The sequence below is a fragment of the Aquarana catesbeiana genome, linkage group LG09 (genome assembly GCF_042186555.1).
Source record: "Aquarana catesbeiana isolate 2022-GZ linkage group LG09, ASM4218655v1, whole genome shotgun sequence".
In the NCBI taxonomy this organism is placed as follows: Eukaryota; Metazoa; Chordata; class Amphibia; order Anura; family Ranidae; genus Aquarana; species Aquarana catesbeiana.
This window is the reverse complement of record NC_133332.1, coordinates 240,308,836-240,428,052: the sequence shown is the minus strand read 5'-3', so window position 1 is coordinate 240,428,052 and position 119,217 is coordinate 240,308,836. Positions and strand designations below refer to the sequence as shown.

The 119,217-nt window shown below is 43.8% G+C and overlaps 1 protein-coding gene and 1 pseudogene across 1 annotated transcript; both read right to left on the bottom strand.

Annotated features, from left to right (window-relative positions):
• Nucleotides 1-396: 396 nt before the first annotated feature.
• GATA1 (GATA binding protein 1) lies at nucleotides 397-74,021 on the bottom strand. Its single transcript, XM_073600033.1, has 6 exons — nucleotides 73,799-74,021; nucleotides 12,918-13,133; nucleotides 10,930-11,286; nucleotides 8,088-8,233; nucleotides 2,846-2,971; nucleotides 397-1,083 (listed from the first exon to the last, which is right to left on the bottom strand). Exons 2-6 carry the CDS (start codon nucleotides 13,093-13,095, stop codon nucleotides 775-777), a joined length of 1,116 nt encoding a protein of 371 aa, XP_073456134.1. The 5' UTR covers nucleotides 13,096-13,133; nucleotides 73,799-74,021; the 3' UTR covers nucleotides 397-774.
• A 34,302-nt stretch (nucleotides 74,022-108,323) lies between these two features.
• Nucleotides 108,324-108,442, bottom strand: LOC141109149 (5S ribosomal RNA; annotated as a pseudogene).
• Nucleotides 108,443-119,217: the final 10,775 nt, after the last annotated feature.

Genomic DNA, 119,217 nt, shown 5'->3' with positions numbered 1-119,217 from the left:
CTGGAGGTAGTCTTTAACCTGAGCATAGCCCTAAAGGTAACATTAACCTTAAACATATCTTTTTAAAGTTAACCTAATTTCTAACTGTAATGTATTTTCACAGCAAACATAATACTATCACAACTCTAACAGCAATATAACATCTACATTTGCCAAAGATTTCTCACATATTGGTTACATATTGGGGTTGTTTTACCAAAACTGGAGAGTGCAGAATCTGGTGCAGCTGTGCATGGTAGCCAATCAGCTTCTAACATCAGCTTGTTCAATTAAGGTTTGACAATAAAATCTGGAAGCTGATTGGTTTCTATGCAGAGCTGCACCATATTTTGCATAATCAAGTTTAGTAAATCAACCCCATTGCTACAGTAAAAGAAGACCATTACACACACGTGGTTGTCAGGAAACTTTTTATAAAATATTTCTCAGGAAAAATGTACACATAAGAAAGTGTATTTATGTGTCCTCTTCATGACCCACAGACTTTAAAAAAGGCAAGGACTAGACTGCCTAGATATCTAGTTTTTGGTTCTGGGTGAACATTTTGGTAGAAAGGACCAGTCCCACCACAGCTTTCTGTCTGAAACAACCTCAAAAGCCTCCCAGTGACACAAGTTTGGCTGGGTGAGTTGTGGAGCAGTGGAATTACCAAGGGCACAAAAATGGTTCTGAATATGTCTAGTGCTCCAAAGCAATCCGCCATTTTGATACTACCCTGTCTGGCTATAGCCTTGAGAGGGTTTTTGGAGAGATCATAGTCTGTGTTGCTCTTTTTTAGCTCAGAGCTGATGTGACACCAGAAAACAGGTGCGGCCTGTAGGTGATGGGAGGAGGCGAGTGAGGCATTCTGGGGGGAGTAATCAGATGATGCGGAGGGGTGCCAGGCATCAGGTGTCCCAAAGGAGGCATCTGACCAGGTACCATGATGGGTGAAAATGGGTACATTGTTTGCTCCTCTGGGGTCATCTTGTGATTCTCATAGACACCATCTTGCGCCTGTTGCTTCTTCTTCTTGGACTTGCTGCCCACTTTGCGGTTTCTGGTCTGGATTCCATCCTTCTTCATTGCCAGGGGGCGATTCACCTGCAACAAAATGTTGAAGTCAAGAAGCTGCATCACTTAGCAACATCAAATAACATTCCTTTAGAATGTAAACCAGTAAAAAGGCTAATAGTTTATTTTCTTTAAAGGATCACTCCACCAAAAACTGACAATTTAGATTCCAGCACTGAAAGTAAAGTTTTATTGTGAATAGGTTCGTCACAGCTAAAACTGCCTTGGAATATTGGGTCTGAGTGATGATGCAGCAAGCCAATTAGAAGATGTGCTGCATGTGGGGATGAGCTACAAACCCAGAATTGTCTGGTATGGGTACTGGGGTGGACCCTATGCCATTTGTTACTTTCTTTTTCTTTTTCGCATTGGGTAGCCCTTAGAATTCATACCAGACCTGAAGGGCCTGGTATGAGTTATGGGAGAACCCCCATGCCAAATATGTATAGCCAAAACCTTTTTTTTCTTTAGTTTTGGATAGAACATGGAAGAAGAGCCCTGTCAGATGTTTTAGTTTTCTGCTGTTTTTGAATTGTTTGGGAGTTTTCCATTCACTTCCTGCCTCAGAAAAACAACAGGAAGTTAGAAGAAATCTCCTAAAGTGAGACGAGGTTCACACTGAGGAATGGAGCAGCTCACAGCAGGGGTCCGGGGCGTCTCCATTCACCATTTCAGGTCTGATTTCAGCCCGAATTTTTGGCTGAATTTGGACTTAAAACGGACCAGAAAACGCACAGGACTCCTGTGCAGTTCGCACCGGAGCCACTCCGGAGATGTGAGAACTGGCTCCATTGAGAGACGGTCACAATCTCCTGACATGCAAATTGGATGCAAGGAGACCCGAATCCAATTTGCAATAGTGTGAACCCAGCCTCAGACAGTTGTTTCTTAAACTGGTGTCCTCATAGGAAAATTTCCTACCACCTCTTGTTCTGAGAAAACTCTATAATGTTGGATCACTTTATACTTCTGTGGCAATGGTCACCAGTGCAATCAGAAGGATGAATATTCTCTGAGAGGACACAAACAGCAATAAAAACCTGACAGAGGGCCTAACCCTTCTTCAATATATCCAAAACAAAAAAAAATGTTTTTGTCTTTACATTTATTTTAAACATACACTAAAATGTATATTGCTGGAACAACTAAGAACAGCAATTATAACACAAAATAGTACTAAATTGTAACTAAGCACTAAATTTGTATCTACAGCAAATGTGTTTTTTTTTGGGTTTTTTTCTTTAAGTTATGGATAGAGTAGGGAATTAACTTCTGTCAGTTCTTTCTTGCTGTCAGTGTTCCCACTGGTTAGATTTGCCCTTGCTATTTGTCGTGGTGACCACTTGTCACTGTGAGAGGTGATGGGAAATCCCAAATTTGTCACTTTGTCACGTCCTGTTGTTTTTCCAGAAAAGGAAGCCAAGAAAAATCTCATCAATGGAACACAGGCAACAAAAAAGAACCTGACAAGTTATAACCCTTTTCACTCTATCCAAAATTAGAAAGAAAAGTTTGGGCTATACTGTAAAGTTTTATTCAGCTTATTAAAATTGAAGGTAATAAAAGTTCTTGGGCAGGGGGGAACAATTTCCTGCATGAAACAGAATTTTTTTTCCAGTACCCAATGAATATATATATATATATATATATATATATATATATATATACAGAAAAAAAATAGTACATAAACGTGTAGATTTTAATGTGGCCCCCAGAAAAGTGTTGCTTGGGGCATGTGACTCCTTTCCCTTGAAGGTGAACATTGTTTCTCGTTGAATTTTTAGATTCTTACATTGTGCAGTTTGTAGTACAGCCCGCAGGCATTGCACACCGGGTCTCCATTGGCATTTCGTCTCCACAGCGTGGTGGTGCTCGTGTGACAGTTGCTGCATTGGGTTCCAGCTCTCTTGCTAACAATCTGCAAAGTACGAATTGGTCTTTATAAATACAACATATTTTAAGTAATTATCCTAACCAACCGTTCACTCTTGCAATTGTAGCACACTTGTCCCTAGAATAGGGCTACAGGTAAATTTAGTTATGCTGGGTGGTAGCCAGCCTGGCTAATTTGTAGTGTTTAGTGGTTAAAGTGGTTGTAAAGTCAGGATGATAAAACACTGCCATCCCCTCTGTTTTATCAAGAGCTATAGCACTATGGGGGTTATTTACGAAAGGCAAATCCACCTTTAATCCACTTGGAAGTGCAGTCCCTGTAGATCTGAGGGGAAGATCTGAAATGAGGGGAAGCTCTGCTGATTTTATCATCCAATCATGTGCAAACTAAAATGTTGTTTTTTTATTTTCCTTTCATGTTAACCTCAGATCTATAGCGACTGCACTTGAAAGTGCTTTTTTAGTGCACTTATAGTGCAAAGTGGATTTATCCCTTCGTAAATAACCCCCTATGTGTCCGTTTTTAACAATTCTAATTGTAAGTACCTTATCTCACAGAAATAACTTGTTGTCAGTGTCTTTCCTCTGCTCGGAAAAAGAATGCATAGGGAGGGGCTGAGATAACCCTCTGACATCAGCGGCCAGCAGAGGAATGTCATGTGACCGACATGAGATAAGGAATTTATGATTAGAGTTTTAAAAGAACAGACACCTAGTAGTTAGGATCTTGATAAAACAGAGGGGATGCAAGTTTTTTTCAAAGGTATTTCAAGTGACAAGGAAGAGCAGTAGGGGGGAGGGACTGGAGGAGATCGCTCTCACACATAGGCATCGGAACTAACAGGCTAGGAGGGAGAGGGAGAGATAGAGAGGAGAGAGCAGACAGCGTGATGAAGCACGTAATCTGACCACGGAATCCTGGATCAGGAGCCATGATTATCGTGGTCAGCAGAGACAGGGGGACACAGGCAGGATTAGCCAGGTATTTCACATCATACAAAGGGACAAATTACATGGCACAGGCACTGTTCTATTTAACATGCTTTAAAGGAGCAGGATATATATATATATATATATATATATATATATATATATATATATATATATATATATATATATATATATATACAGTATATATATATATATATATATATATATATATATATATTGGGGGGTTTACAAACGCTTTAACTGATTTCTGTTCCAGTTCTATTCAATTGTGGCTTCTCCCTTTTGTCAGTAGGTGGCACTGTTGCCTTTGACATTAGAGTAATGAGCTACAGTATACTCAAGTTATGGATAAACATACTTTTGCCAGCCAATCATATTTGCTGCGATGCATGCTGGGAAAAGCTATTTAATGGCAAGAAGTCAGGTGATCAGGGTCAGTCTTCCCGCCCAGGGCTTCGGCCTGGGTGGATGTTTGTACAATTCCTGGCTGCTAGGCCTGAAGCCTGAGGCCTATCCAGGTGGCTGCCGGCTGCTAGGCCTGTCTGAGGCCTATCCGGATGTTCAAGTTTATGCAGAGAAAAGCCTGCCAAAGACCTGGAAACTGTTCTAGAGGGATGGAACTTTAAGGAAGCACCAGAGGTGACCCTTCATGTAGCTGGAGGCTATAAAGTGGCTGGGAGGACTCCAAGAAAGAACTCATTTAAGGGAATCAGTGTATGAAGTTGTGAGTAAAGTTCCGTTACTAGAGGAGACAGCTTGTCCTACAAAGTACAGATGTGCTGTTTCAGTTTAAAGGCCTGTACTACTGTCTGCCTAGTCTCACCTATTTTTGTTTAAGGAGTCTGCCAATCTGCCTGTTGCTGATCATTATTAAGGGTGTCCTGTGCCCTATCCCCTCTCTTCCACAATTTTCTTGTTCAAGAAATAAACTTCACTCTTGATTAAAGCATAAAAGTGACCGGTGCCCAATTTTTTGCTTGTTCATCACCCACCATGCCCACAAACCTGCACCCTGAGAATGTATGTCAGCCATCCCTACACCCAGTAGTCACCATTGGGCTCCTGGAAAATAGGGGTAGGTGCTACACAATAAATTAGTGAAAGGTAAAACTGGTCCTGCCCTAATATATCTCAAGCCTCCCTATTAGTTGCCAAGACTCCTCATCACTAGGGTAATCAATAGGGTGGCTTGGCATAAGGGGGCTAAGCTCGGCTTTTACAGAAAAAGTTTAGATATGAATAATACCATTTGTCTATTAGATTGTAAGCTCCTTGAGGGTAGGGACTGATGTGAATGTACAATGTATATGTAAAGCGCTGCGTAAATTGACGGCGCTATATAAGTACCTGAAATAAATAAAATAAAATATATATCCAATGATCCACTAGAGTGTGAAAATAGTAGTATGTCTGTGTTCAGTTCCCTCTAGTGCATTCTGCACAGGATCATATCAGTGAGAACGTTAGTTTGGCAAAGCACTGGTATGCTGGGGATGAAAGAACACCTCCCTGGCCTGCCAAGGTCCCAGACATTAGTTAGCATGGCTTTTTATCAGCTGGAATAGATCAGATTTGTGGGAGCCGTTGGTAGACAAGCTGTCACTTGTAAACACAGAAGCCAAAGCAGGGAGCAGAGGGCCTGAGCCTGAGGTGACTTGGTAGTTAACCTTTACTAAAAAAACTGCCTATGCAGATAAGAGGCATCTGTACATAAAACAAACTGTGCATCTCTAACTAAAGTTGAATAATGCCCTTGCTATAGGTATAGGCCATTTACAGTACATACCTCATGAAGTCTGGCTGGAAAACTCCCAGGGCATTGCTAGGATGTTGCTAAGTGAAGCTTAGTCATTACTAGTCACCTCCACCATCACAGGAGTGAGCTCTCAAATGCTGAGCTCAGAGCTACTGTATCATGGAAGAGAAAGAGGGTGTGAGGGGGTTTTAATCAGAGAAAAAGCTCATTCTTGTGGTGGGGTGAGCAGTATGAATAGGTCTCACTTAGCAACATTCTAGTAACATCCAGTCGGGTCCAATCATGAGGTACATAAATGGTCTACAGTACACCTATAGCAAGGGCAGTATTCAACTTTAGTAAAAACTGAACAGCTTGTTTTTATCTACAGAAATCTCTTACCTTATGTTTTTTTTTTTTTTTTTGGTAAAGTTGAACTAACCCTTTAACCACTTAAGGACTGGAAGATTTTCCCCCTCAATGACCAGGCCATTTTTTTCAATATGGCACTGCGTCGCTTTAACTGACAATTGCACGTGTCGTGCATTGCTTTACCCAAACAAAATTGACGTCCTTTTTTTCCCACAAATAGAGCTTTCTATTTGTGGTATTTGATCACCTCTGTGTTTTTTTTTATTTTTTGTGCTATAAACAAAAAAATAACGACAATTTTGAAAAAAAAAACAAAATTTTTTACTTTTTGCTATAATAAATATCCAAAAAAAAAACCCCAAAAAACAAATTTCTTAATCAGTTTAGGTCAGTATGTATTTCTCTATATATTTTTGGTAAAAAAACATCGCCATAAGCGTATATTGATTGGTTTACGCAAAAGTTATAGCATCTACAAAATAGGGGATATATTTATGACATTTTTATTATTATTTTTTTTTTACTGGTAATGGCGGTGATTAGCAGTACTGCGACCTTGCGGCGGACAGAACGGACACTTTTTTGTGACCAGTGACATTTATACAGCGATCAGAGCTAAAGATAGCCACTGATTACTGTATAAATGTCACTGGCAGGGAAGGGGTTAACACTATGGGGCGATCAAGGGGTTATGTGTTCCTTAGGGAGGTGGGGGGAGTGTACTGACTGGAAGTCGAGAGAGAGATTGCTGTTCCTGATCACTAGGAACAGACAATCTCTCTCTACTTCCCCTGTCAGAACGGGCATCTGTCTGTTTACACTGACAGATCCCCGTTCTTGCTTTCTGAGGAATGACCGTGGGTGGCCGGCAGACATCGCGGCTGCCAGCCACGCGCATCGGCTCCAGGGTCGTGCGGCGGGCGCTCACCCCCTATACCCCTTAAAGCGGCCGCCGTACAGCTACAGCAATTTGCTCAGGAGAGCCAACCTGCCCCCGTATAATGACGGCGGGAGGTGAGCAAGTAGATAAAGTATATGCTATTGACAGCTTGGTGTCAGATACAACAACAAACCTTCAGAGGTCTAGTGGCATCCCTGCCTTGACGGGTCAGGGCTGGTTTGATGGCAAAAGGGGGTCCTGCTTAATAGTAGATGGGTGATCACAATGTTATGGCTGATCGTGTGAAAAAATCTACTATATTTTTCAAGGAAATAAAGGGTAGATTTTGAATTCTAAGTGGAATTCCAGCACTTACAGTTGTCTCTTAGTCCCCTCTGCAAACTCCCCAAAATACATGTTGAGCTGCCAGTAAAGTCCACCTGGTGCAGCTTCCTTTGATAGGATAATAGGACAGTAACAACCGGTGGTGGCCTGTCCATAGGGGGCGCATGGGCCCCACCCCTATCCATCTATCCATGCATCCTTCCCCCTAATCTACATGCGGGGTGCCGGACGCATGGAGTTCAATGTTTTCATTTTTTTGAAGCACGTGATTAGAGGCGGAGGGCGCCACATTCCCGTACGTCTCCCACGCGCGCGGGGGGGGGGTTCCGCCGCATTCCTGTCCATCTCCCAGGTGGGGGGGCTGGCAATTGGTTCGTCCCCCAAAATATTGAACAGCCACTGGTAACAATGCTGCACTGCTCCTGAATTCAGAGCAAAGTTGCCACCCTCTTGTAGGCTGTTCCAGCTTACACTACAGTGGGATAAGAAGATGATTCAGGAGGCTTTGCTATCAGCATTGCCACTCCTAAATCACAAGCCTGTAGCTTGCCAATCAGAACCTGGCTGCACCTAGCCCTGCCCACTGCTTTCTGCATTGACAGGCCCAACCCTCCCACTGTGAGCTGCAGTGTCTGGGAAGGGCAGCATGTGAGACACAAATAAATGAGGATTTGGATTAGTCAGGGAGGGTAAAGGAAGCTTTTTTTTACTTTCTGAGTCTCGTGCATCACATAGTAACTAAATTTGGGACCTGTTTCGATTGGCATACAGGAGCCTTTAGATGAAATTTTTAACCCTGCAAAGCAGGTACTGTAAGTAAAACTAAAATGCCAGAGCCTACTGCCCAATAATACATACCAGGCGTTTCTTGGGTCGAATCAGTGGGCGGTTCTGTCCATTCATTTTGTGATAAAGCCCGCAGGCATTGCACAGATAATGGCCACTAATATCCCGTCTCCATAGTGGGGTCACTGTAGCACCACAATTCACACACTCGCGATCCTCTGCAGACAAAAGGCATGCATCAGTTGCCGGCTTAATATAACTGGATGCTTGTTATCTAAAGGCACCCTTAAATTGTGCCTATGCATCTAAACTCATGTCAATTGTGCTCCTCTGCTTTGTAGCAATAGATAGTAACTGAAGTTGTTGAAGATACAATTTCTGAAAAAATTGCGCTTTCAACACTCTTCAGTACTAGTGACAGTGCTGGGACAAGGTCTTCTAGAGCCCAGGGTGAATATGCCAAACTTCAACCCCCCCCCAAGATGTATGAGCATTATGGGGTTGATTTACTAAAGGGAAAAAGATTGTGCACTTTGCAAAGTTGCTCTAGAGCTTAGTAAATAAGCAGAAACTCTGCTGACTTCCATCATCCAATCACGTGCAAGCAAAAATGCTTTTTTTTTAAATTTTACTTTGCATGTGATTGGGCACTCTTTGCAAAGCGAAGCCTTAGCTCATTTACTAAGCTCTGGAGCAGCTGCACTTGCAGAGGGCAACTGCACTTTGCAAAGTACACATATTTGCCTTTAGTAAATCAATCCCACAGTGTTAGGGGTAGATGGGGTGTTGAGGGCAAGGGGGCTTTGTGAAATCTGGAAGCGTGCAGCCCACCTTAGCACCGCCTTTAGGCACTTATTTGGCTAGTGCAAGCTAACAGGAGTCCTTTCATGTGCCGCGGGTTCTTCCGGAAAAACGGCATCCTCTGCATCCCTTAAGACGTTTCTGGACCCTGCGTGTCTATGCCAGCCACCGCTGCAGGTGCTATGCCAAACATGACATCCTTGGCATCCCTCTAGTTGTGAGCATTCATAGCCGCAAGTTACCAATTTTTTGTGTCGAGCCGCATGCATAGCCCTTGCGGGCATGGCCACGGGTTGGACACCCCTGTTGTAAAGGATAAAGGTTTTTTACCTTAAAGCGGAGGTAAACTCTTCCATTTAACAGTTTAAAAAAACAGTTACATTTCAGGCATGTGCTGGGAATGTAACTGTCCCATTGGTTGTGCTCTCACCCAGACTGTCAAACTAATCAATGGCTGGTGTCATAACTGTTCACGTGTGCAACATCATGGCAGTTGTAAATTAAAGGGGCCAAGATGGCAGCTTCCTTGGCTGAAAACGATAGGAGGGTTTACTTCCACTTTAATGCATTCTCTACATTAAGGTAAAAAATCTTTTAGGTGCAGCTCCCCCCCCCCCCAATACTTACCTGAGCCTGATCTCGATCCAGCACTGTGCCTGAGAGCAGTGGCCTTTCTCTCACGCTCTCCCACCACACTGAACTAAATGAAAGCAGTGGGAGCCATAGGCTCCTGCTGCTGTCAGTCAAATCCAGTGACAAATCAGTGGGGGCGGGGGCAGCGCTGTGCCGCACTGTGTGTGTCAATAGACATACGCAGTGCAGCTTGGGGTTGAGCCTGCACGAGTGCACCCCCAGCAAGTGGCTTGCTAGGGGGGTAGTCAACAGGGGGAGGAGCCAGAAGCGCCGGCAAGGGGGGCCCCAGAAGAAGAGGATCAGGGCAGCTCTGTGCAAAACCATTACACAGAACAGGTAAGTATAACATGTTTGTTTATATATATATATATATATATATATATATTTTTTTTTTTTTTTTTTACAAAAATCATTCTAAGAGCCAGATAATCACCAGCTCTGCCTCAACTCTGTACCTATTTATTTGAGAGCCCTGGTCCAGAAACCCCTTCTCTCTAACTTCCTGCTCCTTTTTTTTTTGCATTACTTGTTATTCGTTACCCCATTAGCGCTACTGTAAAATATAGACATTTTGCGACATAGTAGAGCTTTTTACCACAGATGACACATACTAAATGGCGTACTGGTTTTTAGTTTCTCTTGGGGAAGCTATGTGGATTTTCATTAAAACTGCATGTAGAGAAATGTACCATTTTATGGTATATTTGGATCCATTTCTCCACTTCTAATGACCTCAAAGAGATTTTATCATGTGATGGTGGTTCAGTGACTGTGTCATCTCAGTCATCCAATGGTATGGAATAGAGACTCCTTCAGCAATTTATTAAACCTCTCTTGACAGTTGGCTTCAGTGCCACCCCCTGTTTGGTAGCTCTCTTGTCTTTCTTATTATTATTTTAGTCCTCAAGATCCGTTCCTGTTCTGATCTTCTCTCTGTGTCTTTTAATTTTTTCCCTTCTCTTTGGACCACTTAGTGGTCATCCTCCTTTTTCTATTCTTCTTTTTCTTATCTCTCTTTCTCTCTTATATTTTACTGTGCCACATCACCTTTTGCTATTAAAGGCCTTGGCATTACTTATTCTACCACGTATACTGTACTTCCCAGATAGGTTGGCATATAAGCAATATGCCAACCTAACTGGGAAGTATATGTTCTAACCAGTCATTTTTCTGCTCTTAATTGTGTAATATGCAAATTAAGACCGGGCGTCATGTTCCTTTTTCTTAACTTGAACTTTCCTTATTCTTATGCTTCCTTGTTATTTTGTAAAACAATAAAGATATATTTGCCTCTAAAACTGCAGTATGTAACATCTATTGTATGACACCACCATTTTAGGAGCTAGGACCCTAAGATTTTTTTTTTCTTTCGGACCAGTTAGACCCTAATTGAGCACTGCTATTGTATCCCCCATCCTTTTTAATCATTTTCTAATCCCTTACTGGATGGTGTAGGTGTGTATATGGGTGGTATGGTTACCTGATGTTTGGAATATGCTATTGTTGTAATTTTGCACTGTTCCTATGTATCCCATTGGAGATAAAGCCTGACTTCCAGGACTCCTTGGCTCCAGGGTAAGAAGGTCATTACTCAAGGGGCTCATCCTTTCTGTCTTGAGAGTCTCCAGGAATTTGGGGCTCCCATCACGCTCAGTTGGAGGAACAGGGCTCAGCAGGAAGGGAGCAGTAGAGTATAATGCAGAGGAGGGAAGCGGAGCCAAGTGGGAAGCCCCCGATGCATAGAGTGGGAATGCACCAGGACTTCTTCCATATGCAGCCAAGCTGTGTACAATTCCTGAGCTGCTTTCTGGCCAGTGAGAGGGGAATGTCTGGAGCACTGAAAGGCAAAAAGACAATAAATCAAAGCAACATTTAAAGTGGCTATTTCCTAAAGTGTATGCAGAGGCAATTTTTTTTTTTAATTTTGGATAGAGTGTATAAGGGTTAGACCCTCTGTTACATTTTTATAACTGTCTGTGCCCCTGCTGAGGAAATTCACCCTTCTTTTTGCCCTGATCATTATCAAAAAGACAAAAATCAAGGGAAGAGCCAAACTGCCCTGTTTACACTGGCACTAAAAAAACAGGCTAAACCAGAAACCCTAAAAAAGCACACACTAATATAGGATTTTTAAGGTATCACACCAAATTTGTTTTTTAAAATGTAATCAATTTTATTCAAAACATTCTATTAAAAAAATGCCTGTTTTTTAGTCTTAACTCTTTAAAAAAGAGGTTGGGAGAGAGGGAATGAAAAGTTATGTGCTTCCCCTATCTACTGGATTTACTGGAACCACATCCTTTGAAATTGATACATCATAAACCAGAAACCCTAAAGAAAGACACACTAGTATAGGATTTTTAAGGTACCACACCAAAAAATATTAACATGTCGTACTTTATTCAAAACATTCTACAAAAAATTTGTTAAAAACAACACCTCAGAGTTAAGACTAAAAAAACAGGCATTGGGATGCATTTTTGCCACTCCTCAAACACCTAGTAAAGCAGACTGCAGTGGATATTATGGACAGCAGACAGAGCTGATCACATTTGTAAGACACATAGCGACTGCGTTGCTTCGTGTCGCTGGCAAGCAAAAAAGAAGCTACTGTACATGTCAAGTCTGGGAAGGGTTTGTCAAATTTAAGTCTATGGTAATGTGCTGTAAATGCCCTTGTAGATATACAGAGCATTTGACAAGCGTTTATCAAATATCATTGGGGTGGAAAAAAATGTTCCCCCTAATAAAAAAAAAAAAAAATCACTTGGGGGGGCTTCTGGGGTGAATTTTTAACGTGTCAAAAATAACACTAAAAGCACGTTGGTTCACGTTAGTGTCAGTGTTAGATTTTTTTACAAATGTGAACTTAGCTTTAGAGTTGTCACCAGTAAAATGCTAAGATGGGAGTTCCCACCCCCACAGAAGAGAGATTTCCTCCAATGTCTTGTTGTGTCTCCAAGACACAGATGGATAAAGGTAACTCTGCCTAGGGGGACACAGATGGCAAACTATAACCTGGGGTTTTAAACCCTTCCCTACTGTATCTAACCAAAAAAAAAAGTTTTGGTCATACATGGAAAATGTTACATAACATCCAAACAGTAAATTTAGAAGTACATTTAGGCCTTGTTCATGTGGGTGTAAAGAACAGGCATTGGCTTTGCATTGATAGCTTTCCAAAACCAATGCATCTTCTTTATATTACTAGCAAACAGCTATTGCTTTGCATTGCATCACATTGATTTAGATCTTGCCTTCAATGTACATATGGCTGGCAGCTTGCAAACCTTCAAGTCATTGTAAGGTCACAGCAAATGTGTTCTAAATGCTCCTAGATATTTGTCACGCGTATTTTGCTCTATCCTTTGGACTCTATCCTTATTCCCTCCCAAAAAACAGGCATTCCGAGAGATTCAGAAGTAGAGAGCCAAGAGGTACAATAACAGCTTGGCCAAAAGTATCTACCTGGAGAATGGCGGTATGCTGCTCCTGCTCGGGAGGTCACTGCTCCTCCATAATGTGATGGGCTACCTTCACTGCCACCCAAGTTGTAGAAGTAGTCGGGTTCTTCATTGCTGTGGTTCATCGTCGTGTCGGAGAACTGAGATAGAGGTTCCTGGCTGGTCAGGGGTGTGAAATCCATGACTGTGCCCTTGACAGGAATTTCCAATTTCCGAATACCTAGAAATGTTTAGAAATGTTAATCGTTTAACAGGCAGCCCTGGAGGGAAGTTGTGTTCCAGTTTTGTTGAACCAAGGATTATAAAAAGCTGTCTTTGTCTCAGAACATGTATTTAGATAACACCAAAAGTATTGGGATGCCTGCCTTTACAGGCACATGAACTTTAATGGCATCCCAGTATTAGTCTGTAGGGTTCATTATTGAGTTGACCCACACATTGCAGCTATAACAGCTCTTCTGGGAAGGCTGTCCACAAGGTTTAGGAGTGTGTCTATGGGAATGTTTGACCATTCTTCCAAAAACACAGGTGAGACTGGTGAGCTCATCTCTCTGTCACTTTGCTCCCACCTCCTAACAGGATGCCTCTTGCTAGCACATAAGCACTAGAGCAGAGCTAATTGACTCCCTTGTGAAATACTTCCAGTCTGAGAAAGTTTTGTAGTAGGGTGAAAAAATTCAAATTCAGGTACATACACTGCTAACGTTTAACAATATACATTTGATGATGTATTCATAAATACAGATCTGCATTTATGTGTGCCTGGAATTCAGCAATAACCAGTAACTTTCCCAGAATTCACCCTGTTTCTATCTGCTTCTGTTCCCCAAAGACTGATGTTCATTTTTCTAACCATGGTTTATTGGTGCATCTTGTGTCTCTTTTAAAGTCTATTGTTGAGACTTTCTCTTTCATAATGTTGAAACATTGCATGGCGCAGTACAGAACCTCAATGTCACAGTCTTTGCTGGATGGCACAAAGGTCACAACTAAGCTGTTCATCTTTCTCTTTAAAGCTTCCTTTGCCTTGTAGCATGTATAATGTAGACCAACAGTGTGAATGAAAAGATTTTGTTTTATTTTGTTTCAAACCAAGATAGTGTGAAGCGCAAAACCCCCTTAAAGTGGTCGAAGCCCCTTATATATACCCAGTGAAGTCACTGGCCTCAGGTGATACACAGAGAGGAAACAAATCCTTCTACATAATTTGTACCTGTGTATCCACAGCCCGTCTCTCTTTTACAGCCTTCTAAACACACATTTCACAGCATCTATAAGCTCCAGGAGGCAAGGGGCGGAGATCTGATGTCACGCACTGCACAGCACAGAGAGGAGATCTGAGTGTAATCTGAGACCTGAGCGGAGGGAGGGGGCACACCCCCTATACACAGTCTCATAGGGAAACATGCACAGCTGAGGCTGTCAGTCAACTTTTGTGTGCTGAAGGGTGTGCAGGGCCATCCCCTGGTATTCTGGGCATAACCTGTCAGAAGAGAGTCATGCAGATAACAGAGGGAGGTGAGAGCCACACTAGGTGCTTTGGATTGAGGCAACTACACACTATAGAAGGATATGCTTTGTTCATTTTTGATTGCATGGGTTTACAACCACTTTAAGCCTAGATAGCTCAAAGGGAATAATGTGAAAAACTCTTATGGTTCATCCTTTAACTGTCCTACCTAGTGAGTTAGTGACCTTTAGCTGTTTTGCTGTCAAGTTTGTATTGCATTGTCCCTATTTAGGAGACTTCTCATTATCCACTGTCATCAGTGGGTAAGGACAAGAAGCAAGGGAAGAATCTCTCAGACAGGGGTTGCTTTATTAAAACTAGAGAGGGCAAAATCAGGTGTAGTTGTGCATGTTGGCCAATCAACTTCTAACCTCAGCTTGTTCAATTAAGCTTTGACAATAAAACCTGGAAACTGATTGGTTTCTATGCAGAGCTGCACCAGATTTTGCACTCTCCAGTTTTAGTAAATCAACCCCCGAGGCCCAGTTCACACTGGTGCGACATATTTTGGGAGCACATGTCGAATGACGTGTACAAATCAATGGTTCCCTATGAGAGCTGTCTTAACTGGTTCAACACAAGTCGGTCTGACTTTAGAAAATATTCCTGCACTACTTTGGTCCGACTTTGGTCTGTTTTCAGCCCATTCAATATCATTGAAGTCAGAACAAGGTTGAATTCTCGTCCTAACCATTGGACTTGTGACATCAGACATGGTGATTACAGCAGCAGGATAGGAATTTATGTCACACTGGGATTGTTTTGATTGGTCAAAGGACAAGTCAGACTATCTCAAAGTCGGAGCAAAATCGTATCCTGTTCATTCAAGTCTGATGGAAGTAGGACCGATGTAGGAACAATGTAGGACCTATGTTGCAGGGCAAAGTAGGATGACAGTTGTACAACCATCATGTCGTACCAGTGTGAACCCGGCCTTAGTCTCATTTTTGTAGACTTGAGAACAACTAGAATCTGTCTGGTGTTCAGTTCTGGCCCTTTTCCATGCTATCCATACCTTGAAAATATACACTCTGCCCATGAGAAGCATTCAAGCTGCACGGTTCAGTCAACACCAGCACTCAGAAAAACACCCCTATTGCTTTTTACTACATCACTCTGCCCTAAACGGAAGCAAACGGCAAAGTCTGGCCCAATCCAGGTGCTGCAGGCCCATTGATCTTTATTGTTCCCTCCAGTACTCCCCCTTTTGGCTTTGAAAAATCTTTTCACTTTGTTGAGTGAACAGTGCAGAGACTCGCAGCTTTTAAAATAAAAGGTTGGTGGTAGCAGAAACCATATTTTTGTTATGAGATTTCTCCTTTAATGTCAAGCTTTAGAGGGTGTATGGCACATACTAAGCCTACAGTCTGTTCCCAACATTATCCTGTATGTCCGCTGTCCATGGTGCTGAACAGTCCTAAAAGTGGGAATATACAGTACAGTATAATGGAAATAAAGTCCCACTACACATAGCTTACAAGCTGTTATTGATAAAGAGCATTTATTAACCTTCATGGATACTAATGTAAAAGTTTCAGGTCCTTATCAAACCTCAGTATATATAAAAAATGGATTTTGGAATAATGGAAATGCAAAATAATGCCTTATGCCGCGTACACACGGTCGGACTTTTCATCTACAAAAGTCCAACGGACGCCGACGGACTAAAGCTGGCTGGTAATCCGATCGTGTGTGGGCTTCTCCGGACTTTCAGCAGACTTTTTCAGCCTCAAATCCGACGGACTTTAGATTTGAAACATGCTTCAAATCTTTACGTCGTAACTACGACGGACCCCGAAATCCGCTCGTCTGTGTGCTAGTCCGACGGACAAAAACCCATGCTAGGGCAGCTATTGGCTACTGGCTATGAACTTCCTTATTTTAGTCCGGTGTACGTCATCACGTACGAATCCGTCGGACTTTTGTGTGGTCGTGTGTAGGCAAGTCCGTTCGTTAGAAAGTCTGCTGCAAGTCCGCCGAAAGTCCGCCGGAAGTCCGCCGGAAGTCTGTCGGACAGGCTGTCGGACTTTTGTAGACGAAAAGTCCGACCGTGTGTACGCGGCATTAAAATTAGAATTTACAGAATTCACTAAATGCGAACCATTTTACACTTTTGCCTCTTTTTTGAGATATTGAAGCATCTAATGTGGAGCTCAGGGTCTGACAAAAACACACGCATTGCACCCACCACATTTTAACGCCGATTGACGGCACAGTTTACATAAAAAAAATAAGAGAACAGAATCCTTGGTATTAAGGTTTTCCACAGTTTACACCTTCTCAGCTGATATAGGTTGGGATAAAGGGGTAGCCAGGCACAGGACCTATTTCTTTCATTTCCTCCACATGTGTCTGACTCTTAGAAGCATGGGGATCCCATTTTTCCCCACAGGTTGATTGATTTTTTTCAGCATTTTGGCTAAGGTTATGTAATCCGATCATTTTAGATTTAAATAATTGTGAGCAGAGTTTTCCTATAGAATTTCCAAACCAAGTGTCCCATTTAAAGAAAACCTGGTCCCAATCCTAGTAACCCCCCCATTCTACAGTAAGCTCCATCAGAAGCCACATAAGCTTCAGTTTCCTTCCAGAATGTCCTAAAAGAACCAAAACCCACTGTCTTGTTCTGTATTAACCAATGCCTGGAGCTTTGAGCATTAACCTTCTGCCTCCTACCTACGGATTCTCACTATTATCAGATAAACATGATGGGTGGTATGACTAACAAGTAGCAAGACATAGCATGTAGACAGAGGAGGTACAGGGCTAAACCTTATGATCTTCAGTCAGGATTTACATATTAGAGTGCCCTACGATTCTGGGGTTCTGGGTGTTTTAAAAGAAATCTTCAACTGCCTGCTGCCAAGTAAAAGGGGCAATGTACTAGGATTACTGTTATGACAGGTACACCTTTTTATGTAAACCCACCAGCCATTTTCAACTACCGACTGTCACTCCTCAGTCCAGTTTACACCTCCTTTTTGGTGGTGTTTAGCTCTAAAGTCAGGCTTCTAGTATCAAAGAGAAACTAGATTTAGAGGGGTGCAAAATTTGGCATTTTCTGGCCAAAAATGATAACAGAAGGCATCTTATGTGACGTTTGCCCTTAGTTGGAACTTTTACCTTTTCGGATCTTAAAACTGCTGACAGGTCTACTTTAAATTTTTTTAGTACCCGTTTACGCATTATTATATTCTTCAAAATGTGTGTTATATAAAGTTTAATGGCAATGTGCCCAAAACACACATAAAGCATATGTAAAAGAGCAGTGCTGTGTGCTGCAACGTATGCATTGTCATGCATTCACGTGTGTTGCTGTGCATTAAACATACCATTTAAAATTAATGGGCTGAATCGCACCACAATGCATATGAAAACAGGGCAGGCTTTATATTTTCACAGTGCAATGCATAGGAAGCCATGCATTGCTTTAGCAAGGCTGTAATGTGCTAGACCCTTAATCCTTGCTAATTGCGGATTCTTGTGAGATCTCAGTACTACAGTTTGCAGGTCTGTACACCGACCACAGCAATCAGCCAAGAGGTAACTTTCCCCGATGGAGTTTTCATTTATTTTTTGTCATAGGATTTGCCGAATGGCAACAACTTTATAATGATTAGAACATTTTAATGGGTAACAGAAGCCAATAGATGGCACAATTTATCAAAATCCACCTCTAATTGAAATGTCAGTTATGATTGAGCTAGACATTTAAAACTGAATACTGGTACGGATTACAAACATCTGTTTTTTTTGTCCTATGATAAATCTGAACTGCTCTTTACTGAAGATATAACACATCATCCTCCCTGAGTAGGAGTCACAGGGTTATCAGATTGGTGGGTGGATGTTTCAGTTAAACTGATAAGTGAGGACTGGAACACAGCAACAGACTTACTGCTAGATACCGGTTTAGTAGAGTGATTTGAATGGGTCATGCAGAATGATTTAAATCCACTCTGATATGATTTGCTTTAGAGCAGTGTTTTTCAACCCTTTTTCAGGCAAGGCAACCTTTAGAATCGCAAACAATCTTGGGGCACACCAGTCTGAGGGCTCGTTCACACCAGGAGGTGCATTTGAGCACACTCGCTTTTTTGCGTATTCCCCTCCTAGCACAAGCCCACCCAAATCACCCTCCTAGCACAAACCCCCCACCCAAATCACCCTCCCAGCACAAACCCCCCCACCCAAATCACCCTCCCAGCACAAATTCCTCCCCCCTCCTAGCACAACCCCCCAAATACCCCCTCCTAATACAACTCCCCCCCCACCCAAATAACCCCCCCAGCACAACACCCCCCTCCTAGCACAACCTCACCAAACCCCCCTCCTAATACAACTCCCCCCACCCAAATCACCCTCCCAGCACAATCCCCCCCCTCCTAGCACAACCTCACCAAACCCCCCTCCTAATACAACTCCCCCCCTCCCAAATCACACTCCCAGCACACCCCCCCAGGCACAACCCCCTTAAAACCTTTCCTCATAGCACAAACCCCCCCCCCTACACACACACCTAAATCCCCCTCCCAGCACAAACCCCCACTAATCCCCCCTCCCAGCACAACCCCCCAAAATCACTCCTCCTAGCACAACCCCCAAAATCCCCCCTCCTTGCACAATCCCCCCTCCTAGCAAAACCTGCTCCCAAATCCCCCACATAGCACAACTAGCCACAAAATCCCCCCTACTAGTACATCCCCCCACCTGCTCACAAACCCCCCCGCATAGCACAATTACCCCCCAAATCCCCACTCTTCTGGTGCCCCCCCACCCCGCTCTCTGCTCCTCTCTGTACCCTTGCCGGCAAGTCCTTAGCAACTAACTGATAACGTCATTGGTTGGCAGGACATGGTCAGGCGGCCCATGGTCGGCTCAGCTTTCCCTTTTGCCGGTGTTCTGTCAAAAGAGCCAACTTGTCAAAATCTCCAACTATGTCACTTCTGGTGACTCTCCAGCAGCAGTAATTTCAGATTTCAATGACTTGGCTGTTTTCACTGGCAGTGTATACACTATGGTACACGATATAATGAGTGGACATTGTTAGTCCGCCTGCTAGTAAACAACAACATGGCCGCCTCCAAGGCGGCGACAACTTTTTTACTCCTTAGCCGGTGTTCTGTGAAAACAGCCAACTCGTGGAAATCTGCAATTAGTGCTGCTGGAGAGAAAGTGGAAGTGACGTAATTGGAGATTTTGACAGAAGACACCAACAAGAGTATAGAGAGGAGGGGGTACATACATAGCTCTCTGCCTCCTCTGTACACGGAAGTTAACCGTGCGGTCTCCCTCATGTAGGACAGGAGCTAACAGAGCATCGTCAGGTCAGGCTGTTGCCGAGGCACCCCAAAGGACTCCTCATGGCACCCGAGAAACACTGCTTAACGCCTCTTGTACACTGCAACTTGAAAAAGCTCAGTACAGCTTCTTTTTTTCTTAACTGAGCTAAAATACAACCCATTAATTGTAATGTGCCTATGCACACAGGCATGTAAACAAGCGCCATGCATTCTTCATTAAAAAAAAAAATAGAAAATCTGTTTTTTCTGATCAGTACTTCATGCTTCAAATGTGCGCAAATGACCATTTACATATTGTGCAGAACAAGTACACAAGAATAAGTTTTCGTGCATTTACACAAAAATTGTGCAAACACATATACGTGAAAATGCGCGCAAATACATAGAAAAAAATGTCTGAAAAAGTAGATGCTCAAACAGGAGTATCATATCAAGATGCCTTAGAGAGATCTAATCACAACAGGTCTTGTGCACAAATCTGAATATTATTTCTTTAGCATAACCATATAGGTTTAGCTGGAATGGAAGAGGTCACCTGAAGTCAGATATTAGTACTTTCCATGTGAAATGTTTGACCCGGAACACTGTAAACTTGGAGAATGGGAGACAGCATATGAATTTGGGTAGATATTAGGACAATTGGTGATCTCTGGCTCTCTGATAGCCGCTCCCATTACAGATCGGTTGTCTTTAAACATGATGTGATATTGTTTGGCAGCGGGCATTTTACACCTAAAATACCTTTTTTTTTACAAACAGAAGTAGGTATTTAAACAGTGAGATGGCCACCTGAATCCCCACTCTGAAAATTATGAACCTGTCTACTGAACCATTGTGATTGCTGTATTTTCTATCTTCCCATGATCCCAAGTTACATAGGGCAGGCGCTGTGTGGTCACACGACTATCCTGTAGGATCACAATCCTGCTAAACATCATGGCTGCTGTTGGAGCATTTATCTCGCTAAAGTAATTACAGGGATGTATACTGAGGAGCACCTGGTACAAAAGTTCATCTAATGCCCCGTACACACGATCTGACTTTCCGACAACAAATGTTGGATGTGAGCTTTTTGGCGGAAAGTCCGACCGTGTGTATGCTCCATCGGACCTTTGTTGTCGGACTTTTACGCCAGCAAATGTTGCCTAGCATGTTCTCAAATTTTCCATCAACTAATGTGTGTTGTCGGACTTTCCGCTCGTGTGTACACAAGTCCGTCAGACAAAAGTCCAAAGTACAAACATGCATGCTCGGAATCAATGCTCACCAAACAACTTCGAACAAAATTCAACGGTTTTGTTGTTGAAAAGTCCGATCGTGTGTACGGGGCATTACTTTGAAGACTTTTTAAAATATTTAAGGGTTAAGAGCATCTATTTTATTTTATTTATTTATTCAGGTACCGCCGTCAATTTACGCATTGCTTTACATATATATTATACATTCACATCAGTCCCTATACCCTCAAGGAGCTTACAATCTAAGGTCCCTAACTCACATTCATAACTATACTAAGGACAATTTAGACAGGATACAATTAGCCTACCAGCATGTCTTTGGAGTGTGGGAGGAAACCGGAGTACCCGGAGGAAACCCACGCAGACACAGGGAGAACATGCAAACTCCAGGCAGGTAGTGTCATGGTCGGGATTCGAACCAGCGACCCTTCTTACTGCTAGGCGAGAGTGCTACCCACTACACCACTGTGCCGCCCAACGCATTTCTGGGACGCATTTCAGGGGAAACAAGCCTCCAGCTTCAGGGCTTGAGTAGTCTCTGTTAATAAAATCACAACACAATGCACTAAGGGACCTGTGTTAAGACTTAAAGCAGAACGTCACCCAACAGGAGAAACTCCACTCTTCCTCCTCCCCCCCCTCCTTGTCTATATTTGGAACAGTTCTTTTTTTGGGGGGGGGGGGGGGGAGCAGGTACGTAGCTTTGACAGGTACACGCTCCCACTCAGATTACCTAGGCGATCAGAGCGGAAATCCTCCACTCCCTGCTTGCAGCCTTTTGGGACACGTCACAAGTCCCAGAAGTTTGCGGGTCCATTCACAAAATGTAGCGCGGCTCGCACATGTGCAGTGGGCAGCCAGCTGTGTGGCTGCAGGGAGTTAATATGCCGATGCCGGGGACTAAGGACCACTGGAAAAAACGGCTTGGGTGAGCACGGCACTGGATTCTGAGACAGGTGTGTGTCTTTTTATTGTAGCTATTGTACAGTTTTTGTAGCTGCTGGCTTTCAATTTTCAGAAATAGGGCTGGAGCTCCTCTTTAATAGGACAAAAATTGTCAGACTACAGGTGCTCCCATTACAGATAGGCTGTTTTTAAACATGGTGTGATACTGGTTCACAGTAGGCATTCTCCAACCAAAATACCCTTTTTTGACAAACAGAAGTAGAAATTTAATAGGGCCCCTTTCACATTGATATGTTTATACTCTGCAAGAAAAACGCAAGAAAAATGTTTCCCTTTAAATCCTTTGGGACTTTTCACACCATTGCACTGTGGGTACGGTGCGTTTTGAAAAGTCCTGCATGCTGCACCTATGGTGTGGTGCTGAAAACTGCACCAAAAATTCAGGTTCCCATTGAAATGAATAGAAATCGCTGCAAAATTGCGGCAAAAACGCACCTCCATTTGTGTTTTTGGTGCGCTTTTGAGTCACACCCACCAGAAACGTACAGGAAACGCATATGAAACACAGCAAAATCGCGGTAAAAACGCATATGTGTTTTTACCGCGATTTTGCTACAGAGCAGTGTGAAAGGTCCCTAAACAGTAAGATGGATTTCATTAGATCTAAATACAGTTGGCTGAGCAGTGTATAACAATATAAATCACCATAGAGATAGTTATTAACTTCTTTTCTTCTGGACCATCGTAGTTGCTGTCTTTACCTTCCTTCCCATGATCCCCAGTTACATGCAGCAAGCGCTATGTGGTCACATGATTATCCTGTAGGATCACAATCCTGCTAAACATCATGGCTGCTGCTGGAGTCTTTACTTTCCATAGTTCCTCGCCATAGTAACTATTTGGATGTATACAAAAAGTTCATCTCATTTTAAGGACTTTTTCAAACATTCATTGGTTAAGAACATCAAAAACAGCCAATCGCATTTCAGGAAAAACAAGCATCCTGTTTCTTCAGGGCTTGAGTAGTCAATGGTAATAAAATCATGACACAATATACTGAGGAACCTGGTTTAAGGCTTAACCTCCCTGGCGGTATGATTATTTCAGATTTTAGGTGCTGAAAGCAGTACGATTATTTTGCATGGAAATTTGGCGTTTTATATTGCAGGCATGTAATTCTTAGGAATAACACACTTAAATCTGTGCAAACAAGAGTCTAGTAGACATCCCGGGTACATACTTGCCAACTGTCCCGGATTTCCCGGGACATTCCCGGGACTTAGACGCCATTCCCGAATTTGTGGCGTCCCGGTAAATGTCCCGAGAAATCCGGTTCTTCACGATTTCACCGCCGCCGCCGCTCTCGGCGCTCCCGCCGCTCCCGCTGCTAGAGGTCCGCGGCCGGCAGAGACATTGTCTCCGCCGGCCGCCATTTTACTGAAGTTTAGGAAGACGGCTGGGGGGGGCTAGACGGAGCTCCTGCATCACCTCCCGCCTCGCTCCGCCTCGCCCCGCTCCGCCTCGCCCCGCCTACCCCCCGCCCCACTGCCAGTCTGATATGGAAAGGGGCGGGGGTTCTAGCCATGCGGAGGACACCTCTGAGGTAGGGGGGGGGCGCACCGCTGTGGGACTCCTGATGTGAGGGGGGGCTCCACCGGGGACACCTGATGTGAGGGGGGGCTCCACCGGGGACACCTGATGTGAGGGGGGGCTCCACCGGGGACACCTGATGTGAGGGGGGGCTCCACTGTGGACACCTAATGTGAGGGGGGCTCCACCGGGGACACCTGATGTGAGGGGGGCTCCACCGAGGACACCTGATTTGAGGGGGGGCTCCACCGGGGACACCTGATGTGAGGGGGGGCTCCACCGGGGACACCTGATGTGAGGGGGGGCTCCATCGGGGACACCTGATGTGAGGGGGAGCTCCGCCGGGGACACCTGATGTGAGGGGGGCTCCGCCGGGGACACCTGGTGCTTTGCGCGCCGCACTTGTATATTTTCTTAAGACACGCCTACAAACGAATGCCCCGCCCCCTAATTATTGTACGGCTCCACCTACAGCCACAAAAGTGTCCCACATTTTTTTTTACAGTGTTGGCAACTATGCGGGTATGATAAAGTTTGAAACGCAAAAATCATGAATGATAATATAATAACTAACTATAAATAATTATAACAAATAATAATATAATAATAATAATAATTATTCAATAATGCAATCAAATCAAAAACACTGAAATTTGCTCAGTTGCAGAATTGTCGCTGTCATTACTTTCAGTGTTTGATGACGAATTTCCCCACAAATCACTATCGCTCAATTCTGCAAGTGATTCTAATCTACTATCGCTGTTTTCTAGCTGGTCTAAAACTACTTTTGACGTAAAGGAACACTTTTTGGTTGCTATGGACAATCTCCAGTTTCCAGGCAGAAAGAACAGTATTTATAATATAAAAGTGCATGCAGGGCACTGGACAAAGCACTAGGGACAAAGGGGATGTGTAATTATTTTATAAAATACTGTAATCTGTAAGATTACAGTGTACTGTATGTATTGTTTGTGTACTGTATGTATAATCCAGATCCATCGACCCTAATCTCCTTTAAATTTCACCCCAGCTGATCAGGGGGGACCCGGGCACTCCCTGTCCAGTGAAGAGCAAGGAGGATTTTTGCTCCCGGGCCGTGATCGGCGCCGCTGTGCGCTCCCGCTTGACTAGGCCGAAGCTGCGGCCTTTCCTGACGGCCCGCGTGGTGGGCCGGGAGTCCCCTGGCGCGATCGCCCTTCCTCCTACAAACAACCGGCTGCCGTGGATTGCGGATGGGGGCAGGTGAGCTGACTCCGGACTCCAGATAGGCCGTGCTCTGGGCCTGGTCTCTCCTTTCCCCCACGGGTAACTAGGCCGCAATCGCGGCCTTCTCATAAGGCCCGGATTCGTCGGATTGACTGGGGGAGTTTCTGATCCTGGTGGCCTGGAGGCAGAGGACTTGAGACGATTGGGGACATCTGCCTGTGCAGGGGAACTATTTCTGGAGCACCCTCACCCCTTGTCCTCCCGAGTGTGGGGGTAGCTGGCCGGGCTGAATGCTCTAATAAGCCTCCGGAGGCCTGAAAGTGGACTGCTGCTACATATCACTGCAGGTGAGAGGAGAGACTGTTAAAGGGACACGCACTGCCCCATACCTACTGCTTGACTACCCCTGACCCTGCAGACAGGCTCCCACAGTCAGTTGCTGACTACTGCCCGGTTTGGGTCCCCCTCACACCTGAATGAGACGCAGGAATTCCAGCGCCAAATATAGTAAAGGGGGCAAGAGGTTGACTTTTCGCCACAGTTGGACTCCCCTCAGATGCCTGCCTGCCCCTCTCCGGAGGACCTTATTACGCGCAGTGCTCACAGAGTCTCGCAGACGACCACTATGGAGTCGGACGACTCTCGACCCCCCTGGCTGGCGGACGTCATGGCGGCCATCGCCACTTGCCAATCCACGTTAACAACAAAAATTGAAGCTGTCCAGCTGGATATGGGTTTAATCCGCCAGGATATAGATAAAATCAGATCACGAGTCACTGAGACGGAGCAAAGACTGAGTACCACCGAAGACACCATTGCGGAACATGAGGTATCACTCCATACGCTTCAAACCAAAGTAAAGGCCCTTGAATACAGAGCCGAGGATGCGGAGAACAGGAACCGGCGTAATAATCTTCGCATTGTTGGTTTACCAGAGGGGGCGGAGGGGAATAATCCTACTTCCTTTATAGAGGGTCTGTTGCGTGACCTGCTACCTGAGGCCCGCCGGTCACCTTATTACACGGTGGAGAGGGCGCATCACATCCTGCCTAGGCCGGGGCCTCCTGGATCCCCTCCCCGCACCTTCATTCTCCATCTCCTCAACTTCAGAGACAGAGACGAAGTTCTCCGCGCTTCTAGAAATGTCGGGGACCTCAGATTCCAGAACACTAAGCTAATGATCTTCCCGGACTACTCGGTAGAGACCCAGAAACTCAGGAAATCTTTTGACCAAGTTAAAGCGGCTTTGCGATCACGCAGCATTCGCTACAGTGTACTCTTCCCTGCTCGCCACAGAGTTCAGGACGGTGAGACAACTCATTTCTTTACTACACCAAGAGAGGCCTCTGCCTGGCTGGACTCCCTACCACAGATTCGATGAGGGTCTACCTGGTATGTGTTGTTTAACCCCTTTTTACCGTTTACCCACCATAACCTGGGCCTAGGTCTGGGTTGCCGCACAAACTTCCACATTGAGGATTTAATTTTGTTGCACAGGTTGTGCCCAGTTCAATCCACGCTGTGTGCGGATTTGGGGGGGATGCTCACTATCCCTACCAGGGAAACTTTAAGTTAATGCCCCTGCCAAAGAACTTGGTCAGGAGACCGTTAAGATATGCAGTTCCTGTACATTTGCTGGTTCCATTGAGGACTGTTGGAGTTTTTCCCCCTTTTTTGTATATCCTCTTAAAGATGGATCGACTTTACTGTGAGGCCGCATTATGGGCTAATCCCCTTCGTCTAACATTCTAGGTCCTCACAGCCTGCTGTATCACAAGCGGAGATCTTGTGTGTGGAAAGTCGCTTGAACTGCTGCTTCCTCCCCCCGTGTGAAGCCTCGGGGGGGGTTGGCTCGCCTCTTCCACGGACCCCCGTTGCAGCCGGCGAGCTGACTAAGTTTGGGATTGAAACCTGCCCCAGTTTTGGGGGTTTGGGTGGGGTGGGGGGTGGGGAAAGTTCCCCTAATGGGGCAAGTTTTATCTACCCTAGATATTGGTATCCTCTTCCTGTATTTTTTAGTTTGGTTTTGTTCTTGTTTTATAATTGTACTCAAATACATGACTTATCAGCATTGCACTGTTTCCTGATGTGTCCATTTTGGGTCCCGGGGTCCAGTTCAGGAGCCATGACCAACATTACTCCTATCACTCTTATTATTCTTGATAGACATGTCCTCCCTTAACATCATCTCCTGGAACACCAGGGGACTGAACTCCCCGGTCAAGCGTTCCCTGGTGTTCCAATTCATTAAAACCTATAACCCACATATATTTGTGCTCCAAGACACACACCTAACAGGACGTAGGATTCTGGCCCTAAAAAAACCATGGATGGGCCACCATTACCACTCTACGCACTCCACTTTCTCTAGGGGTGTTACTATTCTGGTATTGAAATCACTTCATTTTCGGCTCCTGGACTTGGCCCTGGACCCTGACGGTCGGTATGTTATTGTTCATGCTAAAATATATTCTCTAACGTGGACTATTGTGGGCCTGTATTTGCCTTCTCCGGCTTCCTTGCTGGTGCTCAATCAGATCACCGGCAAGATGGCCGAATTTGCATCTGACAATAATGTTATATTGGGCGATTTTAATCTGGTCCCTGACCCGGACTTTGACAGACTAACTCCTGCGGGACATCACTGCCCTGGGTTGGCTGAGTGGGCGGATACCTATGGCCTGACGGATGTCTGGAGGTGGCGTCACCCCCAGACCAGGGCATACACATGCCACTCGGCCTCCCATAGAACGTTTTCCTGTATAGACTTGGTCTTTGCAGGGAGCTCGGTCCTCCCACGGGTCACGGACATACAAATACTCCCTAGGGGAATCTCCGACCATGCACCCTTGTTGCTGTCCTTGGACCTTTCCCTGTGCACAGTAGAAAGGATATGGAGGCTCTCCAGATTTTGGATTTCTGACACTGCAGTAGACTCCCAATTTAGAACGGAACTGCTTGACTTCTGGGCCGTAAATGTGGGCTCAGCTGATCCCACGGTCGTGTGGGATGCCTTCAAGGCCACGATGAGGGGACATTACCAGACCATCATTGCCAGAGTCCGTCGGGAGCGTAGGGCGGACTTGGTTAAGGTGGAGAGGGAGGCTGGTAGTGCAGAGGCACTCTTTGTTCGCACTCGAGACCCTGTGCACTATTCGCATCTACAAATTCTGACGAAGGAGGTGGTTCGTCTCCGTACTGCTCTTACCCAGAAGAAAATGCTGGCTCAATCCCAACGGATTTTTGAGCAGGGAGAGAGGTCAGGCTGTTTGTTGGCCTGGCTTTCCAGGGAACAGGCGGGTGGGATGAGCATCTCACATATTAGAGACTCCTCGGGACAACTGATCCAAACACCGGAAGGGTTCAATGGCTGCTTTGCGCAATTCTACTAATCTCTCTACGGGTCCAGGGTAGACTACACAAGGGAGGATCTTGTAGCGTACTTAGATGACATTGATATTCCAACCCTTACAGTAACATATCGTGACAAGCTCGACGCCCCAATTACGTCCTTGGAGATACTCCGGGCACTTAAATCGATGCAGACAGGGAAAACACCGGGACCTGATGGCATCCCTGTTTAGTTCTTTAAACAATATGCTACGGAACTAGTTGATAAACTTCAGGGCCTTTTCTCTGCGTTGACGCGTCTCGGAAAACTCCCGGACACAATGAGCGAAGCGATTATAGTAGTGATCCCTAAGCCAGGGAAAGATCCCACGTTATGCTCCTCATATCGCCCTATATCCCTTCTGAACGTGGATGCAAAGGTACTGGCTAAGGTGTTGGCCAATAGGCTCAACTTGGTCATTACTGCCCTCATCCACAGGGATCAAACGGGCTTCATGCCTGGGAAGGGAACTGACAATAATATCAGACGCCTTCACACTCACATAGACAGGGAAAACGAGGTGACTAAAGGAATGGTGGCCTCACTCGACGCGGAGAAGGCTTTTGACTCCGTCGAGTGGGGCTACCTATGGAAGGTGTTGTCGCGAGTCGCGATTCGCTTGTTATACCATTGTCCCTCAGCTAGAATACGTACCAATGGATGCCTATCGGGGAAGTTCCGATTGTTTCGTGGCACGCGACAGGGATGCCCCCTCTCCCCGGGCCTATTTGCTTTGGCAATGGAGCCCCTGGCTGTTTTGCTGAGGGCTGACCCTGGGGTGAGGGAACTTCAAGTGGGTCCAATTGAGGAGAAGATATCGCTGTATGCGGACGATGCTCTGCTCTATTTAGCGGATGCCTCGTCCTCTTTGCAGACCGCACTGGATCTCATTAACCGATTCGGTGGCTATTCGGGGATTCGCATTAATTGGGACAAATCGGTTCTCTTCCCGCTCCAAACCTTGACCCCTAGGGTACCACACCTGCAGCTCAAATGGGTAGATGATTTTAAATACTTGGGGATTAAAATTAGCGCTAAAGTCCAGGATTACATGGACAACAATTTGCGACCTCTCATGACACAGCTTACGGCTAGGTGTGCTGCTTGGCGTTCCCTTCCACTGACCCCTGTTGGCAGAGTCAATTTACTAAAAATGATTTTTCTTCCCAAGTATCTCTACTTCTTCCGTAACACACCCATACACATCCCTAGGGCTTTCTTCCGAAGGCTGGAGAGTCTGCTGATACAGTTTGTCTGGGCTGGGAGGCCACCCAGGGTGGCTAAGCAGATCTTATATCTCCCGCTTTTGGGGGGGGGGGGTCTGGCACTGCCGAATTTTCAAATTTACTATTGGCCAGCTGTTCTGGTCACGATTCGGTGGTGGTTCTCCCAGCCCACACAAAATCCGGCGGTCACTCTAGAGGTGGCCATTCTAGGCTCCTTTGCTGCCCTTAGCAATCTCTCGTTTCGTGGACTCAGGGCCAGCTTGTCTATGACAACTCTGATGCGAACCACCGTGAGGGTCTGGCAGGAGGCTAGGAAAATATATCGGAAGCCCAATCATATTTCACCTCACATGCTCCTATGGGGCAACCCTATGCTCCCCCACTTCTACAGTATACCGGACCCCTCTCTCTGGGCGAAAAAGGGAATCCTTACATTAAAACATGTGGTTAAAGATGGTAGGCTTATGACTTTCCAAACCCTGAGGCAATCCTTCGGTATTCCGTCCTCCTTCCAATTCAGGTACTGGCAGCTAAAACACGCCTTCCAAGCGCAGTTCCCAGCCCCCATCATTCTGGAACCAGATTCCATTGAACGGCTCTTGACTTCCAATGTGATGGGGAAGCCCCTCTCAACATTATATCTGTATCTTACAGTGGAGTATGATTCCAAATTAACTAAAACCTGGGAAAAGTGGAGGGTTGATATTCCCTCTTTAGACGAGGAGGAATGGAGGGAGTGTTTAATCTCCTACATTCCCTCAATGATCGCTGCAAAAGACAGGTTCATACAATTTAAGTTCCTACATAGAGCGTATTTCACCCCACAGAGACTGGCGCGCATTTACCATCAAAGAGATCCTAACTGTCAGAGATGCAGGCAGGAGGTGCGCACGTTTTGGCACATGGTCTGGTCTTGTCCCAAAATCCGACCCTTTTGGTCAGCAGTTGCCTCCACACTGAGCAAAGTCATAGGCTCGGACTTACCGGTGGATCCCCAAATACTATTGCTCAGTCATCTGGAGGATGTTGAGGGAGATAGGTACAGCAGACTGTGTCTAACCTTCACATTGTACTATGCTAGGCGAGAAATTTTACTGCGATGGAAACTTGTAGAGCCTCCTACCCTGGCCTCGTGGAAAAGATCGGTGAATATGGTGCTCCCCCTATATAGATTGACGTATTAAAGTAGGCAATGCCCGGGGAAGTTCGATAAAATCTGGTCCTCCTGGGTGGACGCCTCCGGAGACCCTGAACCCCCTACCCCATAATTAGGACGTGAAGCACAGTAGAGGACATCCTATTGTTCAGGTCTATTCTTTTTATCCCAGTTCCCCTTCCTTCCTGCCCCCCCCCTTCTCCCCCCCCTCTCTCCCCCCCCCCCTTTTTTTCTCCCTCCCCCCCCCCCCCTCTGTCCCCATCAGGCTTGATTGAATATTGGTTATTTACTTTATACTATCTAAGAATTTATAAGGATGTAATGCCATAGGAGTATTGTTAAGCGAAACTTCTGACACTTACACCACTGGAATAGCTGATAAATGGTGGCTATCGGTTGAAGATAGATCTTATTATCATTATTACTACCACAATGACTGTACTCATTTTTTGTATTGTAATGCTGATTTGTTCAATAAAAAATTTTCTGTTAAAAAAAAAAAAAAAAAAAAACTCTGGATGGGCTACATATGCCCCAGGGATCTTGGCTGGTCGCAATCGACATAGAGGCCCTGTATAACTCCATACCGCATGCCAGGGGTGTTGGAGTTATATGGGATTTCCTGAATGAACATGATCTTGACTCGTGGAAATATAACGAGTTTGTCATTGATATGTTGGAATTCATATTAACACACAATATCTTTGTATTTAAAGGTTCCCACTACCGCCAGGTTCAGGGTGTTGCAATGGGGGCCAAGTGTGCCCCCTCCTACGCAAAACTGTACCTGGGGGGGTGGGAACAAGATCTTTTTTCTGACGAGTCAAGATCAATGGACATCGGTCAGATTGTATTACGGCATCGATACATAGATGATGTTTTCATGGTGTGGGCAGGATCAAAAGAGAACTTGATGAAGTTCTTGGATGGTCTACAGGTGAATACATACAAACTAAAATTCACGTACACGTTTGACCAATCAAGGATAACTTTTTTGGATGTAGAAATCTTTATCAATGATACAGGGATGATCTGCTCTACTCTATTTAGAAAACCATCGGCGGGAAACAGTTTGCTACACGCCAGTAGCTCGCATCCGGTGAAACTGATTAGAAGCATACCGTATAGTCAATTTTTAAGACTGAAACTGTACACAGGACGGGGACTTTCAGAAAGAAGCCAATTTGCTGCATGATCGTCTCTTAGCCAGAGGTTATAGTAGAACATGTTTAAAAAAAGCGTTTAACAGATTAAAAAATCTCAATAGACATAGGTTATTATACAAGCCTAGGCAAGATAAATCCTCTACATCGACACGCATCATTACCAATATATAGTCGACAACACGCTAAGGTATGAAACATCTATAACAAATTTTGGTATTTATTGGCTGCTGATCAAAGAGTTTGTAAATTTATAAAACCTTACCCAGAGATTACTTATAAAAGATCCCATTCACTTAGAGACACTCTGGTTAGTCATCATAGCAGTATAAATACAATGAAAACAAAGTCTCCGGGCCTTTACCCTTGTGGTAAATGCAGTTTCTGCCCTTTTATCATTGCAGGAAAGAGTATTGAGCTTCCCAACAATAATATCTGGGCCCCCAAGTATAGAACCAACTGCCAATCAGTTGGTTCCTTAAATCTAATGAAATGCTGCTGTGGAGCGTTTTATGTGGGGAAGACGAAGCGCCCACTGTTTTGTAGAATCAGAGACCATGAATCCCTGATCTCTAAACATAAGATGGAAACACCCATAAGGTGTCACGTGGGGTTGTACCACAACTGTAATCTCAAGTCCATTGGTTTTTTCAGCCTTGAACATCTAACCCAACATGAACGTGGGGGGGATATTGACAACAAACTTCTCCAGTTAGAGACAAGATGGATCTATACGTTGCAGGCGACCCGCCATCCGGGCCTCAATGAGGGGATCAGTTACAAACCTTTCTTGTGACTGGCACCCCTCGTTGGTTGGTGTACACCTGGGCTGCAGGCGTTCGCTCTGCAGTATATTTATTCATTATTCATTTTCTGTTTTTATTGTCATTTTTCTATATCACTCTAAACACCCCTCGGAGTCCTCCAGTGACCTTTTTTATGTGTGCATTCTGGTCTGTGCTTGGTCGCTGTCCTTGGGTTGTTGTCGCCAGCTGCATAGCCACCAAATGGGGAAGAAAATGTACAGTAAGTGGTATATTCAGTGCATATCTTGTATTTAGGATAACTTTTTCTACGCTGATTGTAAATTGACAATTGTAATGCACATGCCTGGCCACTTTTTGATCGTTCCCCAAGCTTTCCCTTCCCTCTTCTCCCCCTCTTTTTTTTTTTTTTTTGACATTTTCTCCCAATTTTTACACCTGCTTCACCTCAATCTATTCTGCTCCTTGACTATAGACTCCTGTACGGAGGCCCAAGGGTGTGCACTGGGATTAGGAATGTACCCCTATGGGTGGTACTATCTCGCTGCATGCCCGCCTTGAGGTACTTAGCCTCCCATGGCTTTCCGGTCATATATAACATCTCCTTTGGTTTGCAGGACAGCTTCGCTGTCTTGCACTGTCTGCACGGCATGTATTGGCCCTGTTAGACTGAAAATTGGTTGTTGTCATCAATTCCAGTCTCTGGATGTCAGTCCGTGATGTGTGTACCTCCCCTTTTGCGTCCACGGGGCGTCATTGCGGCGTGACATCACACACCTCTTTTGGCTCCACGGGGAGGGATATTTAAATCCCCCATGGTGCAGATGCGTTCGAACCTGCCTGGGAGCTCATGAATTATACGAACGTGGTATAAGGTAGTTATCACTCTTCTGAAGTAAGACCGGTCGTATTTTTGCCCGGGACCTTGATGGTCTTTGTAACGATGAGGACCTACATATATATTTTCTTTTTCTGTGGCACAGATTGACTGTAGCCATCTTTCCCATTTGGAAATTTGGGTCCCTGGCCCCTTGCCATCCCTATGCATCTCTTCAGCCATGGTGTCTGGGGAAGACTGGAATAGCCCTAGAGTTAATTGCCTTGAGGTGAGAATTTCATCGATTTATGTATCCTGAAATCATAGGGACGGGTTTAAAGATTTCCTCATTGTAGAGTATCTGACAGGCATTCATATGTCTCCCCAGACTCTGTAGTTGGTGGTATTTGATTTATATACAGTGGATATACCAACGCCCTCCTTGGCTTTCCCGTCCGTATGAGCTCCCAGTATATATATTATCACACTAATAAAGAAACAGGAGTGTGGTGAGTACAGTTCATTAATATATTGCTTATGGACTTGTGCTCTCTCCATCCTTAAAATGATGCAATTTTATTTTGATGCATGATTTATTGCAGATACTGCTGCACTTTCATCTCTGTGTCTAAACAAAAAACTACATCCCTCCCTACAGGAAGTCTGACATATTGTGGACTGGTTTTGGATACAGATATTGAACCCCAATGGGATTTTTTTTTCCAACTGTGCTCACTCCAGGACCCATTTTTGAGGTATGGGGATTGGGCTCTGTTTGGGTTTTTTTTTCTCTCTCTCTTCCCTCATCCTCCCTTGGGGTCTGGGTGGGGGTATTGCTTTGCTTGGTGGACTATGTGGACCATGTATGGGTAGTGCTATATTTTGTTAATTTTGTTAGATTTACTGTATTGCAATGTGTTAATTTTTGTGTTTCTTCCTTACACACCTAAGGTTGTGCACAGTTTGCTGTTTTTTAATACTCATTGATCGAATACCTCTGTCCTTTTGCTGATGAAGCCGATTCGGCGAAACATGTTGAAACTCCAGGACGTAGAAATATTATCTATGTTACTTCAGTTCTCTCATTTGGTCAGGGTTAGGTTAGGCGTGCATACCCAGGACTATGATTGCAACTGCAACTGTAGCCATATTTTTACTCTGTGTTCTTTAAATAAATAAATAAATAAAAGTCCCATTTTCTCAAAATTTCTCGTTCACTATTTCCAGGGATGTTGGTACTTCTGTATGCTGTGTTTTTTCCTTGGTGCTGACCTCTCTCCCCACTTCTTGTGGTGTAGTCAGTAAATTCCCAGTGAGCAGTGACACCGCAGTTAATTCTGTGATGGGTATTTTCATAGGTTTGCCAAGACAACCCCAGGCTCACTTAAAAAACATCTTGAACACTGACCTTTAGAAATTCAAGAAATCTAAGGAAATGAAGATTTTCAGTAGGCTGTGAAGCCAACCATCTTGATGAAATAACAGAATATGCACATCCGGAGGTTAAAGAAACACCCCATCCAAAACAGTCCTTCACTTTTGGATGAAGCAGTACTATAGCATGAAAAGACGACTTTTATTCACCTCTTGCCCTGACTGAGTTCTGCTGTGCAGAGTGTAATTTCAGCTCTCCGCCCTCTCTCTTTAGCTTTACAAATTCAGCACTTTGAACAGACGCAGGTAAAAGAGGGCTGCAGAGAGACAGGTACAACTTATGTAGGAGGATTTGTTTCATCTCTGTATATCACCTGAGGCCAGTCACTTCACTGAGTATATATATAAGGGTTTACAACCACTCTAAATCACCAGAGGAAAATAAGGCAATATTATATACCCAATTTTCTTTTGGGTAGCAGTCAAATATAAAACTGAGAAGGAAAGCGACAATAACAGTTGTTTCTTTTCGACTGTCCACCACTACCAACAACCATTGTTCCGTTACAGGAAATAAGAATGTATTTCCTTAATGAACTTATCAGCCCCAGATCTCTAGAGAAATGTCAAAATACTGGTCAGCAGTCACGTCATACATCAGTTCCACCCAAGACAAGATGTGCGCAGAGATTAGCCTGTTCATAGTCATTCGATACTCATTAATATATTAGCAGAGTGCTAGTAAAGGCTTGGTTTGCCAGCTACGGGGAAAGTACATGTAACATCACGCTGTGAGTTGTGATTCCATTGCAGATGATGGTCTGTTTTTTTCCGTTTGGGGTTCACGTACATTGTTGGTGCTAACAAATTGTGGACACTGCAGGGCCTTATCAAAGCATCTAATGATATGAAAGCTCATACAACCATTGTCACACATCAAAGACTAGAAGAAAAAATATTTTGTTGCCATGTTAGTCCCTTTATGTTAGTCTTTCAGTAGTTTTCACTTAATTAAAAAAAAAAAAAAAAAAACAACACTTAGAGTTTTGTTAATTTACTTTGAATCCTTTTGTTCAAGTTACAACTAATATTACACATTTAGAAAAGAAGAAATGAAAAAGGGACTAAAGACAGAATAGAGGGGGCCCCAAGATTTCTGCTTCCTGTATAGGATGGGAACAAAACAGATGACAACAGAATAGAAAAATAAAAGTATCTGTCTGTCTGTCTATCTTGTCTATCCAAAATTGCTCCCTAATTTTCTAAAACCACCCCTACATTTTTGTTAGAGTTACTGTAAGAGTGCACCTAGCCCCTGTTTACATTTCATTTCCGCTTGAACACCATGACATTTTCTTTGTGTCATTCAAAGTTCTTCACAATAGAAAAAAAGAAATATTATTATTTGTGTTTTTTTCTTTTTGAGGTCATTAGCTAAACTGACTTAAACACAAGCAAAAAATGTAATTTATTGCAGTTTACCTATCCTTAAATGTGGTGGCTGCAGATGATTTTTTTTAGGCTTTTCCCCCCTTATTTTTAGTTGGTGCTATATCTAGTAATACTCTTCCTGTAGGATGTCTCCAGTCCACTTGTGGAGTGTGGGGACACCTTTGGACAGCAGTATTGTCAATCTGGAAAGAAAGATATAACAACAGAACAAAGCTGATTATAACCAATAATAAATGAACAATCTATAAGTTCTTGAGTGAATTTTTTTTTTAAAACAAAGCATGCAAAAAAAGTATATATATCTATAGATATATCTATATCTATAGATATATCTATAGATATATCTATAGATATAGATATGTATATTTATTTATTATATATGTTTTTATTATTTATTTTTTCCATTTTTTAGTTGCACAAACGTTTTTCAAATAAAGATTTATAGATTGTTCATTTATTATTGATTATAATCAGTGCTGTTCTATTGATATATTTATATTTCTATATTATAGATTTCTATATAGTTGCTGATTATTATTGTTTTCTACACTTTTACATTAGGGTGATTTTTTTATTTAGTGCAGAAGTGTTGTGTTCTAAAACACCACCCCTACATTTTTGTTACAGTTACTGTAAGAGTGCATCTAGCTCCTGTTTACATTTTATTTCCATTTGAACACCATGATTGTATCTTTGTGGCATTCAAAGTTCTTCAAAATAGAAAAAAATAAAGTATTATTTGTGCTTTCTTTTTTTTTTTCTTTTTTTTTTTTTTAGGTCATTGGCTAGTTTAAGAAGGTAAAAATGTGGTGGCTGTCAATTTTTTTTAGGCTTTTGCCCCCTATGTTCACCTGGTGATATGTCCAGTAATATTCTTCCTGTCTTAGGATGTCTGCACTCCACCACTCCACTGGCGGAGCAACTGAACAACACCTTTGGAAAGCCAATAATAAATGAACAATCTATAAGTTCTTGAGTGAAAAATATTTGTGTCAACAAAGCAAAAAAAACAAACACACACACATACATATATATATATATATATATATATATATATATATATATATATATATATATATATATATATATATATATATATATATATATATATAATATGCTTTTCTTATTTATTTTTACCATGTTTTAGTTGCACAAACGTTTTTCACATAAATATTTATAGATTGCTCATTTATTATTGATTATAATCAGTGCTGTGCTGTCGATATATTTATTTTTCATGATTTATATTTAGCTGCTGATTATTATTGTTTTCTACACTTTTACATTAGGGTGATTTTTTTCTATTTAACGCAGAAGGGTTATGTTCTAATACACCACCCCTACATGTGTTTTTTTTGTTTTTGTTTTTTTTTTTAGATCATTAGCTAGTTTAAGAAGGTATTAAACACAAAAGCAAATATGTAATTTATTGCAGTTTACCAATCTTTAAGGCTCGGTTCACACTGGTGCCATGCGGAAAAACCTGCAAATCCAGTGCGGGTCCCTTCATCGCACCTGAATCGCTGGCGGTTCACACTACCCTATGCGAAACGCTGCGGGTGTCAATACAAAGTTAATGACACCCCCAGATCGGTTCGTAGATCGCAGTGAAAACTGTGAATTCGGACAGGAATCGGATCGCATAGGTGTGAACAACCATGCGATCCGATTCCAGTGCAGACCAAAAAAAGAGTCCTGCACTATTTTGGTCCAAATGCGATGCAAATTCAGCCATACAATCTGTATGGCTGAATTCGTATCGCACAGACATTGCATGTGGTCTGCACAGCAGTGCGGTGCTAATCACATGTAATATCTGACATTGCTATAGTGTGAACCAAGCTTGAATGTGGTGGCTGCAGATTTTTTTAAGGCTTTTCCCCTATTATTTTCACCTGGTGATATGTCCAATAACACTCTTTCTGTCTTAGGGTGTCTTCACGTCACTGGCAGAGCAACAGAGACACCTTTAGACAGCAGTATTGTCAATCTGGAAAGATATAAGAACAGAACAAAGCTAATCATAACCAATAATAAATAAATGAACAATCTATATGTTCTTGAGTGAAATTCTTTTATGCAAATAAAGCATGCAAAAAAATCAAATTATATATATATATATATATATATATATATATATATATATATATATATATATATATATACAACGCTGTATCCTGGCCTAGGCCAACAAGGCCCAGGCCTAGGGCAGCACTTTGCAGGGGGGCAGCACGGAAAGAGTCCCCGCCGGCTTGCGCTACACTGTTATGCCCTGTACACACGGTCTGATTTTGTGACGGAAAATGTGCGATCGGAGCTTCTTGACGGAAATTCCGATCGTGTGTGGGCTCCATCGGACTTTTTCCATCGGAATTTCTGACACACAAAGTTTGAGAGCAGGCTTTAAAATTTTCCAACAACAATATCCGATCGGTTAAATTCCGATCGTGTGTACACAAATCCGACGCACAAAGTGCCATGCATGCTCAGAATAAATTAAGAGATGAAAGCTATTGGCTACTGCCCCGTTTATAGTCCCGACGTACGTGTTTTACGTCACCGCGTTCAGAATGATCGGATTTTCCAACAACTTTGTGCGGCCGTGTGTATGCAAGACAATTTTGAGCCAACATCCGTCGGCACAAAACCATGGATTTTGATGTCGGAATGTCCGATCAATGTCCGATCGCGTGTACAGGGCATTAGTGTAGCGCCAGTCTTTTGGGGCGGACTGGGCTGAGAGGCAGATTAGTCTAAAAAGGCTGCACTGCTTCTGGTATGCGGGCGGCCGGCATTCCACAACTGTGGGGGGGGGGGGGGTGTATGCTTCGAATTTTGACTGTCCTATCATCCTGGACCACAAACCTTCCTCACTGTGCTATGTTTTCTGCTGCACCATTGGCATGGTTATATCTTCTTAGTCCTCTCCATAACATTATCAGAAATTTGTGCTTAAAGTTGAACTATAGGCAACACTTTTTGTTTTCATTTTGGATAGAATAAGGGAGGGTTATAGCCCCTGTCAGTTTATTTTTTTACCATCCCTGTCCCATTGCAGAGATTTCCCTTCACTTCTTGCCCCATAGCCAAACATGAAGTCAGAGGAAATCTATGCAAATTAAGGGAATCCATTGCCTCCCTCCCAGGCCCTTTAGAACTAGTGTCCCCGCTTGAAAATTTCAGTCTTAAACTGCAAGGGGTGTAGGCCTTGACTGGAAGGGGTGGGTCATATTTGAATTAGAGGGTGCATGAGTTTAGTCAGGCCTAGGGCAGCACAAAACCTAAATACACTACTGTATATATATATATATATATATATATATATATATATATATATATATATATTTATATTTATTATAGATTTTCTTTTCCATGTTTTATTTGCACAAACATTTTTCACATAACATTTATATATTGTTCATTCATTTTCTTTCTTTTCTTATAATCAGTCCTGTTCTGTTGATTTATATTTATTTTTCATGATTTATATATAGCTGCTGATTATTATTGTTTTCTACATTTTTACACTAGGGTGATTTTTTTTTATTTAGCGTGGAAGGGTTTTGTTCAATCTGGAGAGATAATATTATTAGATGCACTAGAAGATTTAGAAGGATTTGAAGCCGAACTCTAATGTCCCGTACACACGGTCTGATTTTCCGATGGAAAATGTGTGATAGGACCTTGTTGTCGGAAATTCCGACCGTGTGTAGGCTCCATCACACATTTTCCATCGGATTTTCCGACACACAAAGTTTGAGAGCAAGCTATAAAATTTTCCGACAACAAAATCCGTTTACTTTAGCTTTTCTGTTCAGTTCTGTTTTTTCTTTCAAGTTTGACACATTTACTTGGACCAGAGAAGCCATGGCCTATGTGTTACATCGGTGAGAACCCACAGGCTAAAAGTGCACTATGGGGGTTATTTACTAAAGGCAAATCCATTGGAGTGCACTTGGAAGTGCAGTCGCTGTACATCTGAGGAGGACATGAAAGGAAAATAAAAAACAGCATTTTGTACTTGTACATGATTGGATTATAAAATCAGCAGAGCTTCCCCTCATTTCAGATCCTCCCCTCAGATCTACAGCAACTGCACTTGTAATGCACAGCGGATTCGCCTTTAGTAAATAACCTCCTATATTACCAAAAGTATTGGGACACCCGCCTTTACACGCACATGAACTTTAATGGCATCCCAGTCTAATGCCCTGTACACACGGTCTGATTTTCCGATGGAAAATGTGTGATAGGACCTTGTTGTCGGAAATTCCGACCGTGTGTAGGCTCCATCACACATTTTCCATCGGATTTTCCGACACACAAAGTTTGAGAGCAAGCTATAAAATTTTCCGACAACAAAATCCGTTGTCGGAAATTCCGATCGTGTGTACACAAATCCGACGGACAAAGTGCCACGCATGCTCAGAATGAATTAAGAAATGAAAGCTATTGGCTACTGCCCCGTTTATAGTCCCGTTGTACGTGTTTTATGTCACCCCATTCAGAACGATCGGATTTTCCGACAACTTTGTGTGACCGTGTGTAAGCAAGACAAGTTTGAGCCAACATCCGTTGGAAAAAATCCATGGATTTTGTTGTCGAAATGTCCGATCAATGTCCGACCGTGTGTACAGGGCATAACACTCTAAAAATCGAACACTTTTTAAGCAGTTCTATGTTTTTTTTCTTTGTGGATTAAAAGTTTTACGTAAATGAATAAAAGCTGACCATTGCAAGCGCCCCTGCCAGTGTTAAATGGTGTCTCAACCTCCTAACTGCCGTGTTTGCTGGACAGCTGGTCTGTAAAGGAAGTTAAGAAGTTGAAAAATAACAGACTTATCAGGTGAAAATAAAGAAAAAAACGAAAACGAGAAAAACGAACGCAGTCATAACATCTAAGAGATGGTAAGCTGCAATATAATACATTTTTGTCATACAATTTTAATTAATGCCTAACTGAAAAGTTAACCACTTCCGGACCACCCGCCGTCGTTACATGTTGGTACTTTGAAGGAGGATATCGTTCTTATGGCAGCAGCTAGCCGCCATAACCCGGTATCCTCGTCTTCAGCGGGCGGTCCGGTTTAAGATAAAAGTGGTCTCTGTGGTGGATTCGCCGCAAGATCACTTTTATCGGCGGCGGAAGAGGGCCCCCCCCCTCCCGCCACGCTCTGGTCCCCTCCCCTTACTGGAGCCGTCGGCAGCGCCGGAGGCGATCGGGTCCCTCCTGTGGCCTGACTTGGAGACAAGTGAGGGGAAGATAGCCCCGACCCGTCTCCATATCATTGCAGGGCAGAAGCGATGTCAAAATGTTATTTCCGCCTATAGCTCTTAAAGGGCCATTATTTTTTTTTCATTTTTGAAAATGTCCTTTTGACTCCAGATCTCATATTTAAGAGGTCCTTTCATGTTTTTTTCCTATTACAAGAGATGTTTACATTCCTTGTAATAGGAATTAAAGTGACACATTTTTTTTCCTTTAAAAACAGTGTAAAAAAAAAAAAAAAAAAAAAGGTAAACTAAGTAAGAAAAAAAAAAAATGTAAACGCGCCCCGTCCTGACGAGCTTCGCATACGTGACTAGCACCCACATATGAAAACAGTGTTCAAGCCACACATGTGAGGTATCACCGCGATCAGTAGAACGAGAGCAATAATTCTCGCCCTAGACCTCCTCTATAACTTAAACAATGCAACCTGTAGAATTTTTTAAACGTCGCCTATGGAGATTTTTAGGGGTAAAAGTTTGTCGCCATTCCACAAGTGGGCGCAATTTTGAAGCGTGACATGTTGTGTATCAATTTACTTGGCATAACATTATCTTTCACACTACAAAAAAGAAATTGGGCTAACTTTACTGTTGTCTTATTTTTTTTAATTTAAAAAAGTGTATTTTTTCCAAAAAAAGTGTGCTTGTAAGACCGCTGCGCAGATACGTTGTGACAGAAAGTATTGCAACGACCGCCATTTTATTCTCTAGGGTGTTAGGGAAAAAAATGTATAATGTTTGGGGGTTCTAAGTAATTTCTAGCAAAAAAAAACTGTTTTTAACTTGTAAACAACAAATCTCAGAAAGAGGCTCGGTCCTTAAGTGGTTAAAATGAACTAAATACATGGAATCTAAAATGTTGTGCTTCCTACTTGTGTATTAACGCATCGTTGCTGACAATTACTCTTATTGTCTCAAATATTTGCAACTTTGCTTGGTGTTTGTACATAAATCTATTTTTTATGGCTTGTTATGAAAATACTGTATTACTTCCTTTGAGACTAAATTAAAAGATTGAACAAGAAAATTAGCAAAATACTTTCAACACACCCACTGCTGAGACACAGCTATAGCTCTCCAATCCACATTGAGCCTCAAGATTTGCAGATTGCAGATATTAGCTGGTTTTGTGCTGCAGAGAGGACAGGCTTTTCTACTCAAGCTGCCTTACAAAGAAAGCAAAGTCTTTGCATTATTATTATTGTTTTGATGCACCTGAAATGTATTTAGCTGATTTAAATAAACATTTTTAATTGGGTCCTAAGTGTTGCCCCAGACTTTTGTGTATCTTATTACATAATTCTCTACCTGAGTATTTCAGAAAAAATTTTTTGGCACTTCATTTATTGGTATTAGTGATAATATCATTATTATTTGAATTTTATTAAACGGATGTACTTTAGCTTTTCTGTTCAGTTCTGTTTTTTCTTTCAAGTTTGACACATTTACTTGGACCAGAGAAGCCATGGCCTATGTGTTACATCGGTGAGAACCCACAGGCTAAAAGTGCACTATGGGGGTTATTTACTAAAGGCAAATCCATTGGAGTGCACTTGGAAGTGCAGTCGCTGTACATCTGAGGAGGACATGAAAGGAAAATAAAAAACAGCATTTTGTACTTGTACATGATTGGATTATAAAATCAGCAGAGCTTCCCCTCATTTCAGATCCTCCCCTCAGATCTACAGCAACTGCACTTGTAATGCACAGCGGATTCGCCTTTAGTAAATAACCTCCTATATTACCAAAAGTATTGGGACACCCGCCTTTACACGCACATGAACTTTAATGGCATCCCAGTCTAATGCCCTGTACACACGGTTGGATTTTCAGACGGAAAATGTGTGATAGGACCTTGTTGTCGGAAATTCCGACCGTGTGTAGGCTCCATCACACATTTTCCTTTCGGAATTTCCGACACACAAAGTTTGAGAGCTTGCTATAAAATTTTCCCACAACAAAATCCGGCCTACCCATTGTAGCTTTAACAGCTTCAACTCTTCTGGGAAGGCTGTCCACAAGGTTTAGGAGTGTGTCTATGGGGATGCTTGACCATTCTTCCAGAAGTGCATTTGTGAGGTCAGGCACTGATGTTGGACGAGAAGGCCTGGCTAGCAGTCTCCACTCTAATTCATCCTAAAAGGTGTTCTATCGGGTTGAGGTGAGGACTCTGCGCAGGCCAGTCAAGTTCCTCCATCCCAAACTCACTCATCCATGTCTTTATGGACCTTGCTTTGTGCCCTGGTGTACAGTCATGTTGGAACAGGAAGGGGCCATCTCCAAACTGTTCCCACAAAGTTGGGATCATGAAATTGTCCAAAATGTCTTGGTATGCTGATGCCCCTTTGTCTCTCTGCTTAGCATTGTTCGTGTTAACCACCCCTTTAATATATGCACCTGTTACCGTCTTTGAAAGGAATGTTTCTCCCCACTTTTTGTTTTGAAAGTGGACATAGACGATCAGTATACAGGATTATGGTTATTTCCTATATGATTAACCAATATATATGTTTTCTTAATAGTAACGGCAAAGTCTATCCTTCTAAATCAATTTTATCATGGTAGTGCTTTTTCTCCTATATATTTCCCTATACCCAGCAGTAACTAATGTTGATATTCATTGTGGCCCTGATTTTTTCTTTAAGTAGACAAACATTCCCGTTTGGCAGCCCTTGCTTCCCTTTAGACCTAACTAGTTCTGTGTAAATATTTTTTTTCCTTGATCTACTTAATTTAATTCAACCCAATTATCACTTCACACTCTCACACCTATATCACCTTCCGTTTGATCTCATGCACATTTCACTCCTCACCTCCTTCATCCTCACATTCACCTACGGTCATCTCTTTCTCTCTTGTTTTCATTTACCATTCCCCCCATTCATTCTCTCCTCCCTCCTCACATTCCCCATTCTTTCCTGTCCTGGTCCCCCCCCCCCCCTTTTCCTTTTAGCTCTCTCTTCCTTCCTCCTTTTTCTTCCTTTTTCTTTCTCCCCCCTTTTTCCTTTCTTTTCCCTTCTCTCTCTTTTTCTCCTCTTCCCCCTCTCTCCCTTCTTCTTCTTTCCCCTCCCCCCCCCTCCTCCACCCTCCCCATTCCTTACCCATTCCTATTTTCCAACTTCCTTATCATCATTCTACTGACATTATTCCTTCATGTCACAGACACTGGTTCCACGACCCTTATCCAGGCCCACCTAGGTACAGCGCAGTGTCCGTTCTCCCACGTCTGGTCTCATCTTTACAGCAGGTAACTATCTATTAGTTGGCATTTGAATATTCTAGCTGGACAGTCACTAACATCTCTCTTTTTTCCCCAATTATACCCTTTTGGCTAATATTTTGATGGCTTCTATTTGTATTTTACTCTACTCAGTAATATTATCCGGCTCGGTCCCTCAACACATATCCCCTGAGGAAGCCCCAATGGGCGAAACATGTCGGGACTATAGTGCTGAGTGACCTTTTACTTCTCACGTTGATATGTATTGCTGTTGGTTCCATACTGTGCTTAGCCAGTATACATTTTTAAACTTTGTTTATGTTCAATAAAATGTCATTTATATATTTTTTATCTTGATGTCTGTCTAAAATTACTTGCTTGGCACCCATAAAATCCCATTAAATTACCTCTCTGACCATACATGTTATTCAGGGATGGTGGCGCCCCCTTTTTGACACTGTCACCTATCCACACCAACCAGCACATATACAAACTGTTGTAATTCCTACACCGTTCACCTGATTTGGATGTAAATACCCTCAAATTAAAGCTGAAAGGCTGCAGTTAAAGCACATCTTGTTCGTTTCATTTCAAATCCATTATGGTGGTGTATAGAGCCAAAAAGATTAGAATTGTGTTGATGTCCCAATATTTATGGACCTGACTGTATATATAATGAAACACATTTTGTATTTTTTTATGTTGCAAGAAGCCAATACTGTGCTTTACAGTATTTTATGTGGGACATTTGGGTCTTTTTAGATGGACTCACCATAACTTGCCTCCAGAGAGATCGGGAAGGTTTTTTTATCCACTGGAGCAAATTTTTCATGTTTTATATGTTTTGTTGCCTTCCTCCTAATCAATTTTGTTTATAGGATTGTGTATATGGAGGTTTTCTATTTGTTTTTTTTTTCTCTCTATTGGTTGAACTAAATGGTATTTTTTTCAACCTATTTTTTGGATAGAGTATGGAAAGGTTAGAGCAGTGGTTCTCAACCTTTCTAGTGCCGTGGCCCCTTGATAAAGTTTCCCAAGCACCCAAGGCAAGACAAGTAATTAGCGCCCCTAACCCATGGACATTTAGTGCTCCCTGAGTCCCTTCCACTCATACAGTATTAAAACCCCTCATGGTACATTTTAGGATGTACCACTCCCTCTTTGTTCTCCTTTCTTTCTCTTTTATCTCTCTCTCTATCCTAATTTCTTGGGGATTTTTCCCCATCCCTCTCTTTAGTCATCTTTCTTGTTCTTTCTCTTATTCTTTCTCTCCCTTTTTCTTTTCTCTCCCCTTTTTTTTCTTCCTTCTCTTACTCCTTGGTGGGGGGAATGGGATGAGTGGCAATGCTGGGGGGAGTTCTGATCAGCCAACTTAGGTGCTCTTGATCAAGGTCATCTGCTGATCTGAGAACTGTAGTGGGGACTTTTAATGGCAACTCTAATCACAGGTAGTGTTACTCACTGTGTCTCCAGCTTCACTGTGTCTCCAGCTCTGTGGTGTCTCACAGCAGTGACACCTATGCCAAAATCAGGAGATGGGGTCTCCTCCAGCCCCTCCCACTTCACATTCCTCACCAGTCAGCTGACCTCTAGTATCTGCCCCCCACCCATGCTGTGAACTGAATGGGCAGCTGCGAAGAGGCTGAGTGGGCGGCCGCGGGCTCCTGGAACAGCCCAGCTGGGTGGTCACAGGCTCCAGAAACAGCCCTTGGCGGCCATAGGCTCCAGGGACAGCCCTGCTGGACGGCCGTGAAAAAGCTGGGAGAGCTTTAGGAACAGCACAGGATTTGGGGACCCTTGGCAAATCGTCATTCGACCCCCAGGTTGAGAACCACTGGGTTAGAGCCTCTGTCAAGTTTTTATTGTTATCTAGGTTCCCTTTAAAACATTCACCCCCTCTATTTTGTCAAGGTGATGGTAAATCAAAATTTTAGTTATCCCTGGAACAGGAGGTGAAGGGGAAATCCTCCATTTTTCTAGTTACAACTTTCTAAGAAGGGATTTCATCTCAATTTGCAGAGATTTTCTCTCACTTCCTGTATTTTTGAAACAGGAAGTGAAGGAAGCTCTTCACATTGGGATCAAGAAAGCAAAAAGAAATCATTAGGGCCCAGTCATAATTATGCATTGTGGTAATGCATGGTAAAACATGCATACCCCTGGCCTCATTTTGGCTATTTTCACTTCCTTGAATGGCCGCCTGTCATCAGCACCTCTCTCTTACATGTCTCAATGGGAGTGGGATCTCCGATCTCAAATCAATCTGGAGGACTGGAGTGGAGGCTTGGAAAACAGTTGCTAAATGCTCTATCAATACCAACACCCTTGAAGCTGTGTACAAGGTCCTCCAAAGGTGGTACTGGGTCCCTGCCCAGGGCGTCCATGCCTACCTCGGGTGTAGCGACAGATGCTTCCGAAACAGCAGCCAACAGGGGGGGGGGGATCCTGCACATTTGGTGGTCCTGCCCGAGATTGGTGGGGTTCTGGGATTTTTGGCCTCCTCCAGACCCTGTTCCACCTGACGGTCTATAAAGATGCCAAGCTGGCCCTATTGCACTGTCCAATACCCAGGCTTATATGCGCACCAGCAGAAGCTGGCTACCTACCTCTTTATTTCCGCTAAGCGGACCATAGCCCAGGCTTGGAAGACCCCATGCATTACCTTCCAGGTAAAGTGAAGATGCATATGACTGCCCTGATGCTCAACGAGCAAATGTCCAGTATCCTGAAAGATTCACACTCTAAATCTCTTAAAGTATGGGAACTTTGGATCTCTTATGAGTGTCCCATTCTCTTAAAGGGGTTGTAAAGTTATTTTTTTTTTTTTTTTTAAATAACAAACATGTTATACTTACCTTCACTGTGCAGCTCGTTCTGCACAGAGTGGCCCCGAACCTGGTCTTCTGGGGTCCCTCGGCGGCTGTTTCAGCTCCTCCCCGCAAGCATTTACCACCTTCATGCGAGCTCCCTCGCACGGTGGTGAGTGCTTGCGGGCGCGCTCCCGTGATACAGCCGGCGGCTATAGCCGCTCGCTGTATCACTCGGCCCCGCCCCCCGGCGCGCCGCGTCATCGGATGTGATTGACAGCAGCGCGAGCCAATGGCTGCGCTGCTTTCAATCCATCCACTGCAGCCAATCAGCGACCAGGCTGAGCTGCAATGAAGCTGACGAGGATGAGGAGCGAAGATTCGAGGCGTCAGGTAAGTAAAACGGGGGGCCTGGGGGCGGCGGTACTGTCAAAAGTTTTTTCACCTTAATGCATAGAATGCATTAAGGTGAAAAAATTTTTACCTTTACAACCCCTTTAATGAGTCTGTTCGGGCCACATACAGTATGACTGCTACCTCCACAGTCCGAAATGTCCTTTCCCCCTCTCCTTTTATCCTCCCGCTATAACCTCCTCTTTTCTCCGCAGATCTCCGTCTGTGGTCTCCATCTGTCTCTCCTTGTGGGGTCGTAGCCGTTTTGGGGGGTGCTCCCGAGACGATCACACTAATGCCCTGTACACATGAGCGGACAATCCGACCGTGCGTGGGCTTCATCGGACTTCCGACGGACCTTTTTGGTCGAAAATCTGACGGACTTTAGATTTGAAACATGTTTCAAATCTTTCCACCGGACCCAGTTCCTATCGCGAAGCCGGTTCGTCTGTATGCTGGTCCAACGGACCAAATACGACGCAAGGGCAGCTATAGCACCTGCCCACGAGAATGTTTCCAGCGAGATTCTATCGCGCTGGTTCTCGTTGACAGGGTACTATGCATCTCTCGCTGCAATATAAAAACACATTTTCCTATTGCAGGGAGCACGAGAGGGAGGCGACAATGTCCCTTAGGTCTGGTATGGATTTTAAGGGGAACCCCCTACGCCGAAAAAAATGGCGTGGGGATCCTCCCAAAATCCATACCAGACCCTTATCCGAGCACGCAGCCCGGCCGGTCAGGAAAGGGGGTGGAGACGAGCGAGCACCCCCCTCCTGAACTGTACCAGGCCGCATGCCCTCAACATAGGGGGGTGGGTGATTTTGGGAAGGGGGGCGTCCTGCAGCCCCCCCATCCCAAAGCAACTTGTCCCCATGTTGATGAGGACAAGGGCCTCTTCCTGACAATCCTGGCCGTTGGTTGTCGGGGTCTACGGGTGGGGGGCTTATCGGAATCCGGGAGCCCCCTTTAATAAGGGGGCCCCAGATCCCGGCCCCCCACCCTATGTGAATGAGTATGGGGTACAACGTACCCCTACCCATTCACCTGGGGAAAAAAGTGTCAATAAAAAAACACACTACACAGGTTTTTAAAGTAATTTATTAGGCAGCTCCGGGGATCTTCTTCCGACTTTGGGGGTCTCTTCCGACTTTTCCGCTCTCTCTGGCCTCTTCTCCCGGGTGTCTGGTTCTTCTCCCACTCTCCGGCCTCTTCTTCACTTCTTCTCCCACTCTCTGGTTCTTCTCCCGCTCTCCGGTTCTTTTCCTGGGCTCCTCCGCTATCTTCTGCTCTTTTGCCGCTCTCTTGCTAGTGGTGGCCCGGTCTTCTCCATCGTCTTCTTCCCTCTTCTCTTCTTCCGATGTTGACACAACGCTCTCTCCCGCTATAATGCTGTGTTCACAGTGCGCAAAGACTTATATATGCATGGGGCGTGGTCACCGGGTGGTGACCTCACCCCTTATGACGTCACAGTCCTGGGGCATGCTGGGACTGTGACGTCATAAGGGGCGGGTATGCTCTGAGGACCTGGTATGCTCTGCGACGGGGCTCGCAAGGTGTTAATCTCGCCGATAAAAGCGGCGAGATTGAATTCCTTTTCTAGTCCCGTTGTACTTCATCACGTTCAAAATGAACGTGTGTGGGCAATTCTGGAAGTCCGCCGTAACTCAGTCGAAAGTCCGTCGGGAAGACCGTCGGTGTGTGTGCGAGTCCGTTCATTTAGAAAGTCCATTGGAAGTCCGCCGAAAGTCCGTCGGATAGACCGTCGGACCAGTCCGGTCGAAAAGTCTGCTCGTGTGTATGCGGCATAAGACCTCAGGAATATGGTTTCCTGCCAAATTGCTCAGTTCTCGGTCTCCAGTGAGCAGAGAGATGGTTACTGTCAGTCACCAGCTCTGTTCTCCAGGGCTCACTGGAGTGCTGGGCTGTGCACATGGCAGGAGTGGCTGGCTCAGCCTGTCAGCGATACCCAGAGTCAGGATCTCTCCAGAGTCTAGACAGGCTGAGTGATGTCAGCTGACCTACAGGAGACCTACAGGAGAAATAGGCCCAAAAAACTTTGCCCACTACTGTGTTGGGCACCATTTAAAATTAATGGCACCGCAAAGCACTGCACTGCGGTATGCATGTTTCTGTTTTAATATTTTTAGTATTCGGTGAGAACAAGAACATGTATGTTGTACGCCCGCGCAGGGGCTAAGTAAGGATCTGGTATTACAGAGAAAGGAAACAAAAAACAAAAAAGGCCCCCTAAAGAGGGCTACGGTCGTAGCAGCTTGTACTGAATAACATTAGGTCGTAGAGATAACAACTGTACACAATTTGACCATTGCTGAGCCTATCATCTACTAGGACCCCCAGGTCCTTTTCCATCCTAGATTCCCCCAGAGGTTCTCCCCCCAGTGTATAGATTGCATTCATATTTTTGCCACCCAAATGCATTATTTTACGTTTTTCTACATTAAACCTCATTTGCCATGTAGTTGCCCAGCCCATTAATTTGTTCAGGTCTTTTTGCAAAGTTTCCACATCCTGCTGAGAAATTATTGCCCTGCTTAGCTTAGTATCGCCCGCAAATACATGGATTGAACTATTTACCCCATCCTCCAGAACTGAGCGGGAGACAGATGCAGCACCGGAACGATGCTGCATCCACCTAGGTGAATATGTAGGTTTGTTTTTTAAAAACCCTAAAAAAAAAAAAGTCTCATTTAATACAGTAATGGACAAAGCGCATGCACTTACAGCAGAACTAAACTGTATCTGAGCACCACAAACTGAAAATGCTATTTAAAGTGGTTCTAAAGACGGAAGATTTTTTTTATCCTAACACATTCTATGCATTAAGATAAAAAAACCTTCTGTGTGCAGCAGCCCCCCTCAGCCCCCCTAATACTTACCTGAGCCCCATTTTGAACTAGCAATGTTGCACGAGAAACTCAGCTGTCCAAGATTCTCCCTCCTGATTGGCTGAGACACACAGCGGGTGCCATTGGCTCCCGCTGCTGTCAATCAAAGTCAGTGAGTCAATAAGGAGAGAGACGAAGCAGGGCCGAGCCACGGCTCCATGTCTGAATGGACACACAGAACAGTGGCTCGGCTTGGGTGCCCCCATTGCAAGCTGCTTGCTGTGAGGGCACTCGGCAAGAAGAAGGAGCCAGGAGTGTCGGCGAGGGACCAGAGAAGAGGAGGATCTAGGCTACTCTGTGCAAAAGCATTACACAGAGCAGGTAACTCACAAATCATTACAAACATGTGAGTGCATATTTTTGTGTAATAAAGTGATAATAGTTTTAACAATGTATTTTTCTTTCTAGAGCAGATTTACACCATTTTTTGCAACACACATGCCGCTGCTTGGTTGCTGGAGCTCTTTTGGTTGCCATCCTAAAAGAGACCCTCCTGCCTGCCTGAGATGTTGGACTGGCATTATAAAAAGAGAGCATGTTGACCACTCTTATCAGGGGGTCTCACTCTATCTGGTAAGCAGTGCATTAAAGTAAAGAGTGTTTGGGGACTTTTTTTTCCATCATGGTTGTGGGCTCACTGAAATCGATACTTCTGGGCCTTTTTGGCTTTGATTACTATACATATGTTTTTTTTTCACTTTATGGACTATTGAAGTTCAATTGCATTAACCATATGAGCGCTTAAGCATTGCACTATTGTTTTATTATAACATGTTTGTTATTTAACCACTTGCCGACCACCTCACGCCGATATACGTCGGCAGAATGGCACGTGCAGGCAGAATCACGTACCGAGGTGGTCGGCTTTGGTCTGGGAACGATGAGAGGCAAGGGGGAGACCATCCATTCGTGCCCCCCCCTCGCGATTGCTCCCAGCCAATCAGAATCATTCCTCTGCTGCTGTATGCTAAACAGCAGCAAAGGAAATGATGTCATCTCTCCTCGGCTCGGTATTTTCCGTTCCAGCGTTCCAGCGTCGAGGAGAGAAGACTGGAATGTGAGTGCACCAACACACACACAGTAGAACATTAGAACATGCCAGGCACACAATACACCCCCGATCCCCCCCCCCGATCACCCCCCAATCACCCCTCCCCCCCCCCCCCCCGTCACACTGACACCAAGCAGTTTTTTTTTTTTTTTTTCTGATTACTGCATTGTGTCAGTTTGTGACAGTTATGCCCCGTACACATGGTCGGATTTTCCGATGGAAAATGTCCGATCGGAGCGTGTTGTCGGAAATTCCGACCGTGTGTGGGCTCCATCGGACATTTTCCATCAGATTTTCCGACACACAAAGTTGGAGAGCAGGAGATAAAATTTTCCAACAACAAAATCTGTTGTCGGAAATTCCGATCGTGTGTACACAAATCCGACGGACAAAGTGCCACGCATGCTTAGAATAAATAAAGAGATGAAAGCTATTGGCCACTGCCCCGTTTATAGTCCCGACGTACGTGTTTTACGTCACCGCGTTTAGAACGATTGGATTTTCCGACAACTTTGTGTGACCATGTGTATGCAAGACAAGTTTGACCCAACATCCGTTGGAAAAAATCCTAGGATTTTGTTGTCGGAATGTCCGAACAAAGTCCGACCGTGTGTACGGGGCATTAGTGTGGTAGGGCAGTTAGTGTTAGCCCCCTGTAGGTCTAGGGTACCCCCCTAACCCCCCCTAATAAAGTTTTAAACCCTTGATCACCCCCCGTCACCAGTGTCACTAAGCGATCATTTTTCTGATCGCTGTATTAGTGTCACTGGTGACGCTAGTTAGGGAGGCAAATATTTAGGTTCGCCGTCAGCGTTTTATAGCGACAGGGACCCCCATATACTATCTAATAAATGTTTTAACCCCTTGATTGCCCCCTAGTTAACCCTTTCACCACTGATCACCGTATAACCGTTGCGGGTGACGCTGGTTAGTTTGTTTATTTTTTATAGTGTCAGGGCACCCGCCGTTTATTACCGAATAAAGGTTTAGCCCCCTGATCGCGCGGCGGTGATATGCGTCGCTCCAGGCAGCGTCAGATTAGCGCCAGTACCGCTAACACCCACGCACGCAGCATATGCCTCCCTTAGTGGTATAGTATCTGAACGGATCAATATCTGATCTGATCAGATCTGTACTAGCGTCCCCAGCAGTTTAGGGTTCCCAAAAACGCAGTGTTAGCGGGATCAGCCCAGATACCTGCTAGCACCTGCGTTTTGCCCCTCCGCCCGGCCCAGCCCAGCCCACCCAAGTGCAGTATCGATCGATCACTGACACTTATAAAACACTAAACGCATAACTGCAGCGTTCGCAGAGTCAGGCCTGATCATTGCGATCGCTAACAATTTTTTTTGGTAGCATTTTGGTGAACTGGCAAGCACTAGCCCCAAGCAGCCTCAGGTTAGCGCCAGTACCGCTAACACCCACGCACGCACCGTACACCTCCCTTAGTGGTATAGTATCTGAACGGATCAATATCTGATCTGATCAGATCTATACTAGTGTCCCCAGCAGTTTAGGGTTCCAAAAAACGCAGTGTTAGCGGGATCAGCCCAGATTCCTGCTAGCACCTGCGTTTTGCCCCTCCGCCCGGCCCAGCCCAGCCCACCCAAGTGCAGTATCGATCGATCGCTGTCACTTACAAAACACTAAACGCATAACTGCAGAGTTCGCAGAGTCAGGCCTGATCCCTGCGATCGCTAACAGTTTTTTTGGTAGTGTTTTAGTGAACTGGCAAGCACCAGCGGCCTAGTACACCCCGGTCGTAGTCAAACCAGCACTGCAGTAACACTTGGTGACTTGGCGAGTCCCATAAGTGCAGTTCAAGCTGGTGAGGTGGCAAGCACAAGTAGTGTCCCGCTGCCACCAAGAAGAAGACAAACAGGCCTGTCGTGCCCATAATGCCCTTCCTGCTGCATTCACCAATCCTAATAATTGGGAACCCCCCACTTCTGCAGCACCCGTACTTCCCCCATTCACATCCCCAACCAAATGCAGTCGGCTGCATGAGAGGCATTTTCTTTATGTCCTCCCGAGTACCCCTACCCAACGAACCCCCCCAAAAAAGATGTTGTGTCTGCAGCAAGCGCGGATATAGGTGTGACACCCGCTATTATTGTCCCTCCTGTCCTGACAATCCTGGTCTTTGCATTGGTGAATGTTTTGAACGCTACCATACACTAGTTGCATATTAGCGTAGGGTACAGCATTGCACAAACTAGGCACACTTTCACAGGGTCTCCCAAGATGCCATCGCATTTTGAGAGACCCGAACCTGGAACCGGTTACAGTTATAAAAGTTAGTTGCAAAAAAAAGTGTAAAAAAAAAAACACAAAAAAATATATAAAATTAAAAAAAATTGTTGTCATTTCATTGTTCTCTCTCTCTCTATTCTCTCTCTATTGTTCTGCTCATTTTTACTGTATTCTATTCTGCAATGTTTTATTGTTATTATGTTTTATGTTTGCTTTTCAGGTATGCAATTTTTTATACTTTACCGTTTACTGTGTTTTATTGTTAACCATTTTTTTGTCTTCAGGTACGCAATTCACGACTTTGAGTGGTTATACCAGAATGATTCCTGCAGGTTTAGGTATCATCTTGGTATCATTCTTTTCAGCCAGCGGTCGGCTTTCATGTAAAAGCAATCCTAGTGGCCAATTAGCCTCTAGACTGCTTTTACAAGCAGTGGGAGGGAATGCCCCCCCCACAGTCTTCCGTGTTTTTCTCTGGCTCTCCTGCCTCAACAGGGAACCTGAGAATGCAGCCGGTGATTCAGCCAGCTGACCATAGAGCTGATCAGAGACCAGAGTGGCTCCAAACATCTCTATGGCCTAAGAAACCGGAAGCTACGAGCATTTCATGACTTAGATTTCGCCAGATGTAAACAGCGCCATTGGGAAATTGGGAAAGCATTTTATCACACCGATCTTGGTGTGGTCAGATGCTTTGAGGGCAGGGGAGAGATCTAGGGTCTAATAGACCCCAATTTTTTTCAAAAAAGAGTACCTGTCACTACCTATTGCTATCATAGGGGATATTTACATTCCCTGGGATAAAAATAAAAATTATAAAAAAAAAAAAAAAAAAATGAAAGGAACAGTTTAAAAGTAAGATGAAAAAGCAAAAAAATAATAAAGGAAAAAAAAAAAAAAAAAAAAAAAAAGCACCCCTGTCCCCCCTGCTCTCGTGCTAAGGCGAACGCAAGCGTCGGTCTGGCGTCAAATGTAAACAGCAATTGCACCATGCATGTGAGGTATCACCATGAAGGTCAGATCGAGGGTAGTAATTTTAGCAGTAGACCTCCTCTGTAAATCTAAAGTGGTAACCTGTAAAGGCTTTTAAAGGCTTTTAAAAATGTATTTATTTTGTTGCCACTGCACGTTTGTGCGCAATTTTAAAGCATGTCATGTTTGGTATCCATGTACTCGGCCTAAGATCATCTTTTTTATTTCATCAAACATTTGGGCAATATAGTGTGTTTTAGTGCATTAAAATTTAAAAAAGTGTGTTTTTTCCCCAAAAAATGCGATTGAAAAATCGCTGCGCAAATACTGTGTGAAAAAAAAAATGAAACACCCACCATTTTAATCTGTAGGGCATTTGCTTTAAAAAAATATATAATGTTTGGGGGTTCAAAGTAATTTTCTTGCAGAAAAAAATAATTTTTTCATGTAAACAAAAAGTGTCAGAAAGGGCTTTGTCTTCAAGTGGTTAGAAGAGTGGGTGATGTGTGACATAAGCTCCTAACTGTTGTGCATAAAATGCCAGGACAGTTCAAACCCCCCCAAATGACCCCATTTTGGAAAGTAGACATCCCAAGCTATTTGCTGAGAGGCATGTCGAGTCCATGGAATATTTTATATTGTGACACAAGTTGCAGGAAAAAAACAAATTTTTTTTTTTTTTTTGCACAAAGTTGTCACTAAATGATATATTGCTCAAACATGCCATGGGAATATGTGAAATTACACCCCAAAATACATTCTGTTGCGTCTCCTGAGTACGGGGATACCACATGTGTGAGTCTTTTTGGGAGCCTAGCCGCGTACGGGACCCCGAAAAACAAGCACCGCCTTCAGGCTTTCTAAGGGCGTAAATTTTTGATTTCACTCTTCACTGCCTATCACAGTTTCTGAGGCCATGGAATGCCCAGGTGGCACAAACCCCCCCCCAAATGACCCCATTTTGGAAAGTAGACACCCCAAGCTATTTGCTGAGAGGTATAGTGAGTATTTTGCAGACCTCACTTTTTGTCACAAAGTTTTGAAAATTGAAAAAAGAAAAAAAAATGTTTTTTTCTTGTCTGTCTTCATTTTCAAAAACAAATGAGAGCTGCAAAATACTCACCATGCCTCTCAGCAAATAGCTTGGGGTGTCCACTTTCCAAAATAGGGTCATTTGGGGGGGTTTTGTGCCATCTGGGCATTTTATGACCTTCAAAACTGTGATAGGTAGTGAGGAGTGAAATCAAAAATTTTCGGGGCCCCGTACACGGCTAGGCTCCCAAAAAGTCCCACACATGTGGTATCCCCATACTCAGGAGAAGCAGCTGAATGTATTTTGGGGTGCAATTCCACATATGCCCATGGCCTGTGTGAGCAATATATCATTTAGTGACAACTTTTTGTAATTTTTTTTTTTTTTTTTTTGTCATTATTCAATCACTTGGGACAAAAAAAATTAATATTCAATGGGCTCAACATGCCTCTCAGCAATTTCCTTGGGGTGTCTACTTTCCAAAATGGGATCATTAGGGGGGGGGTTGTACTGCCCTGCCATTTTAGCACCTCAAGAAATGACATAGGCAGTCATAAACTAAAAGTTGTGTAAATTACAGAAAATGTACCCTAGTTTGTAGACGCTATAACTTTTGCGCAAACCAATAAATATACGCTTATTGACATTTTTTTTACCAAAGACATGTGGACGAATACATTTTGGCCTAAATGTATGACTAAAATTGAGTTTATTGGATTTTTTTTTATAACAAAAAGTAGAAAATGTCATATTTTTTCAAAATTTTCAGTCTTTTTCCATTTATAGCGCAAAAAATAAAAAACGCAGAGGTGATCAAATACCATCAAAAGAAAGCTCTATTTGTGGGAAGAAAAGGACGCAAATTTCGTTTGGATACAGCATTGCATGACCGCGCAATTAGCAGTTAAAGCGACACAGTGCCAAATTGTAAAAAGTGCTCTGGTCAAGAAGGGGGTAAATCCTTCCGGGGCAGAAGTGGTTAAAAAACAAAACAAAAAAAAACAAGACTTTAGAATGACTTTAATTCATTTTTAACCACTTCCCGCCCAAGATCCGTACATGGAGGTCCTTGGGTTCAGTGGTTATACCGGGATGGTGCCTGCACCTACAGGCATTATCCCGGGACCATTCTTTTCACCCAGTGATTCTCTTTCATGCAGAAGTGACCCGAGTGGCTAATTAGATCACTTCTGCCGGTGGCAGAAGGGTGTGCCACCGCCGCCGCCTCTCCCGGCCTCTCCTGCCCCATCGGGATGCGGCCGGCGGCAATGCGGCAATGGCTGCCCTGTACAGAGAGAGAGGAACTGGCATCGTTCCCCTCTCTCTGTAACCCCGGAAACTGGGACCGACGAGCAGTTTGTCACTTCCGATTCTGCCCCTTTGTTTGCCTGGCCACCAGCGGCCAGGAAAACAGCTGATCAGACTGATCTGTGTCTGAACGGCTGCATGGGAGGCCAGAGGAGGGATATGGGGTCTATTAGATCCCAAATCTCTCCTTAAAGAGGACCTGTCATGGCCCATGCGGTCACAAGGGATGTTGTTCATTCCTTGTGATAGCAATAAAGTTAGTTAAAGAAAAAAAGAAAGTGGGATTTTTTTTTTTGTATAAAATAAATAAATAAAAAGGAAAAATGTAAAGCGCTCATGTCCCACCGTGGTTACGCTTAAATGCGAACACATATGATACTCATATGTAAACAGTGATCGCACTACACATATGAGGTATTGTCACGAACGTCAGAGCGAGAGCAATAATTCTAGCACCAGGCCTTTTCTGTGCAACTCTAAACTGGTAACCTATAAAGGTGTTTAAAGCATTGCCTATGGGGAATTTTAAGCACCATAGTTTGCCGCCATTTCACGGGCAGATACAATGAAAGTGTTTTTTGTTCCCCAAAAAATGTGTTTGAAAAAAAAACCACTGCACAAATACCAAGTGACATAGAAAATATTTTATAGGGTCTCTGCTAAAAATATATATATATATATATATATATATATATATATATATATATATATATATGTATATATATATATATATGTATATATATATATATATATATAGTCTTTGGGTTCTAAGTAATTTTCTATAAAAAAAAAAAAAAAGAAGATTTTTAGATGTAGGAGAGAAGTGTCAGAAATGGCCCGGATGCAAAGTGGTTAATATTCAAAGCAAACTCACTTATCCATCCATGTGTCCATGCTTTATTTTGTTGGGAAAACACTTAAAGTGATTGTAAAGGTTTTTTTTTTTTTTTTTTTTTTTTTTAAACAACAAACTTGTCATACTTGCCTGCTCTGTGCAAGGGTTTTGCACAGAGCGGGCCCGATCCTCCTTTTCTGGGGTTCCCCAGCGGCGTTCCTGGCTCCTCCTCTTCAGCGAGTGCTCCCTCGCATTCCCTGGGGTCACCTGTGCGGGTGTGTTTCTGAGTCCTGCTGCTGCGTCCATTGACACAGACAGCAGGACTCAGCCCCGCTCCCTCTTGTGTCACTTGATCTGACGGACAGCAGCGGGAGCCAATAGCTCCTGCTGCTATCAATCTATTCAATGAGGACCCGAGACAGCGGCTGGAGCTGCTGGACTTGTGCTCGTCGCTGGAAAGATCGGGTTCAGGTAAGAAAAAGGGGGGCTCTGGGGGGCAGCTGCAGCACAGAAGGTTTTTCACCTTAATGCATTAAGGTGAAAAACCCTGAGACTTTACAAACACCCCCTAACATTTCTAGCTGCGGCCTTCTTGAGTAAGGGCTAGGGTTGTCGCCTTTTCTTCAAGTCAAACCCAAACACTTTATTGGCGCACAGCCACATTTTTATTTATAGTATAAACTATACGTATATATTTTGCTATTAAATAACATTTCAAATCATATGAAGTTAATAACAAGAGTCCTTTTTTACATCAGAGTCCACAGAGTTCCCTTTTACATCTGAACTCACAGAGTTCCCTTACACTGTAAGGGGGGCTCTGCAGACTCTGATGTAAGGGAGAACTCTGGGGACCCGACATAAGGGATGATCTGGGAACCCTGATTAAGGAGGAACACTGAGAACTCTAATGTACGGAGAGGACTCTGATGTAAGGGGTGTTTTGAGAACCCTGATTTACCTTAGTGTACTCACTCAGAGGCAGGATAGAGAAGGGGGGAGACTTCAGTCACAGACAGGGATGGATGGTGAGCTCACTCACCCCTTGGCAGTCAGCACCTCTCATCCAGATGTATCTGAGGCTGCTGGACTTTACATTTCCGGACCCCACTTTCCTTTTCTGAGGCACGGTGCCGGGGATTGGAGTGTGGGCAGACACAGAGGCGGAGGGGCGGAAGGAAGGGGTGCAGATCAAGCCCTCTCTCCTCTCCCGTCTGTGTTTGTTTGGGGGGGATTGTTAGTGCTGGCTTTGATCATTGTGAGAGAGAGTGTAACAGACAACTGCAGCCAGCAACCCTGCTGGGAAGCCATAGTCAGGTCTGAAACCCGGACCCATGATTCCAAACCCGAACTGTCCAGGTGAATCCCGGACAGGTGGCAACCCTAGTAAGAGCAGATTTATGTAGCATTTACTTCCTGCAATCCATTTGCCCTTAGCTTAGACATGCAGGCAGGAGGATGTTCTCTGAGAAAGCCCTTCCTCCAGATGAAAAAAAAATGCCTATGAGGTCTTCTGGGGTGTATGAATTTATTTTGGCCTAGGCCAGAAACCAGAAAGCGATGAAAAAAATGAAAACAAGTAAATATAATATAACTTCCTATCTGTTTACTAAGGCGAGCAGCATAAGGATTAAAAATAGTTAATGTTGATTGCGAGAGTTTAGTTCCGTTTGAAGAGCACCACAAACCATGCGTTGTGTACTTTGTTTTTAAAAACAAAGTCATGTACATTTTAGCTGAGTTGTTGTGTATTGGCAGCCCATTCCGAATGAATGAGCCACTTAATGCAACACATTAACGCCCATAAGAACGTGCATTAAGGTGCGTGCAGTAACACACTGTAACACAAAGGTGTGAATAGACCCTAACAAGATTTGAACCCTTCCTTGTTTTATCTGAAAGTGGAATAAAAAATTAGTCATAGATCTACTATAAGGGTATTACCATGTTATTCCATAAACTCCTTTCCCCAGAAACCATAGTTCCCATACATTACATTAGTGAGGCCTAGGTACATATATATATATGCAGGTCTGATAAATGGCTCTGTATTTAGGATGCGTCTTTGCGCTATAAGCAGCAAGCTCTGGATGTGCAATACCAACAAAATCATGATTGAAATAAAGAATAAATCCCTTTTACCTTCCAGTTTGCAAGAAAGAGTTTTATGAAGGCCGTGCTGTAACAGCAGTTAGACACAAACTGCGCACAACCTCGACTAAAAGGGAAGTAGTCGTGGATTAGCATTAACCTCAAAATTCTAAGGAATCAGGCATAAAAAATAATGGTTCTTAAAGAAAAAAAAAAAAGAGCGCGGTCGGAGGTTTCTTTTTAATAATGAATCCTTCATTGATAGAAGCCAACTGATGTAATGGTAAAACGGCTAGGTAAAAAAAAAAAAAAAAAGATGAAAGAAAATTATCTCTGTTTTCAGATGATAAGAATTTGTAAACACCGTTATTAATGTCAAACCACCAAAACAAAAATTACATCATGCCTTGATTCCCCTGACTCACTATTATATAGTGACAGACAATGATGAGACATGAGATTTTCGGTAGTTGGTAACATGAAACACCACTATGGTGAGTTAGTGTACCTTGTCTAGCCTCAGCAAAACCACAAACAGCAATGGATTCCATTAAGCCATGTCTTGAACTAGCTTTCAATATATTTTGTTTTAAAGGAGATTTTTTTTCTAATAAATACTTAAAAAAAAAAATATTTAAAAAAGTACAAAAAAAATAAATAAAACACACCAAAATGTCGGATATTATACAATGGGATTAAACAATTGCAAATATGCTTTATTAAATATCTTTATATCTGTTAGCCTGCAAAGAGACCCCAATAAAAATCTTTTTCTTGACTACTTCTGATCATTTTAAAGGTTAGTAACAGCACTTTCACGCTACAACGTACCTTCGGAATAATATTTCTTTATTTTTCTAAAATGTTATCTTGCTTGAGGTGATTGTAGCCGTATTAGTGTACTTGAGACAGAAATAATTAGTACTGCTGGGACATTGAAGAAGGGGACATACCTCAATAGCCTGTCCTTTAAAAATGGTATGTTAGTGCAAATAAAAAAAAGTATCACGGACAGTACACAATTGTTCCTGTCTAAAATTTTTAAAATCTTCAAAAAAAAAAATTTTAAAAATTGTTTCTTAACATTTAAAACTAAACTGTAGGCACAACTCCACACTCAAATGATTAATTAAGTTAGTTTAAATTATAAAATGTAAATGCCAAAAATTACTTAAATCCTTGGTCACAAGACGCACCAAATGCTGAGTCTTCTACCTTCTTCCTTTGCAGTGGAGGAGGGTCCTTCCTTGGGTGTCCAGTTCACTGTCTGGGTGACATGGATATTTCCTATTTGGAGCCCAGTGTCACGGACAGAAAACTTAGATAAGTATAAATAAAAAACGTAATTAAACATTTATTAGATGTAAATGCTCCAATGACTTCAGAATTGATGGCTGAACTCACTTGTCTTCAAAGTTTGGGGGAACTGGTAGCACAACATCAAGATAAATATTCTGCCTACATGGCCACGTGGTCTATCTGGATTTTCTTTTCAGACTCTCCTCGTTTTCATACCATCTTCTCTTGATTCTGGACCCTTTAGGTTTCAGGCTGTGGTGGTGGTCTCCTTGCCTGCACCCAACCTTTCTCTCACGTTTCTCTCAACTTCTTGTGTCCTTCCTTTTCTTCTCTATTTCCTTTCCCTTCCTTCCCTTTAGCCTAACGAGGATGAGCGTTTATTTCATAGCTGGTCCATCATTCTCCTGGAGGTGTTGCGTGTCTATCGACTCTCCACCTCAAAGTAGCATTCTGCTTTTGTTTATATTTAGTTTTTTTTCCTAAGAGAACCATCTTTTTCATATATGATCCATACAGGCTGATGCCTATTATCCAAGACCCTAGCTAAGATCTCCATGACACACCTACTGACAACATTTACCAACCTACTTGGTTTATGTCCTCATTTTATGAGGCATATTGGATGGATATAATATGTTCCCTTTTTCTTGTATTATTTTGGTTCGCATATATTATTACTTGCACTTTTAGCCTTTGGTTGTTCCTCTCCCATTGCTCTCCTAAACGCAAGTCCTCAGACTACTATGGATTGGATTCCTACATTAACTATTGTACTCAATTTTTTTTTTTTGGAAACACCTCAATGAAGCGTTTTCCTCTGTAATGTCAGTACTTATCTGTTTGAAAATGAATAAAGTCTGTTTCTTTAAAAAAATATATATTAATTGCTTAATGGTGGATTGGGGGAGCTTTGCGTGGAGATGGTAATAAATAAATAAAATAAGATAAATAAAAAAAGTTTCAGTTGCATGCATTTTTACATATATATGGAAGGCACACACCATGTCATTGTGCTAAAGTATGGCTCTGTTCTATTTCTTGAAAGTAAAAGCACTGCAACATCTTTAATGTACGTGTGGGGTAAGCTTGCTATTGCTTTTAGGAAATCTAAAATGGTTTTGGGTCAATTTTTTTTTCACATTTATACATTTTTAAACCAATGTTTTAGATGTGTTTTTACTATATATTTGTTTGTATTTGCTTCACAACAATACATAATAAAGAACTCCTAGAGCACATGGGTTTTCCAAAGAGGCAGCAAAGAAGTTTATGTTTCCTTGCAGGCGGGCTGCCTCTGCCTTGAACCCTCAGACAGAGCCATCCAATAAAGTCCCTATTCTGTTTGCTTCACTTTTGTACGTAGATCTTTGCTTGAGCTATTGAGGAATTACTAGAATATATGTTAAAAGGAGCCGAAAGCCCCATATGCTGACACAATATTATTATTAAAATACATAATAATTCTATACATTATGTTATGTATACCTGACAAAAATATATATTTTTTATTCATTCTCGTTAATTTATTGATTGCTAGCGTACATTATATTTTGCCCCAAAATACACTGAGCAAAATTATAAACGTAACACTTTTGTGTTTGCCCCTATTTATCATGAGCTGAATGCAAAGGTCTACGACTTTTTCTATGTACACAAAAGGTCTGTTTCGCTCAAATATTGTTCACAAATCTGTCTAAATCTGTGTTAGTGAGCACTTCTCCTTTGCCGAGATAATCCATCTACCTCACAGGTGTGGCATATCCAGATGCTGATTAGACAGCATGATTATTGGCCACAATAGAAGGCCACTCTAAAATGTGCAGTTTTATCACACAGCACAATGCCACAGATGTCGCACGTTTTGAGGGAGCGTGCAATTGGCATGCTGACTGGAGGAATGTCTACCAGAGCTGTTGCCCTTGAATTGAATGTTCATTTCTCTACCAGCGCTGTTGCCCTTGAATTGAATGTTCATTTCTCTACCATAAGCCGTCTCCAAAGGTGTTTCAGAGAATTTGGCAGTACATCCAACCGGTCTCACAACCGCAGACCACGTGTAACCACACCAGCCCAGGACCTCCACATCCAGCATCTTCACCTCCAAGATTGTCTGAGACCAGCCACCCGGACAGCTGCTGCAACAATCGGCTTGCATTATCCAAAGAATTGCTGCACAAACTGTTAGAAACCCCCTCAGTGAAGCTCATCTGCATGCTCATCCTCCTCATCAGGGTCTCGACCTGACTGCAGTTGGTCGTCGTAACCAACTTGAGTGGGCAAATGCTCACATTCAATGGCGTGTGGCACTTTGGAGAGGTGTTCTCTTCATGGATGAATCCTGGTTTTCACTGTACAGGGCAGATGGCAGACAGCGTGTATGGCTTCGTGTGGGTGAGCGGTTTGCTGATGACAACGTTGTGGATCAAGTGGCCCATGGTAGCGGTGGGGTTATGGTATGGGCAGGTGTATGCTATGGACAATGAACACAGGTGCATTTTATTGAAAGCATTTTGATTGCACAGAGATACCGTGATGAGATCCTGAGGCCCATCGTTATATCATTCAACCATGACCATCACCTCATGTTGCAGTATGATAATGCACATCCCCATGTTGCAAGGATCTGTACACAATTCCTGGAAGCTGAAAACATCCCAGTTCTTGCATGGCCAGCATACTCACCGGACATTGAGCATGTTCGGGATGCTCTGGATCGGCGTATACGACAGCGTGTTCCAGTTCATGCCAATATCCAGCAACTTCACACAGCCATTGAAGAGGAATGGACCAACATTCCACAGGCCACAATCAACAATCTGATCAACTCCATGTGAAGGAGATGTGCTTCACTGCGTGAGGCAAATGGTGGTCACACCAGATACTGACTGGTTTTCAGACCACCCCCCCCCCCCCCGGTCCTCCCCAATACAGTAAAACTGCACATTTTAGAGTGGCTTTTTATTATGGTCAGCCTAAGGCACACCTGTGCAATAATCATGCTGTCTAATCAGCATCTTGATATGCCACACCTGTGAGGTGGATGGATTATCTCGGCAAAGGAAAAGTGCTAACACAGATTTAGACAGATTTGTGAACAATACTTGAGAGAAATAGGCCTTTTGTGTACATAGAAAAAGTCGTAGATCTTTGCGTTCAGCTCATGATAAATAGGGGCATTCACAAAAGTGTTGCTTTTATAAGCACAGCTCAGTGTGTATTGGAGTGGATGTACTAAAATTGGAGAGTGCAATATCTGATGAAGCTGTGCATAGTAGCCAATCAGCTTCTAACTTCAACTTGTTCCAAAAACCTGGAAGCTGATTGGTTTCTCTGCAGAGCTGCACCAGATTTTGCACTCTCCAGTTTTAGTAACTCAACCCCATTATGTATTAGTTTATTAGGATTGTTGTTTCCATTTTTGCCCTCTGTTATTCAATTAGGACAGGGATATGCAATTAGCGGACCTCCAGCTGTTGCAAAACTACAAGTCCCATCATGCCTCTGCCTCTGGGTGTCATGCTTGTGGCTGTCAGAGTCTTGCTATGCCTCATGGGACTTGTAGTTCTGCAACAGCTGGAGGTCCGCTAATTGCATATCCCTGAATTAGGATATCCCCAGATACAATTTTATATAAAGGTGATTTAATGAGGAAGTAAACTCTACTACTGAATTTTACCTATAGGTAAGCCTATATTAGGACTTACCTATAGGTAGTGAAAATATCTCCTTAACGTGCACCATTTAGGAGACATTTAGTGTACATGCAGCCAGTGAAATCACTGGCGCATGCACTCTGAAAGAATTGGCTGTCTGTGCCGTTTCTTCAGAGCCCCGTGCCGTGACCAGCGGCTCCCGCGCGCATGTGTGCGAGTGATGTCATTGCGGCTCCTGCCACTCACAGCGCCGGAGCACGCAAAACTCTGGTGAAGATGTCAGCCGTCTCATCGGTGTGGGGGCGCTACTGGAGGGCTTCGTTCTAAGGTAAGTATTTCATAATGAGCTAGTATGCATCGCATACTAGCTCATTATGCCTTTGTCTTACAGGTTTTTTTTAAATGAATAGGAATTTCTTGTCAGCCATCATTGGCACCTTTAGTGCAAGAAAAGCTCAAGAAAAATGTATCCCTTTAAATTCTATATATGTCTTCACACTGGTCTGTAGTGCTGCCATTGTGGTGTTAAAAATCTTGCTTGCTGCATTTTTGCACCAAAACACACCAAAAATGCACCTCCCTATTGAAATGCATTAAAAACGCAGCAAGAACGCAGCTATAACGCACCCTTGTTACGTTTTTGATATGTTTTTTGAGTCACATGACCTATGAAAACCACACAATAAGCACAGTAAAATTGTGGTAAAATCGCAGTAAAATTGCCCCATTATCGGTATCCTTATTCTCTTGTCGGCAAAATGCAGATAACACCATTTTCGGCCGATATATTTCCGTGGTCAAAATCTTGGTGCATCTCTTATTGAAACCCGTCAGCTCCCTGCTTTTATTTTTGCAGTGTAGGATTGGAAAGAAAAATAAGAATCTGGAAACTTTTTCCTGTACAACGCTTTATGGATGATTCCTGTAGTACAAATGATTCAACAGAAACCACTTAGAATTCAGCCATGAATAGAAATATCATGGGTTGCAACACCAATGCTCTTTAGATATGTTATAACATAAACTCATATAACCCCTCTATATACTTTCCATTCTGGGTGTAGCGTGGTGGGGTTTTATCTACTATCTATTTTCAGAATTACACAACAAAGGCATATCTCCTCTTCTGGACTTTCTATCTCCTCCTGTCCCTCTATCCTCTGCAATTATTCTGTTTCTAGATCTGGTGTATGGATCTTTATGAAGAAATGTTTCATTTACCAAATTGTCCCTTTTAAGCTGATCATACACATTACAATCAATAGCTATGTAACGCTGGGGTCTGCCCTAATGGAAAAAAAAAAAAAAAAAAATATATATATATATATATATATATATATATATATATATTAATATAAAAATATCGAGGGAAGCCCTCACATTACATGTTTACATGTATTGATAAATTTATATATCTATATAAATCTGTGATGTGTTAACATTGATTTAATGGGAAACTAACCTTGAAAACATGGACAAGTGGGAATGGGCCCTTAACCTCCCTGGCGGTATGATTATTTCAGATTTTTCATGCTGAAAGCAGTACAATTATTTTGCATGGAAATTTGGCGTTCTATATTGCAGGCCTGTAATTTTTAGGAACAACTCACTTAAATCTGTGCAAACAAGAGTCTAGTAGACATCCCGAGTATGATAAAGTTTGAAAAACTAATTAATAAATTATAATAAAATAAATAACTATAACAAATAATAATATAATAATAATAAAAATTATTCAATAATGTAATCAAATCAAAAACTCAGAAATTTGCTCAGTTGCAGAATTGTCGCTGTCAATTACTTTCAGTGTTTGATGATGAATTTCCCCAGAAATCACTATCACTCAATTCTACAAGTGATTCTAATTTATTATCGCTGTTTTCTAGCTGGTCTAAAACCACTTTTGAGGTAAAGGGACGGTTTTGGTTGCTATGGACAATCTCCAGTTTCCAGGTAGAAAGAACAGTTTTTATAATATGAAACTGCATGCAGGGCATTGGACAAACCGCTAGGGACAAAAGGGATGTGAAATAAATTGATACAGTAATGTAATCTGTAAGATTACAGTGTACTGTATATGTATTATGTGTTTTACTTTTTGAATTTGGCGCCGTTCTTCATCCCCGTGCGTCGCAACGCTCGCAGGGAACGGAGGTCGGCTCTGTGATAAATCGAGCGGAGGACAAGCAGCTCACAGTGCGGGGAGACTTTGCAGGATCCTGGGGACAAGGTAAGTAAACTGTACCTGTGGCTCGGGGTTACCGCTTTTGGTGCTGAAAATCCACCCCGAGCCACACTCAGGAATACCGCCAGGGAGGTTAACATAAAATTCCAGCTAACACCCAGCTAGTCTTAAAAATGTTCTGGCCCAGTCATGTGATCCCCTGTGTCAGCCAGTGACAGCTGCCGGAGAATGGAGAGAGTGCCTGACATTGGCTGGGAAAGCCGAGTGCGATGATGTCACTCATAGGCTCCCATGCTGCAGTCATTGTCAGCACTCTCTCCTCTCCCCCGCAGCTTCCCGAGGGCTGACACAGGGGAGCCAAATGACATGACTAAAGCCGACCATAGATGGTTTGAATCTCGGCTGGTTCAGCAGGGACCAGCCAAGATGTGAACTATTTATGGGACTTGGGTACAACCAGCATGTCAGATTTTTACATGCAATTATTGCCGGCAGGTATAGCCGCTAGCAATAATCAGTGTGTTCTTCTAGCAGGGAGGGCTCCCCATGCCCCACCCCCACCCCCGCCAAGACACCACAATAGCTTCGCGGAAGGGAGTCCCCCATCAACACTAACTGAATTGAGCAGTTTTCTTTCCTGCAACCTGTGATTGCAGGAAAGAAAAACATATCATCTATGGTCTGCCTAGACCAAAGTGGGGTCAAAATAGGTAGGTATATACATGTCTTTTTAATTTTTAAGACTAGTTAGGTTTTAGCTGGAATTCTACTTTAATCTTTGCTGATAAAATGGCCATGCATTTACAGTGGTTATGTTGGTGCAATCCTTCTCTTATTACAATAATGAGATTTATGGCAAATCGAGTTCTTTCACACCTTTGCATGTAAACAACACATCAAACATTAGTTTAAAAAAATAAAACTAAAGACTTTATTATTAAAAATAATAAAAAAATAACTCTTATTTATTATTGGTTAATTTAATCCAAAACTGTGTTCCCAAATCTGACTCCTCCTTTAGCAATTATGTAAAGGACACCCGGCTAGAGTTCTAATATATTTTAGTTAATGGAGAAGATATTGTAACACGGGGATTGGGAATACATAGGACTTTTTGTAGCTAGGGACTGCAGAGTAGGTGGGAAGAAATGGGAAATATGAAGAATTCACCAGTGGGATTCATGAGAGTTATGCAAAGCCAATGGGTGATTCAACCCATGTATGGACCTCCAGGGCCCCAATGTATGGACCTCCAGGGCCCCAATGAATGGACCTCCAGGGCCCCAATGTATGGACCTCCAGGGCCCCAATGTATGGACCTCCAGAGCCCCTTTAGGGGCCCTTTTACACTTGACCTGAAGGTAGCGCAACTATGCCTATGGACCTCAAGTCGCATCAAAGTCAGACCAAAGTAGTGCAGAGACTACTTGGAAGTAGCTGCGACTTGAAGTTGCACAGATATGAACATTACTCATTGGAAATAATGGGATACGACTTGCCATGCGACTTTGCAGTCCCAAGTCGCACGACAAGTTGCACAAGTGTGAAAGGGGCCTAAGGCATAAACAATTCTGGACCACCTTTCTTGGGAAAGAGGAACATTATGACAGTAGTACATTTTAAGGCAATCTGAAATCATACATTAAAACCTATGATGTTTCTAATTTATTTGTTTATACTGAATAACCAAATGTATATAAATAGCTTATATCAAACTAATTAAAAATAAGGCATGTTCCTCTTTAAAAGATATCCAGGTTGTTTCCAAATATTTTCAATGCTGTACCTGCAATTAGAGGGACATTATTTCTCATGTTTTAAAAGACCCTGTCAGCTTGTCAGTTCAGGGCACCAATTTAAATTATTTTTTTTTAACTACAATGCTATCTAACCCTGTTTTTCACTCACCAAGGTGCACCATCAATGTCCCTCACTGATGCTTTATTCTGAGAGTGGGTACTACAGATTCAGCTTTGATGACCACTGACTGTTCTTGGTGCTGTATCTGGGCATCATGCCACTGTAGTCGTCTGGAGCCTGAGAGGGCACCCTTGCTGAACAACCAATGGAAAAATGTAATTACCTCTGCAAAAACATGGGCACCCAAAGAAAGGACCCTCCCAGTCCTAATCTGGCTAGACGTCCAGAAGCTAGAAGACTCGGGAACTGGAGCATCACGCGACCACAGATTAAAGAAAGTAAATAGGGTTATTCATTTTTTATAAAGGAGAAGTTTGGGATTTAAAAAACAAACCTACATACTCACCTCCATGCTGCTTCAACTGATCACATGATCTCACGTTCTTTGTCAGCTCTATGCAGACAACGGTGACTGTCAGTCACTGCTCTCTGTTGAGCTACTCCAGCACTCACTGGAGGGTCAGGCTTTGGTGAGGGCAAGATCAGCTGGCTCTCAGCCAAATGCTGGGGGGCTGAGCCAGCTGCCAATCAGGCATATGGGTGGATCCCGTCTTCTCGGCCTTTTGGCTAAGGTCAAGTGTAGTATCTGTTGTTATCAACGATCGAGTGGGGGCGCTGTGCTATTGTCCTGACCTGACCAAGGTTGGGGCGGTGGCTATGAAAACCTGCTGGAGTGATGGGGACTTGGAAGGTTTGTACCGGCTGTAACAGAACCTGAGGGGCCCACAGCCAGTTGGGGCATGGGAGTAATTTCCTGGGGAAAGCTGGAAGAGCCCATTACCTCCTGAACGTTCTACCTTGTCTGGTCATGGGCTGGGAAGGCAGAAGGTCCGCGGTGCCTGTGCCCCCTGGGAGTGGTCGCCCTAGGGGTGCTCTTAGTAACACTTGGGTGTTGGAAACCACGGTTTCACTGAGCAGCCCCCCAGCCCCCCCCCATTTTACTCACCTGAGCCCGTTCGTTCCCACACCATAGATGCGCTCATCCTCTCTTGCGGTGTCTCGGCTCTTGATTGGATAGATTGATAGCAGCGCAGCCATTGGCTCCCGCTGCTGTCAAACAAATCCAATGACGTTGGTGCCCGGGGGCAGGGCCGAGTCCGGCGTTCTGTGCCTATGGACGCAAAAGCTAGACTCAGGAACGTGACCGCACGGTTATCCCCAAGGAGAGCACTTCTCCTAGGTGGTTTGCCGATGCGGGGAAGAGCCAGGAGTGCGGTTGAGGGACCCCAGAAGAGGAGGATCGGGGCCACTCTGTGCATATCGAACTGCACAGTGGAGGTAAGTATGACATGTTTGTTATTTAAGAAAAAAAAAACATGAGGGTTTAGTAACCCTTTAAGCCTTTTGGCCCCATTAGATTTCAAGTGGAGCGCCTGAAAAAAAGAAAATAAGAAAATCCCTAGTAGATAGCTTTCCAAAAAAAAGATAAAAATTAAACGCTGCAAAAACACTTAACAAAAATCCTGCAAAACGACCAAAGATACTTAGCTCAAATGTGTGACTGCAGCCTAAGTGGTATTACACAGCTGATTTACTAAGTGAGTAGCGAAGGTTTAGGGCTCATGTACACAGGCAGCACTGCTGTCATGAAACAGCAGCATTAAAAATGCACTTTTAGCAGCATTTTTGAATAACGTTTATGTGTGTTTTTGAGTGTTAGCATTTTTAAGCGTTTTTACAGTAAAAAAAACTCCCTCAAATGTAAGAACGCCTAAAAACACCAAACGCAGCTCAAAGTTTGTTACAGCGTTTAGCAGCATTTTTTTTTTTTTTGCTTTTTTACAGCCAAACAGTCTCTGCTCTTGGACGCACTGGCAGTCGTTTTTTTTTAATTACTACCCCTAAATGCTTTAACTTCAAAACTCTTCTGAACGTTTATGTGTGCATGGACACATAAGGGTTAATTTACTAAAGGCAAATAAATGGTGCACTTTGCAAGAGCAGCTGCTCCAAAGCTTGGTAAATGAGGGGAAGCTCTGCTGACTTCCATCATCCAATCGTGTGCAAACAAAAATGCTGCTTTTTCTAATTTCCTCGCACGTGATTGGGTATTCTTTGCAAAGTGAATCTTTACCTCATTTACTAAGCTGCGGAGCAACTTCTCTTGCAGAGTGCAACTGCATTTTGCAAAGCGCACAGTCTATTTGCCTTTAGTAAATCAACCACATAGGCTAACAAAGAGGAGAGTTCAGCCAGAATAAAAAAATGCCAGACGTCCCTCAAAGCAGCTGCAAAAACACTCCTGTGTGCATGAGCCCTTTAATGTTCAAAATGTCAATTATTCAATCATTTGCAACTATTTTGTTTTAATTTCATGATCAAGTTTTGAAAGTGAACTTCCCTCCCTCTAATGAATTGGTCTAATATAATATTTTCTACTCCTTTAGTAAATCGCTCCTCCAGAAGTATTATTTTACTAAAAGAGTAGTGGATGCATGGAACAGACTTCTATGAGAGGCTGATTCACACCACGGCACAGTTTGCTGTAATGTATGTGTTGAATTGTATTAAACAGCTCCTTCAAAATGAATGGACAGAAATGCACTACAGCACATCACGAAATTGGAGAAGGTTGCATTTTCTGCAATGCCGCAGCCAAATGTTATTTGTAAAAAAAAAAAAAAAAAGACCTCACGGGCTACTTATTTTTTCTATCATCATTATTTTATGTTTCTATGACACTGTTAAGATTGAGAAAAAAATGTCAATTATTTATTTATTTTTTTTTTTAAATGAGCAGTTTTTAAACAAAAATATTTTACTATACCCAATTCTGAAATATTTTACTATAGCCAATTCTGTCTTTGAGAAAGCTGTAATAGTCTCATAAAATACACACGCTAGAACATTTTTTGGCTATTTTTGATGAGTTCGACATTCCATTGCTGTCACATAAAAGCCTAGATTTTGTCTCATATATTATTTTTTAGATAGGATTGTAATGCAGGCTGCAGATTTTACCGTAGCCATACACAAACCTATGCATACATGCAATGCTTTCAATTCTAGCAAAGTTTGCAACAGCCGAACAAGCATTGAGTCACATTCGTGTAACTACGGCGCAATAAAAAAGCTCTGAGTTATGGAATCACTCTTTATCAGAAGGACTGCAAAATCTATGCGCGAGTGGGAGCCAAAAAAAATGAGAATATCAGCATTGCATTACAATGATGAGCAAATTAGAGACAAGACTATGTCTGGTCCCAGTGACCTGGTTACAAGATCAATAATGGGGGGGCAATGTCTTAATGTTTCTCAGCTTTGGGGGGGGGGAATCTAACTGTTTATAGTCTTCTTGTATCCAGGCACTCACAAAGTAATCCAATTTTTTTTTTCAGATTTTTTTTTTACATACATATACATGCTGTTGTACAGGCATCTGTATGTGCGTGTGTGCCAAACTCCAGCTATTCCTATTGCCTCCAAAAAACAATAGTCTTTCCACCGGAAAAAAAAAAATCCAACATTATTGTCCTGTCCCCAAATTCCAGTTACAAATTAACTGGTTAATATGAATCTTTTTTATAGATTGTGAGTACATTTTCTACCTAAGAAATCTCATAAATAGGCAACTACAACTGAATCAATAACCCGTTTTATAATATAGATACAAAATTCACCAATATTTATCAAGCTTGTAAAAAAACCCTTATGCTTTTCTGCTAATAAATAATAATTATCCAAATAAAAAAAATATTATCTATAAATCTGTTCATCTAAAAAAGTCTAATGTCAACTAGCTTCAAGGAAATTCAAATAACAAAAATAACAATAATAATCATAATAATAACAATAATAGGAGCATGCAGTTAAAAAAAAAACAGTAAAATAAGATATTAGTAAAAAAAAAAAAAATAATAAAATAAAAAAAGGACATATACATAGATTTATAACTTAAACATTAGTGGCATGTTGTTATTTATTGTACTCTGAGTCACTAGTGCTTGCTACAACATAGCAAAATTTCTAAAAATAAAAAAATAATACAATTCATACTATATGCATTATATATATATATATATATATATATATATATATATATATATATATATATATATATATATATATATATTTTAGTAATATTGTATCGCATCATTGTCAATTTTTTAGAGTTTGTATAGAGATGTAAATATCACTGAAGAGTAAATTATTTAAAACGTAAATCTGAATATTTGCATGCAGCCATGGCTGCCCACCAGTGCGAAGATTTTTCTGTATTTGAGGTTCGCTTAGTAGATGTAAATTATTAAGAAATATTTTACATTTAGTGCCATATAATTCTGTAAATAGGCTGAAAAGTGAAAGCATAAAGCAGTGGTAACAAAAAAAAAAAAAAAATTATCAGCATTGCCAATGTCACGGCATGTGATTGCATAACACACCTTTAAATTCGGGGAAAAAAAATATATATAACGATCAGCAACCTCCAAAAATATTAAATTCCATTCACAGGCAAGTTTCACTGAACTACAAGTCACAGCAAGCAACGGGTTATCCATAACACTGATATTAACAGTGCTCCATATACTATAACATACTGTACAATTCTATATATATATATTGTTTTTTTTTTTTTTTTATAAACTCACCTTTATCTGGAGAACAGTTGACTGTTTTATCCTTGGGGATTTAACCCTTTAATATCTTGTTTTTTTTCTATTATTAGATGTATTGCTGTCTCAAAAACAGCTTTCGCCACCTTTCATGTTATATGCGGATTTAACTCTTCTTGCTAATTGGACTCTCAATGCACTTCTTCTCTGCCTTGTATCTTCAGCCTTTAATGCCACTTGTGTTTTCTGATACATTAGTGTCCCTCCCGTTGCCCCGCCCTTGTTAAAGAAAAAAAAAAAAAAAAGGTGGGGTGGTGTGGCCAGTAATTCATAACCCCCTTCTTATCATCTCACAAGAGTGTGTTTCCCATTACAAATAAAGAAATTAAGCAAAAGGTCTTTGCAGCGTGTTTGATCCCCAAAACTATTTTTAAACGATAATAAGGAGGATAATTATAGAAGTCATTTTTTGTAAGAAGATTTCTTCAGCTAAACTTTGTCACCGGATAAAAAACTTTTTAGAGAACTAGTTGGATTAGGGTCACTGCAGTTGTACAGAAAATTGTGTGTGTGGTGAAGGGTAGGGGTAATAAGGGTCATGGTCCAGTTTTTGGCAAACGCTGGCAGGCCGAATCACCCATTGGCTTCTTATGTGGGCTGTGCTCATGTGTGTTCCCAACTCAGCCTACCCGCTGCATCCTTTGGTGGAGGTCAAATTCTCCCTGGTATATACACTATATTACCAAAAGTATTGGGACACCCGCTTTTACACACACATAAACTTTAATGGTATCCCAGTCTTAATCTGTAGGGTTCTATATTGAGTTGGCCCACCCTTTGCAACTATAACAGCTTCAACTCTTCTGGGAAGGCTGTCCGCAAGGTTTAGAAATGTGTCTATGGGAATGTTTGACTATTCTTCCAGAAGTGTATCTGTGAGGTCAGGCACTGATGTGGATGAGAAGGCCTGGCTCAAAGTCTCCACTCTAATTCATCCCGAAGTTGTTCTATCGGACAGGACTCTGTGTAGGCCAATCAAGTTCCTCCACCCCAAACTCACTCATCAATGTCTTGATGGACCTTGCTTTGTGCACTGGTACAAATCATTTGGTGGAGGGGGGATTATGGTGTGGGGTTGTTTTTCAGGGATTGGGCTTGGCCCCTTAGTTCCAGTGAAGGGAACTTTTAAGGCATCAGCATACCAAGACATTTTGGACAATTGCATGCTCCCAACGTTGTGGCAACAGTTTGGGGATGGAGCCCTTTCTGTTCCAACATGACTGCACACCAGTACACAAACAAGGTCCATAAAGACATGGATGAGCGAGTTTGGGGTGGACGAACTTGACTGGCCTGCACAGAGTCCTGACCTCAACCCTATAGAAAGAACACCTTTGGTAGGAATTAGAGCGGAGACTGCAGGCCAGGCCTTCTCGTCCACATCAGTGCCTGACATCACAAATGCGCTTCTGAGAGAATGGTCATATATTCCAATAGACACTCCTAAACCTTGTGGACGCCTTCCCAGAAGAGTTGAAGCTGTTATAGCTGCTTTGGGCCAACTCAATATTGAACTTTACGGACTAAGACTGGGATGTCATTAAAGTTCATGTGCGTGTAAAGGCAGGCGTCCCAATACTTTTAGTAATATAGTGTATATATACAGTGCCTTGAAAAAGTATTCATACCCCTTGACATTTTCCACATTTTGTCATGTTACAACCAAAAACGTAAATGTATTTTATTGAGATTTTAAGTGATAGACCAACACAAAGTGGCACATAATTGTGAAGTGGAAGGAAAATGATAAATGGTTTTCAACATTTTTTACAAATAAATATGTGAAATGTGTGGAGTGCATTTGTATTCAGCCCCCCTGAGTCAATACTTTGTAGAACCTGCCATTACAGCTGCGAGTCTTTTGGGGGATGTCTCCTCTACCAGCTTTGTCAGAGTGACATTTTTGTCCATTCTTCTTTGCAAAATAGCTCAAGCTCTGTCCGATTGGATGGAGAGCGTCTGTGAACAGCAATTTTCAAATCTTGCCACAGATTCTCAATTGGATTTAGGTCTGGACTTTGACTGGGCCATTCTAACACATGAATATGTTTTGATCTAAACCATTCCATTGTAGCCCTGGCTGTATGTTTAGGGTCGCTGTCCTGCTGGAAGGTGAACCTCTGCCCCAGTCTCAAGTCTTTTGCAGATTCTAACAGTTTTTCGTCTAAGATTGCCTTGTATTTGGCTCCATCCATCTTTCCATCAACTCTGACCAGCTTCCCTGTCCCTGCTGAAGAAAAGCATTCCAACAACATGATGCTGCCACCACCATGTTTCACAGTGGGGATGGTGTGTTCAGAGTGATACAGTGTTAGTTCTCCACCACACATAGCGTTTTGCTTTTAGACCAAAAAGGTCAATTTTGGTCTCATCTGACCAGAGCACCTTCTTCCACATGTTTTCTGTGTCTCCCACATGGCTTCTCGCAAACTGCAAATGGGACTTCTTATGGCTTTCTTTCAATAATGGCTTTCTTCTTGCCACTCTTCCATAAAGGCCAGATTTGTGGAGTGAACGAGTTCTAGACATGTGCACACTGAAATATTTCGTTTTGGAATTTCGTTTTCGTCCGAAAAATACATTTATTTAGTTACTCCCGAAATTCGTTTTTATTTATTTAGCTTTTCGTTAAAAATTGCATTCGTCCAAAAATCCAAATTAAGGTCGAATCTGTCATTGAAGGCTTATGGTGTCTGTCGAATGTTCAAAGAAGATTCGACGGAGCAGCTAAACTGTACGACGCTGTATAGTTTACCTGCTCCGTCGAATCTTCTTAGAACTTTCAACAGACACCATAAGCCAACGTACTTGTGTACTTAGTTCTAGCTATTTTACTGCTCCTCCTCTTTGGTTACAATCAGCCAATAACATTCATCATAATCATTATTTTTATTTATCTTTTCTCCCCTACGTCGAATCTTTTCTCCCCTACGTCGAATCTTTTCTCTCTATGTCAAATCTTTTCTCTCTATGTAGAATAATCTCGGACTAATAGAGTTAAGGTTAGCCACATTCGACCACAGGTTCGATGGACACAGATTGTTATTGTCACCATCATGTCGAATCTCCTATCTATATCGAACTGTTGTAGCAACGAAAACGAAAATAAAGCATTTGTTTATGTCGGATCTTTCGTTTTTCGGATTCTGCACTTTCGTTATCGTTTGTTAAAACGATAACAAAAATACCTGAAATTCGGACGAAAATGCATTCGGATGAAAACGAATGCACATGTCTATGAACGACTAATAGTTGTCCTGTGGACAGATTCTCTCCCACCTGAGCTGTGGATCTCTGCAGCTCCTCCAGAGTTACCATGGACCTCTTGGCTGCTTCTCTGATTAATGCTCTCCTTGCCCGGCCTGTCAGTTTAGGTGGACGGCCATGTCTTGGTAGGTTTGCATTTTGGATGATGGATTGAACAGTGCTCCGTGAGATGTTTAAAGCTTGGGATATTTTTTTATAACCTAACCCTGCTTTAAACTTCCCCACAGCTTTATCCCTGACCTGTCTGGTGTGTTCCTTGGCCTTCATGATGCTGTTTGTTCACTAATGCATCGTTTCCACTGAGCGGATCGGTTCGGTACGCTATTTTGGGTGTTTCCATTATGAAAGTGGCCCATACAACCGAACCGAACCGTTCCATTCAGGGTCCTGCTTCAGATGTGGGGCCATAGAAAATGGAACGGTTCGGTTAGGGCGGAGCTATGATACATTCCACTGATTGGCTGACAGAAAACCATCTGCTGTGCTATGCTGAGGCATTTTTTCTAAACCCTGTATGGCCCCTTGTGGTCCCACTTGCAGTGGAAACGCTCACCAGAATAGATCGGACCATTCTAGGCCATTAAAACTACCCACCCTAACCGATCCGCTCAGTGGAAACGAGGCATAAGGTTCTCTAACAAACCTCTGAGGGCCTGTATTTTTATTGAGATTAAATTACACACAGATGGACTCTATTTACTAATTAGGTGACTTCTGAAGGTAATTGGTTCCACTAGATTTTAGTTTGGGGTATCAGAGTAAAGGGGGCTGAATAAAAATGCACACCACACTTTTTAGATATTTATTTGTAAAAAAAATTTGAAAACCATTTATCATTTTCCTTCCACTTCACAATTATGTGCCACTTTGTGTTGGTCTATCATATAAAATCCCAATAAAATACATTTACGTGTTTGGTTGTAACATGACAAAATGTGGAACATTTTAAGTGGTATGAATACTTTTTCAAGGCACTGTATTTTTATTTTACAGTATAAAGCAGTGGTTATCAACTTATGAGCTAAAGGGGACCTCAAATTCGGCCCCTGACATCACCAAAGGGCCACATATAACCGCTTGCCGACCGCTGCACGAACATTTACGTCGGCAGAATGGCATGGACAGGCAAATGGGCATACAGGTACGTCCCTTTAAATTTGCCGCGTGCGACCCTGCTGCAAGCTCCGTGAGCGCGATCGCGGGCCCGCTGGGATACCCGCGATGGTCTCACGGAGAGGAAGAACGGGGAAATGCTGATGTAAACAAGCATTTCCCCGTTCTGCCTAATAACACTGACACTGATCACAGCTCCCTGTAATCGGGAGCGGTGATCAGTGTCCCCCCTCCCCCCTACAGTTAGAATCACTCCCTAGGACACACTTAACCCCTGCAGCGCCCCCTCCTGGTTAACCCCTTCACTGCCAGTCACATTTACACAGTAATCAATGCATTTTCAATCGCACTGATCGCTGTATAAATGTGAATAGTCCCAAAAGTTTCCGCCATAATGTCGCAGTCATGATAAAAATCTGCCATTACTAGTAAAAAAAATTATTAATAAAAATGCCATAAAACTATCCCCTATTTTGTAGACGCTATAACTTTTGCGCAAACCAATCAATAAACGCTTATTGCATTTTTTTTTAACAAAAATATGTAGAAGACTACGTATCGACCTAAACTGAGGAAAAAAAATCTTTTTTTATATATTTTTTGGGGATATTTATTATAGCAAAAAGTAAAAAGCAATGCGTTTTTTTCAAAATTGTCGCTTTTTTTTGTTTATAGTGCAAAAAATAAAAACCACAGAGGTGATCAAATATCACCAAAAGAAAGCTCTATTTATGGTAAAAAAAGGATGTCAGTTTTGTTTGGGAGCCACGTCGCACGACCGCGCAATTGTCAGTTAAAGCGACGCAGTGCCGAATCACAAAAAGTGCTCTGGTCTTTTGCCAGTCAAATGGTCCGGGGCTTAAGTGGTTAATGTTCAGTATATGTAATGCTTGAGAGGACTGTTAGAAACTGCAGACCTAATAGAGGAAATAAGGGTCAGAGAATGTGGACATGTTACGTTTTTGGCTGGGGATATGCTGCAGAAGACAATACGAAACTGGGAACATGTTACTTGAGCCTAGTAGAGATCAATTCTATTACCCTAATCAACGCTCCCACTACCAACTGCTGAGGTCCGAGGGCCACATATCATACACCAAAGGGCCGTAGGTTGGGCACCAGGGGCATAAAGGATGCAGCACAAAGGGATTGTTACATTTATTATTATAATTATACAGGATTTATATAGTGCCCACAGTTTGCGCAGCACTTTACAACACGTGGGCAAACAGTACAGTTACAATACAATTCAATACAAGAGGAATCAGAGGACCCTGCTCGTTAGAGCTCACAATCTAAGAGGGAGAGTCAATGGATACAAAAGGTAAAAACTATGGGGGATGAGCTGATGGAGAAAATAAATGTACAGTTATTAGGTGGAGGCAGGATAGGCTTCTCTGAAGAGATGGGTTTTCAGGGATCTTCTAAAACTTGACAAAGTAGGAGATAGTTGGGCAGATTGGGGTAGGGGGTTCCATAAGGTGGGAGAGGCTTGGGAGAAGTCCTGGAGAGGCGCATGGAAGGAAGTGACAAGGGTGCTAGAAAACAAGAGGTCTTGGAAGGTATGAAGAGAACGTTTTGGTTGGTATTTTGAGACTAGGTTAGTGACGTAGCTGGGGGCTGAGTTTTGGATGGCTTTGTAAGATGTTGTTGTTACCCTGTTTCCCCGAAAATAAGACCTAGCGTGATTGTCGGTGATGGCTGCAATATAAGCCCTACCCCCCAAATAAGCCCTAGTTAAAGTCCTTGTAGGACTTATTTTCAGGGTAGGGCTTATTTTCGGGGAAACAGGGTAGAGCTTATTTGGGGGGTAGGGCTTATATTGCAGCCATCACTGACAATCACGCTAGGTCTTATTTTCGGGGAAACAGGGTAGTAATTTGAATTTACCCAGAGGTCATCATTCACCCACAGCTTTAGATGGAACCCACCTTTAAATATTGTCAGAGAAGTTGTAGACAGCAAAAATCTTAATAGACACTCCGTGCAGTTCTAGGGTCCAGGAAGTTCAAAGAACAAAAACTGGAAAGAATAGAATTCCAGCATTCCCTGATACTGCCTGTTAGATTATATTGGGGTTCCCGGACAATTGGAGGACTGAATAATACCCATCCCATAGGCAGGACAATGTTACTGGACAACATCAAAGGTTACAATACATTTCACAATTGTCTTTTGTAACAAACTATTATAAAAAAGAACGTGCGTAGCGTCATCCAAAAGATTCTTCCAGCAGCCATGTATAGAAGTTTCTTGTTGGGTGAAGTAGGGCTCTCAAGGAACACCAGGAGAAAGGGAAGAATGAAATAAATGATCGTAAACTTGCTTGACTTGTTGGGGTGTACTTAAGCAAATAAAGCTGGCCATACATTATACAATTTTCTTATTCAATTTCCTGTAGACTTACCTTCAACTATGTAATGAAAGGGCCTGCCTGATTGCATACAAATTGAAAGTGTTTAGGTCTGACCTCATATTATATGCTTTTGCTAAATCTAAAGGAAAATTGTACAATGTATGGCCAGCCTAAGGTATGTTAAAAGTATCTTTCTGCCCATAGGGTAATGACTGAATAATAAAGCCACAACTTTTGTTGTACTGAAAGCGATGCCACCAGCTTCATCAGAGGATAAATACAATTGTGTTTTTATCAGCCCCAGAGTGTTTGCTTAATGCTATATCTTACAGACTCTGGCTGTATTGGTACTTGGCCTCTTATTTTAAAATGACTCAATGAAGCACTGTATGTTTAGTATTGCCCATACCAACCGCATTGCAAATATTTCAGAACAACTTTGAACATGAATGATGAACCCCTGTGGTTACAGTGGCTAATTGGGTCATTTTCATTTCAGAAACAGTTCATTTAGAAGCGAAGTTTGAGAATTGTTTTTTTTTTTTTTTTTCAGAATCATACTTACCTAGGTGGATGCAGCATCTGTCCCCCCATCGGCTCTAAGACTGAGAACCAAGCAATCAAACAGCGCAGATCGCTCGGTTCTCAGGGCTCCGTGAGCAGACAGCTGGTGACTGTCAGTCACCGCTGTCTGCTCTGCTCCTCCAGCGCTCACTGGAGTGCTGAGCTGTATAGGGGACAGGAGGGGCTGGCTCAGGCTCGCTGAGAGGCTAAGCTGGGTGACAGTCCAGACATGTGAGTGAATCCCGACCACAAGGTCGTGATCTTTCCGAAGCCTGGACCAGCTCTGTGACTTCAGCCGCTGTCTTCTGAAAATGGGACACCGGAGTGCAGAACAAACTGCACATTCTGTGATCCACAGGAGAAGTGCAGCCAAACGATACTTCTCCTTTAAATTTGAAGATTTAGAAGGAAGGGGTGGGGTGATCTGTGGTCCAGCAGAAGAGAACTCAGGCAGGGCTGACAACAATCCTTGATATTTTAGTGCAGTGAACTTGAGTGGCCTGCGCAGAGTCCCGACCTCCCAAAGGGGTTCTATCAGGTTTAGGCCAGGACTCTGTACAGGCCAGTCAAGTTTCGCCACCCCAAACTCGCTCATCCATGTCCTTATGGACCTTGCTTTGTGCACTGGTCCAAATCATTTGGTGGAGGGGGGATTATGGTGTGGGGTTGTTTTTCAGGGGTTGGGCTTGGCCCCTTAGTTCCAGTGAAGGGAACTTTTAAGGCAGCGATCCTCAAACTATGGTCTTCCAGCTGTTGCGGAACTACACATCCCATGAGGCATTGTAAAACTCTGACATTCACAGACATGGCTAGGCATGGTGGGAATTGTAGTTCTTGAACAACTGGAGGGCCGTAGTTTGAAGACTCTTGTTTTAAGGCATCAGCATACCAAGACATTGTGGACAATTTCATGCTCCCAACTTGTGGGGACAGTTTGAAGGTGGCCCCTTCCTGTTCCAACATGACTGCACACCAGTGCACAAAGCAAGGTCCATAAAGACATGGATGAGCAAGTTTGGGATGGAGGAACTTGACTGGCCTGCACAGAGTCCTGACCTCCACGCGATAAAACACCTTTGGGATGAATTAGAGTGGAGACTGCGAACCAAGCCTTCTCATCCCCATCAGTGCCTGACCTCACAAATGCGCTTCTGGAAGAATGGTCAAACATTTCCATAGACACACTCCTAAACCTTGTGGACAGCCTTCCCAGAAGAGTTGAAGCTGTTATAGCTGCAAAGGGTGGGCCAACTCAATATTGAACCCTACAGACTAAGACTGGGATGCCATTAAAGTTCATGTGCGTGTAAAGGCAGGTGTCCCAATACTTTTGGTAATATAGTGTATATAAGACAATGTTCTACAATGCAATCATTTACCTTGATAAAATTATATAAAAATGTTTATCAATTTAATAACTATAGTCAAAACTTCAGTTCCCCTTACAAAATAAAGGTTTTTGAAGAGCGAGCTATAGGATCTGCCATTGCTGACTTTTTTTTGTCAAGGGAGACTGCTATTGTTAATCTCTTTTGAAAATGCCAGTTGCCTGGCTGTCATGTGGACCCAGTAGTATTGATAGTTTCCAAGTCACTAACCCGAAACAAGCAGGCAGATAAGGCAGTCAGAGAAAAGTCAGAAACCCCATAGCTGTTGCGTTTATTGAAGCCGGCCAGGGAAGTAGCATCTTCAAGAGAGTTCAAACTAGGGAGCCCCCCACTTTTCTGTATAGACAGGTTTATTGATTGTACTTTTCACCAATATAATATGCCTCCCTAAGCCAGGTGAGCGTTCTTTATGATCTAGTCCCTCTTAGACCTCCCCAGAGTTAGCGGGAGTTGTCTTTCCTGCTTCCATATTGTCCCGCTCTCTTCCAGCCGCCTCTGTGTGCCCAAGTTTTGTGTGCTCTCACCCTTCTCTCCCTTCCTCTCATCACCACAACTCCCTCCTCTGTGTAACTGATGTCAGCCTTTACCAAACATGTCGCTTACAATCAGATAGCATCTTATCACCTCTGAGCAGCCAGCGGGCGGAGAAGGGACCAGCCACTGGCCTAGCCACAGAGGATAGCGAAAGCAGCTCCATGATCCTTTGCTACAGCAGTTAACCTTCTCCTTGCTAAACAGGAACCTGCACAACAGTAGGTCGGCTGCGGGAGGGGTTATTAGGAGTTCTTCGGGCTCTTGTTATCACAGCAGAATTTGCAGGCTGCCAAAGAGCCTGACTTTTTTCAGGAAATTGCGTTTTTCTGTGCATTCCATAGATATGTTTTACAGTTACCAAACTTTTATTTATTTATTTATTTATTTATTTATTTTTAATGGGCACCTTGATGCTGAAATTGGGTTCATAAATTAAATGTAGTGCTGGCTTGGAAGGCCCCTATGTCCCCTTACCAGAATGGCCAACTGTCCCTTACTAGTAGGGAGGTCCTTTCATGTAGTTCCATTTCTTCAATGTGCAACCCTTGAATAATGATAAACATCAGTTGTAGAGAGTATGCAGAAACCTACTGATATTTAAAGGAAACTTCTAAAAATGCACACATGGCTGTTACGCATTTTCCCACCGACCTGGAACAAGTATAAGCGTCAGAAGTTCTGAATGCACCAGCTGCATTTTTGTCCTAAGGTAAAAAGACATACTGGTCATTCGTCTAAACGTCCTTTAATGTTTACCCTAATGCCCCGTACACACGATCGGACAACAAAACCGTGGAATTTTGTTCGAAGGGTGTTGGCTCAAACTTGTCTTGCATACACAGTGGATAGCACTTTCGTCTAGCAATAAGAAGGGTCCCTGGTTCGAATCCCAACCACGACACTACCTGCCTGGAGTTTGTATGTTCTACCTGTGCCTGGGTGGGTTTCCTCCGGGTACTCTGGTTTCCTCCCACACTACAAAGACATGATTAATTGGATCCTGTCTAAATTGTCCCTAGTATGTATGAATGTGAGTGTGGACCTTAGATTGTAAGCTCCTTGAGGGTAGGGACTGATGTGAATGTACAATGTATATGTAAAGCGCTGCGTAAATTGACGGCGCTATGTAAGTACCTAAAATAAATAAATAAACACACACGGTCACACAAATGTTGGCCAACAATTACGAACGTAGTGACGTACTAGACCTACTACGTGGTTTTTCAGCTCTTTAGCGCCACCCTTTGGGCTCCTTCTGCTAATTTTGTGTTAGTAGAAGTTTTGTGAGTGTTGAATCACGCATTTCTTTTTACGCTTTTCATTTAGCGCTAGTATTATTTTTATTCTTGATATCACTTCAAAAAAAAAAGCCTTTGAAAAATCTTTTGCAATAACTCCATCAGTATCACCAGCAAAGCAGCTTCATTATTATCCCATTAAAGAAGACGAGAATTGTGCACTGCATTTGGAGATTTGATAGTTTGCACATCACGAATGTTAATTCTCCATTACGAACGCTAATTTACAAGACCGACCGCTTCTGCTTCTGAGCATGCGTGTTTGTACTTTGGACTTTTGTCCGACAGACTTGTGTACACACGATCAGACAATCCAACAACACACATTTGTTAGAGGAAAATTTGAGAACCTGCTATCCAACATTTGTTGGCGGAAAGTCTGACAACAAATGTCCGATGGAGCATACACACGGCCGGACTTACCGCCAACAAGCTCACATCCAACATTTCCCGACGGAAAATCCGATCGTGTGTACGCGGCATAAGACCCAGTACTCTTATTTTATCTTCAATTTATGCTACTAAACTATAAATTGTCATTTTCATGTTGCCTCATTGGCAAAAAGTTGCAGCCACTCTACAGTGCATATGGAAAGTATTCACAGCGCTTCGCTTTTTCCACATTTTCTTATGTTACAGCCTTATTTCAAAATGGATTAAATTCATTATTTTCCTAAAAATTCTACAAATAATACCCCATAATGACAACGTGAATGAAGTTTGTTTGAAATATTTGCAAATTTATTAAAAATAAAAGACAAAAAAAATCACATGTACTGTAGATAAGTATTCACAGCCTTTGCCGTGACACTTAAAATTGAATTCATTTGCATCCTGTTTCCACTGATCATCCTTGAGTTGTTTCTACAACCTGATTGGAGTCCACCTGTGGTAAATTAAGTTGATTGGACATGATTTGGAAAGGCACACAGCTGTCTATATAAGGTCCCACAGTTAATAGTGGATATCATAGCACAAAGCAAGCCATGAAGTCCAAGGAATTGTCTGTAGACAGGATTGTATCGAGGCACAGATCTGGGGATGGGAACAGACAAATTTCTGTAGCATTGAAGGTCCCAATGAGCACAGTGGCCTCCATCATCTGTAAATGGAGAAAGTTTGAAACCATCAGGACTCTTCCTAGAGCGGGCCGCCCGACCAAACTGAGCGATCGGGGAGAAGGGCCTTAGTCAGGGAGGTGACCAAGAACTCAATGGTCATTTTGACAGAGCTCCAGCGTTTCTCTGTAGAGAGAGGAGAACCTTCCAGAAGAACAACCATTTCTGCAGCACTCCACCAATCAGGCCTGTATGGTAGACTGGCCAGATAGAAGCCACTCAGTAAAAGGCACGTGACAGCCTGCCTGGAGTTTGCCAAAAGGCACCTGAAGGACTCTCAGACCATGAGAAAAAATATTCTCTGGTCCAGTGAAACAAAGTTTGAACTCTGGCCTGAATGGAAAGCGTCATGTCTGGAGGAAACCAGGCACCGCTCATCACCTGGCCAAACAGTGCACCCACAGACACCCCCTTGGTCCGGTCTGTCGGGTCCGGAGCACTTACCTCATCTATAGCAAGCAGCGCTTCACCCAGGAGACAGGCATCACTGGCAGCTTCCCCTGCTCTCCGCGGGCATCAAGGCAGCTTTCCCTGCTCCCCGCGGGCATTAAGGCAGCTTCCCCTTCCCCTGCTCATGGCGGCTTACGGTGGCTTATGTTTCGTCCCTGCTCCTTGGCGGCCAATCGGGACGCTTCTCCTTTCGGCCAATCGGGAAACGGGTCAGACCCGCTTCCTGATTGGCCAGGAGGAGGATCAGTGTTTTAATTGCAAATTTTCATCCGCTATTGTAACACACCTTTGCCCTCCAAGCCCACCGTATTTTGAAGCATATTAGAGCCTCTGGCTCTAATCAGGTTCTTCAAAAAAAGACCTCCCCCCCATTCATGTGTAGGGCATCCTGCATGGGGGCCAGACACATGGATAGGGGAGTTGGCGCCCGGGCACCCCTAATGGACTGTTCGCCCCTGGAAGCATGGTGGTGGCAGCGTCATGCTTTGGGGATGTTTTTCAGTGGCAGAAATTGGGAGACTAGTCAGGATCGAGGGAAAGATGAATGCATCAATGTACAGAGATATCCTTGATGAAAACCGGCTCCAGAGTGCTCTGGATCTCAGACTGGGGCGAATGTTCATCGTCCAACAGGACATTGACCCTAAGCACACAGACAAGATAACAAAGGAGTGGCTATGGGACAACTCTGTGAATGTCCTTGAGTGGCCAAGCCAGAGCCCAGACTGACTGAACCCGACTGAACATCTCTGGAGAGATCTGAAAATGGCTGTGCACCGACACTCTCCAATCAACCTGATGGAGCTAGAAAGGTCCTGCAAAGAAGAATGGGAAAAACTGGCCATAAATAGGTGTGCCAAGCTTGTAGCATCATACTCAAAAAGACTTGAGGCTATAATTGGTGCCAAAAGTGCTTCAACAAAGTATTGAGTAAAGGCTGTGAATACTTATGTAGATGGGATTTTATTCATTTTTTATTTTTAATAAATTTGCAAAGATTTCAAACAAACTTCTTTCACATCATTATGGGGTATTGTTTGTAGAATTTTGAGGAAAATAATGAATTTAATACATTTTGGAATAAGGTTGTAACATAACAAAATGTGGAAAAAGTGAAGCGCTGTGAATACTTTTCGGATGCACCGTATCTGCTACCTGCATTCTCGATATATTTAAAAAAAAAAAAAAAAAGACATACAGTACGTATAGTCCTCTAGAAAAGCCAGCACCAACTTGCAAACAGCAGTTTTCCAGTTACTAAACTTTAAAACCCCACAGTACAGTGATCTCCAAACTACAGCTCGTGGGCCAAATGCTGCCCTGTGCTTGCCGTTATCAGGCCCGTGGGGCACTATTTCTCCCACTGACACCAACAATGGGGCACTCTTCCTCCCACTGAGACTAACCATGGGGTACTCTCCCTCCCACTGACACCAACAATGAGGCACTCTCCCTCCCACTGACACCAACAATGAGGCACTATTCCTCCCACTGACACCAACAATGAGGCACTCTCCCTCCCACTGACACCAACAATGAGGCACTCTTCCTCCCACTGACACCAACAATGAGGCACTCTCCCTCCCACTGACACCAACAATGAGGCACTCTTCCTCCCACTGACACCAACAATGAGGCACTCTTCCTCCCACTGACACTAACAATGGGGTACTCTTCCTCCCACTGACACCAACAATGGGGCACTCTTCCTCCCACTAACACTAACAATGGGGCACTCTTCCTCCCACTGGCACCAACCATGGGGCACTTCTCCTCACACTTACACCAATGCTGGTATGGTATGATTGTCTACTCCCACTGGCCAGTCTGGCCCTCCTAAATTCTGCAGTCAGTAAACTGGCCCTTTCTTTAGAATGATTGGAGATCCTTGACTCAGTGCACTGTGCTTTTGCCATCTACCCGACAGAAAGATGTCACCCCCTCTACTACTGAGGAAGAATATTCCAAACACATTGGGTGTGTCCCAGCTCGAGGACTGGTGCAGACAAGTCAAGCACTATGAGAATGTCTCAATAACTCCCTGATTAGGGACTATTGGGGGTGTCAAGTAAACAATGGGGCTTATTAACTAAAGATGGGGAGTGCAAAATCAGGCTCACTTCAGCATAGAAACTAATCAGCTTCCAGGTTTTATTGCCAAAGCTCAATTGAACAAGTTGAGGTTAGAAGCCGATTGGTTACTATGCAAAAATTTTGCACTCTCCAGCTTTAGTAAATAAACCCTCTGTGTTTTTATGTATATGTATGCTGTATCAACCGTTATATATATTATATATATTATTTATATTTTTATATATATATATATATATATATATATATATATATATATATACACCCCTCACATTTTTGTAAAATAAAAATATATTCTATCTTTTCATGTGACAACACTGAAGAAATGACACTTTGCTACAATGTAAAGTAGTGGGTGTACAGCTTGTATAACAGTGTAAATTTGCTGTCCCCTCAAAATAACTCAACACAAAGCCATTAATGTCTAAACCGCTGGCAACAAAAGTGAGTACACCCCTAAGTGAAAATGTCCAAATTGGGCCCAAAGTGTCAATATTTTGTGTGGCCACCATTATTTTCCAGCACTGCCTTAACCCTCTTGGGCATGGAGTTCACCAGAGCTTCACAGGTTGCCACTGGAGTCCTCTTCCACTCTTCCATGATGACATCACCAAGCTGGTGGATGTTAGAGACCTTGCACTCCTCCACCTTCTGTTTGAGGATGCCCCACATATGCTCAATAGGGTTTAGGTCTGGAGACATGCTTGGCCAGTCCATCACCTTTACCCTCAGCTTCTTTAGCAAGGCAGTGGTCATCTTGGAGGTGTGTTTGGGGTAGTTAATGTTAGAATACTGCCCTGCGACCCAGTCCTCGAAGGGAGGGGATCATGCTCTGCTTCAGTACGTCACAGTACATGTTGGCATTCATGGTTCCCTCAAAGAAATGTAGCTCCCCAGTGTCGGCAGCACTCATGCAGCCCCAGACCATGACACTCCCACCACCATGCTTGACTGTAGGCAAAACGTACTTGTCTTTGTACTCCTCACCTGGTTGCCACCACGCACGCTTGACACCATTTGAACCAAATAAGTTTATCTTGGTCTCATCAAACCACAGGACATGGTTCCAGTAATCCATGTCCTTAGTTTGCTTGTCTTCAGCAAACTGTTTGCAGGCTTTCTTGTGCATTATCTTTAGAAGAGGCTTCTTTCTGGGAGGACAGCCATGCAGAATAAATTTGATGCAGTGTGCGGCGTATGGTCAGAGCCCTAACAGGCTGACCCCCCACCCCTTCAACCTCTGCAGCAATGCTGGCAGCACTCATATGTCTATTTCCCAAAGACAACCTCTGGATAGGATGCTGAGCACGTGCACTCAACTTTTTTGGTTGACCATGGTGAGGCCTGTTTTGAGTGGAACCTGTCCTGTTAAACCGCTGTATGGTCTTGGCCAACGTGTTGCAGCTCAGTTTCAGGCTCTTGGCAATCTTCTTATAGTCTAAGCCATCTTTACGTAGACCAACAGTTCTTTTTTTCAGATCCTCAGAGAGTTCTTTGCCATGAGGTGCCATGTTGAACTTCCAGTGACCAGTATGAGAGAGTGAGAGCGATAACACCAAATTTAACACACCTGCTCCCCATTCACACCTGAGACCTTGTAACACTAACGAGTCACATGACATCAGGGAGAAAAATGGCTAATTGGGCCTAATTTGGACATTTTCACTTAGGGGTGTACTCACTTTGGTTACCAGCGGTTTAGACATTAATGGCTGTGTGTTGAGTTATTTTGAGGGGACAGCAAATTTACACTGTTATACAAGCTGTACACTGACTACTTTACATTATAGCAAAGTGTCATTTCTTCAGTGTTGTCACATCAAAAGATAGAATAAATTATTTACAAAAATGTGAGGGGTGTATTCACTTTTGTGAGATACTGTGTGTGTGTGTGTATATATATATATATATATATATATATATATATATATATATATTTTTTTTTTTTTTTTTTTTACTTTTGTTAATATAGATTGATGATTTTATAATGTGGTTTACACACTATTGCCTATTGCCTTGAAAGTCCTATGAAAATTTGATGTAGGTACCTGACAGAAAGGAGCACATTACAGGTGAGGTGTGCAGAATTTTATGTACGTCGGGCCTACTATCTGCCTTTTTTGCCAGTAGCAACCAATCAGATTTAAGGAGCAGAGCAAAACATATCATTGCTGCAGGCTGCTACAATATGAGGAAGAGGGTATCCGTAGAGCAATGCTGTGTTGCCTTCCAAGGCAGCAAATATTAACCCAGCACACAGGGTACCAGAAAAGCATAGAAACACGCATAAAGATAAATCCTGTTTAAATGTAGGGCCCAATTTAAGTTGGAGAGCAGATACCGCTATTCACAGGACAATGCAGGGTTCTCTATATAATATGCCTGTATTTTACAAGCCGTGTTGTGGAGTTTGTGGTGTGCTTTTGAGAATCCCCTGCAGGATGCAGACAACACATTTCATGATTGGAGAACTTAAAGTGATATTAAAGTCTTGTTTTTTTTTTTTTTTTAAATAACAAACATGTTATACTTACCTGCTCTGTGAAGTGGTTTTGCATAGCTCCCAACTGTCCCTGATTTGGAGCAATGTCCCTCCGTCCCTCATTCCTCCTCATTTGTCCCTCATTTTGGTCTGATCTATATATATCTGTGTAGCGCTGGAAGATTTGCGATTTACCATCTGATAGGTAAATTTAGTAAATTGCTCATTAGGGGAAGTTAGATTTGCCTCTGTTCCAGCTTGGCTGACGTTGTATGTGTTTCCATACTGGGCCGGTGGGTGTCGTTGTTACTATCGGCTGGTGTTGGAAAGGCAACGTGTCAAAGCATATGGATGCTCTTCTGTCCCGGAGACAACTCGGTGGAGGTGGTCCTCCGAGTTGCATTCTGGGAGAGGGTATTTATGGGACAGACTCCATGTTCTAGGGTCATTTTACAGCCACCTGCTGGCCCTCCTGGCCGACAGGTATGCGTTAGAGTGCTACCTCGTGGTCCTCCGTTCCGGAGGCCCGTGTCGCTGCGGCGCATGGGTGGGCCCAGAAGCCTGTCTGGGGCCTACAACAGCAGCCGAGGAATGGTCCTGAGCTGTCTATCCAGAGTGAAGAAGCTGGACAACCGAGGAGATCCCAGGGGAGGACCCGTCATGGAAGGATCATGCAACGTGCTGGTCTGGAGAGGGGCCTGGTGACTCGGTTGGAGGACGTATCCTAAAGTAACTTTACAGCATAGTGTTGCCGGGTTTGGCTTAAAGGTTCAGGCACTGTGACTGACATTCACCGCAAAAAAAACAATACATCCTGTGGCAGAGGATCGTACGGGTTCATCCCAGGCAAGTCTGTGGCAGAGACTTTTGTTCGTGCTACGTACTGGCTGCTAGGCAAGTGAGAGAGGCCTATCCAGACGAGCAAGGAGTGTGTCCCACAAAGGGAGCGCATTCTACTGTAATATTCAACTCTAAAGGACATTTGTCAAGAATCCTACAGAAAGGTATTTGAGTTTCCCTTCTACCTCCTTCCTGCTACTTCCTTTGTTAATTGTTTAATAAAATTAAACCGAGAGTTAGTGCTACATATGTATATAAAATACACTTTTTTCTTTCAAAAAGTGTTTCCCAGTGCTAAACCTTTCATCTGATTTCTAAATTGCTGCATTCGTAAATTCCAAAAGCCAATATAAAGGAAAAGTAGTAGTAAAAAAAGCACTTGTGGGTTTAACCTATCTTGTTTTTGTACAATTCTCCTTTAAGAGGGGCGTGGCAAGGGGTGTGTCCTATGCCTGCACACTTTTGCTGATAGGTGTCCTTCATTCCCATCTCAAAAAGTTGGGAGGTATGGTTTTGCACAGAGCAGCCCCAATCCTCCTCTTCTCGGGTCCCTTGTTGGCCCCTCCCTCCTGCCGAGTGCCCCAACCCAAGCTGCTGCTCTGTGTGTCCATTCAGATAAGGAGCCATGGCTCAGCCCGACTCCTCTCTTTCCTCATTGGCTAACTGACTTTGATTGACAGAAGCAGGAGCCAATGCTCCCACTGCTGTCTCAGCCCATGAGAAGTGAGAGGCCCAGACTCAGCTGTCCAGGACACTCCCTTCTCTTTGGCTGAGACAGCAGCGGCTCTTTTGCAACATCACTGGATCGAGATGGGGCTCAGGTAAGTATCGGGGGGCTTGAATGCATACAGATAGAAAAACCTTCTGCCTTCGACCCACGCACTACATAGTTGTTGATAGATAATAAAGGATTTTGTACAATCGGATTGTAATGTGTGTGTGATGAGCGTTACAGTGTCACCAGCACATTGAATGTTGCAAAAGATTTATTTGTGAGGAATAGGAGCAACATTTCTTAGCTTCACATCGATCCATACATTAGGCAAACAATGGAAATATGCCTGTCGAAGGGGCCTAGTATGAAACATTGCACCTAGTAATGACTAATGCCGCGTACACACGAGCGGACTTTGCCCGGCGGACTTTTCGACGTACTTTACAATGGACTTTCTGAATGAACGGTCTTGCCTACACACAATCCACCAAAGTCCGTCTAATTCGTACGTAATGACGTACGACCGAACTAAAACAAGGAAGTTCATAGCCAGTAGCCAATAGCTGCCCTAGCGTGGCTTTTTGTCCGTCGAATTAGCATACAGACGAGCAGACTTTTCGACCGGACTCGATTTCGACGGATTGATTTAAAACATGTTTCAAATCTAAGTCCGTCCAACTTTTGAGAAAACAAAGTCCGCTGGAGCCCACACACGATCGAATTGTCCGACGAAATCCCGTCCGCCGGGCAAAGTCTGCCGTAAAGTTTGCTCGTGTGTACGCGGCATAATAAATAATTTTCTTTCAGAACATCCAATGTGCTGGCAACACCCTAACATGGAAGTTTAAAGCGGAGTTCCGCCTGAAAAAATAAAAGTCATCAGCTACAAATACTGCAGCTGCTGACCTTTAAAATATAAACACTGACCTGTCCAGGGCGCCCGCGATGTTCTCACGCGAAGCCGACCCGTCCCTCGGCTCCCAGGTGGAGGCGCCTCCATCTTCAGTAAGGAGATCAGGAAGTGAAGCCATGCGCGATTCGTGCTGCGCATTCTGACTGGTCCCTGCAGTCTTCTGGGACCTGTGTGTCTCCCAGAAGACAGCGGGGCGAATGGAGCAGGGGCATCGCGTAGATCGCTGCAGATACTGTGGCGATCTTTCGCCGGAAGTGGAAGCAAATACTTGTATTAGACAGGTATCTACTCCTCTCTCCAAGGTGCCAAATGTGACACCGGAGGGGGGGGGGGGGGGAGGAACCAGATCAGTGGAAGTTCCATTTATGGGTGGAACTCCACTTTCACATAGAGGCACCATGCGCTCACATTTTAAAGGCTTGTGAACCATTTAGAGTGCACCATATTCTTCTCTACATGTTGGAGGAAAACTTGGTCACGTGATTTTGAAAGGCTACAGTATGTGACCCGGCTCCTCCTTGCAGATTTATTATTTAAAATAATTGGAGCTTCCCTTGCTTCAGAGTCCCAAAACAAAGCAGAGGGCACTTTTGAAAAGCACACCTCTGAGCTTTAAAAAAAAAAAAATACACTGGCACAGTTATAAACTAGCAGTATGGCGGCAGTAAGGACATACCTTTACAGGCTCCATACTGAAGAGTATGTACAGTTCAATAAAGGGTCGAAAACCTCCTTAACCACTTGCCTATCGGGCACTTTTATCCCCTTCCTGCCCAGGCCAATTTTCAGCTTTCAGTGCTTCCACACTTTGAATGAATGACAAATGGACCATCATGCAACACTGTACCCATATGACATTTTATCATTTTTTTCACACAAATAGAACTTTCTTTTGGTGGTATTTAATCACCACTGGGGTTTTTATTTTTTTGCTAAACAAACAAAAAAACAATGAAAAAAAAAATAAAAATTTTTCATAGTTTCTTATAAAATTTTGCATACAGATAATTTTTCTCCTTTACTAATGTGCACTGATGAGGCAGCACTGATGAGGCAGCACTGATGGACACTGATAGGCAGCATTGATAGGTGGCAATGATGGGCACTGTTGGGACTGCACCAATAATCAGGACACTGATAATCAATGCCCACTGCCCATATCTCTTTAACACAAGCCAGTTAACGGCTCTCTTTTTCTCTCATCACACTGCCAGCGTGGGGAAAGAAAAGCCAATAACTGGCTTGTGTTTACTTCTGTGATCAGCTGTCACTGAACACAGGTGATCATGTGGTAAAGGGTTGCTGTGATTGGCCCTTCACCCGGATCTGTGATTAGCTGAGTCTGAAGAACTCGGCGATCACAGAGCACGCACGATCACGGAAGGACATCCATGGATGCCCTCCCGGCAAAAAAATCCCATGCTGTAGCCATCTTTTAGCTATAGCGTGGGCAGGAAGGGGTTAAAGAGACACTTATTCAAAAAATATAAGATTTAATATAAAAATTTCCAATTTGCTTCACTATATCAGTTTAAAAAAAAAAAAAAAAAAAACACACATCTTTCCATCTTTCAGTCGCAGGCAGCTGAAAGGTAAATTACACCCCCCTCTGCCGACACATGCAAGGAAGTGGTAGTGATAGTGCTAGTCCATCCCAGGTGCTTGTTTGTGACATCACTAAGAATAGACAGGAAGGGAGGAGCCCGCGGGGAACATTGCACCACCAGAGCATCATAGCCACTTCCCTGCGTTTCTCTGCATATAAATTGAACCGGTAATGTAATGTGCGCTGCTGTATTCCCCATAACATGCCCTGGCCCCATGTAATGTACCCTGCTCCTTCCATGTAGTGTGCCCTGCTGCCCCCCCTGTACACTGTTTATCTCAAGTTGAAATCAAAATTGAGCATCTGTGCAGAAAAAAGGAAGCACAAGTTTCACATTAAATAGGTACGTTTTATTATTGATTCAATATTTAATGCTATTTCTAAAAATAGTTGTCGTTCCTCGAGATCTCTAACTTTTTGCCAAGGATTCCTCAAAGATAAAAAGGTTGAGAAACCCTGGCCTGTACCAATATACAGTATGTACTACATACCCAGTCCCTATGTTGTCATGGAACACAGTGTTACTCAAGGCTTGTGACACATGAAATGTCACTCAGGTGAATTAGATCTATCGCTCCTTTACAAAAGAAAACTAATAACCCACAACGTAAGTGAAGAATATACAGATAACTTAAACTAATTCTATGGTCACAGCATACACTTTCAAATGAATAAACATCAGCATTGTAATGGTAATTCAAACAAAAGTTATATTTCACAATCCAATATAAGATTACATCAAAACTCTCCTTTAATGTTGTGAGTTCTGCCGGTCTGCTGATATCTCTTCCCACAACTTCCTAGATTCCCTGCATGCTTTGCAACTTCTCCTCTGCTGTTTACTTTTGATTTCTAAAGGACTACATATCCCATGGTACCTTGCTTCCTGCAAGCAGCGCTTTCTGTACTGACTCCACCTCCTGAAGCCCCTCCTCTCAGCACCTCTGTAGATCAGAAGGCAGGCTCTGTGAAATGTGTGACCCAGCAGTGCTACTCACAGGACATTGTGACTACATGTCACAGAATTCAAGGAAGCAAATGTGTGGGGATCTTCACACAGTAAGTTTACAAACTTCCAAATTCTTCAGAGCAATAGGAGTAGGCTAGAAATAATTGAAATACAATGTGGAAATTAATATATGATTTTATATTTTAACCCTAGATACACTTCAACCTACACCTGGCATTTCGAGCCTGGGTATGCCAAATAGGCTCTGTTATGTACTGTTAACTCGAAAATCTGCAATTAAAAAAAATTTAAAAAAAAAATTACACCTGGAATAAGAGAAATACGATGGCTGACCTCAGTAAATGCTGACCCCTCCCTCCTGCCATGTGCCCCCATAGCAAGCCGCTTGCTATTGTGGCACCAGAGCTGAGCCTCTGCTCTGTGTCCATTCAGACACGGGAGCCGCGGCTTGGCCCCATCCCCTCTCTCTCATTGGCTCACTGACTTTTATGACAGCAATGGAAGCCCACTGTGTGTCTCAGCCAATTAGGAGAGAGAGTCCTGGACAGGCGAGTCTCTCCTGCAATATCACTGGATCGAGATGGGCTCAGGTAAGTATTAGGGGGACTGCTTCACACAGAAGTTTTTTTAACCTGCTGCGTTTAGAACCACTTGAACAACTTCTACAGTTCTTAGCCACTGACCAAAACAAGCATTCGGGAAATATGAAAATCTGAATTCCTTATTTCTATACCCCTTTCACACTGTGGCAGTTTTCAGGCATTTTAGCGCTATAAATAGCTCCTGTAGCCGAGTGTTTTCACACTGGGGCGGTAAAACGAGCGGCGCTTTACTGCTAATGTGTAAAAGGGGTCCAACAGCCAGGCAACTAGCATTTAAAAAATAATAACTTACATATTTCTCCTTCCTCTCTATAGGGAGGCCATGTAGCCAGGAAAGTCTACTGAGATTTACTGCAGACAGAAAGTGAAATCCTAGTGGGTGGGTGCAATCTCTGATCAGAAAATGGTGGACACTGGGTAACAAATGAAATACAACCTCTTTGACAACGTGTTCCAGATTCTCCTCGCAAGAATCTCAAACTGAAACCCACTTGAGAGACCTTCGAGTCCTTATCTGAGTTTGGTTGTTGGGACTTCCAAGAAAGCGTCATTTTCACTGATATCTCCTGCTCGGTAAGGGGATAAATGCTTTTGCCAGTTATGTGCAAAGTTGGCCTGGCCATTTGAATTTAGACGGCTCCGGACTTTGCTCCTGGGAGACTCTCAGTGTATGGCTGGGGCCACGTTCGTGTTGATTGTGTGATTTTTTTTTTTAATGATCTCCAATGACTGGGCCTCGCTATTCCTGGTGTTTGAACTGTACCTTTGATTTAAGTTACATTTATGCTATGTCTCTTTACAATGCCCTTGTTTAAATGTTTGTTCATGTACCTTAACCCCTGGTTCTAGTTTTATTGACACAGGCCTGAACATGGTATAGGCGATTAACACTTTGCTTCTAACACTACCCCCCTCCATCTTATTGGTGATTTGGTGTTGAACCATTGCCCTACCCCCTTCAACCCTTGTGGGATGCCGGGGGTACGATGGAACTTTCTTATTTTAATGCAATTGTGTTTTTTTTTTTATAAACTGTCTGTTTCTTATCTCTATGTTCATCCTTTTCTCTTCCATTTTTTTTTTTTTTCGCTCTCGGGCCCTGTGGGCCGCTGACCACTGCTGACGATTGTATGAGATCTTTGGATTGGCCCCCCTGCTGGAGTGAATTGGATAAGTACTCTGCCTGCTTCCTTACTCTTACTTTTAAGCTAACGTTTATCCCCCCCCCCCCCCCCCCCACATATCATGGTACAAGTATATTCTCTAAATGTCAATGGCCTTAATTCCAATTTTAGGAGACATCTGGCCCTACGGGCTTTCAGGGATTCTGGAGCAGATGTGATATTTGCCCAGGAAACACACTTTCACAAACAGGGTTCGTTGGCGTTTGCTACTAGGTATTTTCTAATGGGTTACCTAGCCTCTACCTCTAGGAAGAAAGCTGGAGTTGCTATATTAATAAAGCAGGGCGCCCCGTTTATACCTACATATTCCTACTCTGACCCAGGGGAACATTTTATCATTCTTCGAGGCAAATGGCAGCACGCAAATGTCACTTTTTGTAACATTTATGCACCCAATGTTAATCAGGCATTCTTCCTCAATAAGGTCTACAACCGCCTCTTCTGCTCTGACCATTCCTTTCTGGTGGTGGGAGGCGATTATAATATACCGTTCTCCCCAACAATGGGCCGGGTTTCCACTGCTAAAGTTTCCTCTTCCTTCAGCTTAATCCATCAATCTTAATTGTTCCGCCAGCTCACTCGTAAACATGCTTGTTTGATTCCTGGCGGGTTTCTCACCCGACGGACCGTCAATACACGCACTAATCACACCCCTTCCGCACTCACTCGAGATTGGACTATTTTTTTGTGAATGGTATTACTTTGCCAGTGATAAAATTGGTAGATCTCCTTCCTATTTCCTGGTCAGACTATGCACCTTTGCTGTTGAAGTTTGCATTAGATACCACAAGGATTAAGTGCTGTCATTGGCGGCTTAATGATTTTCTACCTAAACATGATCCTGCCAGGAATGACCTGGAAAAGGCCCTGAAACTTTATTTTACTGAGAACTGCACCCCAGGGATATCTACTGGTATTCTCTGGGAGGCTCACAAGACAGTAATACGAGGTCAGTGCATTACAATCTCAACGGCCTGGAAAAAAAAAACTCTCAACTTCTGAGACGACAGACTGAAGCGAGGCTCCGCGAGTTGGAATCCTGCATCTCATCTTCATCGTCGCTTCGCCTTTTACGTGAGATCATCTGTTCATGCGTGGTCCTGAAGAGTCTTGATATAGGCCAGGTAGAGAAAGCCCTCCTGAAACTGCAATAAGTTTTTTATGACAAAAGGTAATAAGGCACACACTCTGCTTGCCCCTAACTTGTGTGAGCAAACTAGTGATACAGCTCCTCAAGCTTAAAGGGATGATAGAGTGACCCTGCATTATCACCCGGAAACGAATAGCTCAGCTTTTTCGGGACTATTTTTCAAACCTTTGCAATAATCTCTTAATTCCGCATATACCGCCTATAGATGTTTTTTTGCAATCAGGTTGAGGATTATTTAGCCAGCAGTGGAGTATCCATACTGTTGGCGTCTGCTTTGACCTCTCTGAACACTTCTGTTACTGAGGACGAAGTAAAGGAAACCCTTAAAGTGTTACCGAATTATAAAATCCCAGGGCCAGATGCCTTTCTTCACGAGTATTATAAAACTTTTTCTCCCATACTCATCCCACGTATGACTAAGTTGTTTAACGACTTCATGCGAGATGAAGAGATCCCACAGGATATGCAATCCTCTTTCCTAATCTTATTACAAAAGCTGGACAAGGACCATACCCTCTGTGCAAATTATAGGCCAATTTCCCTTTTGACTTCGGACCTGAAAGTTTTCAAGAAGCTTCTATCACCAAGGTTAAATTAAGTTCTTCCCTCCCTGATCCATAAGGATCAAGTGGGCGTTGTCCCTTGGAGACATGCTGGGATAATATATGAAAAATCATCAACCTTATCGATATTGTTAATAGGCAAAATTCCCAGGCATTATTACTCAGCCTAGATGCCGAAAAGGCCTTTGATAGGCTTAGATCAGTGGTTCTTAACTCCTGTCTTCAGGACCCACTAACAGGCCAGGTTTGCAAGATAACTGAAATACATCACAGGTGACATCATTTGCTGCTCAGTGATTGCAGTATTCTAGTCTGCATCTCCCCAAAGTAATACATAAAATCTGGCCTGTTAGTGGGTCCTGAGGACAGGAGTTGAGAACCACTGGCTTGTAACTCTTTCCAATTTACATAAGCTCCTAGAAGAGTTCGGGACCTTGTCCGGCAATAAAGTTAACTCTTCCAAAATTAGAAGCCTTATCGCTTAATATACCTCTCCTGGAGGTACAATGTCTGGCAGAGTCTTTTTCTTACGCCTGGAAAACAACAGCTATTCGGTATCTGGGGGCGAACAACACCCCGCGATACGACTCCCTTTACGAAGCAAACTTTAAGCCCCTCTTTGCCTCCATTAGGAAACGTACTAAATGGAAAAAGTATCGGGTTTCCTGGCTGATCTGGATGCCGTCGGTTAAAATTAGGGTTTTGCCTAAGATTTTATATTACTTTACAACCCTCCCAATTCCGGTTCCCACATCCCATCTCAAACACCTACAGGCAGATCTTCTAAACTTCACGTGGAACTATAAATGCCATAGAATAAGTAACTCAGTGCTCTTTGCCTCTAAGAATGATGGAGGCTTGGCTTTTCCCAAACTCCTGCAGAATTATCATGCCACCCAACTGTTGCCACTAGGATATTGCGTCCTGGGTGCCTCTGTGGGCGTATAATTGCAGGACTGAGATAGACAAATTATGGCTGGCCCCGATTCATCCATTCAATCTGCTGTGGAATGCAGATGTGAATGTGTCCCCTGCCACCTTACTACACACCATGGTGTTAACACGTACTATTTGGAGACAGTTGAGACACAAACACTCCCTTCCATCTGAAGTATCTTTGGTGACGGCTTTTTTATATAACCCCAGATTGCCAGATAGCCTGACTTTGAGATGATTTCTCCCTGGCTCTTGAAAAATGTATTTCCTTTTGGACACTTAGTGAACCCTGTCACACGAATATTGCGGTCCTTTGAGGATCCCCACGAAAGCCATGATCTCCCACAAAAAGGCTTTTTATGGCTATCTTCAGATTAGCCTTTAGGCCTTGTCTTTTGCACCTAACCTCCAATTTATCCCCATTTGAAAGACTTGTCTTTGGGGGCCCTTCCCAAAAAGGTGTCATGGTTATGCAATAGAGTTTTGTCTATCAGCTTACCTGTCTCCATGTGTTCATCTCTAAAGCTGACTCCCACCTGACTGCTTTTATTAACTCTCCTCTAGCATGGCTCCACCCCAGCTCCTATCAGAGAACTCTATTATTAACCTCTGCACTGCAGGCCAGCCCTGCTGATCAACCTTTGTGTGTTTTGGTTTCCTGTTCCTGCCTGCCGTGTGTGCTACGTTTATTTCTGTTACCGACTTTGGTGTATTCTCTACTATTCCTGTCTGCTCGTGACCCTAAACTTTGGCGTGTCCCCGACTATCCCTGTTTGCCTGTGACCCTGAACCTTGGCGTGAACTCTGTTGTCCTTGTCTGCTTGTGGCCCTGACCTTGGCTTATTCCTTTACAATCCCTATCCTCCTGTTGCCTACTGTGGGTGTGCGCTGGGGGACCCTGGGGGTCACAACCTGGAGCCAGTTGCAGCCCAATCCATCCTCACCACTAGAAGCTCTGGTGAACACCTGTTGGCTCTTAGACTCCACGCCCCAGGGAATCCTACGCTCTAACCCCAGTGGGATACGTGTTGGTGTTCCAGCGGCCCTGCCTTCCTTACCACCCGGACTCCCATCCGCAGCAGTCAGCCTTAGGGTCCACTGCCTTGCGGTGCACTCCTGATCCCAACGGTGTGCATCTGTCACCTAGCCTCAAGGTGATCTGACAAAATGTTTAATAGCTGACATTTATAAACTACTGAATGCATACCCTATGGCAGTGATGGCGAACCTTGGCACTTCAGATATTTTTGAACTACAATTCCCATTAAGCTCATGCACTCTGCAGTGTAGGTTAGCATCATGGGAAATGTAGTTCCAAAACATCTGGGGTGCCAAGGTTCGCCATCACTGCCCTATGGAAACCCTAGGTAAACATCGTTATATGCTTAGATGGGAATAGGCCATCGGTGAGGAATTATCCATTCCCCCTCTGCCCTAAGGTCTTTTTACTAAGGTTACTTCCTCCCAAATTATCTAAGCTTGCTAAAAAAAATTAGCACAACAAATATTAACGGTGGCTAGGCGTTTGGTGGCTCTCCACTGGAAAAATCAAATACCCCTGTCCCCTATAGAACTATATGCAAGGATGTGGAGATTATGGAGTTACTGACAACCCACCTCACCAACATGGTCGATCAACACAGTGCTGTTTGGGGGCCTTGGCATCAGCGTGAGGAGTCCTCGTGAGTAACGATCCTGCCTTACTGTCTGCGGTGGTGGTGAGCTCCAACACCTGGGAACAATAGACTCAGGACCCTTTCTATTTCTATTTGCTTTTCTCTATCACTTTCCTTTCCCTTTTTTTTTTCTAGTTTGTTGGTTGCTAATTTCCTTTAAGCAACTATTCTTGGACATTATATGGTGCCTTGGATGCTGTCCCTGCGCCCAGCTGAATTTTAATCAGCCCGGTTGGAAACAGTGCCCAATTGCTTGCATTTACGCAGCTAGATCGGTTGATATACTTTTTCTTTTTAAACCACTGTTGTTTTTTGTAGTTGATTTGGTCACTGTGACTTATGCATATATTTTAGCTATGTGTCTTTGTTAGACTACTAATTGATTTTGGACTTTATATGTTGTTCCCTGTCTGATAACTCATCTCTTTTGTTGTCATGTGAAAAAAAAAAAATCAATAAAAACTGTTAATTATAAAAATCCTATTTTTTTTATAACAGCTTACCTGTAAAATCCCTTTCTTTTGAAGTACATCACGGGACACAGAGCCATAGTAATTACTATGTGGGTTATAGTTCACCTTCAGGTGCTAGACACTGGCACACCCTAAATAGGAAGTTGCCTCCCTATATAACCCCTCCCACTACTGGGAGTATCTCAGTTTTGTAGCAAAGCAATACACGTGTATAAGAAAGAGGGGTGGGATTTCGATGCTGCCTGTCCTCTTTTAGGACCTTCAGGCAACACGAACAAAACATCCATTTTGCGTATCTGAGCAGTCGCCTTAAGTAGACTTTGACTGCTCTCACCACATCAAGAGAATGTAGTGATTTTTCTTCCATAGAACAGGGTTCTGGAAAAACGAAGGTAGAACAATATCCTGGTTTAGGTAAAAACCTGATGATATTACCTTCAGTAAAAAGTTAGGATGAGGACGCAATACTACCTTATCCTTGAACAATATAAATATGGTTCTTTACAAGAAAGAGCAGCCAATTCTGATACCCTTGTTGCAGCAGATATGGTTACCAGAAAAAATAGTTTCCTTGTCAAAAAAGGACCAAGGAAATATGTCGTATAGGCCCAAAAAAAGGCTGTTTTGTAATGCCAACAAAACTAAAAATTCAAGTCCCAAGGGTTCAGGGGTTACCTAACCGGAGATTAAGCCGTGTTACCCCCTGAATAAAGTTACGAACCAAAGAATGCGAAGCAAATGGTCATTCAAATAATACCGATAAGGCCAAGACCTGTCCTTAGAAAGCACTCAAGGTATCCATAGCCAGACCGTTAAATTTAGCGTTTGCAAAGTCTGGCCATGATGGTAGGGTCCATGGGTTCCCTACTGCCATCTTTATGATCTCTGCATACTAAGATTTCCTGGGCCCCACTGGGGACCACAGGAATCAACAACTTCCCTTCCTGCTTGATCCTGCGAAGAAGTCATGGACGCAGGCAGAATAGAAGAGAATGCATAAATCAGTGAGAACCGATTCCACGGGAATAGCAAGGCATCTGTTCCGCATGCTAGTGGATCCTTTGTTCTTGACACAAAGTTGTCGATTTCTTTGTTGAACCTGGACGCAAACAGATATATGTCTGGGATCCCCCATTTTTGACATATTGATAGGAAGATATCGGGGTGAAGGAACCATTTTCCCGGGAACAACTGCTGGCGACTCAAGTAGTTTGCCGGCCAATTTTCTGTTCCTAGAATGAAGACAAAAGTACATTGTTTTCTGCCCAAGATAGGATATGATTCACCTTTCTCTGGGCCACACAACTTCTTGTGCCCCCTTGGTGATTAATATAGGCCATTGCTGTGGGATTGTCTGATTGAATCCTGGCAGGACAATACTGTAAACTGAATGTTCAGGCCCTCAGGACCAAGAGCTCTGCCTGAATTTCTAAAATGTTAATGGGCAAGGCAGTGGCGTCACTAGGGTTGGTGTCACCCGGTGCCAAAAAAATTGGTGTCATCCCCCTCCACCAACTACCTCAGTACAGACCCCCCCTCCACTAACTACAGACCCCACTCCATCAATACAGCCCCCCTCCCTCAGTACAGACCCCCTTCCATCAATATAGACCTCCCACTATGTACAGACTCCCCTCCCTCAGTACAGACCCCCGCTCAGTGCAGACCCCCCACTAAGTACTGACCCCCTCCCTCAGTACAGACCCCCCATCAGTACAGAAACCCTCCCTCAGTACAGAGTCTGCAGACCCCCCCTCCATCAGTATCAACCTTCCACCTCAGTGCAGACCGCCCCATCAGTACATACACCCCCCCAGTGCTGACCCCCATCAGTATAGAATCCCCCCTCAGTGCAGACTCCCCCATCAGTATAAAATCCCCCCTCAGTGCCAACCCCCATTAGTATAGAACCCCCCTCAGTGCAGACCCCCCATTAGTATAGAACCCCCCTCAGTGCAGACCCCCCATTAGTATAGAATCCCCCCTCAGTGCAGAGCCCCCCATTAGTATAAAATCCCCCCTCAGTGCAGACCCCCCATTAGTATAAAATCCCCCCTCAGTGCAGACCCCCCATTAGTATAGATTCCCCCCTCAGTGCAGAGCCCCCCATTAGTATAGAATCCCCCTCAGTGCAGAGCCCCCCATTTGTATAGAATACCCCCTCAGTGCAGAGCCCCCCATTTGTATAGAATCCCCCTCAGTGCAGAGCCCCCCATTTGTATAGAATCCCCCCTCAGTGCAGAGCCCCCCATTTGTATAGAATCCCCCCTCAGTGCAGAGCCCCCCATTAGTATAGAATCCCCCCTCAGTGCAGAGCCCCCATTAGTATAGAATCCCCCCTCAGTGCAGAGCCCTCATTAGTATAGAATCCCCCCTCAGTGCAGAGCCCCCCATTAGTATAGAATCCCCCCTCAGTGCAGAGCCCCCATTAGTATAGAATCCCCCTCAGTGCAGAGCCTCCATTAGTATAGAATCCCCCTCAGTGCAGAGCCCCCATTCGTATAGAATCCCCCTCAGTGCAGAGCCCCCATTCGTATAGAATCCCCCTCAGTGCAGAGCCCCCCATTAGTATAGAATCCCCCCTCAGTGCAGAGCCCCCATTAGTATAGAATCTTCCTTGGTGCAGAGCCCCCATTAGTATAGAATCCCCCTCAGTGCAGAGCCCCCCATTAATATAGAATCCCCCCTCAGTGCAGAGCCCCCATTAGTATAGCATCCCCCTCAGTGCAGAGCCCCCATTAGTATAGCATCCCCCTCAGTGCAGAGCCCCCATTCGTATAGAATCCCCCTCAGTGCAGAGCCCCCCCATTAGTATAGAATCCCCCCTGGTGCAGAGCCCCCATTAGTATAGCATCCCCCTCAGTGCAGAGCCCCCATTAGTATAGAATCCCCCTCAGTGCAGAGCCCCCCATTAGTATAGAATCCCCCCTCAGTGCAGAGCCCCCCATTAGTATAGAATCCCCCCTCAGTGCAGAGCCCCCCATTAGTATAGAATCCCCCCTCAGTGCAGCGCCCCCATTAGTATAGAATCCCCCCTCAGTGCAGAGCCCCCCATTAGTATAGAATCCCCCCTCAGTGCAGAGCCCCCCATTAGTATAGAATCCCCCTGCACATGTCCACCCACATACTGTATACATAAAGTTTACAGACCTCAGAACAGCGCGGACCGGACGATACACACAGCCGTGTCCCTCGGGCTCCTCCTCCTCCTGTGTGGATGTAAACAGAGAGGGGGGGGAGGCGGCTTCAGTCCGCTGTGCTGAGGGACACAGTGCAAGTCCCGTGGCGCAGATCAGGGCAGCGGGCAGTGTTAGCGGTGCGTGCCGCTACCTACGGGTGTCACCCCTCTGGCGGGTGTCACCCGGGTGCGGCCCGCACCCCCCGCACCCACCTAACAACGCCACTGGGGCAAGGCCATTTCTGATCTGGGCCACTTCTCTTGGACAGTTGCCTCTTCCAGGACTATCTCTAGGACTACATTTCCTATGATGCTCCACTAGTTTTTTCTGATTGGCCCTCCGCTGTGGCGAACTGGGAGGGAAGAAGAACAAGCAGGAAGCTTTCTTCTCTCCTGTGCTGCCAACATGAGAAAGGGGGGGGGGGTTGAACATCCTGACAGCGGCCCGCAGCTCTACCCCACTATTTACCCCACTGTGAGGACACCTATGGCCGGAGGAGGAGCAGTTTGTAGGGGCCTAGAGCGGAACTGTCAGCGCGGCTCTGAGGCTGAGCTGTGTGTGAGAGACACACAGCTCAGCCCATGCAGCTGCTAGTTCCGCCGAAGGAGACACAGGCACGGCCGCATAGCCGTAGGCAAGCGGTGGCTGTGGCCTGTGTTAACCCTGTCCAGGCCGCGGTCGCCGCTTACCTCCTGCTGTGCAGCCTGATCATCAACAGGCCACAGAACGGGCAGGCGCGGTCCAAATGACCGGTCTGCCCTATGGCCAGTCCGGGCCTGGTTGTTACCACTTTCCAGGTAACTGAAGGAAGGATTTTCCCCTTAGTAGATTTTTGGATATTAACCATAAACTGAGGCCTGGCGCACCCAGCCTACAGCATCTGGTATTAGTATAGAACCCCCCTCAGTGCAGACCCCCCATTAGTATAGAACCCCCCTCAGTGCAGACCCCCCATTAGTATAGAATCCCCCCTCAGTGCAGAGCCCCCCATTAGTATAAAATCCCCCCTCAGTGCAGACCCCCCATTAGTATAAAATCCCCCCTCAGTGCAGACCCCCCATTAGTATAGATTCCCCCCTCAGTGCAGAGCCCCCCATTAGTATAGAATCCCCCTCAGTGCAGAGCCCCCCATTTGTATAGAATACCCCCTCAGTGCAGAGCCCCCCATTTGTATAGAATCCCCCTCAGTGCAGAGCCCCCCATTTGTATAGAATCCCCCCTCAGTGCAGAGCCCCCCATTTGTATAGAATCCCCCCTCAGTGCAGAGCCCCCCATTAGTATAGAATCCCCCCTCAGTGCAGAGCCCCCATTAGTATAGAATCCCCCCTCAGTGCAGAGCCCTCATTAGTATAGAATCCCCCCTCAGTGCAGAGCCCCCCATTAGTATAGAATCCCCCCTCAGTGCAGAGCCCCCATTAGTATAGAATCCCCCTCAGTGCAGAGCCTCCATTAGTATAGAATCCCCCTCAGTGCAGAGCCCCCATTCGTATAGAATCCCCCTCAGTGCAGAGCCCCCATTCGTATAGAATCCCCCTCAGTGCAGAGCCCCCCATTAGTATAGAATCCCCCCTCAGTGCAGAGCCCCCATTAGTATAGAATCTTCCTTGGTGCAGAGCCCCCATTAGTATAGAATCCCCCTCAGTGCAGAGCCCCCCATTAATATAGAATCCCCCCTCAGTGCAGAGCCCCCATTAGTATAGCATCCCCCTCAGTGCAGAGCCCCCATTAGTATAGCATCCCCCTCAGTGCAGAGCCCCCATTCGTATAGAATCCCCCTCAGTGCAGAGCCCCCCCATTAGTATAGAATCCCCCCTGGTGCAGAGCCCCCATTAGTATAGCATCCCCCTCAGTGCAGAGCCCCCATTAGTATAGAATCCCCCTCAGTGCAGAGCCCCCCATTAGTATAGAATCCCCCCTCAGTGCAGAGCCCCCCATTAGTATAGAATCCCCCCTCAGTGCAGAGCCCCCCATTAGTATAGAATCCCCCCTCAGTGCAGCGCCCCCATTAGTATAGAATCCCCCCTCAGTGCAGAGCCCCCCATTAGTATAGAATCCCCCCTCAGTGCAGAGCCCCCCATTAGTATAGAATCCCCCTGCACATGTCCACCCACATACTGTATACATAAAGTTTACAGACCTCAGAACAGCGCGGACCGGACGATACACACAGCCGTGTCCCTCGGGCTCCTCCTCCTCCTGTGTGGATGTAAACAGAGAGGGGGGGGAGGCGGCTTCAGTCCGCTGTGCTGAGGGACACAGTGCAAGTCCCGTGGCGCAGATCAGGGCAGCGGGCAGTGTTAGCGGTGCGTGCCGCTACCTACGGGTGTCACCCCTCTGGCGGGTGTCACCCGGGTGCGGCCCGCACCCCCCGCACCCACCTAACAACGCCACTGGGGCAAGGCCATTTCTGATCTGGGCCACTTCTCTTGGACAGTTGCCTCTTCCAGGACTATCTCTAGGACTACATTTCCTATGATGCTCCACTAGTTTTTTCTGATTGGCCCTCCGCTGTGGCGAACTGGGAGGGAAGAAGAACAAGCAGGAAGCTTTCTTCTCTCCTGTGCTGCCAACATGAGAAAGGGGGGGGGGTTGAACATCCTGACAGCGGCCCGCAGCTCTACCCCACTATTTACCCCACTGTGAGGACACCTATGGCCGGAGGAGGAGCAGTTTGTAGGGGCCTAGAGCGGAACTGTCAGCGCGGCTCTGAGGCTGAGCTGTGTGTGAGAGACACACAGCTCAGCCCATGCAGCTGCTAGTTCCGCCGAAGGAGACACAGGCACGGCCGCATAGCCGTAGGCAAGCGGTGGCTGTGGCCTGTGTTAACCCTGTCCAGGCCGCGGTCGCCGCTTACCTCCTGCTGTGCAGCCTGATCATCAACAGGCCACAGAACGGGCAGGCGCGGTCCAAATGACCGGTCTGCCCTATGGCCAGTCCGGGCCTGGTTGTTACCACTTTCCAGGTAACTGAAGGAAGGATTTTCCCCTTAGTAGATTTTTGGATATTAACCATAAACTGAGGCCTGGCGCACCCAGCCTACAGCATCTGGTATTTCCAGGTGGTCTCTCATCCGGGTACTAACCAGGCCCGACCCTGCTTAGCCTCCAAGATCAGACGAGATCGGGCTCTATCAGGGTGATGTGGCCGTAGGCTTTGGAGTCAGACACATTGGGAATGAAGAGCTTGAACCCTTTGTTTCAAGCCGATAGGATACTGTTTTGCAGCAGTCTCGAATGAAACTGAGCATAAGGAACGGCCTCGAATGAAGCCAGCATCTTTCTGAACAACCTCATGCAAAGTTGAATAAAAGAAATTCATCTTGCTTTGACCACCTAAATCAGTTCCTTTATGACGCTGATCTTTGCCTAAGAATACCCTTCTCTTGGTGTACCTATGATCGGACCCAAGTATTTTAGCCTTCTTCATGGTTTTAAAGAAGATTTCTCCTAGGTTGAGAATCTGACCTAGATATTCCAGGTAGTTGAATGTGATGACCATACTTTGGTCTAAGCGGGCTACCGACTGGTCTATCAAGAACAGATCGACTAGGTAAACCATAATAGTTATACCATGGGCCCTTAATCTGGCTAGAAGAGGGACCAGAACCTTTGTAAACACTCAAGGTGCAGTAGCTGGACCGGAATACAGAGCTACACACTGAAGATGAAGATTTTCCACCTTGAAAAGTAGATATTACTAGTGAGCAAGGAAATAGGCATATGGAGGTATGCATCTTTGATGTTGATTGATGCCAGAAGTTCTCCTTCTTGTAGGACGGAGTTAACGGATTTAGATTGACTCGATACGAAAAAAGAGTGGTTATATTCAGGAATTGGATTTAGATTTTTGAGATCCAGAATGTCCATTCGGATTTGGCACTGTGAAAAAAAGGTTTGAATCAAACCCCAACCTCTGTTCCTATATGGGGACACCCATGATCACTTTTTTCTTTTTCTCTGGATCCTTAGAAACATTTGATCTGAGAAAACGAGGAGACGGGAACTCTTGGAACTCCAGTTTGTACCCTGGAGCTATTGAGGAAATCCCCCACACTCTTCCTGCCAGCTCCTTGAGAAACGCAGAAGAATTCCCTCTATTTGATTGAACCTGACGGTGGAAGCCGCCGTGACTGCCTGGAGGCTGATGCCTCTGGCACAGGAGAAGGAGCTTTAAAATGAAAATACATATACTCCTTTTCTTAAATGGCAAAAGGAGTGCTTTCCACTAGAATTTCTTTGGATGTATTATCCAAAACATCCCCAAATAGCTGTTTCACCGCAAAGAGGAAGACGAGCCAGGAGCTTCTTACAAGGCACTTAGCGAAGGGCGCAAGGCCTGAAGGATAGAATCTCTCATAGCAACTATTGCAAACATAAAGCTGCCTCCTGGGCCTGCTGAGCAGGATAACCTTGAACACCTGTTTAAAACTGGCCTCTCAGTGATTAAACAATTACTGTCAGCACAGGCTGAGACACTCTGCCAGAGAAAAAAAAGTGTTTTTTTTTCCAATAGGAATTCCACCTTTTTATCCGTTGGATCCCCAGGCATTTGAGCATTGTCTGCCGGACAAGTCAAACTAATTCACAGAGCATATAGCAGCATTAATTGCTGGTATACCCTACTTAGTAAATTTCCTCCACCAAAAGGATAAAGTGTGAAAACGTTTTAGGAGGGGAAAAAAAATGCTTATCTCAGTGATCCTCTCAGATACAAAAAAGCTTTTCCAGCAACGAATGAACAAGAAAGGCATGCACAGCTTGAGGAAGCTTTAGTGAACCCAAACACTCAGTTAAGGGTACTTAAATGTGGAGCGATCATTCAGCAAGAAATTGCGCCATCAATCTTACAGATTGTGAACGCTGATTCTCCCGCATTTGACACCTCAGAAGAGGAGTGATCAGCCACACCACGGTCCCCTGAGGGAATTCGTCTTCTCCTGCCCCCAGTTCCTCAGTTTGAGGGTCCTGGGTAATGCAAGAGGACCTGTCGCATTTTGACCCACACTTGGATGCAATTAAAGTCGCTAAACTTTTTTTTTTTTTTAATTATAAAATAAACAGGGGCTGCAGTGTTGAAAACAGTTGCAGACATTTCATGGCCCTGATGCTCACTCTGACCAGCCATCCCCTCTCAGGGGAGGATGCCATTTGTAGAGATGAGTAGGCTTTCCAGAGCTTGACGGAGACCCTTTTAGCTCTTTTTTTGGGGGTGTTTCAACCCCCCCTTCTGACCATAGCCCAATGCACAATGCAGAGGTACTACCAGAAGAAATCGCATCCACTGCTTGAGCAATAGTCCAGCCACAGCTGCTACTATTAATGCTCAGCCTGATGCAAATAGTAAATGTGTCAAATAGGAAATGCCTTTATCACCAAAATCTCTTTCGTGCTCCTCTTTGCTCTTATGTCTCTCCGACAATTTTGCAGCCAGCATAAATGGAGTTCTTTTTAAAAAAAAACAAAAAAAAACACTCCCGCGTTGGAGGACGCCAACGCCACGCTAAGCCCCGCCCCCACCATTACATCACACCCCCCTCCTTTCTTTTAAAAAAAAAAAAAAAAGCACGGGCCTCCGATCCGACGGGATCGGCTGAGTGAGGGAGGGATGGCGTGGAGGAGACCTGGAAGCCACCGCCATGTAGGGGCGGTAAAAGAAAACTGCATTGCCGATCCTTTTTAGTTCTCCTTTATACTCAGCCACTTGAAGAGGGGAAGAGTTCAGCTCAGGTGGGGGTCTCTGGAGGAAGCAAAACCCCCCAAACTTACCAGAGGCCTGCCTGCTAGCCGGAGGAAAAAAGCCTGCTGCTTCTGTGACACAGCGTGACTCTGAGCAAAGCATGAGAAGGTACGTGCTCCATACAGCCCCCAGTTGTGACACATAGGCATGACAACATTTACTTTAAAGGAGACATTTCATAAGAAAATTTAAAAATTCCTTAGAAAAACTCCACTTACCTTTCCCGCCGCAGGGTTTTCTGTGGTAAAACCAACAGACCCAATCTTCACTCTTCATGGTGGGTTCCGTTAACAAACCTTCAGGAACTGGAGACCCTCGGGGAACCCACAATCCTGGACCTGTAAAAAGCACCCCGTCAGTAAAACTTTATGGCCTTAATACCAAAGTACTGGATGCCGGGGTCCAGCTCTCTAAAAAGAGAAGTGTTACAGGCAAAACCTCGTTTCTTCGGATATGAGGCCCGGGTACCATTCAATTCGGCCTAAAAGACACTTTGAATGGATCCGGCTGCATAGCTAGCCCCAGCAAGGATTGCTCCAGAGGAGCTCAGCATAGCACATCTTTACTCATGACCAACACCTTAGACACTGGTGAAAAAACTGAGGTACTCCAAGTAGTGGGAGGGGTTATATAGGGAGGCAACTTCCTGTTTAGGGTGTGCCAGTGTCCAGCACCTGAAGGTGGCCTATAACCCACATAGTAACTACTATGGCTCTGTGTCCCGTGATGTACAATTAAAGAAATATCAAATACAACCTCTTTAAAGTGGTCTCATAACAAGTGAAGGGGACAATCAGTGTTCAGCCAGGGTGGCCAACTGGCCAGCTCTGCCCGAGCTTCAGGGCTAGAAGTAGTCAGGTGATTTATGTCTGGGAATTTGATCACATGATTGGCACCAGAAGGATTCTGGAGCAGAGGTTTCTTAGGACAGGTAAGGATCCCCTTAGTGTTTTCCAAGGGCAGACTTATAGCAGCATTTTATAGGGGATCATAATGCCATAATGCCAACCTACATATTTTACTTCAAGCTGTGTGTCTCTCTTTTACAAGTCTTATCATGTATGGAAAGGGGAAATTAAAGAATATATAAACCCAACATTTCATATTCCTGATATGTGGCTGCTGTACCAAGTACTTGTATGAGAAAGTATCCTGTTCTCGTTGTATTGCTTCCTTTGTGTGAAATTCCTGGTGTTCCTGCCAGCCCCTCTGCTTCCCTATTAAAAAGCTGACCACACTAAGCAGGAGAGCGCAACATGGTCAGTTCTCTAGCTCTGCTGGGAACTCAGCCTGCTCTTGACCTGGCACACACACTCTTTCACTGGGAAGCTCTGTGTGCTGCTGTTTCTCTCTCTCTCTCCCCCCAGCTCATATGCAGCTGAGAACAGAGGAAATGTGATCACTTATAAAAAAAACTGGAAGAAAGGTATTTATAATGTTTTTTTATAGCTATGTTTTGCCTTTCATTTCTATTTAAAACTAAATGGGTTGTTTTACAAGGTGATCGTTTACAATCACTTTAAGCTTGCAAAAAAAAAAAAAAAAAAAAAGAAAGACTGTACAATAACAAAGAATTGTGGGGAAAAAAGTAGGGGCAATAACTATGATGATTCATTAAAATTAATTAAAATTAAAATGTATCCTCCTGTAGAATAAGCAGGTCACTGAATAACACCATGCTTTAACCACTTGCCGACCGCCTCACGCATATATATACGTGAGCAGAATGGCACGGGCAGGCAAAATCACGTACCCATACGTGATTGCCTTCCCGCGGGCGGGGGGTCCGATCGGACCCCCCTCCCGGTGCCAGCGGCGGTCGGCATTTGGCTAGGAGCGATGAGAGACGAGGGGGAGACCATCCGATCGTGGCCCCCCCCTCGCGATCGCTCCCAGCCAATGAGGAACATCCCCTGCCTGTGTATAGTACACACAGGCAGAGGATGTGATGTCATCTCTCCTCGGCTCGGCAGTTTCCGTTCTAGCGCAGAGGAGAGAAGACATGTAAGTGCACCAACACACACACACACAGTAGAACATGCCAGGCACACAAAACACCCCCGATCCCCCCCCCCCCATCCCCCCCCAATCACCCCTCCCCCCTCCCTGTAACACTGACACCAAGCAGTATTTTTTTTTTTTTTCTGATTACTGCAGGGTGTCAGTTAGTGACAGTTACTGTGGTAGGACAGTGAGTGTTACCCCCCTTTAGGTCTAGGGTACCCCCCTAACCCCCCCTAATAAAGTTTTAACCCCTTGATCACCCCCTGTCACCAGTGTCGCTAAGCGATCATTTTTCTGATCGCTGTATTAGTGTCACTGGTGACGCTAGTTAGGAACGTAAATATTTAGGTTCGCCGTCAGCATTTTATAGCGACAGGGACCCCCATATACTATCTAATAAATGTTTTAACCCCTTGATTGCCCCCTAGTTAACCCTTTCACCACTGATCACCGTATAACCGTTACGGGTGACGCTGGTTAGTTGGTTTATTTTTCGTAGTGTCAGGGCACCCGCCGTTTATTACCGAATAAAGGTTTAGCCCCCTGATCGCCCGGAGGTGATATGCGTCGCCCCAGGCAGCTTCAGATTAGCGCCAGTACCGCTAACACCCACGCACGCAGCATACGCCTCCCTTAGTGGTATACTATCTGAACGCATCAATATCTGATCCGATCAGATCTATACTAGCGTCCCCAGCAGTTTAGGGTTCCCAAAAACGCAGTGTTAGCGGGATCAGCCCAGATACCCGCTAGCACCTGCGTTTTGCCCCTCCGCCCGGCCCAGCCCACCCAAGTGCAGTATCGATCTATCACTGTCACTTACAAAACGCTAAAACGCATAACTGCAGCGTTCGCAGAGTCAGGCCTGATCCCTGCGATCGCTAACAGTTTTTTTGGTAGCGTTTTGGTGAACTGGCAAGCACCAGCCCCAGGCAGCGTCAGGTTAGCGCCGGTCGCGCTAACACCCACGCACGCACCGTACACCTCCCTTAGTGGTATAGTATCTGATCAGATCAATACCTGATCCGATCAGATCTATACTAGCGTCCCCAGCAGTTTAGGGTTCCCAAAAACGCAGTGTTAGTGGGATCAGCCCAGATACCTGCTAGCACCTGCGTTTTGCCCCTCCGCCCAGCCCGGCCCACCCAAGTGCAGTATCGATCGATCACTGTCACTTACAAAACACTAAACGCATAACTGCAGCGTTCGCAGAGTCAGGCCTGATCCCTGCGATCGCTAACAGTTTTTTTGGTAGCGTTTTGGTGAACTGGCAAGCACCAGCGGCCTAGTACACCCCGGTCATAGTCAAACCAGCACTGCGGTAACACTTGGTGACGTGGCGAGTCCCATAAGTGCAGTTCAAGCTGGTGAGGTGGCAAGCACAAGTAGTGTCCCGCTGCCACCAAAAAGACAAACACAGGCCGTCGTGCCCATAGTGCCCTTCCTGCTGCATTCGCCAATCCTAATTGGGAACCGACCACTTCTGCAGCGCCCGTACTTCCCCCATTCACATCCCCAACCAAATGCAGTCGGCTGCATGAGAGGCATTTTCTTTATGTCCTCCCGAGTACCCCTACCCAGCGAACCCCCCCAAAAAAGATGTTGTGTCTGCAGCAAGCGCGGATATAGGCGTGACACCCGCTATTATTGTCCCTCCTGTCCTGACAATCCTGGTCTTTGCATTGGTGAATGTTTTGAACGCTACCATACACTAGTTGAGTATTAGCGTAGGGTACAGCATTGCACAGACTAGGCACACTTTCACAGGGTCTCCCAAGATGCCATCACATTTTGAGAGACGCGAACCTGGAACCGGTTACAGTTATAAAAGTTAGTTACAAAAAAAAAAGTGTAAAAAAAAAAAAAAAAACAAAAAAAAAAACACATACAAAAATATAAAATAAAAAAAAATAGTTGTCGTTTTATTGTTCTCTCTCTCTCTATTCTCTCTCTATTGTTCTGCTCTTTTTTACTGTATTCTATTCTGCAATGTTTTATTGTTATTATGTTTTATCATGTTTGTTTTTCAGGTCTGCAATTTTTTATACTTTACCGTTTACTGTGCATTATTGTTAACCATTTTTTTGTCTTCAGGTACGCCATTCACAACTTTGAGTGGTTATACCAGAATGATGCCTGCAGGTTTAGGTATCATCTTGGTATCATTCTTTTCAGCCAGCGGTCGGCTTTCATGTAAAAGCAATCCTAGCGGCTAATTAGCCTCTAGACTGCTTTTACAAGCAGTGGGAGGGAATGCCCCCCCCCCCCCGTCTTCCTTGTTTTTCTCTGGCTCTCCTGTCTCAACAGGGAACCTGAGAATGCAGCCGGTGATTCAGCCAGCTGACCATAGAGCTGATCAGAGACCAGAGTGGCTCCAAACATCTCTATGGCCTAAGAAACCGGAAGCTACGAGCATTTTATGACTTAGATTTTGCCGGATGTAAACAGCGCCATTGGGAAATTGGGAAAGCATTTTATCACACCGATCTTGGTGTGGTCAGATGCTTTGAGGGCAGAGGAGAAATCTAAGGTCTAATAGACCCCAATTTTTTCAAAAAAGAGTACCTGTCACCACCTATTGCTATGATAGGGGATATTTACATTCCCTGAGATAACAATAAAAATGATTTAAAAAAAAAAAAAAAATATGAAAGGAACAGTTTAAAAATAAGATAAAAAAGCAAAAAAATAATAAAAAAAAAAAAAAAAAAAAAAAAAAAGCACCCCTGTCCCCCCTGCTCTCGCGCTAAGGCGAACGCAAGCGTCGGTCTGGCGTCAAATGTAAACAGCAATTGCACCATGCATGTGAGGTATCACCGCGAAGGTCAGATCGAGGGCAGTAATTTTAGCAGTAGACCTCCTCTGTAAATCTAAAGTGGTAACCTGTAAGGGCTTTTAAAGGCTTTTAAAAATGTATTTAGTTTGTCGCCACTGCACGTTTGTGCGCAATTTTAAAGCATGTCATGTTTGGTATCCATGTACTCGGCCTAAAATCATCTTTTTTATTTCATCAAACATTTGGGCAATATAGTGTGTTTTAGTGCATTAAAATTTAAAAAAGTGTGTTTTTTCCCCAAAAAATGCGTTTGAAAAATCGCTGCACAAATACTGTGTTAAAAAAAAAATGAAACACCCACCATTTTAATCTGTAGGGCATTTGCTTTAAAAAAATATATATAATGTGTGGGGGTTCAAAGTAATTTTCTTGCAAAAAAAAAAAATTTTTTCATGTAATCAAAAAGTGTCAGAAAGGGCTTTGTATTCAAGTGGTTAGAAGAGTGGGTGATGTGTGACATAAGCTTCTAAATGTTGTGCATAAAATGCCAGGACAGTTCAAAACCCCCCAAATGACCCCATTTTGGAAAGTAGACACCCCAAGCTATTTGCTGAGAGGCATGTTGAGTCCATGGAATATTTTATATTGTGACACAAGTTGCGGGAAAGAGACAATTTTTTTTTTTTGCACAAAGTTGTCACTAAATGATATATTGCTCAAATATGCCATGGAAATATGTGAAATTACACCCCAAAATACATTCTGCTGCTTCTCCTGAGTACGGGGATACCACATGTGTGAGACTTTTTGGGAGCCTAGCCGCGTATGGGACCCCGAAGGCCAAGCGCCGCCTTCAGGCTTTCTAAGGGCGTGAATTTTTGATTTCACTCTTCACTGCCTATCACAGTTTCGGAGGCCATGGAATGCCCAGGTGGCACAACCCCCCCCCCAAATGACCCCATTTTGGAAAGTAGACATCCCAAGCTATTTGCTGAGAGGTATAGTGAGTATTTTGCAGACCTCACTTTTTGTCACAAAGTTTTGAAAATTGAAAAAAGAAAAAAAAATTTTTTTTTCTTGTCTTTCTTTATTTTCAAAAACAAATGAGAGCTGCAAAATACTCACCATGCTTCTCAGCAAATAGCTTGGGGTGTCTACTTTCCAAAATGGGGTCATTTGGGGGGGTTTGTGCCACCTGGGCATTCCATGGCCTCCGAAACTGTGATAGGCAGTGAAGAGTGAAATCAAAAATTCATGCCCTTAGAAATCCTGAAGGCGGTGATTGGTTTTCGGGGCCCCGTACGCGGCTAGGCTCCTAAAAAGTCCCACATGGTATCCCCATACTCAGGAGAAGCAGCTAAACGTATTTTGGGGTGCAATTCCACATATGCCCATGGCCTGTGTGAGCAATATATCATTTAGTGACAACTTTGTGCAAAAAAAAAAAAATTTGTCACTTTCCCGCAACTTGTGTCAAAATATAAAACATTCCATGGACTCAACATGCCTCTCAGCAAATAGCTTGGGGTTTCTACTTTCCAAAATGGGGTCATTTGGGGGGGGTTTATGCCATCTGGGCATTTTATGGCCTTCAAAACTGTGATAGGTAGTGAGGAGTAAAATCAAAAATGTACGCCCTTAGAAATCCTGAAGGCGGTGATTGGTTTTCGGGGTCCTGTACGCGGCTAGGCTCCCAAAAAGTCCTACACATGTGGTATCCCCATACTCAGGAGAAGCAGCAGAATGTATTTTGGGGTGCAATTCCACATAGGCCCATGGCCTGTGTGAGCAATATATCATTTAGTGACAACTTTTTGTAATTTTTTTTTTTTTTTTTTTTTTGACATTATTCAATCACTTGGGACAAAAAAAATGAATATTCAATGGGCTCAACATGCCTCTAAGCAATTTCCTTGGGGTGTCTACTTTCCAAAATGGGGTCATTTGTGGGGGTTTTGTACTGCCCTGCCATTTTAGCACCTCAAGAAACGACATAGGCAGTCATAAATTAAAGGCTGTGTAAATTCCAGAAAATGTACCCTAGTTTGTAGGCGCTATAACTTTTGCGCAAACCAATAAATATACACTTATTGACATTTTTTTTCTACCAAAGACATGTGGCCGAATACATTTTGGCCTAAATGTATGACTAAAATTGAGTTTATTGGATTTTTTTTAGAACAAAAAGTAGAAAATATCAATTTTTTTCAAAATTTTCGGTCTTTTTCCGTGTATAGCGCAAAAAATAAAAACGGCAGAGGTGATCAAAAACCATCAAAAGAAAGCTCTATTTGTGGGAAGAAAAGGACACAAATTTCGTTTGGGTACAGCATTGCATGACCGCGCAATTAGCAGTTAAAGCGACGCAGTGCCGAATTGTAAAAAGTGCTCTGGTCAGGAAGGGGGTAAATCCTTCCGGGGCTGAAGTGGTTAAAGTGGTTCTAGAGGCAGAAGATTTTTTTTACCTTCATTTATTATATGCATTAAGGTAAAAGACCTGGGTGCAGCTCCCCAGCCCCCTCAATACTTACCTGAGCCCCATCGCGCTCCAACCATGTGCATGAGAGCACCGGCTCTCCCAGGTCTCTCACTCTCTCATCATTGGTTCACAAAGCAGCGGGAGCCATTGGCTCCTGCCAATTAAAGCCAGTGAGCCAATGGAGGAGAGAATGGGGGTAGGGCCAAGCCACAGTGTGTGTGAATGGACAATGTCCAGTCACAAGATCGCAGCTTAGGAGCGAGCGTGCTCAAGTACCCCCATAGCAAGCACTCTACAGGGTGGAGGAGCCAGGCCCACCGGCAGGGACCCAAAAAGAAGAGGACTGGGGCTGCTGTGTGCAAAACCATTACACAGAGGATGGAAGTATGACATGTTTGTTATTTAAGAAAAAAAAAAAAAAACCAACCTTTACAATCACGTTAATACTCAGTGATTATTGGTAGGAATGAAGGTAGTACCATATAATGTATCAATGTGTTGTCCTCAAGAACTCTGCTACATCTGGCCTGACCGCACAACCCAATTAATTCATAGTAAAAACTGAAGAAAAAATAAAAAAAAATCAGCTTATGTAGTGCCCATGCTGCAAACAGTCAGGTGCATGTGGAAAAATTTGCAGCAGAACTCCAGCCTAAAATAGCAAGAAAAAAAAAACAAATTGCCAATTAAAATTTTAAATAACAAAAACAGCTTTTGCTGCAATATTCACCTTCACACCAGAGTTTTCCCCCTGCAGTACTTTTACTCTGCCAATAGCTGTCATCGGTCTGATGGTCAGTATGATTCAACTCGCTTCCTCTGAGCCCAGGTTATCTTTGGCCAGCCACAGCTTGTGACTGGACAGTGAAAGGAGAAACAGCGCAGTGATGAGATCACCTCTGTCACTCTGCTGTCTCCTCCTATCAGTATGA

Excerpts from the sequence above, each read along its gene's own strand:
- GATA1 (XM_073600033.1), bottom strand. The coding sequence starts at position 13,095 with ATGGATTTCACACCCCTGACCAGCCAGGAACCTCTATCTCAGTTCTCC. Across the intron at positions 2,972-8,087 it reads TTCGACCCAAGAAACGCCTG|ATTGTTAGCAAGAGAGCTGG; the intron begins GTATGTATTATT and ends CGTACTTTGCAG. Across the intron at positions 1,084-2,845 it reads TGTACTACAAACTGCACAAT|GTGAATCGCCCCCTGGCAAT; the intron begins GTAAGAATCTAA and ends ATTTTGTTGCAG.